This window comes from Patella vulgata, chromosome 3 (assembly GCF_932274485.2).
Source record: "Patella vulgata chromosome 3, xgPatVulg1.2, whole genome shotgun sequence".
Taxonomy (NCBI): domain Eukaryota; kingdom Metazoa; phylum Mollusca; class Gastropoda; family Patellidae; genus Patella; species Patella vulgata.
Genome location: NC_065881.2, coordinates 21,610,719 through 21,754,897, shown reverse-complemented (window position 1 = coordinate 21,754,897; position 144,179 = coordinate 21,610,719). Strand labels below are relative to the sequence as shown.

General features: G+C 35.5%; 4 protein-coding genes and 1 long non-coding RNA gene across 7 annotated transcripts; 1 reads left to right on the top strand and 4 right to left on the bottom strand.

Moving 5' to 3' along the window:
- Positions 1–17,199: 17,199 nt before the first annotated feature.
- LOC126814920 (uncharacterized) lies at positions 17,200–18,456 on the bottom strand. The gene is made up of 2 exons (XR_007677803.2): positions 18,292–18,456; positions 17,200–17,903 (listed from the first exon to the last, which is right to left on the bottom strand). It is a non-coding gene; the product is annotated as an uncharacterized LOC126814920 (long non-coding RNA).
- Positions 18,457–46,300: 27,844 nt separating this feature from the next.
- On the bottom strand, positions 46,301–59,536 carry LOC126815537 (ATP-dependent RNA helicase SUPV3L1, mitochondrial). The gene is made up of 15 exons (XM_050541226.1): positions 59,156–59,536; positions 58,202–58,279; positions 57,741–57,848; positions 57,514–57,628; positions 56,894–57,062; positions 56,091–56,202; positions 55,530–55,699; positions 54,708–54,759; positions 54,047–54,175; positions 53,020–53,113; positions 51,954–52,173; positions 51,166–51,246; positions 49,857–50,036; positions 49,266–49,414; positions 46,301–46,718 (listed from the first exon to the last, which is right to left on the bottom strand). The coding sequence occupies exons 1-15, from the start codon at positions 59,412–59,414 to the stop codon at positions 46,337–46,339; spliced, it is 2,298 nt and encodes a 765-aa protein (XP_050397183.1). The 5' UTR covers positions 59,415–59,536; the 3' UTR covers positions 46,301–46,336.
- A 3,511-nt stretch (positions 59,537–63,047) lies between these two features.
- Positions 63,048–86,376, top strand: LOC126814996 (uncharacterized). Its single transcript, XM_050540502.2, has 19 exons — positions 63,048–63,195; positions 63,842–63,953; positions 64,393–67,720; positions 67,969–68,043; positions 69,204–69,323; positions 70,115–70,218; positions 71,031–71,136; positions 71,559–71,641; positions 71,869–72,026; positions 72,769–73,425; positions 74,615–75,154; positions 75,304–75,344; positions 75,900–75,968; positions 76,433–78,141; positions 79,128–79,399; positions 80,703–80,880; positions 81,179–81,248; positions 83,140–83,239; positions 84,290–86,376. The coding sequence occupies exons 1-19, from the start codon at positions 63,079–63,081 to the stop codon at positions 84,332–84,334; spliced, it is 7,884 nt and encodes a 2,627-aa protein (XP_050396459.1). The 5' UTR covers positions 63,048–63,078; the 3' UTR covers positions 84,335–86,376.
- Positions 86,377–89,909: 3,533 nt separating this feature from the next.
- Positions 89,910–105,553, bottom strand: LOC126815275 (sideroflexin-1). The gene is made up of 10 exons (XM_056100027.1): positions 105,452–105,553; positions 99,694–99,871; positions 98,997–99,167; positions 98,701–98,799; positions 98,351–98,426; positions 97,765–97,850; positions 96,990–97,039; positions 96,607–96,656; positions 94,924–94,971; positions 89,910–89,936 (listed from the first exon to the last, which is right to left on the bottom strand). The coding sequence occupies exons 2-10, from the start codon at positions 99,852–99,854 to the stop codon at positions 89,910–89,912; spliced, it is 768 nt and encodes a 255-aa protein (XP_055956002.1). The 5' UTR covers positions 99,855–99,871; positions 105,452–105,553.
- An 810-nt stretch (positions 105,554–106,363) lies between these two features.
- LOC126815087 (histone-lysine N-trimethyltransferase SMYD5) lies at positions 106,364–116,183 on the bottom strand. Of its 3 annotated transcripts, none has more exons than XM_050540624.1 (11): positions 116,118–116,183; positions 114,627–114,875; positions 113,276–113,397; positions 112,335–112,509; positions 111,762–111,824; positions 110,819–110,889; positions 110,019–110,125; positions 109,006–109,062; positions 108,255–108,349; positions 107,195–107,265; positions 106,364–106,539 (listed from the first exon to the last, which is right to left on the bottom strand). In XM_050540624.1, exons 1-11 carry the CDS (start codon positions 116,169–116,171, stop codon positions 106,419–106,421), a joined length of 1,185 nt encoding a protein of 394 aa, XP_050396581.1. In that variant the 5' UTR covers positions 116,172–116,183; the 3' UTR covers positions 106,364–106,418. The 3 variants fall into 3 exon arrangements, with proteins under 3 accessions (XP_050396581.1, XP_050396582.1, XP_050396583.1); XM_050540625.2 differs by lacking the exon at positions 116,118–116,183 and adding an exon at positions 115,302–115,908; XM_050540626.2 differs by lacking the exon at positions 116,118–116,183 and adding an exon at positions 115,102–115,244.
- Between the last annotated feature and the right edge of the window lie 27,996 nt (positions 116,184–144,179).

Below are 144,179 nucleotides of genomic sequence, written 5' to 3'. Positions count from 1 at the left end.
TTCGGTATCCTCTGGGCTAACGAAGAGAAGCTATGAGGGAGGAAATATGTCCAGGATAGCGGCATTTCCGTCTGCTCTTCTTGGAATTTACGTGCAAGCCAATGTGTACACGGGACGTCGGGGTTTGGTCCCATCCGAAAAACTAGGCTTTGTTGCTTGCCAGATCTTCCATCGATTTTTTTGAATGATCTACCGGTAACTTTAAAGTTTTACGCATATTATAGGTTTACCCAAGTTTCCCTCTCCTGGCTATTCTTTCATTTGTAAAACGAAAATTAACGTTTCTTGGTATTTTGTCTGCATAATATTATTATTTTATTATATTGCAGTGACAATTTGTGAACCTTAAAGATTAGAATAGCATTTTATCTCGTCTTTTCAGACAAATCAACGCATCGTTGTTTCATATTAGAGCAGCTTTATAAACAACACTCAAAACTTTCATGCTTTTTTTGAAATATTATCTTTCAATTGACAGTCTAAGCATCCCCATACGACATTCTGACAGTCATTCTAGTTACAGTTATTGAAGTAACCTCTTCGTGTATTTCAATTCATTATTCGCCACGTGCTATCTTGTAAATACCCACCTCCAGCATACGTCATTGTTGTCGTGACGTAACCAATTATTGAGTACGTGTAATACCAATGAAGTGTCATGGTGTAAATGAATTAACTAGATTGCCTGTTGATGGTGACAATCTTGAATCCCGCCCTTCTTATTCAGGCTACTCGAATAATGCACGACCGTGAAATGGCGCTCGCTGACATGTTTACATTTTAACTAACAATAATCCGATTGAGATAATCGGTGTTGCAACTGATTTTGATACATAAATTAAACGTCTTAGATAGCTTTGTCAAATAAATTATAGTCCAGCAGTCAACAAGTCTTAGATAATGATCGATAATTTGAGTCAAGAGTAAATGAAATAAATTAAACTAGGGTGTAACGTCCTACTTTTATGTACCAATTGGGCTAAATAAGACATGCAGTGTGCTTTAGAGGCAAAGATTGTCCGTACAGCGACTTTTCCACCCGGTTTCCATCAAATTCTAACTGTCAATGGATCTTTTACGTGCAGGCCAAAGAGTATACGGGTTGACCTCGATTTTTCGTCTAAGCTGATTAAATTTCATGCGTTAACTTAATTTGTGGGATCTACCTTAGATGCATAAAATACACTTCTATAGATAAAGCTGATGTTAAGATATAACCGATTTTGTGTTCCACAGTCGACAGTGTGATTTAAAAACGAAACTAAAAATTTATGAACAAACCAATTTCCACAAACTCGACCAAAAGTAAATTTAACTGGAAATAGTTTGTCTTATTAAAAACTATGCAACAGGTCAATCCAATTAATCACTTTATATTGAACTAAATCAAAGAGGTTTTTCACGTTTAAATTTCGAAATTACTTAAAATATTACCACAATGAAGCTATACATTTCCGGTCACACTTCAGCAATTGGAACGTATTGCCCATGTGGTATGTTTATACAGTAATTTCGGCAACATTGTTCACATTTAATCACTCCCATGGACGAGAGTATAGACGGCCATGCGGAAAAGTGCGGTCTGACACCTCGGCCGACGACAGGTCTGGAACCGGCTACTCCTATGACCACCATGCTCGAACAGCCCTGGACCGAGGGAAGCGTGAGACGAGTGAGTCGCGGTACATAGCGGTTGAGTGAAGACTAGGAAGTGGGTTTCCTGCGGCCCCCATGCCCCTCGCAGTGTTTCGTTTGATTAGACCTAATCCAACTTAACACTGCTGTAATGGAAACAAATTTCTGTTCCAAATTATGACTGGTCAATAGTCCGATTAACAACCAATAGCTAACTGCGTAATAATATCATTACGCTTTAAACAGAGCTCTAAATTGGACCAAATATAACGTTACGTCATGACTTACGATTTTATTACGCCCAATTAACCAGTGCCCAGCAGAATATTGCAGAAAAACTTATTGCATGACAAACAAGCCTATCAAAACGGATACAATGTAAACAATACTTTCGCCGTTTTTAATACCTTAAATCACTATCCAAAGTTTTAGGGAAGACCGCAGATTAAACGAAGGGCTGCCATATTGCTGTACTTGTGTTAGATTTGATTGAACGGGAAAAATAGACACACTCCCTCAAAAGCTCAAATATCAGAAGCCAATCCAGCAATGGCCAGAGAGGGATTTCTCGGGCCATTGTTTCAGAAATATGACGGCTCTTGTATCCCACGACTACCTTAAGTCGCTGGTTTAAGGGGAAGGATCGTGCCCGAGGCCGTGTCCCGGTTCGCACAATGGCGCGAAGCCGGAAGGCGAAACATTGGTTAACTTTGTTAACGTCGATAATTAAATCGATCGATCTAGTTTAAGCCGAACGATCGAGATAATTTGAGAAAATAAAATCATAGGATGTCGTTTCCCAGCCATCGCAAGAATGCATTTAAATCAAAATCACAAAAAAAATCGTTCATATAAATCAGCTATCAAGTGTCTTATTTATTGACCGTTGAGGATCAAAGAAGTCTTATCCAGAATTTTATCAGTACGTGCGTATTGGGCACGCGCAGAACTATCACTTGGAATCAGGGCTTATCAGTAGGTGACATATATTGACAGACGTTACAAAACACCTTGTGATAAAGCAGAAACCCAAATTTGGCCTTGAATCGTAAGATATAATTGTCAGGTGTTGTGATATCACAGAGCAATAGGGCGCCACAGTTGTATAAACATGCAAGTCTTGGTTTTGATTCCACTGGGATTTTTGTTGTTTTTTACAGGAGAATTATCAGCAACTGCAAAGGAGGGGTTGGCTGTTGGACCTAATACATATTTATGTGGTGATACATTCGCCTTCACCGGCGCAACTTGGTGGTGAGTTCACACGAGAACATTGAGTCACCAGTATTTATCTTAAATATATGAAATGAAATGAAATGGGGTTTGACGTCCATACAGTGTGCTATGAGGAAAATTTTGCCCGGACAGCGGCACTAGGGCCTACTCTTATATCGAATTCCAACTGTCAAAGGATCTTTTACGTGCACGCCAATGTGTACACGGGACCTCGGTTTTTCGTCCCATCCGAACGACTAGACAGCTGTCCTTGTCAGCCCCCCGTCCTGCATCACTGACAAGGAGGAACCACTTAAATATATGAATGATTAACGAATTTGTAGAATTCATCAATGATGGGCGACTCAATTGTATAATATAATGCAAATTTTTCGAATCACTGTCTAATATACCAGAAACCAGAAAACCATAAAGAATGAACGGTCATCATGATGGGAAAATTGAGTTAAGGGACGTGGTTTCCTCCAAATGCTAAAGACCCTACGAGCAAGCAAATTATCGAAATAACAAAAATGCACCATATGTAAGTCCCCGAATGAAATAGTGTTTGTTGAGTGTTCGTTAAACCCCATTTCTCTATCTCTTTTTAAAGGTATGACTGGGGTTACAATCAATCTGAACATCATATCCAGAACTGCTCCACTACAACTCGTGGCGAATACGTCCCTATGATTTGGGGAGAAAAGGCACTGAAGACAGTTTTACTCCCAAATGCTAGTAAATTTGTTCTGGGTTTCAATGAACCAGACAGACCAGACCAGTCAAACATGACCCCACAAAAGGTGGCAGAGCTCTGGCCGCAAGTTGAACTTAAAGCAAAGGGAAAAGTTTTGATTGGGCCTGCACTTTCCGGATGCGGGGATGGAAATGGAAATCATTGCATTGAATGGTTCACCGAGTTCTTTTATTATTGTAAAAATTGCCGAGTTGATTTATTAGCAGTCCATGCTTACAATTGTGACGCAGGTCATATAATCACTTCGTTGGAAACAATTGCTTATAAATTTAAGAAGAAAATATGGCTGACGGAATTTTCTTGCGCTAAAGCAAAAACGGTGGCGGAGCAACTAACGTTCTTGAAACAGATTCAACCACAGTTAGAAGCGTCACCAGTTGTTGAAAGATATTCCTGGTTTGTCACTCGACTCGCCAAGAACACCGACTTCATCAACAACTCCACCGATTTACTTGAATGGGGTTCTTCCACTCTAACCAAACTCGGACAAGTATATGATGAATTTCCGCCCTGACTACAAACTGATATAAAATAAATGATATTATGTAAAATAGACATTTAATAGCGAATCATAATACAAAATCCAAAAAGCAATTAAAAAAGTACCTGGTTGAAAATGTTTCATATTTTATTGGTATCTCAAGAAGTATGGACAAAAGTTAAATGATTAATAAATTCTTCTGCAAGTCTGGACTTATATATATTTGTTTCTTACGATATTCTTAAAACAAAGTTTGGGAAGTCTTAAACTAACAAAGGAGTCTAAACAGTGGCCGTGTTAGAAGTTTCTATTTTGGTTTGGTGGGGGAGTAGGTGCAAATGGCTTTCCCGAGAAAGTTTTCATAAAGTGCCGTCGAAAAACAGAATTTGCCGTATTTCCTGGATAAGGTACATTGTAAACAGCAATAATTAAGTTATGAATCATAGTCCTTTGTCAATGTTTCATGTTTGCCTTTTGAGGGTATGGTCTGCCCATAATCAGTCCAAGGGATTGACGAAACACACCCCCTTGGTTTTGTCGCTGCAACGGGGGTTGGATGGCTGAATGATTAGCGTGCGCGCGCTGTATCATAAAGTCTGTCATTGAGTCGACTGGCGTGGCTTCGAATCCCCGGTTGTACGTGACAAGGAGTAGGGTCGCCTGTCCAACCTCGTGGGTTTTCTCCGGTTTCCTCCCAATGCTAAAGACCCCTACGCGCAAGCGAATTATAGAAATAAAATTAAACCATATGTTAGTCCCGAAATGACCTAGTTTGTGTCGAGTGGACGTTAAACCCCATTTCTCTCTCTCTTGTCGCTGCAAACCTGTCAAATATTCGGTCAACACTTTCCAGAGAGTTGATAATAAGCGCTCTAGGATATTATATCTAAGCCCATAACATCGATCAGAAAGGGATAAAAAACGTTCATGGGGCTTTACTTGTATATAGCTGGTTTGGAAAAAAATACATATGTACATTAAGTTTTGAATTGTTTAATTAGCGACCCACCCCACATACCCTGCTACTCCTTTGTAATGGGTTTATGTTTTAAACTAAGTAATACTGCAAGAGCTTTACTTGTGAAAATCCCAGTGCATAATCGTTCATAAAAAAAGTCGCTGAACCGTCAGTGAAATTGCTTTTGAGGATTCTGTTAATATATGTTTAACTTCTACGTATATGAATTGATTTAAAGCTGCAATTTCATATTTTTAAGTTATATTTTTAAAATTTATTTTAAAAAAGTCTTCAAATAGATGGTATCCATAAACCGTCCTACCTTGTTAAAGAATAATCATATTAATCCTATAAGTCACTATTGCCAGCTGAGAAATTGGCAAAAATATCATTTTCAACTTCAAATTCCAACGTTTGAAGGTAGCTAATGCATGGAGGCAATAGGAAAACAAGGGAGGTAATTGTGTTATTATTTCCTGTGTCAATGATTATTAAGGGTGGGAAATAATGCCCATGGTCGTATAATAGTGAGTTGATAACCTATTGAGCAAAAGACATAAGAAATAATTATGTTTTGACTTTCTTAGAAAATATGAAATTATCGCTTTAAGGTAGATAAGCTGCCGTTGATAAGATAGACTAAATGATTATATTGTAGCGGCACAAACCACTTTTATTTAGCTGTTACGATGTTCCGTTTTTTACCCTGTATGATTGCCATAATTTGTCTAGATATAAAACATGTAGCGACTACGCCCAAGAAGGGATTGCCTGTTGGACCATGGAAGGAATATTTTTGTGGAGACATCAACGCTTTTCCGGATGCAACATGGTGGTAAGTCAGCCGTGATTACTTAGCTGCTAACTTTACCCTAAATCCTAACTTTAATTGTCGTGATAAATGTTTACAATCATCGAACTGTATCTGGAACACTCGGTACCATTTAGCTGTGTGGGGAATTGACAATTGCATCTGTATTTATACACAGGGAGGAGGGGGGGGGCAAGGGCGTCTGGGAGTGTCGATGTACCTACACTTGACGGTCCACGCCGAACGGCACCGACGCGCCTCCCTTCGGAACTATTTTGAAACTGGGAGAGGAACTATGAATTTGACGGAAAATTTCAATTTCGACGCTAAATTTGCGATATTGGCGTATTTTAATAACATTTTGATATGAACATGTTAAAAATTTGAAGGGAGGACTACGCCTTTAGCGTACCTAAAATAATTTATGAGAAAAACGAAAAGTTCGAAATCGGGTTAGAAACCAGTTGGCTTTCTTATGGTAAATTTCTTCGGGCGTCGGTATACGGTCGGTTTCTTGGTTGGGCGCTCATGATCTCCTCATGGGCCCCATCAATCAAGTTGTGAGTCGCCATTTGGAGGCGCCTCATATATAACGCATATATAACGCCGATAAAACCAAGTGAAATTGGTTGGGCAGTGGGCAACACGTCAATCTCGTCATATGTCATTGAATATGTCATTGCAGAAATTCACTGATTATATTCGTTTTAAAATTTTCAGGTACGACTGGACAGTGGACCAATATGAGCACACTAAGCTGAAACACTGCCCCAACAAACCCCACGCAGAATATATTCCAATGATCTGGGGTGAAAGTCAGTTGCGAACAGATGTCATTCCGCATGAGGCTAATTATGTTCTCGGCTTCAATGAGCCAAATGTGCGAAGTCAATCAAACATGTCACCGCAGCGAGTGGCTGAACTTTGGCCGGAAGTAGAAAAGAAGGCGGTTGGGAAGAAATTGATCAGTCCTGCAGCTGCTGGATGTTACGACGGAAACCACTGCATCAAATGGTTCGAACAGTTTTTTGCAGCTTGTAAAGGTTGCAGAATTGATGCTCTTGCAGTTCATTCATATGGTTGTGATGCTAATCATGCTATCAATTCCCTTAATGCCATTGGGAAACATTTCAACAAAAAACTTTGGTTAACTGAGTTTGCGTGTCACACTGCAACAACAACAGAAGAACAGATTAGTTTCTTGAAGAAGTTCCAACCGATGCTGGAATCTTCTTATTATATAGAGAGATACGCCTGGTTTGTGACAAGACTTAATGTTAATGACACATTCATTAACACCTCTATTGACCTATTAGAACGAGACACATCAACTTTAAACAAACTTGGAAGATTCTATAATGACTTGGGTCATAATGGCATAATTGGTTGAAATAAAGCAGTAAAACACCGCTATCTTCTATTTAGCCCATCATATTAGATAGGGTGCTTGTAGTCCCTGTTCATATTTGTTTAAGATGAGTTCCTCGAACACAGGGATGGGTTGCTGGTACCACAAAGTCTCTAAGTGTGATTTAAGTGATATAGGAAACCCCTGCAAACTGCAATATTGTGATAGTTAAATCTCTAATAGGAATATCAGCCCATAAATGGTTCAATTCCGTTCAATATTTACAAAGATATGATGAACTGAACTCCCATTTATATATGCTATCTATAATGGTACACCGCGTTAACCCCCCTTGGTAGTATTTAAAGTCGAGACACCCATCGTCAAAACGTCGCTGGAAGTAATTCAATCATGTTTATTGTTCAAAACGATTAAAACCTTTTCTTCTACACAACCCAATGATACCCCCCAAAATCAAAGATATGTTGATTTATTAATGGAAAACTACTCAGTCACTTTTCTTTATTAAAGGAAAAAGTCAGACATTTTGCATTTCTACAAATGTGTATAAAATAAAGTTTTTAGGCCCGAGAGAAAGTATTGATAGTCTTATCGAACCCATTATTTGGCGACTGAAAAAACATAACAAGCAGAGATAGTTCTGAATGTAGATATTAATTTCATTAAGAATGGTCAGATCAATTGTATGTTTCCCGAAAACAAGCAGGGGTAGAATGAAAGTTACTTTACTTTGATAGGTTTTTATGTTGATCGGTTTTCTCAATCCGACCTTCAGCGGGCTTTTCCATAATGATTGAATGAAGCGTAAATCTCGGTTTGTTTGAATAACACATTTATTATATATATAATCACACACAACATATAGTACCGGTAGTGTCTCGGTTTGTTTGAAGAACGCCGGTTGCATGACTGGGGTGGAAATAATTTTGAAAAAAATAAGGCACCACCATAAAAAGTTGAATCAATAGCGATTCATTTGGGACGATTAGTAATATTTGGATATCTTCAAGAAGCTACATTCTGATAACCTTTATAATGCGGTCAAGGTGTCAGCTGTCGTTACACTCAGCCAGAAGCTTGACATTGTTCATCGGCTGTGTCAAAATTGCATGCAAACTCGGATTTCCGCTATGGAGATAAAGCTAAAAAAAATCGAGCCATAGATAAGAATGAAAACTAATCTGAAATTTTAGAATATTATAATTATTAGCAAGTCATAGATAATGCTGGTTAGACTTGTTCTGATGATGTTGCCGACTTTCTACTTCCTACTGGTCACACTGTTTGGCATCAATATAGTTACGGGAACCCCCAAGAAAGGGCTAGCGATTGGTCCGGGATTTGGTTATCTTTGTATGGACACAAATGCCTTTAGTGATGCCTCTTGGTGGTAAGTTTTTTTATAATGAAAGGATCTGATATTGGCAACTAGAATTGTGCAAATTACCATATAAATAATATTAGTCCCAAATAATGTATTGACGAGACTCAAATACCATTTTATTATATACGAAAAGTGGTACTATTTAGTGATTGGCACCAGGACGTCCATATTTTTCGAGCAGCACTTTCCTTCAATACTGGTTTTGCCTCCTAGTATCAGTAGGTATATTTCTCAAGCCGGGGTATTGTTTTCTTTTTCTCTTGTACTTTAACAATTGAGGTAATCGATTTTCTACAGTCTTGATCGATATAAGCAGCTACTTTTATATCCCTATATTTAAATACTATTTTACAGGTACGATTGGAGAGCAGATCAAGCTGAACATAAGAGACTTCACTGTAAAAATAAACCACACGGTGAATATATTCCCATGATTAAACTTGAATCTGACGTTCGAACCGTTGTCATACCACCTGAAGCAAGATACGTTCTGGGATTCAATGAACCAAACACGCCCACTGAGGCAAATATAACGGCCGAGAGAGCAGCTCAGTTATGGCCGGAGGTTGAAAAAAAGGCTGCAGGGAGAAAATTGATAAGTCCTGCAGTAGCCGGGTGTTCTTATGCGCCATACTGCATCAAATGGTTTGAGAAGTTTTTTGCGGCTTGCAAAAATTGCCGAGTTGATGCCCTGGCTGTTCATTCTTATTATAGATGTGACGCTGATTATATTATGGGACAACTGAAAATTGTTTCTGAACATTTCAACAAGAAACTTTGGTTAACCGAGTTTGCGTGTCACACTGCAAAAACAGCGGATTTGCAGTTAAAGTTTCTGAAGAAAATACAACCAATGTTAGAGTCAGCTCCCTTTATAGAGAAATATTCCTGGTTTCAGCCACGGTTCTATTGGAATTCAACATTTATCAACAATTCTGTTAATTTATTGAAGCAACACGCATCGACATTGACAGAGCTTGGCAAGTTTTACGACGAATATGGGCAAAATCACGTGGTTGGATAAAGTCAGAATAATGGTTCCCGTTTTTAAATCTTTTTTTCAGAAAATAAGCAAAATGTTACAAGTTCACTGTAATAACCAAACATATCAAATAAAACTGTTGATACCACTTTCCTACTACTACACCGATTTGACATTTGTTACATTGCATTATAAATTTGATGTCCGTATAGGATCTATGGTACCATACGGTTTCATATTAAATGTGGTCGTCGTCCCGGTCTGTCTGTCGGTCCCCACTGGATGCCATGGATAGTTATGTGCGTATTATGATAAACTGATGATAAAACAAAATATGGTAAAGCATGTACCCGTAATCTCGCTGAAGAGTACAATAAAAGGTTCACCTTGTAATCACAAAATTGTCAGTTCTATAATTATTGCCCAGAACATAGTGATCAATCACTCAGGTTTTGACAAATTTTCACCAACAACTAAAATATTTCCTCTATATTGAGCCTTTTCATAAAAGTATTCCTTTAGAGTGTTATGGATAAACATATCGTACATTACCATACCCACTCTACAAGGTTACATTTGTGAAATTTTCATCAACTATTTTATAGACTTTTTGGTGTAGAATCGAAGAAAAGGGTTTAAATATACATTTCCTGTCAGGTTTTGGTGAATGTTCATGATTTTAAGGAGGAGGGATAAGAGTGTCAAGAGGTAGGTTGGGTTAAAATGTAGGGCGGACAGTTGCATGTTTACTTGTATGCTACATCCAGTTTGTGTATCTCAAGATTTCCATGATAAACCTCATACCCGCTTTTGGGCAAGAGGTTGCCACATGTTGCTTTATCTGTGGTAGAAACGTTCTACCCAAAGAGATGAGAATTAATGGGGAAATAATTGGTGATCTGTGGCCATATTAGAGGGTTTGGTCAATTGGTCAATTTAGGATACAGACCTCTAATGAACCCCAAATCGTTGAGTAGAATTTTATCACCGTGCGGACTATTTTATGGTACTTTGCCTGCAATCATACACCGGTACTTTAAGAATCTTGTCACAGCGCGGGAAACGAAGCTCTTGGGCGAGGTAGGGTGTAGGTATGGTAATTTGCCTGTCAAGCTATCTTTATCAGAATTGATGCTCTTGCAGTTCATCTATATGGTTGTGATGCTAATCATGCTATTAATTCCCTAAATGCCACTGGGAAACATTTCAACAAAAAACTTTGGTTAACCGGGTTTGCGCGTCACACTGCAACAACAACAGAAGAACAGCTTAGTTTCTTGAAGAAGTTCCAACCGATGCTGGAATCTTCTTATTATATAGAGAGATACGCCTGGTTTGTGACAAGACTTAATGTTAATGATACATTCATTAACACCTCTATTGATCTATTAGAACGAGACACATCAACTTTAAACAAACTTGGAAGATTATATAATGACTTGGGTCATAATGGCATAATTGGTTAAAATAAAGCAGTAAAACACCGCTATCTTCTATTTAGCCCATCATATTAGATAGGGTGCTTGTAGTCCCTGTTCATATTTGTTTAAGATGAGTTCCTCGAACACAGGGATGGGTTGCTGGTACCACAAAGTCTCTAAGTGTGATTTAAGCGATATTGGAAACCCTTGCAAACTACACTATTGTGATAGTTACATCTCTAATAGGAATATCAGCCCATAAATGGATCAATTCCGTTCAATGTTTACAAAGATATGATGAACTGAACTTCCATCTATCTATGCTATCTATGTACACTGCGGTACCCCCCCCCCCCCCCATATGGTAGTATTTAATATCGAGACATCCATCGTCAAAACGTCGCTAGAAGTAATTCAATCATGTTTATTGTTCAAAATGATTAAAACCTTTTCTTCTACACAACCCAATGATAACCCCAAAAATCAAAGATATGTTGATTAAGCGGTGATCATCCGAATTTGTTAATGGAAAAATACTCAGTCACATTTCTTTATTAAAGGAAAAAGTCAGACATTTTGCATTTCTATAAATGTGTATAAAATAAAGTTTTTAGGCCCGACAGAAAGTATTGATAGTCTTATCGAACCCATTATTTGGCGACTGAAAAAACATAACAAGCAGGGATAGTTCTGAATGTAGATATTAATTTCATTAAGAATGGTCAGATCAATTGTATGTTTCCCGAAAACAAGTTGGGGTAGAATGAAAGTTACTTTACTTTGATAGGTTTTTATGTTGATAGGTTTTCTCAACCCGACCTTCAGCGGGCTTTTCCATAATGATTGAATGGAGCGTAAATCTAATTGCGTGACCTATCGATTATTGTTTCGTTTGCAACAACTTGAAAGTAGCATTCACAACACAATTGCATGGTCGAGGGAGAAATGAAAACGTTAATAATATTATTGTGCAGATAGTCTAGAGTCTCGGTTTGTTTGAGGAACACATTTATTATATAATCACACACAACATATAGTACCGGTAGTGTTTCGGTTTGTTTGAGGAACACATTTATTATATGACACACAACATATTCGACTGAGACGATTAGTAATATTTGGATATCTTCAAGAAGCTACATTCGGATAACCTTTATAATGCGTTCAAGGTGTCAGCCGTCGTTATACACAGCCAGAAGCTTGACATTGTTCATCGGCTGTGTCAAAATTGCAAACTCGGATTTCCGCTAGGGAGATAAAGCTTTAAAAAAAATCAAAAAAAAAAAAAAAATCGAGCCATAGATAAGATTGAAAACTAATCTGAAATTTGAGAATTTTATAATTATTAGCAAATCATACATAATGCTGTTTGGACGTGTTCTGATGATCTTGCCGACTTCCTACTTCTTACTAGTCACGCTGTTTGGCATCAAGGTAGTTACGGGAACCCCCAAGAAAGGACTGGCCATTGGTTCGGGATTTGGTTATCTTTGTATGGACACAAACGCGTTTAGTGATGCCTCTTGGTGGTAAGTTATGTATAATGAAAGGATCTGATATTGTCAAGTAGAATTGTGCAAATTACCATATAAATAATATTAGTCTCAAATAATATACTGACGAGACTCAAATACCATACGAAAAGTGGTAATATTTGGGATTTGGCACCAGGACGTCCACATTTTTCGAGCACCACTTATTATATTACGCAAGTAACGAGTTTCCGTCAATACCGATTTTGTTTCATAGTATCAGTAGGTATATTTCTCAAGCCGGAGTATTGTTTTCCTTTTCTCTTGTACTTTAACAATTGAGGTAATCGATTTTCTACAGTCTTGATCGATATAAGCAGCTACTTTTATATCCCTATATTTAAATACTATTTTACAGGTACGATTGGAGAGCAGATCAAGCTGAACATAAGAGACTTCACTGTAAAAATAAACCACACGGTGAATATATTCCCATGATTAAACTTGAATCTGACGTTCGAACCGTTGTCATACCACCTGAAGCAAGATACGTCCTGGGCTTCAATGAACCAAACGCGCCCACTGAGGCAAATATAACGGCCGAGAGAGCAGCTCAGTTATGGCCGGACGTTGAAAAAAAGGCTGCAGGGAGAAAATTGATAAGTCCTTCAGTAGCCGGGTGTTCTTATGCGCCATACTGCATCAAATGGTTTGAGAAGTTTTTTGCGGCTTGCAAAAATTGCCGAGTTGATGCCCTGGCTGTTCATTCTTATAGTTGTGACGCTGATTATATTATGGGACAACTGAAAATTGTTTCTGAACATTTCAACAAGAAACTTTGGTTAACCGAGTTTGCGTGTCACACTGCAAAAACAGCGGATTTGCAGTTGAAGTTTCTAAAGAAGATACAACCTATGTTAGAGTCAGCTCCCTTTATAGAAAAATATTCCTGGTTTCAGCCACGGTTCTATTGGAATTCAACATTCATCAACAATTCTGTTAATTTATTGAAACAACACGCATCGACGTTGACAGAGCTGGGCAAGTTTTACAACGAATATGGACGGAATCACGTGGTTGGATAAAGTCAGAATAATGGTTCCCGTTTTTTTTTTGTTTTTTTTTTCAGAGAATAAGCAAAATGTTATAACTTCACTGTAATAACTATACATATCAAATAAAACTGTTGATACCACTTTGTTGCTGGAATATCGATCATTTTGACAGCTTTCATTGGCCATCCTACTACTAAACTAATTTGACATTGTTTCATTGCACTATAAATTTGATGTTCATATAGGATCTATGGTACTATACGGTTTCATATTAAATGTGTTCGTCGTCATGGACTGTCTGTCGGTCCCTATTCGACGGATTCTCACAAAATGCCATGGATAGTTATGTGCGGATTATAAAAAATAGTCCATTACCGATAAACTGATGACCAAAAAATATTATAATACATGTACTCGCAATCTCTCTGAAGAGTACAATAAAAGGTTCAGTTCTATAATTATTGCCCAGGACATAGTGATCAATCAGTCCTTTAACTATGCTTGTTCCCACTCCCTGTCACGACCAGATGCCCCATATTGAGGTAGGAATAATGACACTTACATGTATATCACGCGGTCCACACTGTAGTTCTCAGTAACATATCCCACCCCACCAGAAATAACATACTATATGGTGTAAACTCTGGTAACGACACATGATCAGCACAAACTACCAATCGTCGTACCTAAAACCCCTCTTACCTTGCCATGTAGCAATACCTCGTTCTCGTTGTACAATCATGAAACATGCCAAATATTCAGTCTTTCTTTAATGGTTGCGTTATTAATTCAAACACAAATCCATTTCATTATATTGTAGCAGCTTTATTCCATGTATTTAACCAATAATATGTGAAGATTTATACGTATCATAAAATCGACCAAGTTTGGTTAAGGTTGACGAATTCCTGTCCAGTAGATCCGTGGTAGTGGTGATGAAAGTTGTGTTGTGGTAAATACGAGTTTGATACCAAGAATATCTTTCAATGAAGGGAGATGACTCTAACAGAGGTAGCATCTGCTTCATGTAATTTAGTTGGTGTTCCTGAGTCTTAGACGAGTGACAAGAAAATTCTGTAAGCCATATTTTTTTGTTGAAATGCTTTGCAATAGCTTCTAATGATGCTATGAGATACCCCGCGTTGCAACCATAAGCATGAACAGCCAGTGCATCCACTTGACAATGCTTACAAGCAGCAAAGAATTGGGTAAACCACCTGATACAACGCTCTGAATTTTCACAACCTGCTGGAGCAGGACTTATTAGTTTCTTCCCAACAGCTTTCTTTTCTATTTCTGGCCACAATTCAGCTGCTTTCTCTGGGCTCATATTTGATTGGCTCTTTATGTTTGGTTCATTGAATCCGAGGACGTGTTTAGATCCATGCTGTACATGTATTGTTGAATCGCGAATAGACTTCTCACCCCACAACATCGGAACGTATTCACCATGTGGATCATTTGTGCAATGTTTCCTCTGATTCTCAGATTGAACGTAATCCCAGTCATACCTACAAAATAGTTAACTTAGAAATGCAATCGTTCCTAATAATGTAAGTCAATGATAACATCCTGTGTGTACTGGGCTGAATATTTGAGGAATTAACATAAATATTTTCAGTATGGGCTTAGGTTTTGTGCCATGATTTTACAATGAGCTGGGTCGCCTTCTTAATCTACTGATTTCCTTAGTTGTTGTCCGGACAAAAACGACCTCGTTCATTAGCCCGGCTGGTGCAGAACAGACCATTTCATTTATTTTCTGCGGCATCGCCCACAGCTCAATAGTCTGTGTATAAGCGAAACATTTTCATGAATATTAAGTTAAATAAATCTTACCACCAGGAGATATCATGGAATGCATCTATATCGTTACAGAGATAAAGGTCTTTTCCAATACAGATACCCTTCTTTTGAGTAGCGCCAACGAGTTTAAAATTCAAGATGACGATCAAAACAGGTCCAAACAACATCTTTATATTTACTACACTGTTTTCAAAAGCAACAAATCAGTTCGGCGTATATGTATATATATGATAAACAACGGGGGGTGGCAGCTGAAAGAGTAATAAATGTGAATGGTCACAGCTGAACCTTGACGCGGACATTTCCTTAAGTTCTGAGATAACTCTAAATTTTGAGGGCATTTTTTTCAGAAGAGAGGGCACATTTTGGGACGAGGGGGCATATCAGATTTATAAATTGTAACTTTGTTTAATTTAATTATATTTTAATATAATGATAAAATTTATTTTAGAAAATCAAAAAGTTACATTTATATTGCATCACCGTCTTCATTAGCCCAGTTCGGAGCACAACTGTAGGACGTTAAACTCCATTTCATTTCATTTCATATATTTCATCAGAAACATACAACGAAAAACAAATCTCGAAAACAAATTTCCAAACATTTCTCCAAATTCACCTAACCTAAATATTATGACGACAGAGGACGCTAGTGATGGACTGTCAAACGGCTCTACCAAACGATAAAACAGTAGATGCATTCATTTTTGTAATTTAAAGCTTTAAATAATTATTAAACTCTTTATTAAGGGGAGACGAATTGAACTAAAATCGTTTCAGATTGATAGAAATGCGTATATCGACATTATTTTAATAAACGTAGCATTGGTTATATTTTAATAACCGTGCATGTCGTGTCAATATTTTCTTCTGTGTTTTAAGTAAGTTATTTTCAAATAAAGTTTTAATCTGTATCATCTACCCTGTTGTTAAGATCGAAATGTTTTACCAAGGAATTATTATTATATAATAAGACACCCAACCTCAAACAGGAACAACACAAATCTGATCTATGTTCAAAAGTCATGGGTTTAACCCACAATACAAACTGTATAAAGTATTCTGACCAAGAGGTTGATAAAGTTTGTGTCATCCTATGTTCGTATTTACCGTTCAACAAAGATAGGTGACTTTAATAGGAGTAGCATAGACACTGACTAGTAATTCTGTATCGACTTGTTTAAGGCTCAATACCACTCTTGTTGTAACTGAATAATATGTCCCAATCCTTTATTCTGGTCAACAAATTGCGCTATTTTACAATATTCCAATTAATTGATGATACAAATTTCATCTTAACACACCTAATTTAAAAAATTGGAAAAATTCAACTAAATGATTTGAAAAGGCTGACGTAAAGCTTTTCAAATGTGACTTGGATTTAAAAATATTTTTGAACCCTCTGGACAAGTAAAATAGGATTTAATGGATAATTTACACAACAGGTAGGACACTAACACATCTAGTACTTAGAATAAGGCTATTTTTTTTATTTTTGGAGCTGTCAAGCCAGCAAGAGTGTTATTGTCCCTTTAACTTAATGCTATTTTACTAAGTTATTTTAAGTTAATATGTTGGAATTTCAAGTTATTGTGTTAAAATTTAAAGCTATTTTAAAAGTTTAATTACAGGATACTAAATTCAGTTTTAAATTTAAAAAAAGTCTGGTAAAGACAATACTACATGTTTTTGTTGACACACGATGGACACAAACTGTCAGTTGTCAATCACCATACCGACTCTTCCAGACTGGTCGTGTGTCAATACCCCTTTTTTTTTGTAAAATCACGAAACAAACCAAATTCAGTGTTTCTAATAGTACCACTATTTCAAACAATTTCAAAACACATAAAAATTTTGTAACAGTAGTTTTATTCCATGTATTTAACCAACAATACCTGGAGGTTTATACTCATCATAATATTTACCAAGTTTGGTTAAGGTCGACGAATTCCTTTCCAGTAGATCAGTGGAAGTATTCATGAACGTTGAGTTGTGGGTAATACGTGTTTGGAACCAAGAATATCTTTCTATGTGTGAAGATGACTCTAACAGTGGTAGTATCTGCTTCATGTACCTAAGTTGGTGTTCCGGATTCTTAGTCGAGTGGCAGGAAAATTCGGTCAACCATATCTTTTTGTTAAAATGCTTTGCAATAGCTTCTAATGATGCAATAACGTGATCAGCATCACACGAATAAGCATGAACAGCCAAGGCATCCACTTGACAATGCTTACAAGCTGCAAAGAATTTCGTAAACCAACTGATGCAACGCTTTGAATCGACACAGCCGGCTGGAGCAGGACTTATTAGTTTCTTCCCGGCAGCTTTCTTTTCTATTTCCGGCCAAAGTTCAGCAGCTTTCTCCGGGCTCATGTGGGACTGACTATCAATGTTTGGTTCATTGAATCCGAGGACGTGTTTAGATCCATGTTGTACATGTATTGCTGAATCGCTAACAGACTTCTCACCCCACAACATCGGAACGTATTCACCACGTGGATTATTTGTACAATGTTTACTTTGATGTTCAATTGGTATGTAATGCCAGTCATACCTACAAAAATAGTTAAGTTCAAACTATAAATATTTATCCGAAGCGAAAGTTAATAATAAACTGCACATGGACATCTGATTTAGCATTAGATTTTTAGAATAGAGAATTTTTAAAAATATTTATTGGAAGAGTTTCATGCGCCGAGTTGGATATTTGAGTCATCTACAACATGGTTATAGGTCCAATCCATTGATTATACTTTACAATGAGTAGGATCGCCTTCTTAACGTCATGTAGTCTTTCCGTGTTTTCCCACTTCTCAAACGCCCTGCCCACAGGCCAAATATTACTAGGTCGAAGCTTAGGAAAATACAACCTGGTTTGTATTGCAAATAGTGGTAGGCTTAAACATAAATAGATTGGACTGGACTAGTAAAAATGATCTTACCACCAGGAGACGTCATGAAATGCATTAGTATCATTACAGAGATATAAAGGCTTGCCAACACCAATACCCTTCTTTGGAGTAGCCCCAACGGATGTAGAATACAAGATGGCGAAAACAAACCCGAAGAACATGTCCATACTCACTACGCTATTCTTAAAGTGTAAAATTCAGATCGGTGACTACATATACATGTATATATGATAAGACATGGTAGGTGTGAGCTGAAGAGTTGGTAAATGTGAAGGTCACCCCTATAAACGTGCATATCATGTAATGGGAACAGCAACAGCAGCTGAATACAAATGTAGTACCAAAGGGAAAGTGGGACATGGTAATTCAAAAGTTTGTGGACTTTAACCAGTGAATGTATCTAATTAAATGGCGTTGGATAAATATAGAAATATGGGCATTTTAAAATTATGAACAATTTCTTGATCATTTAACTGTTGGAATGTTTTCAGTTAGGTACCTTTGCCTCTCTAGTTTAGTGACCCCATTCCCCAGACACTTCATAGTTATCAACAATGACTTGACAGGGACTGAAGAATATTCCGGGTGGTTTTTTTAAATCTGGAATAGCGGATTAATTGAGAATTGGGTATTACGACGGAACATATACTTTCTTGTAGTATTTAAGAATCAACAGTAACACTGTAATTATGAAGACCTTGAGATTAATATTATGGAATGGTACTATATACCGCTAATTAAAGGGGTGTATTTGTGTGGCGCTTTGGAAGCCAATAAAATTTTTATCTGGTCAACATCTCTGTCTCCTGGGATTAATTCCTAGAAGGTTTAGGAACTATCTGTTTTTCGAGGTGCCCACTGCTTTCAAAGTAGTTTTTCCATTGAACCCTCAATGCGAAGTGCCCTGTTTAAAGTATTTCTGTAAGTGGAAGAGTTGATCAAGGTGGTGTTTGTATTTCACTGAATTCAACAAAAGGGGTCGGGGGTGACTCTTAACAGAGATACGGAGATATGGAGAAAAAAAGAGCCTGACATGTGACAAGCCTTTGATAAAATACTAAAGGGGACTGAACATCTTGATGTTCTGGGGATTTAGCCGAGTGACAGCAAAATTCTGGCGTCAACCGTTTAATGTTAGGTTGGTTATTTGGCAACGGTGGGGCTAATAAGTGCCTTGATATGAGCTTCCGGGAAAATTCCACGTACTATTACACCATCTCGCCACACTATGTAAAATATAACCCAATGTCGATATCTATCTGATGTAATGGCCTGCTGGAACAATACAAATCATATACCATATGGTGTAAAATCCGGTACAGTCCACACTACATATTTTTGTACACAAATGATAAACCTAACTGCCAACCCTTCCTACCCTTCGTAGCTGTATCCCTTTGTATACTCACGAAACCAATCTTTCTAATACATCTAGTACCATTATTTCAAACAATTTTATAGCACAAATTGGTTTTGTGAAGAAATAATAGCTTTATTCCATGTCCTTAGCGAACAGTACGTGAATACTGGTACTCATCATAAAATCGACCGAGCTTGGTTAAAGTTGACGAATTCCTTTCCAGTAGATCCGTGGAAGTGTTAAGAAAGGTTGAGTTGTGGGTAATACGAGTCTGGAACCAAGAATATCTTTCTATGTAGGGAGACGACTCTAACAGGGGTAGTATCTGCTTCATGTAGTTTAGCTGCTGTTCCGGAGTCTTAGCCTTGTGGCAAGAAAATTCTGTCAACCATATGGGTTTGCTGAAATACTTTGCAATATCTTCTAATGATGAAATGAGATGTCCAGCATCACACGTATAAGCGTGAACAGCCAGAGCATCTACTTGACAATACTTACACGCAGCAAAGAACTGGATAAACCAAGTGATGCAACGCTCTGAATCGTCACAACCTGCTGGAGCAGGACTTATGAGTTTCTTCCCGGCAGCTTTCTTTTCTACTTCCGGCCACAATTCAGCTGCTTTCTCCGGGCTCATATTTGATTGATGTTTAGCGTTTGGTTCATTGAATCCGAGGACGTGTTTAGACCCATTCTGTATACGTATTGTTGAATTGAGAACAGACTTCTCACCCCACAACATCGGAACGTATTCACCATGTGGATCATTTGTACAATGTTTACTCTGATGTTCAGATGGTACGTAATGCCAGTCATACCTACAAAATAGTTAACTTGAAGCTATATGTTGATTGGGCGTTAAACGTCATTTATCCCCCTCCACCCTTTTCAAAAGATCTAATTGATCCATTTTTGTAAACGAGGTTATAAGGCTGTGGGATTAGGTACATCGGTTTCTGCCATAAATAGTCACCCTGGTTCAAGACACCAAGATTTAGCTATTGTAGGTTGACAATTGGCAAAGTTACGGTTAGTTATAGTTTTCTCTAACAACACAGTGTGCACCCATTTTATATTACTATAATGTAAGTATAGTTATTCTGTATATTTTTAGCTTTCAGAACCACACAATTTACTTTACTATAATTGTTGTATGTTATTCTGTTAGAAACACAAAATTCCATTGTATTGGACTAGATCAGTGGTTCTCAACCCCATTTTGCCAACGGTACACATTGGAACACATGAAAAAATAGCGGCATACCTGGCTAAATATATATGAAAAATATTTCAATTTTGCAAAATAAAAACATGGTAAGTCAGACGGAATTTGAGGAATCACGTAAATATCAATGCTTATAGAGTGATCTACAGTGATATTCCTCATCAACATGGTATTGGCTGCAATCCATTGATTTTTCTTTACAATAAGTATATTAACGTCATGAATTTCTCTGTGTTCTCCTACTTCTCAAAAGCCCCGCGGGCAGACATAATATCAATCTGGTTAAAACACAGATCCTATTTCGTTTCGTTTTTATAGTTCAAAATTTCGTTTTACTTGTCTTTACTACACTTGGATCTGGGAGAGATGTTATTTAACTCGTGTTCTGAATGGTGTCAGGGATAAGCCTATGAAACGGTCTGTTACGGCGAACTTTAGGCGTGTTTTTCACGGAACTGTGGGTTATCCACTAGTAACATCAATGCTGATTGGTTAATCAAATGTCTGACGTCGTAGGGTCATAAGTCGGTCTTTTGACCCCTGACGTAACCTATCGCTATAACTTGTCAGATCTTCATGTAGTGTAGGCCATCGAAAGTATAAAAAACGAAACGAAATATAGATCTGTATTTTAATCAGATTGGCATAATATTATCATGTTTGGTCAAAATATGAAAAGAAGGAGGGCTTAAAACACAAGTAATTGCAACAGAAATGAAGCTGCGTGTTTCTTAAAGTTTAGGAAAACACAACTTGGTTTGTATTGCAAATAGGGGTGGCCCAAAACATAAATGGATTGGATTGGACTAGTAAAAATAATCTTACCACCAGGAGACGCCATGAAATGCATTAGTATCATTACAGAGATATAAAGGCTTGCCAACACCAATACCCTTCTTTGGAGTCGCTCCAACGTGTGTAAAAGCCAAGATGGCGATGAAAACAGACCCAAAGAACATCTTCATTCTTACTATACGCTATACTTAACCATAACAAAATCAGTTCGGTGTAAATATGATAAGAGAAAGTAGATATGAGTTGAAATTGTGTGAAGGTTACAACATAATGGGAATGGTCACAGCTGAACAAGGTACAAACTCCAATAAAATGTAATACCATCGGGCCCACAGAACAATTAATTTTGAATGTTAATGGCTTTTCCGTAGGGAAGTAGTGTCATTTTCTATCATAATAACACGTCAATTAAGTAAATACAGAAATACTGATATAGTGAAATAGATATAGAAGTTAAAGACAAGTTATTGTTATCACCAATTCCGTGATGACATCTGTAGAATAATATCCCTGCCTCGGTTGTTTAGTACTGCCACGTCAAAAGAAAGGGTTCATGGTTTAGCATACCGGTTTAACTGACAAATGAGTATAGCACAAGATAAATTCTTACAGCGTTGTTATTCACATTAACTACACTTCCCATTTATTAAAAAGTTTAAATCAGCACCATCCATCATTTAACAGCTTTAAATGATGGAATATGACTTAACAAAAATCCAATCCCACTCAATTAACAAAAACAACATTAATCTAATGTGAAACTTTATTTATTTTCCCATAAGCAGGACTTCTTTAACCTACAATTCCAGAATGCTTGTAACTATCATAAAATTGACCAAGCTTGTTTAAAGTAGATGCATGCCTGTCCAACAGGTCTGTGGAAGACGTGATAAAGGTTGTATTCTTATAGGTTCGTGTTTCATACCATGCATAACGTTCGACATACAGAGATGACTCTAGCAAGGGTAGTACCTGCTTCATGTAGTGTAGTTGCTGTTCTTGGGTTTTAGCCGAGTGACAGGCAAATTCTGTTAACCAGATCTTTTTGTTGAAATGTTTTGCAACTGTTTCTAATGAAGTAACCAGATGTTTTGCATCACAGTTGTACGCATGAACGGCCAAAGCATCAACTCGACATTTTAGACAAGCTGCGAAAAACTTTGTAAACCAGTCAATACAGTGTTGAGCCTTATCACATCCAGCAACGGCGGGGCTAATAAGGGTCCTCCCAGAAGCTTTCATTTCAGCTTCCGGCCACAGGGCAGCAGCTCTCTCAGGTGTCATGTTTGCTTGGCTTTTAATATTTGGTTCGTTGAATCCAAGAACATGATCAGAAATGGAATATACAGTGGCATTGTGCATTCGAGCTTCACCCCAGAGCATTGGCACATATTCACCATTTGGACGGTTCAAACAACCATGCCGGGTATGTGTGTCCAAATTGGCATGCCAGTCGTACCTGAAAATTATATTTCATTGTTTGATATGAATGATGTGGTTGAAAATTGGTTAAAACCACAGACACTTGACGGGATTAAAATAAAACTTCTTACTACTGTTTGACTATATATACTCTTCAAAAAGTAGGGGATATTGAAATGCAAATACCTATGCAGGTTGTGATATGATAAATAGTCATGACAATTGACATGCTTTGAGTGTATGTTCACAGATGAAGAACTTATCGCCGCAACAGAACCACTGAGCTGCATGTGCGACACGCAATAGCGCCATACACAATAGCGCCATACACGTGGGAGGGGTTCATTGTCAAATTTAACACATCAAGGAAGGGTTGATGAAAACTGCCGCATGCTGGTTTATCTATCCATGTTTGCTTTTCTATCGGTTCTTGCATAGGATTTACTGTTTAGCGTATCTTTGCTTTAGTGTGTTACGTTTAATTTGATCGGGAGACGTGTTCGTCAACGTCAGCGGACAACACTGCAAGAATTGGCCGTGGCACTGTAAGAGGAGTGGGTCAGATTGCCCAAAATCGTGATTAAATGGTTGATTAGAAGCATGCCACGACGAATGTCTGAGAGTTGGTGGAGCAATTACTCATTATTAAGACCAAATTCAAAAACGTCCATTTTCACTTTTGACGCTGTATCTCTTTTGCGACTGAAATGGGGCCGTCAGATAAGCCGCCCATATGAACTGTTTATGTTCATGTGTAGGCAATTGGCCTGTTATTAACATACACTGGTTACCTCTAATAAAAACAGCAGTGCATTTCCGCAGTTTTGTATTGTTTCTGAATATCTCCTACTTTTTTTGAAGAGTATACGACATTTCGTCTGCTATCGTCTCACATCACTCATTAGTTCTACCACTTCCCATCGTTTTTTTATTGCCAACGAGACTTTATTTGATCTTTATACATCTTCCAATGTAATTAAATTGGTCATTTTACAGCGTTATTATTTACAAATCAAACCTGAAGCGCTATCACGTGGTGATTAGCAACTTTGTCGGACCGGAAGTAACGCGAAATGGGGTCAAAGGAATTCCCTTTTGTTTTTGTTAGTATGTATCACACAGTTCTTTCATTAACCTATCAGTTATTCGAAATTTGCCTAGGGACTGGGTGATCCAGACTGTACCGAGATACAACTACGCGTTTTTGTCAGATAAAATGAAAAATGTCCCTGGTATTAATTCCAGAGCAAAATCAGGCTTATAAAGTTATAAAAACTGGCCACAATATTGCTGTAATGGGACGTCGTCGTGTTGTTGCTGTCTGTCTATTTGTGCATACAAACAAATAAATGCGGACAGAAAGCAGAGAGACTACTCTAGCGTGGCACAACACGTCATTTTTTTACAGTTATTTTAAAACTTTTAAAAATAACATTTTCAAAAAAATTGATGGAACAAATAATGATCGATGCCCGAAAAATCTATTATAGCAGATACCGGACGAAACCCGAGCTGTCCGGTTTCTGACATTGGCATCACAAACAAAAGAATGGACTATGCCATAGTATGGGATCAGTATTCCGAAATGAAAAAGGTGATCTTCATGTTTTAAGAAATAATATGAGTTGCAGTGAAGCAGGTGGGGAGGAGGGGGGGGGGGCTTTATTTCAGGCACTTCATTTTGCCGACTAAAAGGCAAAATATTTTTTTCCCCAAAAATATATTGATTTTGCACCACTTTACCTGTCTGCCCGACAGATCAAATCAATTTTCCGAAGTATGTTAAATACCAATGAGAGTATATATTCAGCTGTCATTCTGGGATTCTTGATTCACGGTCAGCTCTGAATGCTTATTTTAGTTTTAGTAACACGTCTCGACCAATCAAAAGTCAGGGCTTCCCTAACGTGGCGTCTTTGACCTCATTTTGTGTAACTTCCGTTATAACGAAGGTGATAATCGCCAAGTGATAGCGCTTTGGGTTTGATTTGTAATTAATAACGTCCTAAAACGACCAATTTACTACATTGTAAGCTGCGCAATGATCAAATTAATTCTCATTGGCAATAAAACCGACGGGATGTGGTAGTACTAGTGAGTACTGTAAGATGATAGCAGACGAAATGTCGTCAATAAGTCAAAACAATATGGTGGGTGATATACTTTGTTAATACTGTAATATATATTCAAGCGGTAGTATGAAGTTTTATTTTAATTCCTTCAAGTGACGGTGGGAAAAACATTCACGAAAATTCCAATCTTTTAAAATCTACAAATCTTAAATCTTGTTTAACACAACCTGGATCTTTTCAGGTCTGATCGGGTTATGATTTCAAAATCATGAAATTGCCCTATTTACACAATCTTTGGCAAAACCATTTATTTAAAGATACATTATGGGAGATAAGATAAAGAGATGGCAGTTCTCGCTATAATAGTTAAAAACTAGATTACTAAAATCATTAATATAAACAGCATAGTCTCTATTATCCACTTTTATTGATTTAATTATCAATAGCCGTTAGCGGCATATAGGAATCTAATCCAGCCAACATCGAAGGCTAGCCTTGACATCGAGAGTTTATTATGGTCTGGATAAGTTAATTAATGTCTAATTGATAATTTAGATAACATTTCAGGTCTAAAAAAAAGACTTGTAATAAGCAGATTTTGCTCTTGCATAATGCATGTTTAAGATGGTCATGTTTAAGTAAATACCTAGTAACTGTTTACGGTACCAAAATATTAACTGAACGGTATTCGATCCAGTTCGTGATCATCTCACTTCGGTGGGTAAGTTCTGGTCCGAACCGAGTTTATAGTTCTATACGTTTATACTGCAGATAATTAAGCGGCTTGGTTCCAGGTCTGGACTGCAGAGTACCGTGCCGTTTTTGTAGGTAACAGGGGTTATTGACTCGTAATATTCCTGCGTATATCCAAATGCGAACAGGGTCTTACGTGCTTATCAGTAAGATACTCAAACTTTTGCATTAATAGCTGAGCAAATTTCCCTAAAAATATAGTTACAACATGGGCTAACCTTTAACTTAACAAAATCATACCTACCACCAAGAAATATCTTTGAAGGCCCATGTGTCATTACATTTATAAAGGCCAGGTCCCACAGCTATGCCTTTCTTCTTGCTTGTAGAAACTTCATATAAACAAATAAGTAGAAAAAAATATACAACACGATACATTGTTCAATTGAATACAAATGGTAGGTCTGGTGTTGACCTTATCTTTACCTAGTCTTGTTTGCAAAACGCCGTCTCAGAAGATACCGTTGGTCAGGCAGATCATGTGAGAAAGAGCGAATAGATAAAAAAGGTCACCGTGGCCTTCATAGAATTTTCAAATACATATTCTTTAAATAGTCCCCGTTAAGACGGTTATCTTCTCAGTAGTTAAAACGTTTGTCTTACCAGTAATAACAATGCATCAGTTCAGTTCTACATTTAATATCACGTGTTAAACATAATATTCTGGGGCCTGTTTCACGAAATTTTAACTAAAGATAAAATCCAAATTTTAGTAGATACTTCAATTTTGATTGGCTAAGCACTAAAATCAATCTTATATTATCCAATCAAATTACTAAAATTTGGATTTTATCTTAGTTAAAATTTGGTGAAACAGGCCCCAGATTCCCACGAAAGCAGTTATGTTTATCAAATTATAAATCTTTTTATGTGCAAATCCGTCACTCATTATTTGAGTGCATTAGATACGACTTCTATAGAATGTATTAACAAAATTATATACTATTCAAAAAAAGTAGGGGATATTTGATTTTTAAGTGTTATTAAAGTCACCTAATGAAACTGACGAAGAAACAAATGACAAAATGAAATGAAGTTCACATTCATCGATTTATTCCAAATGATCGTTAGACTAAGTAAGGCACAGACTGACCATTATAAGGGTAAAATGATACCCGGGGTCAAACAGCAAAGTTACCACAGCATCACAACCAAGTCAGTAACGGGTAAATCCTCCTCTGTTTGCCAAACAAGCATTGATCCGACGTGGCATACTCCTAATGAGACGTCTAAGGTCATTTTGGTCCAGATTGTCCCATTTCTGTTGCAACGCAGCAGCAAGTTCTTGGACATTGGCAGGACGTTGTTGACGTTGACGTAACCTCTGTCCAAGCATGTCCCAGACATGCTCGATGGGGGAGAGGTCGGGACTCAGTGCTGGCCAAGGTAATGTGGTGATGTTCTGTTGTTGGAGGTAACCTGTAACGATCCTGGCCCTGTGACATCTTGCGTTGTCATCCTGGAAGATGAAACGGCGGCCATGACGTCGTGCGAACGGCACAACATGGACTGCCAAGATGTTGTCCCGGTAGTACTGGCCTGTAACACGCCCTGCAACAACATGTAAAGCCGTTCTTCCAGCAACAGTGATGCCTCCCCACACCATAACAGAACCACCCCCAAATCGATCATGTCTGATGACGTTAACGTCTTGGAAGCGCTCGTTTCGACGACGCCACACCCTCCTACGTGAGTACGTCTGTCCAAAAAATCAACAGTGAACCTTGACTCATCTGAAAACATCACATTGCTCCAGCGTCGATTATCCCAGTGTTGACGATCCCTACACCAACGACGTCTTGCCTGAATGTGATGATCTCTCAAACAAGGTGACCCCTATGCAGTCGATTCCGAATCGTCTGGCCACTCACTCTCACACCAGTGTCTGTTTGAAGACGAGCGCTGATCTGATTTGCTGTGATGACACGACTTCTCAAGGCCAAGGTACGGATAAATCGATCCTGGGCTTGAGTTGTCGCCCTTGGTCGACCTGAGCGTGGTCTGTCCTGTACAGATTGTGTATCACGGTATCTGGACCATAGCCTGCTTATGACAGACTGAGAAACATTCATCGTCCGCGCCACAACCGCCTGTGTTGTGCCGATCTGTAGCATGCCAAGGGCACGTAACCTTTCATTTTGGGTAAGCCGACGCATATCAAAATTTGTTTTCTGGTCACTAAACCAATTAAACTGATGTTTCCACCCTGGAATTCAATGCCACAATGGCTGTAACATTCAAAGTCAGAGTCGTGCAAATCTTGGGTTGGACCCCCATGATGATCCCAAGCATCACCTGCATTCCATGCGGTAGCTATTGGTGCGTTTGGGCGTCACATGTAACTGGAAATGTTTCTTCTGTTAGGTTCTATAGTGACTTTTTTCGTAGTCATTTGCATATTTTAGTATTATGCCCCCAAAATCAAATATCCCCTACTTTTTTTGAATAGTATATTTATTAAAGATATAATATAATGCTATCATTAATTTAAAGAGGAAAACTTCTACAATAGTCTTACATTACATTATGCTTTCCTTGGCATTTCGTGGTGGTAGAGAGGACAGTTCTGTTAACCTTTTGTGATTATGTTTTTATTTTGTCATAAGAAGTGACATTTTTCGTACTGATATCTTTGTTTTTGTGCTGTATTTGTGCAGGTATGACCGGCATTACGACCACGAAGAACACCAACGACAACACTGTCAAAATACTCCACGTGCCGAGTATGTTCCAATGATTTGGCGAAATACATGTTGGGCTTCAATGAACCGAATTATAAAAGCCAAGAAAATATGGGCCCTGCAAGATGTGTTGAACTATGACCGGAAGTATAAAATAAGGCGGCTGGGAAGAAACTCGTCAGTTCTGCTCTAGCTGGATGAGGCAATACTCAACATTGCATTAGCTTGTTTATACAATTTGTTGCAGCTTGTAGCAATTGTTGACGTCGACTCGCTAGCTGACATGCGTACAACTGTACATGCCAGACATCTGATTACTTCACTAGAAACAATCGCTAAACATTTTAGCAAAAAAATGTGGTTAACACAATTTGACTGTAACTCTGCTAAAACACCGGAACAGCAACTGTACTACACGAAGCAAACACTACCCCTATTGGAATCGTCCCCATTTATTGAGAAATATTCTTGGTACCAGACTCGAATATATGGCAACACAACTTTTTTCAACTCTTCTACTGAACAGACATTAGTCAACCCTTAACAAACTTTGTCAGTTTTATGATGAGTTCAAACCTCCCGGGTTCGTAAAATTAAAATCTGTTTCAGCAAATTTTAACGTGTTACATTTATTTTAGAATCTTGGTGCATTATAGATATATCAGTATGTGAATTGAAGTTCCGGTGGAAATATATTGGTTATTAGTGAACCCACGTTACCGATTTTAAGAAGATCTGTATGTTTTATTGTAGTTGGTTTCTGTCTGAGGAGCCACGGTAGCCTGGCTCACTTACCAGGAGGTCCGTGGTTCGACTCCTGTGTTGGCCGAGAAGGTAGCATGATTTCTAATTTGCCCTTATCAGTAGTGGTCCCGGATATCAATTTCAGTGGGTCATCCAATAAAGGAGTGAAATTTAAATAATTTGAAATTATAATTATCGCTGTTAACTTCGTTGTGCAAGCTCCCCTCCAGTTCCATAAACTGATGCGAATGTGGATCCACGTTTTAATAGGCGCGACCATAGTAGATTTATAACCTGTAGAAACTGCAGTAGCCCAATTGTTTTCTGTCAGAAGATCTCATTTGGGGGCAATGATATATATTTAATTTCTCAATACTAGGCTCTATACTTGAGACTTGGGGTGCACACAATTAAGGGGCTGGCCAGTGACTGACAGTATACCTCTGACAGTATACCTCTGAAAGGATACACATACACAACATAAGCATAGCATGTCGTAGGCTACGTAAACATTCGCTGTGAGTTCACCGCATTGGTTGGCAACGATACCCTGGTCGTTTGGATGGGACGAAATACGGAGATCCCGTGTTCATGTTGACGTGCACGTTAAAGACGACTTGACAATTGGAATTCAAAATAAGAGTAGGTCGTAGCGCCGCTGTCAGGGAAAAATAAGTAGGAAATTACCAAGATTGATTACATAAATCCAAATCTAAATAGTTAATATAATTTATGTATCCTGTTTGAACCCATTTTTACTCTGGTTAATTTTTTATTGTCTTGAATGACAAAGATTCTGGTATTCAAAACAGAAACTACGATATACTGGGAAAGGCATCAAATAAGCAGACAAATTATTTATTATTCAGTTTGATTCTCAAAATAACTCAGGGCGTTTGAAACATCTTTTATTGCGACATGATATCCCAACATGTTCATCCTATAATTCCCGGATATTTATAACTATCATAAAACTTGCCCAATGTGGTTAAAGTTGATGTATGGAGATTCAGCAGATTAACTGAAGTATTTATAAAACTCCCGTTTGTCAGCACTCGTGTCATAAACCAGGCATATTTTTCAACAAAAGGAGACGCCTCCAACTTTGGTAATATCTGCGACATGAAGTGGAGTTGTTTTGCCTCAGTTTTAGCAGTAGCGCAAGCAAATTCTGTTAACCAAACTTTTTTGTTGAAATGTTGAGATATTTTTTGGATTGCCTCAATCACATGGGGGACATTGCAACTGTAACTGTGAACAGCCAACGCATCCACTCGACAATTTTTGCAAGCCTCGAAAAACTGTGTAAACCAATTAATGCACTTTTGAGCATTGTTACATCCAGCAAGAGCAGGACTGATTAATTTGTGACCATGAGCCTTTCTTTCCAGTGCTGGCCAGTGCTCGGCGGCTTTTTCGGGACTCATGTTAGATTGGGCTGCATGATCTGGTTCGTTGAATCCTAGCACATAATGGCTACCTGCTGGAACACTATCCCTAGTGAGTGATTTTTCTCCCCAAAACATCGGTACATATTCACCAGTTGGTTTGTTCGTGCAATGACTGTGCTTGTGGGAATATTCCCAAGCACCCCAGTCGTACCTGAGAAAAGAAAATGAAGTAGCTTGGTATGAATTAATATCAGATTCATTTAAAATAAAAAAAGCAACCAATACTCAAATAGTTATGTTTCCATTTTTTTGCAGCTAAATAGAACTGTTGGCTGGACCTGGATTTCAGAAATATTGTCATTTAGTAAGTGAGTTGGGTGTGTCCGTATCCATCCGAGGAATGCGAAAACTGAGCCCTTTCTACACCTTCCAAAGTTAAAACCGGTACACTTTCGCCAAACTATGTTTATTTGTAATTTCAACCAATCACCTTCTTGAAGGTCCGTTAGATGAATTATTTCTTTATTTAAATCTGGGCTCAAGACTACTTACCGTTTTGGAGCGACAAGAAGAGCTGGCACAAAACTTTGTCTTATGAGAGACCATATGGTTGTAAATTGATATCAGTATTGTTAAAACAAAAATACTTACCACCAAGAAACACCATGAAATGCATGAGTATCATTACAAAGATAAGATTTTGCACCAATACATATTCCTTTTTTTGTAGAGGCGTTTGCAAATTTTAAAGCAAGGAACGTTATCATGAAAGCTGCAATGATCTTCATGTTGCTTCAGTTAAGGTACAAATAAAATACAGACAGGATATTTTATAATTTTACATAAAATTGATAAGAGTAGGTACATGAAAGGGACGGGGCTGTCACGGTTAAACCTCGGGAACTGTATCAGATACTATCAGATAAGATAACCGAAAGGACTCTTTTTCAAAAACAACTAGACCTGCTGCGAGAGGGGTTGGATGGCCGAATGGTAAATACTTGCGGGCTGTATCATTAGGTCCGTCATTGAGTTAACTGGCGTTTCGGATTTCCTGGTTGAACGTGACAAGGAGTGGGGTCGCCTGTCCAACCTAGTTGGTTTTCTCCGGGTCCTTCTGTTTCCTCCCACTGCTAAAGACCCCTACGTGCAAGCGAATTATTGAAATAAAATTGAATCATGTGTTAGTTCCGAAATGACATAGTTTGTGTCGAGTGGACGCTAAATCCCATTTCTCTCTCTTTCTCTTTTGAACTGCTGCATGATAGTTGGTCTAATATTGGGAATTGTGTGCCAGATGTTTTGTTATGGAACTGGTCGGATTTGTTTAAGATTTTGCAAGTTTGGCATCTGGTATGGCCACAAGTTTTGGTTTTAACTGCTGATTGCATATTGTTTGTTTCTTTGGCGGCAAGTTCGGCTAGAGTATTGTTTTTATATACCAGCGCACATGCTGATATTCTGAGTACATAGCCTATGGAAACGGAGAATCAGAGATTTTATGATGCCAGAGAACGTATGTTTTGGGTGAAAGGGGCTTTTGAACAGTAATTGGTGTGTATCGGTTTCTTTGGAAAAAAATACTTTAGTTTCCAATAGGCCAGTGTTATTGGTGTGTTACTGCTTTTAAAAACGGTGGTGTCAAGAAAATCTATGTTGTTATGACTTGCATTTGCGGTTAATTTGACACATGGATGATGATTGGGTAAGCATTAGGGTTGGGATTAGCGCTAGCCCTGTTTACATCTCGTGACCTATGACGAAACATTGAGATGACCTTATCATTTATTACTGACCCTGTAGCATGTTTAATTAATTATGCCCAGAGCCTTATATATACTGTATATATAAGGCCCTGATTATGCCTATGCCCGTCATGTTATGCAAGGGAGTTGACTCTAACAAGCGTTAAACACTAAACGGCCACGGTACACCATTAATTTTCCCATTGACCGGCGTTACTTTTTCTAAAAATGTCCGTTGGGTTTACACATTTTATCACAGAGGGAGCAACACGTAGCAACATCTTGCTCAAAATCTTGAGATACACAAACTGGATGTTTCAAGTAGCATAATAATAAACCTGCAACTATCTGCCCTGCAATTTGTAACCAACCTCTTTAACTCTAAATTATCCTCAAAATCATGAATATTTACAAATAACAATTTCTTTGATTCTACACCAAAAGTAGGGTTGGGACAGTCGACATCGGCTACAAACGCATTTCATTTTTTGAGGCGAAATAGACCACATTTTATGATTTTAGTCGAAATAGTGGTGAAAATTGAGTTTTTGGGTTGGGGCAGCGGCCATTTTCAAAATGGCGGCTAAAATGGCTACAAAAAGCTACTTTTATACGCCCACATGGAAATGTGGTCGTATATTGCCGTCGCCCCCGTCCGTCCGTCCATCGTCCACAAGTTCTTGTGAACACTCTACAGACTACATTTATCAACCGATTGTTTTGAAATTGATATATGTTGTTTGCATTAGTGAGATGAAGAAGCCTATTTAATTTCAATAACTTCCGTTAATTTCTTCTGAAGTTATGGCCCTTGTTTCACTTTGTTGCACCTTGTGAACGCTCTAACGACACGACAAAAGTTATCAACCGATCTGTATGAAATTTATATGCATCATTTAAATTAGTAAAACAAAGAAGCCTATTGAATTTCAGCAATTTCCGTTAATTACATATACAGTTATGGCCCTTGTTTCACTTTGTTGAATCTTGTGAACGCTCTAATGACAAAAGTTATCAACCGATCTGTATGAAATTGATATGCACCATTTAAATTAGTGAAATGAAAAAGCCTATTGAATTTCAGCAATTTCCGTTAATTTCTTCTGAAGTTATGGCCCTTTTTTCACTTTTTTGCACCTTGTGAACGCTCTAACGACAAAAGTTATCAACCAATCTGTATGAAGTTTATATGCATCATTTAAATTAGTAAAACAAAGAAGCCTATTGAATTGCAGCAATTTCCGTTAATTACATCTAGAGTTATGGCCCTTGTTTCACTTTGTTGAATCTTGTGAAGGCTCTAATGACAACAGTTATCATCCGATCTGTTTGAAATTGATATGCATCATTTAAATTAGTGAAATGAAGAAGCCTATTGAATTTCAGCAATTTCCGTTAATTTCGTCTGGAGTTATGGCCCTTGTTTCACTTAGTTCCACCTTGTGAACGCTCTAACGACAAAATCGTATGATTCTCTAAGGGTGCCAGCCATTTTGGACATTTTCCTTTACAAAAATGAAGGCCTGGCAGGAAATTGTACTTCCCGATTTCGGAGTGCCAATTAGTGTCCCTTCTCGAATTCTATGGGGTCGATTTACTCAATTATTTATTTTTCAAAACGTCTCTAGGGCCAACCGTTCAAAAGTTATAGCCACTTGAAGTTCTCAGCAACCTCGTCCCGAGGAATCTGAAAATTGCTATAAACGAGGCTAGAGTCAAACAAAAACTCCAGAAACGTTCTAAAATACGTCTCAAATTTTCTATAGAAGGCACCCTATACACTAAACCACGGCTTTATAAATACGACGTTTCTCTTCTGCTTTATATGGGTCCGAGGTCTCGGAAGCAATACCTTACAAATTCCTAGGATTGGTAGGCCCAATAAAAATCCCATGGTTTATAATATACATTCATCCTGTTTGAACTCATTTCACACTAGTTTTTTTTTATTACTTTCTTGAATTGCAAAGATTCTTGTATTCTAAAAAGAAACCACAATATTGGAAAAGAATCAAATAAACAGACAAACTTTATAATTATTTATTATTCTCTTTGATTTCTAAAATCAACCAATGTTTGAACATTAATTTATTTTGACGTAATATCCGGACCTGTTTAACCTATAATTCCAGTATATTTGTAACTGTCATAAAACTTGCCCAATGTGGTTAACGTTGATGTATGACTATCCAACAGATTAATTGAAGTATTTATAAAACTCCCGTTTTTCGCCAGTCGTGTCTCAAACCAGGCATATTTTTCAACAAAAGGAGACGCCTCTAACTTTGGTAGTATTTGCGACATGAAATGAAGTTGCTGTGCCTCAGTTTTACCGCTAGCGCAAGCAAATTCTGTTAACCAAACTTTTTTGTTGAAATGTTGAGATATTGTTTTGATTGCGTCAACGACATGGGCGGCATTACAGCTGTAACTATGAACAGCCAAAGCATCAACTCGACAATTTTTACAAGCCTTGAAAAACTCTGTAAACCAGCTTATGCAGTGTTTAGTATTATCACATCCAGCAAGAGCAGGACTGATTAATTTGTGACCATGAGCCTTTCTTTCCAGTGCTGGCCATAGCTGTGCGACTTTCTCTGGGCTCATGTGGGATTGGTCTGTATGATCTGGTTCGTTGAATCCTAGCACATAATGGCTACCTGCTGGAACACTATCCCTAGTAATTGATTTTTCTCCCCAAAACATTGGTACATATTCACCAGTCGGTTTGTTCGTACAATGATGGTGCTTGTGGGAATATTCCCAAGCTCCCCAATCGTACCTGGAAAAATTTAAATGAATTCATTCAATATGAATCGAACGAATGCATAAACAGTATATTGCCATTTAGTAAGTGTGTGTGTGTGTGTGTGTGTGTGTGTGGGGGGGGGGGGGGGTCCTATTCTTCCCATTCCATACTCAAGACACTAATATAACCCGGTACACATTCGAGAAGCTATATCAATTTGTCATTCAAGCACAAGATTCGACCTTCTGGAAATATGGCAGATGAGTGGTTTCCTTTTCCCAAAAGCGTTGGCGAATGTTCTGAGTTCCTTATCTTTTCTGAGTGAGAATGGAGGGGTGGTCTTTAGCGTAAGATGTCCAGAGTACAATTATTTTGACCTTTCTCCAACAGTAGCCAAAAGGATTAATGTTAGCTTTGTCTTATGAAAGACCATATGGCTGTAAATTGATACCATTATTGTTAAAACAAAAATACTTACCACCAAGAAACACCATGAAATGCATGGGTATCATTACAAAGATAAGATCCTGGACCAACACATATTCCCTTTTTTGCAGAGGCGTTGGCATCTTTTAAAGCAAGGAAAGTTATCATAAAAGTTGCAATGATCTTCATGTTGCTTCAGCAAAGGTACAAATAAAATATAGACTGGATAGTTAGTTGTTAAGTTTACGTGAAATTGATAAGGGAACTGTAGTCTAGTATCAGATAAGATAACTGAAATAGTCCGGTGGCTGAGTATTGCCACCTGAAAGGAGAACTTTTGAGACCAAGTTTTTCTGAGATATGGGAAGCTGTATACCTAAAAATGGCGGTAAATATGATAATTTTAATATAAATGATGATCGTCTTATAGATTAGTAAAATATTTTTTAGCTATATAACCATGTACGTAAAACTCTAAATAGGTGTATGTAATGCCCTTGGGCAACTGTTTGGACTTGTGAGGGGACCGGGATGGGGGAGTAGGGGTGGGGTAATGCCTAAAATTAGAAATTGGGGGGAACTTCGATAATGTTGATATCAATGATGATCATTAGTAAAACATTAATTTCCTGCATCGATAATGTTGATATAAATGATGATCATTAGTAAAACATTAATTTCCTGCACCGTAGTCTCTAAGTTAGGATATAAGATGCCCCTCAGACAACTGTTTGTATTTTTAGGGACCTTTCTTAGAAAATGATTTTATTATACGCGCCCACATGAAATTGTCGTCGCCCCTGTCCGTCCGGACGTCCGTTCGTCCACAATTTGTTTGTGGACACTCTACAAGTCACAATTCTTATCCGATTTTGACGAAACTTGAAATATAGGTTTATCTCCAAAAGATCTTGGTTGCTTTCGATATTGGCATGTATCGGATCGAAACTTCATGGATTATGGCCCCTGTCTGTACGAAAAATCACGTTTTTAGCTTGTGGACCCTATAAGGTCACAATTTTAATCCGATTTTGATGAAAATTGAAATGTAAGTTGATAACCCAAAAAACTAGGTTCCTTTCGATATTCGCGCATATCGGACCGTAACTTCCTGACTTATGGCCACTGATTGTACGAAAAATCACGTTTTTAGCTTGTGGACCCTATAGAGGTCATAATTTTTATCCAATTTGAAAAACCGTATTATTATATCACCGTTACACTCTAAGGACGGCTGAGTTCGAATTTCGTGAAAATCGGCCCAAAACAGACAGACAAAATGGTCGCCCTTCGTTCTCAAATAGCGTAAAAATATGGTATATCAAGGTTGTGGACCCTATAGAGGTCACAATTTTCATCCGATTTTGTTGAAACTTGAAATATAAGTTTATAACACAAAGATCTCGGTTCCTTTCGATAATTGCGCATATCGAATTGTAATTTCATGAATTATGGCCCTTGATTGTAGGAAAAATCGCGTTTTTAGATTGTGGACCCTATAGAGGTCATAATTTTTATCCGATTTAAAAAAAACGTTTTAATGTATCACCGTTACACCCTAGGGACGGCTGAGTTCAATTTGCGTGAAAATCGGCCTAAAACTGACAGGCAAAATGGCCGCCGTTCGTTCTGAAATAGCGTAAAAATATGGTATATCAAGGTTGTGGACCCTATAGATTTCACAATTTTTATCCGATTTTGTTGGAACTTGAAATGTAAGTTTATAACCAAAAGATCTCGGTTCCTTTCGATATTTGCGCATATCGAATTGTAATTTCCTGAATTATTGCCCTTGATTGTAGGAAAGATCACTTTCTTTTTAGCTTGTTCTCTATCCATCTCTCGAAAATGTGGGCGTATCCTGCCTGGCAGCTGCTGGTTGAATTCTTTCTTATCAATGTATGATATGATAATGTAAATATAGTTAATTACAATGGTAGATATTCAGATTATTTCTCATCGTTTTCTGGAGTAAACCAAGGTGATAATATTTATATCAATAATAATGCTGTGTATCGAGTTATTTTAGATAATCTGATATTAACCTCTATTATGTGTGCTGACGACACTACTCTTATATCTATGTCAGCAAAGGGGTGGAGGGGGAGAAATGGGGTTTAACGTCCACTCAACACAAACTAGTCATTTCTGAACTAACACATAGTTCAATTTTATTTCAATAATTCGCACAGGGGTCTTTAGCAGTGGGAGGAAACCGGAGGACCCGGAGAAAACCCACGAAGTTGGACAGGCGACCCTACTCCTTGTCACGTACAACCGGGGATTCGAAACCACGCCAGTTGACTCAATGACAGGCTTTATGATACAGCACGCATGTGCTAACCATTCGGCCATCCAACCCCCCATTGTCAGCAAAGGAGTAGCAAACATTTACTATTATAGATAGATTACTTTCTTATTGTAATAAATGGAAGTCAATTAATGTTAACACAGAAAAGATTAAAATTCTTATATTTGAACGAGGACATTTAAAGTGTAGCAATAATAACTTCATGTATAATAATAATAGGGTTGGATGTGTTAAAGTCTTTACATCTTTAGGAATAGAGTTGTCTTCCAACGGTAGATTTAATAATACACAGAAAGCACTATCTGTAAAAGGCTCAAATGTCCTTTATCAATTATTTAATGTTTTATAAAATGTACATCTCAATGTTAAACAACAATGTTTTTTATTTGATACTTATGTTACATACTATGTATTCTGGGATTGGTGATTTAATTGGAATTATATAGAATGAATTAAATAAACAATTATTATTATTTGAAATATATAGAATTAATTAAAGATAAAATTAATTTTATTTGCTGTAGACGACACCTGTTTGTGTTATATGACCACAAATGATAAAATATATACTGCTGTGTTTAAATATACTATACAATTAACATAGTTTTGTTCGTTATAAAGTATTATACACAACTACAAAATAATATAAATAAAAGTGATAACCTAAAATAAATTGGAGAAAATGAGAAACTGTGATGAATATAAAATCCTGGGATCCCAGCCCCCAACAGTGAAAAATGGTCCGGTATTCCCGTGAAGGGGACTCTTGGGAGAAAAACCCTAACTTCAAGATGATTATGTTAATCCGTGGCATTAGTGCGGGAGTGATATATCGTTGAATCGCGATTCACATTCTCAAGATTCGCGTATCGCGATTTTTTTTTTTTTTTTTTTTTTTTTGTCGCTTAAGTAAGTAACCTGTCACTCTTAATAATCAATGCCACACATTATCCACAGGTACACAAAGTCTTGAATTGTTTTGGTCTTTATTTTGATTCACATCAATATCCCCCCCCCCCCCCCCCACACTGTTAAAGACCCCTACGCGCAAGTGAATTATTAAAATAAAATTGAACCATGTGTTAGTCCCGAAATGACCTAGTTTGGGTAATAGAAATGGTAATAGAAATCCCATGGTTTATAATATACATTCATCCTGTTTGAACTCATTTCACACTAGTTTTTTTTTTTATTTTCTTGAATTGCAAAGATTCTTGTATAGACAAACTTTAGAATTATTTATTATTCTCTTTGGTTTCTAAAATCAACCAATGTTTGAACATTAATTTATTTTGACGTAATATCCGGACCTGTTTAACCTACAATTCCAGTATATTTGTAACTGTCATAAAACTTGCCCAATGTGGTTAACGTTGATGTATGACTATCCAGCAGATTAACTGAAGTATTTATAAAACTCGTGTTTTTCGCCAGTCGTGTCTCAAACCAGGCATATTTTTCAACAAAAGGAGACGCCTCTAACTTTGGTAGTATTTGCGACATGAAGTGAAGTTGCTGTGCCTCAGTTTTACCGCTAGCGCAAGCAAATTCTGTTAACCAAACTTTTTTGTTGAAATGTTGAGATATGGTTTTGATTGCGTCAACGACATGGGCGGCATTACAGCTGTAACTATGAACAGCCAAAGCATCAACTCGACAATTTTTACAAGCCTTGAAAAACTCTGTAAACCAGCTTATGCAGTGTTTAGTATTATCACATCCAGCAAGAGCAGGACTGATTATTTTTTTTACCATGAGCCTTTCTTTCCAGTGCTGGCCAGAGCTGTGCGACTTTCTCTGGGCTCATGTGGGATTGGTCTGTATGATCTGGTTCGTTGAATCCTAGCACATAATGGATACCTGCTGGAACACTATCCCTAGTGATTGATGTTTCTCCCCAAAACATTGGTACATATTCACCAGTTGGTTTGTTCGTACAATGATGGTGCTTGTGGGGATATTCCCAAGCTCCCCAATCGTACCTGGAAAAATTTAAATGAATTCATTCAGTATGAATCGAACGAATGCATAAACAATATAGAAACTAACCCGGTACACATTCGAGAAGCTATATCAATTTGTCATTCAAGCACAAGATTCAACCTTCTGGAAATATGTCAGATGAGTGGTTTCCTTTTCCCTAAAGCGTTGGCGAATGTTCTGGGTTCCTTAGCTTTTCTGAGCGAGGACGGAGGGGTGGCCTTTAATGGGAAGAAGTCCAGAGTACAATTATTTTGACCTTTCTCCAAAAATTATCATTCTATAATAGCTAGTGGAGCAGTCAAGGTGATTAATGTTAGCTTTGTCTTATGAAAGACCATATGGCTGTAAGTTGATACCATTATTGTTAAAACAAAACGACTTACCACCAAGAAACGCTATGAAATGCATTGGTATCTTTACAAAAATAAGATTCTGGAACAACACATATTCCTTTTTTTGCTGAGGCATTGGCATCTTTTAAAGCAAGAAACGTTATCATAAAAGCTGCAACGATCTTCATGTTGCTTCAGCAAAGGTACAAATAATATATAGACTGGGTAGTTAGTTGTTAAGTTTACTTTAAATTGATAAGAGATCGAAGGAATAGGAATGTCACGGTTAAACCTTGGGAACTGTAGTCTACTAACAGATAAGATAACTGAAATAGTCCGGTGGCTGAAAGGGGAGTATCGCCACCTGAAAGGAGAATTATTGAGACCAAGTTTTTCTAGAACAGTATTTTTGAGTAGGCCTAGATTTCGATTTTGAGTTGCGATCAGGTATTCGAGGGGGCTTTTCTGAGATATAGAAAGCCGTATGCCTAAAAACATGTGATAATGTTAATATGAATGATGATCGTCTTATAGATTAGTAAAACATTTTTAGCCATTTAACCATGTACGTAAAACTAGTTAATGCCCTTGCGCAACTGTTTGGACTTGTGAGGGCACTGGGGTGGGGTAATGCCTAAAATTAGAAATTGAGGGGAAATTTGATAATGTTGATATAAATGATGATCATTAGTAAGACAGTAATATCCTGCACTGTTAACATCTCTAAGTTAGGGTATAAGATGCCCCTCAGACAACTGTTTGTATTTTTAGGGACCTTTCTTAGAAAATGATTGCATTGAATCCTTTCTTATCAATGTATGATATAATAATGTAAATATGGTTAATTACAATGGTAGATATTCAGATTATTTCGTATCGTTTTCTGGAGTAAACCAAGGTGATAACCTCTCGCCTCTCCTATTTATACTATACTTGAATGATTTTAATATTTATATCAATAATAATGCTGTGTATCGAGTTATTTTAGATAATCTGATATTAACCTCTATTATGTGTGCTGACGACATTACTCTAATATCTACGTCATCAAAGGAGTAGCAAACATTTACTAGATAGATTACTTTAAATTGTAATAAATGGAAGCCAACTGTTAACACAGAAAAGACTAAAATTCTTATATTTTTACGAGGACATTAAAGGTGTTGCAATAATGAATTCGTGTATAATAATAATAGGGTTCGATGTGTAAAAACCTTTACATCTTTAGGAATAGAGTTGTCTTCCTAGGCCCGGCCGCAAGTACCCTTTTCTCCAGGTTGTTGCACGCAACAACTATTCTATTAAAAACAAAAAGGCTTGAATTTAACATAGAAGTGAGTAGAAGTAAGACTTCTAGAACGTAGACTTTCAGAAGAAGAAAACCCTGCTATGCTCTATACTGTTCCCAGGGTTAAGAGACCCGCGGTTGCGAGGGTCGCCATGGATAACTGAACGGTCGATCTTTATTTCAAGTCCATCTCATGTCTGTTGTATCTATGATATATTAGGTAATTAGAAAAACGACGGGATGGAGTTTTATGTATACTCTTTCCTTGTGTCCCTTATCCATCAAATAATTCACTGCTATGGCCAGTTGAAACAAGCGGTTGCCGTGCAAGATATGCCCACATTTTGTAAGAAATTGACGGGGAAGAGGTTAAATCAAAAGGGCTATCCTATCATTCAAGATCATCAGAACGGGACAACAATGGTAGCCCCCCCCCCTCCACCTGGAGTGCCTACAAAATCCGTACATACTTCAGATTTTGCGTGAAAAGCAGGGGCTATAGCTCTAGAATGTAAGGTCTGATACTACCAAAGTCGAACTGATCCAAGAACTTTTAATCCTTAACACACAGTTGAAGTTCATAGTGCAGGGCCGGCGGAAGCAATTCTTGATTGGGGGGGGGGGGGGGGCTACCATACTAGGTCCGTAGACGAGGGTCCAGGGGCCGCCTAGGCCCCGGAAGCTCTTGGGGATCTAGATCGTCGGAGACGCTTTCTTAGCGATTTCTGGCTAATAAAATTACTCAGCAATGAAGTGAAATTTTATTTCACTAACCCTAACCCTAGACTAGGGGTCACAATTTTCATGAAACTTGAAATATATATTTGGTTCCTTTCCATATTCGCGCATATCTGATTGTTATTTCTGGATTATAGCCCCTGATTGTACGAAAAATCGCGTTTTTAGCTTGTGGTCCCTTTAGAGGTTACAATTTTTATCCGATTTAAAAGGCATTAGAATATATCACCGTTACACCATAATTACGGCTGAGTTCACATTTCCTGAAAATGTGACCGTGCTGCCCGACAAAATGGCCGCTCCCCTAAAAGCATATAATATTCAGTTTAGATCTTAATATTCAGGCCATCTGCAGATTTCGCCAATGTCACGAGATGTAAATAGGGCTAGTGCAAACCCTAACCAAAGATCTAACCCTTACCCTAACTCACAATCCTCTGCAACAATCATTTGCCCTAACCCTGTTTACATGTCGTGACCTTGACGAAATCTGCCAGTAGCTTTAACATTAGGATCTGGTCGTAATATTCGGATGAGACGAAAAACCGAGATCCCGTGTAAACATTGGAATGCACGTAAAAGATCCCTTGGCAGTTGGAATTCGATATAAGAGTAGGCGATAGTGCCGCTGCCCGGGCAAAATTTCCCTCATAGCACACTGTATGGCGTATGCCCGTCTTCATTAGCCCAGTATAGGAGCAGAACAGTAGGACGTTAAACCCCATTTCATTTCATTTCATTTCTGGTCGTAATACCCAGGTTGTAGACCATCCAGCGGTTCGAATTTTTTATCCAATTTTGATGAAATTTAAAATAAATATTTATATCCCAAAGATCTGGGTTTCTTCGATATTGGCTCGTATTGGACCGTAACTTTCTGGATTCTGATCCCCTGATTGTAGGAACATCACGTTTTTAGCTTACGGGTCCTATAGAGGTCATAATTTGTATCTTATTTTCAAAACTGTTCAAATATATCACCGTTACACAATAATAATTATTTCCGCAAAATCGGACCGAAACTTCCCCGTCAAATAGCCACCCCCTTTTCGAAAATAGTATAATAAAATCATGTAATACCCAGGCTGTGGACCATCTAGAGGTCACAATTTTATTCGATTTAGATGAAACTTAAAAAAAGAGTATCACTAGTTCATGGGTGGATTCCATTTGCTTGCGCATTTGCCCCTGCCTTTTACACAAAATGTTAAATATGAATGAAGTTTGTGTACCTTTCACTTCCAACGGTAGATTTAATAATACACAGAAAGCACTATCTGTAAAAGGCTCAAAAGTCCTTTACCAATTATTTAATGTTTTTGGAAATGTACACCTCAACGTTAAACAACAAGAGGTGTCACTAAATGTCACTAAATATGAGCAAAATAGAAACAGCCCGTACATTCCCTTGTTTTTATTCATTCTATACTTAAGTATAACTCGTGTGTTCCTTTTGCTTTCGTCACTTCCGTTTCATCAAATCTTCGTTCCATATCTATTGTAGCAATGGTCTCTGTGTTAAAATTATATTTGGAACGTGTTTAACTTAACCAGTTCTATCACATATGTGATAATGACTGACACCAATATTGTCCCTTAACAATGCTAGATCTGTGTTCATTAAAACCGGCATGATCCCTTTAAATAACCAAATAATATCGTTATCGCACAAACATAAGGGGCCAAATGACGTTACATGTACGCGTGGGTATGACGTGTCTATACGGTATATAAAGTATGTTGAAGCACACTGGATAAATATATGAGGTATCCCTGTAGAAAGTTGCCTCGCGGATGGTAGGACAGAAATTTACTGGGATAGCTTTCTCGTGTTGACTAGGTAGTGATTGCTTCTGTGAATCAGATTATGCGTTTGATTTATCTTTGGCTTTAAAGTCTTGTGGTCAGTCAAAACGTGAACATTCTGCACCCTTAATTAGAATCAAATCATCGACAAATCCAATTGCTTATTTTTTTTAGCCTGAGCTAAGATTGGCCAAGAAATTCACCTAAAGAACATCTACAAGAAGTTTGCATATTATACATTATTTGGAAGCAGTCTGTTGTAGGCCTATTCCAAAAATAAAACATGAAATTATTACGGATTGTGGCGGTGCCGGATTTAGATAAAGGGAGGCCTTATACTCTTCTACTTATAAAACCCTTCCAAATCCCCCAACCTCACGAATAGATCAAAACAAAACTATACAGTTATATGGGACAACAATCACTGGTATATTATACACAGGCACGACGTTTCGATAAGTATTCTCTTATCGTTATCAAGCACAATAACATTTAGTAAACTTGAGGGTCTATATATATGTACAATGCGAAACCATTCTTATTACTAATCATTAGAAGAGTTCAACCAATTAACAGACATATTTAACATCAAAGACCTGAAAAGCACCGTGTGATGACAAGGATATAGTTGTACATGAACCTTAAAACCACCCTGATATTGAAAAAGATGTAGATGAAAGTGTGTTTTAAAAATAATTCAGAGCCGAGGATGATGATGGATGTTTTAAGACTACACTGCTTGTAAGAATTAAACGACAGTTTCAACAATATTATCCACCTTGGCCGGAGCCCGAGTCCCCCCGCCCCCCAACAACTTTCCAGATCTTGAAGGCCCTAGGCTTCAGTCTGACAAGCCTACAGGTAAATCCGCCGAAGTTGGGGCTTGTGCTTAAATCGGACATTGAATTCAAGGGAGATGACTCTAGTAAGGGTTTTAGCGTTGAACCATAATGAAGTCTGTTGTGTGTGCATTTTCGGCAATTTTCTCTGGGGATTAATTTGCTTGGTGTGGTCTGCCAGATTATATTAAATGAACCTATTCGGAACTGACCAATGGAGTTCTAGGGTGTTTTTATTGCCAAGTATCATTATCCATGGCATTGTGGGGTAGAAGGGGGATTGGATGGATGAACGGTAAGCGTGGGTGCGCGCGCGCTGTATCATAAAGTCTCTCATTGAGTCAAATGGCGTGGTTTCGATTCCCCGGTTATACGTGACAAGAAGTAGGGTCGCCTGTCCAACCTGCTGGGTTTTCTCTGGGTCCTCCAGTTTCCTCCCACTGCTAAAGACCCCTATGCACAAGTGAATTGTTGAAATAAAATTGAGCCAGTTAAGAGTGTCTCTCTCTCTCTCTCTCTCTCTCTCTCTCTCTCTCTTGTAATTAAAGAGTATTTGAAACAAACTGTTCAATAAAATACACTTCAAAGTTCATAGTCAAACCGATTTTTAAGGTTTGGCTAAGTCCTATTTCTCAGCCAACATCAGGCCCAAGGCCTCGTGGCTAGCAAGCCTTCGCCTTATTCACTGAACCACTGGGTCTCCCCCAACTGGTACACACAAAACTGCTTAGTAGCAATATCATCAACATAAATCTATTTGATTTAGGTTAAAATAAAGTTTTTATTTGGGTTTATTTGATGGATTAGTAATTGGTCAAGTTCTATACCACTAAATTTTTGTTTTGAAAGATTAAGAGAAAGTGGACTTGTTTCGAAAATTGAGTTTCAATTTTGACTTGAAAATATAGACACAAAATTTTCGATAGAAAACAGATTGTTTAGTCCACAAATCAACATATAAAATCCAATGGAATCCACATTTTTTTCTTGATTCGGAAAAAAAGATGTCTAGCAATTGTATGTCCTATAAAGATAAATACTGTCACAATTAGATGACATTTCACACAGAATCCAAAAGCTTAACTGTCATATGATAATGAGCAAAACTAGTGTAGAATCCGCGTCCAACAGGAATATGAAAACAATAGATCGAGTAATCCGATACGGAAGTGTTCTTCACTAGATAAATATTGAAGTAGGTAAACAAAAGAGACACTAACACTGTTTTCATAGTCAGATATAATTATATATATCTGACTATGAAAACAGTGTTAGTGTCTCTTTTGTTTACCTACTTTAATATGATAATGACTTGGATGCTTCCTTCCACAACTTCTGGTATAGTGTAAAACTGGCAATAAAATAATAAATTATCACTATTAGTTAGGTAAGAATTATTTTAATCACAGATACTGTTAATCATCACTTTTATTTTTGTTAATTTTTTTAGCCCATTCTTCGTGCATTTTATCAGCCATTGTAGAAGTTATAAGCCCATCTCCTATAAGTTTCCCTGTAAGCCCACCATATTTTTGTTTATCTACATTGTTATCGGAACTGTCTATCTTTGTTAATTCATTTACTAAACTGTCTAATCTCAGTTTATGCTTTCTTTTTGATTTTTTCACTTTAATTTCAAATTCGTCCTCAATGTCTTGTGTTCCTGTTGACATGGTACTTTCGCGTGACTTGAGTAAGGTTGTTAATTGTCTTACACCTTGCTGGATAACCTGGTCTAATTCTGTCTGCATATCTCTTATATGTGTTACATCAGGAAACATCTCTGGAAATCGGTAGCTACGAAAAAAAAGTGAGAATAGGCTTAAAGATGCATTATAACTATCAAGAAAATAAATATACTCAGCCAAATTAAAAACTTGACACTCGGGATTTTGGGGACTAGATTTTTAATATTTGGTTTAAGGCAACTATTTTAGTGTTATGTTGTGCACAGACGACCTTGACATCAACAGAAAGCAAGAATACGTCTCGCTGAAAGTCCTTGACATTGATAATGTTCGTGATGTCACAGTACCCCCCAAAATGAAATTCACAGACTTGGAGAACAATCGGAATAAAGTGTTTAGTAACGGTTGTGGCCTCCTCTAGTGTCTCGTACTGCCACACAACATCTTCTCATGGATCTCAGAACATTAGTAAACACTACCCGAGGAAGACGTCGCCACTGCTCAGCAAGAGCATATTGAAGGTCCTGCAACGTCATTGGTGGATTCACTTGCTGACGAACACGTCGACCCAGTTCGTCCCAGATGTGTTCAATAGGATTAAGGTCGGGGCTAAGCGACGGCCAATCCAGGACTTGGACACCGGCATTTCTTAAAAAATTCTGGGTAGCTATTGCTGTATGGGGTCGAGCATTGTCTTGTTGAAACGTTAGTCCAGGCCCATGTCTCTGCATAAACAGAAGAAGAACGGGTTGCAAAATCTGATCCCTGTACTGGACAGCATTTAAGTTCCCTTGGACAAGACGAGAACGTCCATGTGCACAAAAAGAACCCCAAACCATGACGCTGCCGCCATCAAATCGGTCAACTTCTCTGACGCATACTTGAACGTAACGTTCACCTCGTCTGCGGTACACTCGGGCCCTGCCATCGGCAAATCTCAAAGTGGATCGAGATTCGTCACTAAAGACAACCGAATTCCACTGTCTTTGAGTAAATCTTATGTGTCTTGTGGCCCACACAAGTCGGTTACGGCGATGAAGAGGTGTCAATATTGGTCCATTATAGGGCCTCCAAGCTTGAAGACCAGCAGCCTGCAAGCGATTTCGAACAGTTTGTGCAGTTACCCTTCCACCAAACATCTCTCTACATGTGGAGGTTGCAGTGACAAATCTGTTTGTAAGATGACGTAATCGTATTCCTTGATCTTCCTGGAGTGACGTCACACGTGGCGCTCCCGATCTTTGGCGGTCGGCAATAGTTCCAGTTTGAAGCACTCTCTTTCTAAGATTAATTATTGTCTGGCGTGAACAATTAAAGGCTCTTGCAACAGTGACCACAGAATGACCAGCATAGGGCCTACCTATAGCACGTAGACGTTCTACATTTGAAAGGCGCGGCATTTTCTAACAAGGATGAAAATAACAATTTTAATTTGTTTTTCCAGTTCAAGTTAAGTGTGCGTGTTCAGTTTAAGCAAACTTGCATCGATTGACCTCACGAGTTTGTGTTTGCACGTGTTTTTCAGGTTTTTTATCTTTATATGCTCAAAAGTGTGGATCACGTGACTTTACAATTTTATGAAATTAAAGGCTTCTTACTACTTACTATCGTTAGAAACACTTTAAAATTTATTTGACTTACCAGAAAAAAAAATTTGTTGAAATTCATCAGTGTCAAGTTTTTAATTTGGCTGAGTATATATCAAATGTTGTATTTCATGTTATTCAGAATAACCATTGAATCACCTAATTACAGATAAAATACAGATGTGACCTTATCCTTTGATGTTTGTGGACCATTATTTCACATAATGGTACGGGCAATGTGCCAAGCATACATTATTTATACGAGTTAAAATTTTGGACCCGTGTGATGTATTTCATTGCTGCGTGGTTTCCCCTTGTCAGTGATGCAGGACGGAGGGCCTGACAAGGACCGCGGTCTAGTCATTCGGATGGGATGAAAAACCGAGGTCCCGTGTACACATTGGCGTGCACGTAAAAGATCCCTTGGCAGTTGGAATTTGAAATAAGAGTAGGCTGTGGCGTTACTGCCCGGGCAAAATTTCCCTCATAGCACACTGCATGGCGTATGCCCGTCTTCATTAGCCCAGTTTAGGAGCAGAACAGTAGGACGTTAAACCCTATTTCATTTCATTTCATTTCATTTCTATTTCATTGCAAAGCACGAGCGAGTGTCTGTATTTTAAGTTTTTTTAATGGTCTCGGACTTGTTTCAATATATTACTTAATGCCTTACTCTAGTCCATTAAACCACACTAGAATTCGGGTATTGAGTAGTTGTACTGTTTTAGTGAAGTTTCTGTATTTAATATTTAGTTTCAAACCATTGTTGGCAATTTGTTTAAATATGTTAATAATCATCGAAAAATATTGGGTTCCCATTGTCGCATAGTATAAAATGGTTTTGTCTAGATAAGATGAGGCATGGTGGATTTACAACTGTTTACTTTTCCATGCAGTGTTGAGTTATTAATTAGTCTGTTAATTACTCAACACCTCTCAGGAAAGTAAACAGTTGTAAACCCGACAGGCACTGACCTAAAACTACTGAAGAATAAGGTATTTTTGCCCAACCAATTAAACAGAAAACGATTGTTTGCCTTTAAGAGTGTTTCATGGGGTTTTATGCTTACCTTAACCATAGATATAGATCGAGTATGTCGAATACACCTTCAAGATGAACCAAGTCGGCAAGAACACCGGGTGGTGCAAATGGCCATCCAATCTGTAGACACAACCAGTCTAGTGTTAATGGCTCATTTCTACTAAACTGACGGGCAAACTGAAATAATAACCAAACTCTTGTTTATAATATAGTATTTACATCTAAGAGGTGTATGTGTCTAATATGTTGTCTACCACACTTCTAGAAAGACCAAAGTTCCAATCACAACCTTGACACAAACAATATGTGATTATTTAGTGTATCCAGTCATGGGTATTCAAGATTTTCCATGCATAGTTCCCAAGTCTGACAAGGGAAGTGTTCAGAGCCATTTGGATTGGATAGAAAACAGAAGATTCATCATCATGTGCACCACAGTAGTTTAAATTGACGATCTCATCCCTTGATTGTTGAAATTTGTAGAAAAGATAGAATCATCTTCTGTCCAGACAAAGTTCTTACTACCATCATAAAATAAAAATGGCCAAAAGTTCATTGACCTGTCAAAATGACAAGATCCTTAATCCTATTTGTTTCCAAGGTAGTTTTTTTTACTTACCTTAAGGAACATGGTACAGACATATGGTTGTTTCTTAGGTATCGGAGCACAGCAGAAGGTATACCGCACTCGTAAATTTAAAGGCACATGTTGTATCATATCAGCTAAAAACTTAAAATCTTCCATATCGCACATAAAATAATTATCATTATCCAATCGACATAGAGTAACAAATATATCCTACAATAGAAATTACACAGTTTATTGTAAGAGTGACCGAGAAATAGTGTTTAAAGTTCATGCAACAGAACTTGATGATTTTGGAGGTAGACGTAATAACCTGGAACAAAAAGAGTGTGGAAGTGGTGGCCATTTACTGTAAAGTCAAATTCTTTTGTTCAGTACAAATTTCCCCGTCTCCAAGTTCCATGCAATCTAATTAAAATATAGATCTATATTTCTTTTCGTTTTTTATACTTTCGATGGTCTACACTACATGTAGATCTAACAAGTTATAGTGGGAGTTCACGTTCTATGACGTCAGGTACGAAGCAAGCGACATTTGACCCGATGACGTCAGTCATTCGATTAGCGATCACCATGTAGTTTTTATCTACTTTTGCTTTGTTTTGATTTCTATTGCCGCTAATGTCTACCCACAGTTCCGCGCAAAAAAGGTCAAACGCTCGATTCGACAGACCATTGGATTGGCTGACCCCTCATTTCAAGCAGAACACAAGTTAAATAACAACGCTACCAGATCCACGTGTAGTAAAGACAAGTAAAATCGAAATTTTGAACTATAAAAACGAAACGAAATTGGATCTGTGTTTTAATCACATTGAGTTCCACGTGACTATACTTATTTTGTGAAATTTAACAATAGTATTTCATTCAAAACAATGTTCCACATCAAAGTTTCAAAATAATTATTTTCCTTATTTTAATTTAACAAAACTAATGCCTGAAAGGTGTTCTTTAGATGTAATTTAGACAAATTAATGTAGAAAAAAAGACCCTGGGAAGGATAGATAGCATCTTCAGCTGATTTATGTTCATGAATAAAAATGAATTATCCTATTAGGCATTCAGTAAAACTAAAGATAGCGGTGTGAACTTTACATGGTCATATGGTCATAACTAACGTTAATTTTTGGACCAAAATTATTTTTGTAAGACAAACTTTAACGTAACTTAGAAATTACTTTATGTGCGCTTTGAGCAGACTTTATTGTTTGGAGTTTAGCACTATGTAAGTATCCTATGTAAGACTTTTTCTTGTGTATGGTCTGAAAGTGTATATTTTCCTTTCAGTCGGAAATAAGTACCGATAGCATAATTGAATCAGGACATATAAAATATAACTTACTATAAGATTAGAAAGAGTGGCTTTAGGTAGATGATAAGCAAATAATTCTATCTGATCTGCTGTTGGATGTAAACCAGCTTGCTACAAAATAAATCAGAATAAGACAAACTTGATTTATATAAAAAAATATGTAATTATATCATAAAGGAATAAATTTAATACATTTTCCTCAAATACCTTTCTATAAAACACCACTTTGAACAGTGTCTAATAAGATTGGCCTTTCTGTGTAAATCAGAAAACATTACAACTTGTAACTTACAAGTTTCATGAAATTCTGTTATGGAATCATATTTTCCAGTTCACTGAATTTTGAAGCAAGGGCAATAACTCTCCCCATAACCACAAAATAATCAACTCTCAAGCTTGTCCACAAGAATCAACTGTTGAAGGCAGGAATTACGACTTGTGTTACAAAAACAGGCAAACTGATCTATAAATCTATTTGGCTCAGTGTTTCTATATGAAAGATACTGGACTACATGTAATATATTTTATAGATAGATAGATGTAGGTATGAATGAAAAACACCGTAGTCTATAGTTTATAAAAGTAATGCATTTAAATTCTCTCTGTATCTGACAAATATAATAAGCTGACATGGTGAAGGTGTTTCAGTATAAGCATTATAAATTGAAAACTCACTGTCTGTACATATATCCACCATTGTATATTCTAAACATAAAATTTAACTATTTTATATGTTTGGAGAGAACTTACATAGGCCTTTGCCTGTTGTTCAATCCAATTCAGTTTATTGAATAAAATATTGTTTAAACTAAACTCACTTCAATGGGTTCAATCAACCTAGACGAGACATCTTTCAATATGTTTAAATCTTCACTTCTAAATGTAGTTACTTCACCATTTTCATATTCTGTACCATATCGTCCTGCTCGACCTCCGATCTGTAATGCCTGTGACGTACTGATAACATCCATTTCTTTCTCACCTTTTTCATTTAAAGTTGGTTTCATCATCGAATAAAATATAATTCTCTTGATTGACCTGAAATTTTTCAAGTTATTTCATTGTTTCCCCACAATCTTATAATCACAGAAAAATAACTAATTACACCATGACTGAATTCTACTAGGCCATAAAACAAGACTGATATCCTGCTTGATCTTTCCAAAACCTTTTATTTCAGAACACAGAGTAGCCCACATATATAAACTTGACTTGAAGTGGGCAATTAGAGTTCAAATTGTTTTCTACTCCTTTCACTAATTTATATGAGAAAGAGAGAGAGAGGGGGTTTAACGTCCACTTTGGGACTAACACATGGTTCAATTTTTATTTCAATAATTCGCTTGCGAGTAGGAGTAATCGATATGAATATCGGATTGTATACTGTAGACACTGTTCACAACCATGTGAAGTATCTGACTTCGGGTGTATTCGTCGATACAAAATAAATTCAACCGCGAGACAATCCTCTACAAACAAATATGGCCTACTTTGTTCAAATATTTTGTGTAATAAATATCCTTTACTCATGAACCTATTCTACAATAAAATGTGTTCACTAGAAACTTCATAACTGCCAGCTATCTAATAAATATCACTATCACATTTTGATGGCTGTGATATCACTACTGTGGAAGTAGACGTTAAACCACCAAGAGACAGACGGACATTTTGATTACTCGTCAATTATAACTATGTCAAATCTTTACTATGCAAAAGATCTTTGTTATGTTTGGACTTGCACACATCGTCATCTTAGATCCCAATAACGCCCTTCTTGATAGTGCAGTACTGCGGTCGAAGAGATCCAAGACTTTAATTAAGGTTTGAGAAAATAAACCGAAACCCGGGTTACTCTGAAACAAACTCTGAATGTAAACTTACAGATTTAATCCCATACCAATAGCATCTGTAGCCACCATTATTTTACATGGATCATTTGGATCATTAAACTTCTGGGCTTGAGCAAGTTTTGTACCTGGAAATAAAGGTATATTGGATGAATAATAATAATACAACATTATTTCAAGTCATAAATAATCGTTAGCATGCACACCAATATATAAGGTGGATCTTGGTTTTTGTGTCCTATCTGAATGACTAGGTACAAGCATACATGGGTGGAATTGAGGTAATTTGTTTAAAATGACATTTCCTTATTATGATGATTTTTAAAGATACATTCCCGGGTACAAACTGGGTGATTTGATGATATATTTGGACTAAAAACATATTAAAACTAATTAATTTATCATAATTTTGCTTAAAATCCTTCTCAAAACATTGCAACTGCCAGGGAATACCCTGGCTATAGAAAAATCGATCAAAAGAGGTCATGTTTGTGTCACGTTACTTACCACTCCCTCTCGGAGGAGAATTCATTGCATACACAAGACGATGTTGTCTTTAATCGCAGACTATTTATTACACATATCGAAGCCTAATTAAATTTTCGGATTATCCACTGCCCGCGTCTTTTTCCGTGATTTTTATCTCAGAAAGTGTTGTACGTCTAACGCTTCATAAAGTTTATCAACATGTACATCAAGCGCCCAATCTCCGCTTGCAGCCTTTGAAGTCACGCGCGCAGACTCTCCTAATCGTCAGGCTGTCGATTAGGGAAACCCTAACATTTTCGTCCTGTGTGCGCTCCATGAGTGTTTTTCAGGGAATCCAGTATTTTTCTAGTAAGATTGGATATTTCTGCTTTCCATATATACCAAAATTGCCATACTTTTATTGGAAATAACTACCCGATAAATACTTTTCTGGGAACCCATCTTTAAATGAGTTGCCTTTTTAATTAAATATAAAAACAATAAAATTAAACTTTTACAGTCATATCCCATTTCTTCTTTAGGTCCACAAAATAGCAAAGGAAAGTAAAACAGCATTCAAATAGATTATTTACCTGGGGGTAATCCTCCATATATAACTGCCACTTCCTTGCCACGTATTTCTAACTGGCGACTTATATGATAAATATCATTTTTACTAAAACACACAATACAATCACCAGGATTGACATTTTCAAATGATTCTGGAAAAAAAATATCATACCAAAACATAAATATTTATTTCCCCCATGAACAATCTCACCAAGATTTAAAATATTCTGTTGAAAACTCACAAAATTTCATATATTTGAGCAAGAAAAGAGGGAACTTTGATAGGCGTATAAATATATATAACTGTACAATATAAGGTCACACTACAGCTCAGATAAAATCATTGAGAGCCTGACATCAATATTAAGAAGATGACAGAAAGTTTTGCTATAAATTATAGGTGTAGTTACTAGTCAGCGCAGACGCACCATCAGCGTTAAAGTGAGGCCGGTTGTGTTTGTCCCAATTTGACTCCGCCTCATCTCAATAATATAGTGTGAAATTTTTTTTACGGTTTCACTTAAGTCTTATGACTAGTTAAGAATATTTTTTTACAATTTAAGCGAAAGATATAATGACTAATTTGTTTTTTTTTAAATTATGCACAGTTCTACACACCAGCCAACCTACCCATACAGGGCGATATGCCAGACACTACGTCAGTTACCATAGAATTATACCTACCTACAGCGTAGTCTAAATATGTCAACTTTGTTAAACGTTTGTACTTCCTCACCTATAATATATTTAAATAAATTAGCATATTAAAACAACATTTATTTCTTGAAAACAGTCATAAAATATATCCGATTAGACATTCTACTAATACACAAATACTAATCAAAGAATAGGTGACACATTTGCACAGTAACTGTGATTTTGTTATATGACAAATATTTTGGACAAACATGAAATGTAATTTATAAACAAATTTCCAACTCAAACTTCAAAAACGTAGAGATATTTTGTCTATACAATATGTGTGAACAGTTGATGAACAGTATATCAGAACCAGCAAGTTGTCTCACTTTCCAGGGTAAACATTCTAGGACAGTTTATAAGAGAGAATCTTTTAATGCAATCTGATTAAAATACAGATCTATATTTCGTCTCGTTTTTTATACTTTCGATGGCCTACACTATGACGTCAGACATTTGATTAACCAATCAGCATTGATGTTACTAGTGGATTACCCACGCCGTAACAGACAGTTTCATTGGCTAATATCTCACACTATTCAGAACACGTCAATGAAAACAACTCTTCCAGATCCTAGTGTATTAAAGACAAGTAAAACGAATTTTGAACTATAAAAACGAAACGAAGTAGGATCTGTGTTTTAATCAGATTGCTTTTAATGATTCTATAAAATCTCCTTGGATTCTAAGGAAAATAAAAACTTAGCATCTACCCAAAAATTAAGTGAATTGAATGAGGTTTAAGGACACGTCAGCAACAACAAGGCTATCCTGCGCCAAAGTAAAATCAAGTAAAAGATAACGTACTTGAACTTCATCACCAATACTTGTCATCAAATCAGATACCATATTAATAGCTGAACCCTCTCCACACAGATGTACTTCTTGTGCACAGAGACCCAGCAGTGCTCTTGTCCATGCCCATCCTCTCTGTGGATCTTTTATCATTTGAATCTCATCAATTACAGCAACTTCAACTGTTTATATAACAGATTTAAAAGCATACAGAACTTACAGAAGTTAATGAGCGGAAATCTATTCCAAGACAAGGGTACCATTTCACAAAGCATATGTATCTTATGGAGGTTTACAAAAGTTTATGTATAGTATGTTTCACAAAACCACATGTAAATATTCAGGGGAATCCTGAGCAACTTTTATGGCCAATTACAGGATGGAACCCTCAACCTCATGGTTAGTGAGTCACGCCATATTCACTGAACTACCATGGCTCTTGAAATGACCGGAAAATATACATATTGCTTTTTTCTTTGTAATGCTGTCCAGGACGATTTTTTCGTTTAGCTATACTAAATTTGAAGCCCCCACCCCCTATTTGTTAAGTAATTTGTCTCTAATGTAACTTACATGGTTTTGTAACATTGACCATCTCTACGGTACAAGCAACATGATCAGTTGGATTATCATCTCCATTAACCATTCGCCTTTCTTCTCCAGTAACCAGATCACATGGTGTACCCTGAAAATATCAACATATTAGATCACAGGGTGTACCCTGAAAACATCAACACTAGATCACATGTGTACTTGAAAATATCAACATACTAGCTAGATCACATGGTGTACCCTGAAAATATCAACATACTAGCTAGACCACATGTGTACTTGAAAATATAAACACAGTAGATCTCATGGTGTACCCTGAAAATATCAACATATTTGATCACATGGTGTACCCTGAAAATATCAACATATTAGATCAGAGGGTGAACCCTGAAAATATCAACACACTAGATCACATAAAAAAATCAACACAAAAAATAACATTACACTGCTGTTAATGATAATGTAAGGCCTAGTTCAGTAGTTAACCGAACACTTCGGTCATTACACTTCTTCAAATTTCAACTGTCACAGGTTCTTTTACTTGCACAACGATTTGTACACAGATGCCACCCATGACAGTAGGAACCAGACTAGAGAAATCCCAAAGGTTTTTCCCGACACACATTGCTGCTTGAGTCTGGGACGTATTAGTTGGGGACAATGACCTGTTACTCAACCATATGGCCCCCTGCCAGTGTTGATTCAATGAAAACATCAACGATACAGAATACTGTTTAAAACTAAATTCCACACAAAAATAGATAAGGTATGTATTACGTAAGATTTCCATTATTAATAACTGTGAAATAATCATGTATACCCACCAATTTATTACTCTTGTGAAAAACTTCTGCAGCTAAAAGTTTTAAAGGACCGCAGTATACACCTGATTTGGAAGATAGAAATCGTTCCAGGGCATGGTATGTCTTACCACTGTTTGTAGGACCGGCATGGATGATTATTTTACGCGGTGTAGATCGAGCTTCTGGATACCTGTAATCAATAATTTGTTATACAGAGCATTACCTACAGCGATTTTATTCTAATAGTCAGTGCAGAAACATCACATATAACAATTAACTAGAAACTCAAAAGATAAAGCCATAAACATGTATATAATAAGCCATAAAAGCACAACCTAGTCACATGAATGGATTCGTGTACCAGCCATATCCCCACCCCAAAAGTACATTTTTGACACTTTTCAGTAGTCTCTTTGCTGGCATTTTAATTTTATCTTGCATAATGTCATAAGAATTGAGTAAGAATTTTATTTGTGATACAACCATATGCTTTCTACAAGTTAATGAAATATCTAAAACCATTATGTCAAGAAATGTTATTTCAAAATTGAGTAATTCAAATCAAATTTATTACTTTATGTTAAATTTTAATAGATTTTATATGTCTGGGGACAAATAACCTGGACTAGTACAATACTTACCAATTAGCTGGCAATCTAAGGTCACTGATATTCTGTAGGTCTTCCATACAATCAAGATGTGGAAATGTCTGTTTGGCATGTCGTAAGAAATATGGAAAAATATCATCAACATGACCTGAAAAAGATAAATTTAAAAAAATTTAGATAAAAATTAAAATCCTTTTCCACCAAAGCCAATATTCCCTTATTATGTTTTACCATATGAGTAATATCATAAAGAAACTTACCTGCATTTTGTATAATATCACTTAGAACTATGTGAAGATCGACAGGTAACTGTTCAGAATCGGCACAAAATAAACGGAAACTTATAAAAGCTTTGTGGAATAATGTTGCTGAAATAATAATAATTTATATAAGAAAATTACAAACACTACTGAAACAAAGTATTTGTTAAAAAAAAGTCTTCAACTCGAATTAAACAGTAATGTGCATACATGAACATGTGTACCCTATAAAAATGCAGGTACATGTAATTGAAGCAATATTTTCCTATGGAAAGATAAGATTTGATCCTCTTTGATTACAATTATTTACTATATTGTAGATTTCAGCTACATGCATTATCACGTAACAGCTTTTGTTTTCTTATATTTCGTTTTGTATTTCAAAAGGATCTCTTGTGTGTGTATTTTTATTTTTTCTTATACAAATTCGCCAAAGATTACCCAGTAGAAAACATTCTTACTATCTAAACCATTTTCTGCTGCTAGTTTCAGTACAATTGGTCTTCTTGCAAATTGATTTAATAATTTCAACAGTTCATCTGAAAAAAAAAGCAGTCTCTTAGTTAAATGAGATCATTAAGAAATAGGATTTGAATATATTATGTGTTCAATCTTCAAACATGTAACTTTTTAATTTTCTATGAATTGTGAAGTCAAGAGATGATTTTTTTGTCCATATTTGAAATACATATACATGTATATATCTGAAATATTGTATGATCAAACATTTATTTCAAATTATTTGAAGGAGACTAGACTGTTATAGAACTATTACTCTATCGACAGTTACCGTACAGCAAACATAATTCCCCCTAGTATCTTTGTAAAATATTTGCAAATTCTACATACAATATTAAAGAGCTGCATCAGAAATTAAAAGAAACATTATGTACGATTTAGATAAAGAGCTGGCCGTTCTTGCTTTAATAGTTCAATAATAGATAAGAGCTGGCCGTTCTTGCTATAATAGTTCAATAATAGATAACGCAAAATGAATAAACTGAAAATTTTATTTAAATTACTTTTTTCTGAGCGAAGATATTAGCCTTTGAAGATTGACAAGATGTGTGCACTGATTGTAACCACTGCATTGGTTGTTCGAAGCTTAGCCTCCCTTCATCATTTTTAGATTAAATCATTAAATATGTGAACTATTCTAAACTACTTAAAATCGGACCTATCCAAAGGCATCAAGACTTGATAATGTTCCTGTCATGTTAATAAATGTCTAATTTATAGTTGAAATCCTTATACGGCATTTAGTAACTGAACATATGATATACATTTTATTTCATTACCAGCCTCATATTTACAGGTGGGGTGGAACTACCAAAACTGAAGTCACTCAATGGGGATGGTGTGAGAAAGCGACAGTACAGTGCCAGTGGCAAGCAAAGCCAAACAAAACAGTTCACCTTTTTTAATTCCTCCTGTCAATTCAGCTCCCACATTAATGTCATCTACACTATTTGCTAGTTTCACAGGAATTGGGCGCACTAACGAGCTTAGACCCTTTTCTCGTTCGTTTGACCGGTGTCTTTGACTTTTAATATCATAATTATCATTGTCAACAATACAACCCAAAATTTGGTTATGTTTGATTGAAAGTTTTGGCTTTCGTAGATTTAGAATATGCTTTAAAAAATGATGTCTGCAATATATTTTCGAAGACATTTCGGTATTGCAGCAATAGCTATATCATTTTCAATAGTTTCACAAAATACGATTCACCAAAGTGAATTTTGGAAGAAATGAACACTTATGACAATCAACATGATAACATTCATGGGCGCTGACATTTTTCACAGGCATGATGGGAAATAATCTCCGCAAATTATTTCAAATTTGTGTGGAGTGAAACATTAAAATTGGAGATTACGATCGGTTTTGTTTCTAGAGAAGCGAATTATCATAACTATTTGTGCCAATTTCAATCTTCACATGAAAGATATGGGGTTTTTGCATCAGTCGGAAGTTCGCGGAAATTACCGAACAGGCCGCCATTCGAACAGAGCGGTAACATTGAAAAACAAAAACAAAAATAATATTTTAATAAAAAGAGCCATGTCTAATGAGGTATAACAATTTTAATACGTTTCGTTTAATGCACGCTGCACCCCTATGTCATACCAAATGTGCGAATATTTGATTAGTATGGGCATCAATGTAGTATGCACCTATAATTACATTAATATTGCATGTTTGGCTTCTGTTCAATGTTGACACTTCTTCGATTGTTAGCAGCAAGTTATTTCATGTCATAACTTGTTCCTTACCCCCGCCAATCTCCCGGCGTAAAAAAAGGTTGATGGTTGATTCTTGAGTACACGAAAATGATAGTATTACGTGTGTTTGATTAGTGTTGGATTATGTAGGAGTTGAAACACTATTTTCCTGATGGAAATGTTTCCTCAAGGTAGTCAAAAAAGGTATGGAACCAGGATATTGCTTACAACAAACAAAATTATATTATTATAGTCAACTCAAAGTAGTATAGATCTTTACGTTAATCTGGTAAACAGGGTAATTAAACTGCATTTTTGTCATGCCTGTGCATGGTGATCCTGTATATTTGACGCTCATAATTTATTTATTATAAATTATTTTTAGGCCTAGCTAAAATAAGCAAAGAGAAGAATTTAATACTTGTTTTTAATTTGTTTAAAGTTAAAGACTGCATTTGATTTATTTAAAGATTGCATTTTATTTCATATATAGGCCTATATTAATTTTTTTGTAACTCTCCTAGTTCCGGATTTGTATCAAATTCAGAATTGTTGGTAGCATTTGGACTTGCACATGTGCCAAATTTTGTCTTTAAATAAACTACCACGGTGTACTAGGTTCATCTATACACAAGATTTGTGAAAGGAAGATATTGGTAATAACACCACTGCATGTATCACCATCTGAACATTAATTTGGCTTTTCCATAATCATTAACAATTTAATAATCAGGCGAGTGCACATATTGCAGGATGTACATTTCGAAGGGTGACTGTGAAAGAGCCTTGGCTTACGAGTTGCCCCCCCGGAAGACTTCCCTTGTACATGTATACGTTATTGCAATCATAAACCTGAGCATACAGAAATATCATTTCTTTCTTTGCAGACCACTGAAACAAGTAGATGGTTAGAGTTATCTGCTGACCCAGATTCAGATAAAGACGATTGTAGTTTAAAAACTTTTAAATCTAAATGGAAATCAAGATATGGAGAATCACACAACTCAGAAGTTTATTCTAGTAATAGTAGCCTTAGTCAGTACAGTTTAGATCCAGATACTCCCCAAAAAGATCGGTTAAGATATTCACAAACAAGTGTAGAAGAACCAAGTGGCAGATTATCGGAATACAATCTTTCAAGCCGTAAATCAAGTTGTTTTACAGACGAGTTATCTTCTTTCGATGATCGTAAAAGTTTGCAAGTGTGTGATCTTACGACTGGAACTTTGATTTCTGAAAGGAAAAGTAAGAAGAGCTCAGAAAGCGAACAGACTTCGTTAAACGTTAATGATTCAAGAGATTTGTGTTTGACATTTCCAGATTTGAGTCAGTATAGCTTAGGGAGACTTTCTAATGAATGTTCTGTTCTGAATACTGGCGAAAAAAAATTCGTTGAAAAATCATCAGTAGGCCTAGTCCCGGAAAATAAAGAAAGTACTACAACCAAAATCAACGACAAATATTCCATAGATGTTGAGAAAATTTATGGGAATGAAAGTATTGTGAAAAATAAAAGTCCACAGCATTACAGAGATTCTAAAATACCAAGTCAAACCTCACTTGGTGGTCAAATAAATCAAAAATATTGTTCCAACAGTCAAAAGGAAAAGAAGAAATCAGAAAGTAGATCTCATGAAAAACGTAAAGGGCAAATCACCAAGAAATGCCATTTAAGTGGTTATCAGGAAAAATTAGTTTATGAACAAAAACTTTATGAGCAAGCCGAGCAATTACGGTTACGAAGTCGTCAGTCCACAGGAAAGGAAAAATCAAATTTGAACCCAGCATCAAAGGAGCAAGGTCGTCAAAGGCAGTTGTCTGGAAGTCGAATACCTAGAATTCAAACTTCTCCAAACAATCGAAGAAAGAATGAAAATCCTCCTGATTCTAAGACATTAGAATCCTATTCCAAAGTTGAGATTCATACCACTCAGACTTCCAAATCCGATATCGAAATACTCTTTGAAAAAGTTAAGCCGAAGTCGAGGAAAAGTGTCAAAAGTTCCGAAGAACATAAGTCTGATATTGATGAACTACATCGAAAGGTTCTTAAGTCTGACAAAACTACTGAACATAATAATTCATCTGTAACTGACAAAACAGTAAATAACAAGCAAGATAAATCTGACCTTGATAAGCTTTTTGAAGCGATTCGTTTTAAAACAAGACATAGGGAGGATAACAATTCTTCGGTAAATAGTTGTTCATATTTTGATATAACTTCAGATAAAAGTAACAAAAAGGCCAGCCTTGATAATTTTTGTGAGAAAAGTAAAAATACTGAAAATTTATTTAACAATTCTGCCACGTCTGTGAAATCTAATAAATCAGATTCCCATCTTGATGTTAAAGGTGTCTGTAAAACTAGTTTAAATTGTGAGGAATCATCAGCACAAATTCAGAATTCTCATTTGGATATTTTACCATTAAAGGAAAAGCAGCATTCTGATTCTAATCAAACAGAAAGCAAGAAATCCAGACAAGAATCTGCAAAACTAGCGTCTCGATCGTTAGAGACAAAATTAGCGTCTCGTTCGCTAGAGACAAAATTAGCAAAAGATCATTCAGTTTGTGAAGAGTTACAGATCTTAGAAAAACCTCAGATTACAGAACAAAGATTGCTGAACCCAATCACAAAATATTTTGATACTTCAGATAATTTAGTTACAAAGAATAATACTCAGAATTCTGAAAAAGAGTTTTGTGATGACGTTCAAGATATTTTAAAGTTCAAAGAAAATCCATTCAAAGGTGGCTCTTTGCCAAGTTTTGATGCCTTTGAAAGTCTGTCGTCTTTAGAAAGAAGATCAATTGATTTTTCTCGACGTTCATCAAAAGACAGTTTTGTATATTCAGATCGCTTATCAACTTACTCAAATCAAAGTCTCAAAGACAACTCTCGCTTGAGTTCAACTTCGCATACATCAGAATCAAGTGAAAGTAGAAGGCGATCGCATAAACCTTTAGAAGCATCAAAACCTTCTATTTGTGTTGAGAATCTCTTTATTCAAAATCAGAGCACTTCTAACAATAAACTCAACAAAACAAACTCTTTTACTGACAAGAAAAGTTCATCAACTTCCTGTCAAGCAATCACACAGGTTGACAGAGTGATGGACATTAAAAGAGAAACTCAGACACAAAATTTAAATGTGCCTGAAAGAAGTTTAATTGTGAATGAACAAAGTAATACACCAAAGAAAGTTAACTTTGATAATAATACAACGCAAGTAAGTATAAGTCTCGTAAGGTTTACTAACGTCAGTGTTTACTAAATTGGACGTAGAGTGTAGATCAATCAAAAGACTGCATGGCAAATGTGCATGTAGCAATTTTTCAATTGTCATTACATGTATGATTATGATGCATCTAGCTTTTGTAATATTACATGTATGCCTGATTGTGGGCTTTATGAGTCAAGGTATGGTATATAAATGCAGCAAATAGTGGATACATGTAGTTTCATCTTAATTTTATTCCACACTACATATACTTCACATTTATTGTACTTGATTATTATTGTCTTTTCAAAGGTATTATCAAAATGTAGAATTAATTAAAGGCCCAATATTCCACTTTATGTAAAAGGCAAATACAGATTTTTAGACCATATGCAATAGAAGGTAGTCTTATTAAAAAAGATATTGGTCCAAAAATTATTCAAATCAATCAGTTGTTTCGTACATGTACATGTAAGCCATCAAAAGTTCATATTGCTTTCTATTGTTTTCATACTGCCATCTTTTTTTCCTCCAAACTTGTTAGCTGATTACTGAACAGTACATGAGCTCAAAATAATTTAGATTACTACACTGTAGGTATATGTACCTATCATTTGATTATGGTCTCATTAATGATGTTTTTCATATTATATAGTTTGAAGCCTTAGTAGAGGATAATACTTTAGATATGGATTCTACTCTAGTTTCATCATTAAGTTGTAACCATGATGACAATAATACAGAAGTCGAAACAGAGGAATCACCAGGTAAATTTACTATTTTATTTAACAAGTTCCCAAAACAGGTTACATGTACATATAAGCTAAAAGAATATATCAGTCTTGAACCTCTGGTTGCTGTCAATTTAATAATAACAGAAAACAAAATACATGTACAAGAAATGAATGCAACTTTGATGTCGGTGAACGTAACTGCATGGAAATTAGGTTGTGACCTATCATACCTGACTCTTTTTTGAAGTGGGTATCTTTTTGTAGTCTTCACATGTAGTGATTTATTAGATTATGCATACGATATTCTTAGATTATCACTGACATTGAAATAGGGTTGAAATGATCATTAAAGGAGAGTGTTTTAAAATATATTTTCAATTCTATTTTTCAGATTATCACTGACATTGAAATAGGGTTGAAATGATCATTAAAGGAGAGTGTTTTAAAATATATTTTCAATTCTATTTTTCAGATGTTTCTCCATCAGCAGATCAAACTGAAACAAAAACCAATCTGAATTATGAAGAAATCCAGCAAGCCATCATGGAAATATCCAGTGAATTTATCTCTGGTAATTTATCCGGCGGAAATCTTATGGATGAGGATAGCGATAGCTCTCATTTATCTTCAGATTTAGAGAGTCGCCGATTAAAATCAAGTGTAGCTAAATATCCAGAAAATGCTTCTGGTTTATCTGATAATGATTGGAATCCGTACACAACAGAATCAGACTCTAATCTGACACCGCGAATGGAACCCCAAGCAAAGAAAATTACAGAAATAGCAGAAATTGACACGGAATCTGAGGTAGTCAAAGAGCAACACTTTAATGGAAAAGAATCAGATATCTCTTCCTTTTCTCCTCAACTTTCAAGTTCAAAATTCACAAACAACGAAAATTCAGAAGATAAACCTACGCCACCCTTTATGGAAACTGTTAAAGAAGAAACAAAATCAGAAATTTCAAACTTCTCTCCAGCACTAACAAGCTCCAGAGCACAGTCATTAAAGCATGATCCAGTGTCCTCATATTTTCCAGCATCAACCTCATGTACATCAAGTCTCACGAAATCAAGTAGCACTAATTCAACACCTAATAACGTAACAAATAAATCATCTTCTTCCATTATTGAATTTTCGCCATTGTTATCCAGTACTGTTTTAAATTCAACGAACATGCAGCAGCAAGCTAATAGATTTAACATTACTCTGAGTGATGTTTCTGAAGCTACGGAGCATGATTCAACATCTTTTAAGGAGTTGAAGGAAGTTGAAGCCTCAACTGTTTTGTCAGACAAGCCAGCTGAAATCGTTAATAATACTGCTAACCTGGTTAATGGACATGTCTCTCCCAAGACTCTGCTGTTTGAGGATGATATTAATGACAAAGCTGCTACAGTCAATAAGGATGATAGGAGCAATACTCCACCTCCAGCTAAAGTTACACCTGAAGTTCAACCTGAAAAAGAAGATGCTGAAGAAAATCATATTGCTTCTTCCAGCACAGATTCTATTGATGGTCCACCATGTTTAGAGGGATCTGTATCAAATCTAATTGTGGATAAGACTACAACAAACAATGAAGAGAAACTAGAAGTTGATCAAAAGAAACAGGAAAAGCCAATAACAGCTTCTTCATCAAATACTTTAATGATAAAGGAGATTCTCTCATCAAAGACACCAGTGGATTTGAAGAGTACGGATCAAATACGTGAAGATGCCAACAGGCTTCTAGAGAATAATTTAAAATCTTTCCAAAATTCAGACTTAAATCTACAAACTACGAAGTCTCTTCCAGGGAACACAACGAAAACAAACTTAAATACTTCATATTCCAAATCCATGGATGATCTTACAAAAGAGGATGCATCTGAGAAGATCGATGGAAAAAAGTTTGCCTCAACAGATAATTTAGACATGATTAGAATATCACGCACAGATCCAAACTTTTTAGCTGATGTTGGAGAATATTTGGCTACCTTCCCATACCAAAGTTCAAGTCATGACACAGCATCCAAAACAAAACCAGTGCCTTCAAATAGAACATCTTTTGGATCCTATACACAAAGCTCCCACACACATGGTTATTCTCATTCTTCTGGAGACAGATTTTCAAATGGCAGCTCAAAAGTTTCTGATCTAGGCAACCTTCTATCAGAACCAGACAGAGTTGAACCCCAAACCAGACTTTCTAATGGAACAGGGAGGTTTACCTCAATATTTGGACAGAAGTTTGTAGCAGGTGCTGAAGCACGAGACCAGCTTGAAAGCAAAGACTCCTCTCTTGGGAAGCAAGAAAACACTGGAAGTAGAGACAAAGAGACATCCTACCAATCTGGTAGTTTGCAATCGAAAGTAGAAGGTATTTTATCGAGCACTGCTTACCTAGAACAGATGAAGAAAGATAATCCTATTATTGGTCACAACATCTCAATTTCTCCACAAAATAGTCCCGAAAAACCAATGGACTATAAGAAGATTCAATTGGATTTACTTCAAATACAAAAAAGTTTGACCAGTAATAAAATTTCAGATCTATCCATCAAATCATCATTTGATTCTGGCTGTAGTTTCAGTAATCAGAATACTACACAACATCCAGAGAGTAACACATCAACAGAAACTAAAACTAATTCCTTAGCTGAAGTTTCGAAAGATCCTCAGCATTCTTCAGATGCTGAGAGTACTGATATAGTTCCAAGCACTACTAGCTCAACTCCAGAAAAAACTAAGAAATTAATGTGGGATTATGCTGCCGATATTGGTTATGATGATACAGGCCTTTTCATTGGTAGAAACAGCGGTGGAAGTATGGAACAGCCAATTTTATCTGGTAATGTAGATTTATCTGGGTCGAGATTAAGTCAAATGCGAACTTCTGTATTTTCTATTAACCAAAGAAGATCTGATAACCAAGCATTCGTCAATTGTGATCAAGTTGATAAAAATGCATCCCATAGAACAAGATACTGTTCTGAAGGGGAAGAGACAAGAACTTCCTCCAGCAGTGGACATGTTGATGGTGATGTATCTGATAAGACTGAAAGTGAGGTGACATTAACGGAACAAGATATTGATGAACCAACGAGAGATGGAATGGAAATCAACAACATTAACATTCTACAAACAATAAACCAGAAACACAATGTGGATAATTTAATCGAGGCCTTGAGAGCTCAACGTCAAGCTGTGGAGGAGAGATACAGGACCACCGGCAGATATTTCTCAGGTCAGCCACATCCAAACCAGTCAGAAACACAGCATGCACCTGCTGAGACCCGAGGATTAGCCAATCAAGTTCAAAGTATTTTAAAGAAAGACAACCCATCAACACAAGCTGACGGCTATCTAAATGATGTTTTCAATCAAGAAAAAGATTTAAGAGAGAAGATATTCCGAAGAGTTTGTTCAGATTCGAGTTTCTCTGATACATCTTTAGGTCTTGATGACTCTTCACGGAGCTTCACAATAGCTATGGATACAGTTCGACGAAGATTAGATTTGTCAAATATCCCGGTAACTGACACCCAACAAAAGCCACTGGTTCCACGTCTTGATTTAAAGGGTAAAATGTCTGCCCCATGTAATGCTGAGTCGGCTTTGACCTCCCACAGCATCGATTACAGAACACCAAAGAAACATGTGATACAGTGTTATCCAGTTTATGGTTATCAGAAAGATCAACAAAACCAGCCTCAAAATAAATATGAGACACGGCCAATCCGTGAGGGCCCTGTAGTAAGATCAGATGACCCCAGGGATATGTGGCCACAATCAGGACAAGTTACTAATGTGACCAGGTAAGTTTGTTTTTCATATTTTTGTTTTTCTTGAACATTTGATCAAAATATGCGGATGAATACAGTTATAATCCAAAGAGAAATTTGCTATACTATTTTACAGGATTGGTTGTGTAGACTGAAAGATATTTTATGGTATTGGTAATAGAAATGTTTATAATGATTATTTATACAATGTTGTCTGCTAAAATCTGCGATAGACAGAATCTAACATTTCATGTGTTTAATTTTTTTTTTTTTTTTTACAGAGGATTTGAATCAATGGGGGATTCTAATTTTGCTGACAAGACAAATGTCACGGATTCACAGTTTACATCCTTAAGGTAGGTACATGTAGTTTAACTGTAATATTAGTTGTAAAAATAAGCTGTAAAATAGGGTAGTTTTTGGAATCTTTCTGTTTCTTGAATTAAATACCAGTAGTTACATAATAATAAGTGCATGATGACCACACTATACGCAAACAAAACCGATAAGATACACCTGCGAACAAGACACAAAATATCAAATCAAGTGAATGAATCTGGGGACCAGCCGTAAGTGTCCAGTGTGCTCTGCATTCACGGGCCTGTAATGATACTGGTATCACTCAAAATGTAAAACAAAGCAGTGATTTACAAGAAAGATGCAATAATGCTACCAGTTTTGACGGTGGCTGTCTCCTTAATTATGTTTCTTGATGTCGATATTCTGACATTGGTAATAACATATGAGTAGTGCCAACTGTTATATTGTTATTTACCTTCTTATTTGTTATATATTTACAAATGATTTACAAGATTTATTAATTTTGGATGCAAACCATGTCTTAGTTAGTATGAATAGAAAAGTCCGAAAGAAAATAATTATTTTGACTTATTCTCACACACCTGTCAATGAATTACAAGTTTTATTAGTCTTGGGGGGGTTGGATGGCCGAATGGTTAGTATGTGCGCGCTGTATCATAAGGTCTGTCATTGAGTCAGCTGGCGAGGTTTTGATTCCCCGGTTGTATTTGACAAGAAGTAGGGTCGTCTGTCCAACCTCATGGTTTTTCTACGGGTCCTCCAGTTTACTCCCACTGCTAAAGACCCCTACGCACAAGCAAATTATTGAAATGAAATTAAACCATGTGTTTGTCCCGAAATGACCTAGTTTGTTTCGAGTAGACGTTTTAAACCCCATCTCTCTCTCTCTCTCTCTCTCTTTTTATTAGTCTTGGATGCAAACCATGTTTTAGTATGAATAGGAGAGCCAGAAAATAATCATTTTCCGTCCTGGTTTGGGCTGAGGAAGTTCCTCAGGATTTTCCAGCCTAGTTTCCACTTGTCAGTGGTGCAGGATGGAGAGGACCTAGCAAGGAAAAGTGTCTGGATGTTCGGATGAGATAGTAAACTGAGGTCCCTGTATACCATTCGCAGCCCATTAAGATCCCCTGACAGTTGGAATTCAAAATAAAAACAGGCCATATTTAATGAAATATGTTAAAATGTCTAATTACAGAACTCAAACATCCTTAACAACTGTAACTAGTGAAAAGAGCCAATCAGATATATTATCTGAATCAGGTGCAGAAACAAGCCTTTCAACAACAGATCGACGCTCAGCTTCTTCTCCAACAAGGTAAAATGCAAATATTTTTTAGGATTTTCAATTAATATCACAAATATTTATGAATTCTCCCAGCTTATCTTGTCATGTTGTCTGTCTAGCATATCTGAAATTTATTTAAGATGCTTCGGATCATTGTACAATGGACAGTTTAGCACCCAGGTTGAATGGAACTTCAAAGTTACAGACTTTTTTTCTGCATCTTATTGATACATTATGCAAGATTTAGATAAAGAGCTAGCCATTCTTACTATAATAGTTTGAACATAGATAATGATAATGCAAAATGTATATATTGAAAGTTTCATTTTAATTACTCTATTGCGAGCGAAAATATTAGCCTTAGTTTGAAGGTTTGACAAGATGTGTGTATTAATTGCAACCACCGTATTGGTTGTTCGTAGGTAAGCCTCGCTCCATCTTAAATTAAGTCAAAATATGGCGGAAACCGTTCTAATCTACTTAATATCGGCATCAAGACTTGATCGTGTTAATAAATATCTAATTAATAGTTTATATAACATTTCAGGCCTAAAGAAAGACCTGCAAATAGGAAGATTTACCTCTTGCATGTTATATATGTTTAAGTTAAATCAGTAACCAATGGACAATCTTATTCTTAGTCTTATTGTTTGATTAAGTTAAAAAAAAAACCTCAGGATACAACATGGACTAAACTCGAAGTAGTCAGAATGTTCCATGTTTGTATTAAATTCGACACTGACTAAAGTTTAACTAAATTAGTAAGATGTTTGTAACTGCATGTTATTGTATGTATTAAACTTCTATTTATTTCCTAACAGAGAAAGAGGCAAGAGTTCCCCAGATTGGGAATTCCGACACCCTGAAATACCAGACCTTGGTGGACCTGTAAATTCTAGAAGGACAGCAGTATATTCCACTACAGGTATTGAATAGAACTGAGTTTTATATTATGGTTTCTTAAACACAGAGGGTCTGGTAAGGAACTGGGTCTAATCATTCGGATGGGACAAAATCTGAGGTCCTGTGTACATCTCGGCGTGCACTTAAAAGAACCCTTGACTCTTTTTTACAATTTATGAGCTGTTTGAGTGTTATTTACATGTAGTAATTGAACTGGATATACATGTATACACAGGATATAATTTAGTGGAACACAATTACTATTTATTTCTAGGATTCTCTAGTCTTTATCAAGCAAATAATACAATCAGATTACATGCCATTAATGAGACTGGTTGAAAGGATATAAAAACAATAGACTACATTAATTGATGTATTTCTCCTAGAGCTGTGTTATTAAGTAGATTTCATTATTTATAGCAACAGATAAAACCATTAAAGATTTATTGTCTTATTTTGTCTGTCATGCATTCTTAAATCTATTAATCAATCTCAGACTTCATTAATTAAGCACTCTACTAACTTAATTAATCCCTGATTAAGTTTTAAACAATTAATGGTTTTATAAACAATGGGTTTAGAAATTTTTGTTGACAAAATAGGTTATTTTGTTCTTGGTTACTAAATCTACCATAGTATTAGAATTACTGTTCTGTGGTTTTTTAAATCTTGTCTCGTCATTTGATAGAGGTTTTTAAAGTTTAAATAAGTATGGTAGGTCATGGTACATCTCCTTGTTAGTTAAATATCTAAAATAAAGTATACTTAAAACTTTACCCTTTTTTTTCAAGAAGTATTTTTGAAAAAAATGTTATTTTTATATAATTGTTTCAGATAAAGAAGATATAAAAGAGAGACAATCACCAGTTTCACCTCGTTATACATCTCAAGATTCTGATTCTAGTGGAATTAAATCGAAGTCTAGATTTAGACCTTACAGGTATAGTTGTTGATACAGTTTTATTTACATCAACCTATCTCACAAACAATTTTAATCTTTATTCTTTTACATTTCTATTCTCTAATAGTAAGTGCAGGGAGACTGCACCACACATTTCTATTAACTAATACTAATTGCAGGGGGACTGCACCACACATTTCAATTATCTGATAGTAAGTGCAGGGAGACTGCACCACACATTTCTATTAACTAATACTAATTGCAGGGGGACTGCACCACACATTTCAATTATCTGATAGTAAGTGCAGGGGGACTGCACCACACATTTCTATTATCTAAGTATTTTTGTATTTTATTTAAAAATATATTTTTTGCTTTCCTCCTACTTGTTAGTATAGTCTTAAAGTGTGTTAAGTGAATTTTTTATCCTATCTATATCACACAATAACTTTACATTACAGGGCTTCAAGTGGTCATCCATTTATAGAAAGTGATACAGCATCTATAGCAGACAGTATAACAACTGTCGAAAGTACACATACAGGTAAATATATTATAAAACATGGCCATACTTAATAATATGACAAGATCTACAATTCTCATCACACCACAATCATCAGCGGAGTTGTGAGAATATCAGGCACTCACTTGGAATTCTGAATGTTCAGTTGAAGAAACTTGTTTCAGAAAAATGAAAATTGTCCAAAGAAATTGTGGAAAAATGATATAAATCTAATTTTGTGTAACATTTATGAAATTGTTTTATTTTAGGTTCTGATGATGCACAGGGACCTGAATTACCCAGGGCAGTTTTAGGGTCGCGACCTGATCCTAAACAGCAGAGTGGAATCTATTCTAAACAAACACATCAGATGTCTACTTTAGTTACAGAACCAGCTTTATCAACTATAGAGGAAAAATCTGTTACTGTGAGTAATTATTATTCTGTGGGGAATGAAGTCAAGGGGATGGATACAGAATTAGGCATTGTTCATCCGTTTTTTCCAGTTTTGTCTTGGAGCATTTTTCAGGAATGCTAATATCAGAATTAGCAAATGCTGGGGAGGAAATGCAATGAAATGAAATGAAATGAAATGGGGTTTAACGTCCTACTGTCTGCTCCTAAACTGGGCTAACGAAGACAGGCATACGCCATACAGTGTGCTATGAGGGATATTTTTCCCGGGCAGCGGCGCTACGGCTTACTCGTCTATCAAATTCCTACTGCCAAAGGAATCTTTAACGTGCATGCCAGTGTGTACACGGGACCTCGGTTTTTTGTCACATCCGAACGACTAGACAGCTGTCCTTGTCAGGCCTTCCGTCCTGCCTCACTGACAAGGGGAAACCACGCCAGAAAATCTGGATGAACTTTCTCGGCCAATGTAGGGATTGAACACCCGACCTCCAGGCTAGCAAGCCCCTAACTCAATGGTTCTATTTAGACTAGTGCTTTTATTTTCATGCAGTGTTATATTTTCTAATTTTACATCTATTATCTCGTCAAGCCAGCTGTGTTGATCTCCACAACTTGACAAGGCTTGCTAGAAACCACAGGGTTGTTCTAGACATATTCGAACTTGTTTTAATAGTGAATTATAAAACATGTTTTTAAACAACATTTCTCTTTCTCTGTTTATTTTGTAAGATAAGTTATTGTATTTTTAACAGGATGAGAAGTCAGTCGAGAGTATGAAGAGTTCTGGTAGTGATCAGTCTTTACCTAGAAAACCTGACGATCGTCAGCAGATAGACAGTGGTCTGTATACTTTATCTCATGGTGGACATACAATCAGCCATCCAGTAGACAGTGGACTATACACATTACCACAAGATAGTCGAACAATAAACCAACAAGCAGATAGCGGAATACACACTTTTCCTCAAGGAACTCATACTCTAAATCAACAACTCAATAGTGGTCTGTATCAAGTTCCTCAAGCAGGTCGCCCTGTAGATCAGCAAGATGATAGTGGATCGTACACAGTGCCCAAGGGAGGTCGTACAATAGACCAGCATGGAGATAGTAGACTGTACACTGTTTCACAAGGAGGTCGCTCTACAGGCCAGCAAGCAGACAGTGGGGTATACTCATTGCCTCAAGGAGGTCGTACCATAAACCAACAAACCCTACCCCAAGGAAATGAAATGGAAGAAGGAGTCTACTCATCTCTAGAAGGTCTTATTTATGATAATGAGCCTGATTGTGATGATGTATATTCATCATTACAAGATGATAGTCGTAATATCGATCAACAACTAGTAGATGAAAATGATTATTTAATACCACAAGTTAAACATAAAACAGATTCTCCATCTCAAGAACAGGTGTGTTACTTTAACAATATAAAAGAATAACCATAATTGTTTAACTATTTGAAATTCTTATGTAAGTGTTACTTTTACAATGTAAAAGAATAACCATAATTGTTTAACTATTTGAAATTCTTATGTAATGTAAGTTATATTGAGTGTTTAAGAAAGAGTAAGCCTAACAGTCTTCATATCCTACAGCAGTGGTTATGACCATTATCAGGCTGTACTGTTGTAAATTGGTGGTTTTTATCACTTATGATTTCCATATTAACTTTCTCTAGAACACAGACTGTCATGTGTTAAATGACCTGATGTAGCCTCCTCCATATTTCTGGGGGGGGGGGGGGATGGCCGAATGGTTAGCACGCGCGTGCTGTATCATACTTTCTGTCATTGAGTCAACTGGCGGGGTTTCGACTCCCTGGTTGTACGTGACAAGGAGTAGGGTCACCTGTCCAACCTCGTGGGTTTTCGCCGGGTCCTCCGGTTTCCTCCCACTGCTAAAGACCCCTACGCGCAAGCGAATTATTGAAATAAAAAAATTAAACCATATGTTAGTCCCAAAATGACCTAGTTTGTGTCCAGTGGACATTAAACTCCATTTCTCTCTCTCTCTCTCTCTCTCTCTCTCTCTCCGCAATATTTTAATTCCCAAATGAATTATACATGTCCAAAAAGCTTAATGGATATAAATTGTATTGACTATCTTGATTAGTCTACAAGTGAACCTAGTAAACCAATGAAAACAACTTGTCCATAATTGCTATGCAATGATCAGTGAGCTGCTAGTTCTTGTCCCCATTGCTTTGATAATACAACCAGCCTTGTGCATTATGCCAGTCACTGTGTTAAGGAATAAGGTCACTGTCCTAAATTGGTGGGTTCTCTCAGGGTTCACCAGGTTCCTACTGCTGCTTTAGAACCCGGTGCAGAAAACTGGGATGTTAAAACCCATTTCATTATATTTCTAATGTCATACAAACAAAAAATAAATGAAATTGAAATTTATAATATGCCCCTCCCAAAATAGTGTAGTTAATTAAAATTTTCTGATTATGAAAATTAAATTACTTGACTAATAAATTTTCGGCAAGGTTTCATGATTGCAATACACAAGAAAAGATCATTTTTCAAAATGATTATAGAAAAAAGGTATTCTATGGTGTCCTATATTAACATTAACTTTTTTTTTAATATTCAGAGATCTGCAAAGAGAAATCTGTTTGAATCAAATGACCAATATAGACAATCAATGGAACCTTTATCTCCACAAGTTTATGAAGATGTCTCAGATTTCAAAAAGACACATGAGGCTATGGTGCAGGATGTTCGCAATCAGAGAATTATGGGTAATAATCCCCCAGAATATTCCCCTGGAAGACATCAAAAAAGAGAATCTGGAAGACGTTCACCTTTTGATGACCTTTATAAACCTCCTCCAGCTCAAACCCATTTCCAGAGTCAAAGGTCAAATTCTCCATATTTTGAAGAAATGCAATTTGAATCAAATGGTCATCAATTTGATTCAGCCAAGTCAAAAAAGGAAACAGAGATTGGCTATCCAGGACGTGTCTCACCATCAGGTGCCAGAAGTCCAACACAGGTTGTCTCCCGTGATAGAGGGCAGTACAGAGACGTGGATCAACAAAGATTGATGGAAGAGAGAGAAAGTAGACAAAATGGCCGAACTGTGTCCCCAATTGCCATGGATACCAGAAACTCACCGGTGTCCTATATTCAGGTAACAGTCTTTAAGGATTACTTTGTTTACATTATTATGCTCAAAATGGCTTTGTCGAGATTATTTATTATTGTCATTTAGGATTATATTTATAAAATCCTTCCTTGTTGATGGTGTTTTTGAAAACGTTTTTATAAATTTTTTTTCAGAATGAGAAACCTGACTACACTGGATCTAGACTTCCTAATGAGTAAGATATTATTAGCCAGTTCTGATACTGTATTTAATTAATGTGTTTATGATAAATCACAGGTGTAGAACCATATTGTTTGACCGGATGTTTTGGTTGGCCCAGTGTATTTTTAAAAGCCTGTTAATTGTTGAATCTTAATATAAATGTGGGATTAATGTTTTTCTGCACTAATGATGACAAAGGCCATACAGTGTGGTATGAGGAAAATTTTACCTGGTCAGTGACGCTATGGCCTATTCTTTAATGTGCTGCAAATAGTATATATGTTTTTTTCGCACGTGAGGAACTTTCTCTGCCAACTCTGGGATCAAATCCTGGATCTCTGGGTTAGTGAGCCAGCACCATACATGTACTCATTGATCCACCATAGCTCTTGAAACTAAACAGATTGAACACACTATTATATTGTCGCTTGGTGCAGAAAAGTAGGACATTAAACCCCCTTTCAAATCATTCCTATTACATTGTATGTTGCAACTTATCTGTTTCTCTAGGTAAATGTTTATTTCTTTTAAGAGTGGACAATAAATTAATTTATTTTTATTTTTTTAGTACAAATGATGAAATTATCATGAAACCTACAAAGAGAACAGAAAGAAGAAAACATTCAGAAAGGAAGAGGTAAATAGAGTTTGATTTATTCTTTGGTGTTTCTGTAAATTAAATATTAATGTCTTCAAAAATGCCTAGTGTAGTACTAGTATAAGTTACAATTAAAAAATTGCAGTTGGTCTTATATTTAGGTCAGTTTAATTCACATTCAAATTACTATCCTCTATATATATGAACATGTACCAAATATCCCCTTTATTGTTATAATTTGAATTATACTACTTTAGTAGGCAAAAAACGATCATAAATGAAAATGTTACACTAAAAGAAGTATTATGAAATGGTGAAAATGAACCAAGTTGTGATCTATGCCATGCAGGGCTTTTGTTTCCAGTCTTGATGATAGTGAAATCGAGAGTCTGAAGTACTTTATTTTCAGTGGCCGTGGTTTGCAAGTTCTATTAGCCTTATGTTATCTTTTCGAAATAGATAATAAATTATTTAATTCTATCAAATTTGCTTCTTTATTTCAGACCCCAGTATGGTCACGATTCGACATCTGAAGAAGAATATCTACGTGGTATAGATCGAACGCCTCATAACCTCCGTGCTCAACGTTTACGACAAGCTCTAGAACAAGAAATAGCTCAAACACATCCACAAGATCTGCCAGCAGTGTGGCAAAGATTTTCTGAGATTATGCCGTCGGAAGCTGAGAGTCAAGTTAATCCTTTACAATCTGAAATATATGCCAGTCTAGTGACACATCCCACAAAGCAGTTAATCAGCCAGTATTTTAACGAACGGGAGAATTCACGACAAATTTTGGAAGATCGTTTAGCGGAAGAACGAGAGTATCGTCATCGTCAGGCTCTTAATCGTCCGAAGAAAATGAGTTCTTCAGAAGACCAATTAAATTCAGCGAATTTTGAACAAATAAATGCAAGTTATGCAGAAATCTTGGAAGCTCTTGCAGCAGAGAGAGCAAAAAGACTTCATAGAGAGACAAAGGCAAAGTCTCACTCTCGATCTTCTCAGAAACAAAAGCATGAAAAACATTCCAAGACTTCAAAACGTTCCTCGCAGCACTCAACAGAAAATTTGGAAACCTTATATGCTATCCCTGAAGATCAGAGTAACGATACGCTAGCAGCAACTAGTAACAGCCAGTCACAAGACAGTCGAGATTTGAGCGTGTCAGATCCTATGTCAACGCTGAAGAGTAAAATTCGACGCCAGAGAGATAAAATAGAAAAGGAGAGACGTCGGGAATTGAAACGAATGGAGAAGTTATGGAAGTTAGAGCAACTGCTAAAGGCCAAGAAAAGTGGTTTAATTGGTAATTTTGTTCTGGCTAATAACATGAATTCAATATCATCCACATCGACTGCTGCATCTTTCTCGGAATCTCCAGAACTGCTCAGCGGTGAATCTACCTTAACGTTGTCAGCTCACTCTGGGGATATTTCGGAAGACATTTCGACAACAGTTAAAGATAGTAGCTATGAAGCACATCGAGTGAAATTAAATCGCAGCAAACAGAAAAATGCAGAGGAACAATATGAAGCTGCCTTACGATATCTTCTTAGTTCTGGTTCCTCTGCAACTCTGACAGACGGTGAAGATTCCCCAAGTTGGCTGATCAAGGAAGAGAAAAAAAGAAGAAAAATGGAGAAGGCGAGATCGCCAAAAGATAAAGCGAAAGAAAAGCCTGTTAAACTGAAAGAAAAAGGACGAAAGATTGTAGAAACCAGACCAAAAAATCACAGTTCTCCATACCGTGTTAAAGATCGTAAACAGAAATCTCCCAAAAAGCCAGAATCCTTTGAAATTTCTCCAGTTAAATGGGATCGTGAGTCTACTAGAATGTCCTCACCACACAAATCATCGCGAAGTGCCTCATTATTACATAGTTTAGCTAGAGATATATCACCAGTCAAATCATCGTCCAAATCAGCTCGCAGATCACGAGATCCGTCCAATAAATATCATGAAGAATCACATCGAGCACGCAGCATCTCTCCAGACAGACACCATAGGAGCAGAGGTGTACAGACGTCACCGAAAATGAGATCAAGGTCATGTTCACCAACTTATGGAGACCTTCAGATTATTTCTGTTCCCGTGTTAAAGAAGGGTAAACATGGAACCCGGGCTGTTTTTATGCCGAGAATGTACAGTTCTGATATGAGAGAAAATATTCCACCAAAAAGAATTAAGAAGAGAGAAAAACCCAAACCACGTAAGTATTTTGTAAAGATAAATGCTCTGTATACAATTTTAACCCTCCTCACTGGACATTCTTACCCATGTTATGGTTCCGGTGAACGTTATCAATGCCTGCTAGATTGACAAAAATAGCTTATATAAGAACCATGATCTTGGTCCATATGGTAAAGGCTAATAATATGCTAAATTATGAATTTCTTTAAAGTGATTACAAAGCATTTTAATAATTTAAGGGCATTGAGCAGTCTAAAATGCACATTTTAAAGATTTAAGGGCATTGAGCAGTCTCTAAAATGCACATTTTAAAGCTAGCACTGTAAGTTTTGTTCATAAGTATTTTAAAATCTTTATTGATTATTTACCTTCAAACAAGATTTTGTGATTTCTGGTAAAGTCTTTACTGGTAAAAAGTAAATATTTACATCAGTGCACTACTCTGCTACTCTCAAAATCATTTTATGCATCCAAAAATGGTAGTCTTCGACCATCAAAAAATGAAATTCAGCCATGTTCCAGTCACGATAGATAGTAGACCTTGGAGGGAATTCTTTCTGATGTCATATATAGACGTCAATGATCCAGTGTGAAACTGCTGCTGGAGGCAGCCATGATTGTTTACTGCGGATGGTGTGAACGATGTATACAAGGTCATAATTTATTCAAGAACTGATCTAGATCAGGATAACCTTCTTGTTTGCTATAAATAGTTTTTTTCTTTCCACTTTTCTCTCCATTATTACACAACAAACGGTCATACTGTTTTGTGTCCTCTGGGTTATTTTACACATGGAACAAGTGTGCAAAGTCTTAATAAGATTGGTGTTGAAAAGTTTGTGGGTATCTTATACTACTCAACACACTTAAGAACCTGAATTTAAAACAATATGTAAATATATAGTTGTATTTTGATTTTACCATCCATCCTGTTCATTTATTCCCTGATAAGATCTCACTTTTTTTCATTCATATTTATAAATATTCTTTATATTTCTATTATAGCTGTGTCATGGTATATACCATTAGCAGAGGAGAAGAGGAACCCTCCAAACCCACTTCAAGAGAGACCACCAGAAACACAGATCTTAGATCAACGCAGAACTAGAGGAGAGTGGGGTATGAACAACGATCAATTAAAATCACCAGGTTGGACAATAGACACTAGAGTTGATAGACAGGAAAGGCTGGATAGACAAGATAAGCAAGATAGACTGGAACAACCAGTTGATAATGATATGGAATTGCTACCACTGAAGACATGTATGACATTACAGGTACACATTTATTGAAAGTAATTAATTTAGGGAATATTTTTTATCAAGCAACATATGTACAAGATGTGTTTTATAGTTTAATTATAGTTTAACCCTTTCAATGCTAGACATAAATCCACTGCCTGTGCTAGACCCTTTTTTGAGGAAAAAAGGGGGGTTGGAACTGAATGCCAATTAGTACTTATGGAAGCTTTTATGAAAAATCTTTTTGTCTGGGATGGACATGAGGTTGGGCTAAGAGGAAAAAATAGAATTTTGGAAATTTGCATAATAATGAAGTCACGTGACATCATGGCGGCCATTTTGATTTCTCATTTCTCACTAAAGCTAACACGAAAACGATTTTTTCTCCATGAAATACTTATGAGATATTGTTTTTTTCACTGGATTTTGATAAAGATAAAAAAAATGAACAAAAATATCAATAGCAGCCATGAGCAATGCCACCACGAACACGCGCATCACGTCTCCCGCTGCCATGACCACGTGCGGATTGCAATACCTTGTTTTTACTTTCACTTTCATCCCCAAGTCCCATATTATTATTATTATTGTTCGATTTATATAGCGCTTCATTACACGTGAAGTGTTTCTAAGCGCATATTACAAACATATACTTCAAACACACAAAAACAATCAAAATCAGGAGAACATAATTAAACACAGCTGCCTGTTAGGCGCTATTATTCAAAGGTATCATTATCAATATAGTCAGTCAATAGATCTACACGTTCGGGACTCGGGAATTGCCTACGTCTTTTACGATCCAGCAGGCCAGCATTATTATCAACATCAGAATTATTGTCAGAATCTACTGCAGACACAGGGCTATCGTGTTCACATTGGGCTTGTTCATCATGCACGGGAGACATAGCTAGCCATGGGCGGAACGTCGTGCAACAAATCACACACTTCATAATACCAATCACTGTCCTGACTACTATCATTATCAAGTAACTGGAAACGAATTATGTGTATCACCCGCCTCGAAATTGTCCACGTGTTGGTCAGCAAGACGTCATTCACGACTTCGTCGGGAGTGCATCGTCTACGTTGTCACTATGCACTCCGCCATTTTACGGTTTGCCGCTTTGAAACACGTGGAAATATGTTCTAGTGTATAGAAAATACAATAGATGGCACTTGCAGTTACGGTACTAATTTTAGCGAGGGCTTTACTGAGTACACGGAAATACCGGGTACTCGTATTTTACCGACATTTTATAATGAAAGGGTTAAAGATTGACAAATAAAAGGAAGATCAGAAAAATCTTATTCCTGAATGATCTCATTTGCATTTCAGGATGCTCTTTTGTTAAATAAGAAAGATTTTATATCACAATCCCGTGAAAGACAGAAGAGAATAGCTCTAGCTTCTGAACATAGACAGATGCAGGATTATCTTGAAGCTGAAAGAGATCGTATATTTGGTGATAGAAAAAGAAAGGGAAGACAAATAGAATATCCATCTGGATATAAAGGTTTGTAGTATTTAATAGTTTTAATTTATAAAACTAATCGCCACAAACACAATAATCTTTGTTTACATTTTCATTGGTAACAAATAGTAAATTATTCACTCTGCGCACGTCTCATCTTGAGAAGTGGAATCATGTGGTTCTTCTTGTGAATTTTGAGAGATTGAACATATTTAAAGTAGCTATTGAGACTATTTCTTGTCATTTTTATGTTTATTTTGTGTATTGAAACACATTTTTATCAACAGATATGTTGTTTGTAAATTTGTCTGTAAAATGTTTCTTTTCTTTCTTTTTTCAGCTGAGACACTTTATAAATTCCCAAAAAAGAAACTGTTTACAAAGCAAGAAATGAAAGCTATAACCCATAGGTATAAACATTCTTTCAAAATACATATTCTAAAAAACAATTTGAGTGTATCAAAAATATTAATATTTAAAGTACAATGAATAAATGAGACGTATTATTAGTTGTTTTGAAAGAATACAAATGGGGTTTAACTCAAGGGTGCTACTTCGCCCGTATATTCTATACGTCTGACTCGATTATGCCCAATCAGACATCAAGATATGGTGAATCATATTCAAAATTCCGAAATATATTGACTTTACTGAGTGTATAATAGGCTGGATTAATTAGGAAATTAAGTGATCAACCCATTTATCGTGTTATATTACTTATACCGTCTATACACCTACCTTGATTAACTACTTAATCTACCTTGATTAGTTGACTCAATCCTTTGTCAGCCTATTCATCAATCCAATCCTGAATAGATGTTGATGCTTCTCGTTTGCCAAACTATTTATCAAGCCGATAAGAATGATTAAAACTTAAAGTAGCTAAGTCTCTAACTCAATATCATCAAAAATCTTCAACATTGAAAACATGAATTATTTGTCAATTCAAATCAACATTTGTCTTGTGAACTTACAGGGAAAAGATGGGTTTCTGATATCCAATATTCAAGACAAAATAAACATTTTACCATTGGTACACGAATCGTGTACCATAATGCGTTTCAGCGCCATTTGGAACAAGGGACTCAAAGAACGAGGCTAGACATATTCCACAAGTCATGTCAAATGGTGACACTATATTCTTATCTGGAGAGCATGTGCAATAAATATGATCGGTGTAGACTGGAATAACCAGACGCTAAAGATTGTCATTCAATTGAGACTTTGGCGCATTTCGCCGAACATAACTAATTAGAAATCACAGTAAAAACAGGAACGATTGAATGTAAATCAGTTTATATACATTCATATTACATTATTATATGCGTAGCGACCCATTTGTGTCAATTTCTAGGTCCCAAATATTAGCGATTTAGCTCCTTTAATAGTAAAATGGTTGATTTTGGCGCGAAATAGCTGTAAAAGGTCACATACATCAATAGCAGATAATGATAATACGCATAAGTTGGCTATGCCTTTTTACAAGTGATTAAACTACCAATGTAATTTTAAAATACTATTTTATAAAGAAGAAAACGATGTTTAGATATCATGAACTATTCTTATCACGAACGTTTTGATTTCGTTTTCGATTGTACAAAAGAAGGCAGGTAATTTTTGAGGAATATTTTTGACGTGAACTTGGAAGCTGGTACGAATTTAATATGAAAAATAGCGAGTACCACCTCATTTTTTGTACTAACTATTCATAAACATTATTCAGAACATGATTTTCTACATAACATAAGAAATATTTCTAGTTAAGTCCAATAAAGTGAATGGAAGCTTATTGACCTTATTTCCTGAAGCGGACAACAACTACTGGTGACCTAATTCTGAACTCTGTAAGCTCCAACTAAACACGTTCCATGTGCAAAATCTTGAAATAGCATCCCTGGTTTAACTTCTCATCAACTCAATACTTTGGTCATTTTAAGACTAACACAAAGTTATTTTTCTATCGTTATGTATAAATGCTGGGAAGAAATCTTTTGCCAGGACAGTGGCATTTCTACCAACTCATCATCATATTTAAGTTGTCAAGGGTACTTGGACTTACATTCCAGTGAGTACATTGCTGAACCTTTGTTTCTTGTCACATCTGAATGACAGGGCAACAATTTGCTTTACTGCTCGACTGCCCATTATTACATCACTATATCTAGTGCATCAAGGGTTTGGTACTGGCTTACAGTAGTTGTGTCATAGTTCTGATCAATTTGAAAAAGTAAAGTAATAATGATGTCTTTCATGTGGGTCAGAGAAGATTGACATATTTTATGAATAATATATATTTTGTAGGTTGTATCGTCGTTTACCAGAAGTAAAGTATCGTGAACTAACGGAGAAGAGACGACAACAATATAAACTCAATAGATTACGAGCCATGGTATTTAATAGAGTAAGTATCAACTATTATATCCCACTCAATGATTTAGTTCATGTTTAGTAGATGTTTCTCTTTAACAAATGTTTTAATGCCAGATAAATTATTTCTGGTCCAATTGTAATTCTGTCTTAAGTCTGCATACTGCCATGCCCAGGATAAGCCTGATCACGGCTTTAATGATAAAAATTGCAAGAAAAGCATTACAAGAAATCTTTCTGGTAGTTATTAATCAGTAGAGACTGGTAGTTATTTAATTTGTAGAGATTAGTAGTACGTTAATCAGTAGAGACTGGTATTTAGATAATCAGTAGATATTAGCAATTCATTAATCAATCGAGACTGGTAGTTAATTAATCGGTAGAGACTGGTAGTTAATTAATAAGTAGAGACTGGTAGTTATTAATCAGTATATACTGGTAGTTATTTAATTTGTAGAGATTAGTAGTACGTTAATCAGTAGAGACTGGTATTTAGATAATCAGTAGATATTAGCAATTCATTAATCAATCGAGACTGGTAGTTAATTAATCGGTAGAGACTGGTATTTAATTAATCAGTAGAGACTGGTAGTTAGTTAATCTGTAGAGATAAGTAGTCGTTAATCAGTAGAGACTGGTAGTTAGATAATCAGTAGACATTAGCAGTTCATTAATCAATTGAGACTGGTAGTTAATTAATCGGTAGAGACTGGTAGTTAATTAATCATTAGAATCTGGTAGTTAGTTAATCAGTAGAGACTGATAGGTAGTTAATCAGTACAGTCTGGTAGTTAATTAATCAGTAGAGACTGGTAGTTAGTTAATCAGTACAGGCTGGTAATTAATCAGGATTTGTTTGAAATAATTTTCATTTCCCTGTATGAAAGGATGTTTGTGTCACATGTGTCTTTTTATCTCTCTGTCTGTCTTTCTGTATAAATTTCGTTTCAACACAATAACTTTAGTTTGCAATTATATATAACTTTCAAATATAACTAATGACTTAATTGCCCTGGTTCAGGTCATACAGCTTTTTGAAATATTCTCCATTTTGTTTTTTACAATTTTTTTTTGTAAATTTCAGAAAGTACAGAATAATGTATTACGTCGAGCTGGCATTATAGCATAAAGTCTGATGATGTCCACCATAAAAACAAGTAATAAATAAATATTAAAATATATTCAAGGAAAGAATAACAGCATTTTAAACAAGACCTATACATATGACCCTAATGGCAGCAGGTCAAATATTGCATCGTTTATTATCTTATATCTTTATACTCATTATTAAAAGGAGAAGTGCTAGTTCCTAAGGCAATCCACAGATTCTAAATCACATGTGAAAGTGAAAGTAGAGAAGAATCAATTGACTTGTGTATGGTCTAGCTCTTTTCTGATATACAACTGTAAAAATATTTATTAATGTGTGAAATACTACATTTATTCCAATGCACCTCATATATTATCCAAAGTTATAAAATATATAAACCTATACAACAATCTCTCTTAGTTCAATCAGATCTGTAATAATTATAATCAGTGATACCTTAGTTGACTGAAAGCTTATCTTCTCTGAAATTGTCCAGCTTCAAGCCTGTCAATAATTAATAGCTGACTCAATCCAGGTGTTGCTTTTCTGTGTATAATTAATTATTGGCGATTCCACATGTGCCATTAATTATTTACAAACTAATAGAGATTGTACTGATTGATGTTTCTACATTGGTAATGTAGGTATGTACCACCAGTGCCTTAAATGTTTCAATATAAAAGAATTATAACCCTAAATTATCTATGAATCCATCCCCATATATAAACCTTGTTTGAATATTTTTGATATTGCACCATGATTGATATTTACTTATAATCCGTGATCTTTGTTCTGTATATTCCATTATTTATGATTTATGTTGATTAATGTCGACTGATCTTTGAGTTAAGTCTATTTTAGAAATTGAGAACCTGCATTAGTTGGCTTATTTTAGAAATAGAGAACCTGTGTTAGTTTACAGAGGTGAAGGAAAAGTTTTATAAACAAATCTGATATATTAACAGTACAACTTGCTATTTGCATGGTGCCTAACCTTCTGATATATTAACAGTACTTGCTATTTTAAAGGTGCCTAACTTTTGACCACAGATTTTGCAGATATTGATAGCTGCTATCTTCAAGGTGCCTAACTTTTGACCACAGATTATGTAGATATAGATAGCCAGTAGATAAACATAATATATATACTATACAGTACAATAAAAAGGATGATCGATAATAGTTGATGTAATTGTATATAAGTTTATAGGTCTTCACGTAGGGTATAGCATAGGTGTATCATATGATACACATTTACTATTTGCCAGCTTCAAAATACTAAACTTTGATATTGTTATATAATATGAATCCATTATTGTAAATATTCTACATTAAGTAGCTATTACTAGAAAATATTTTATTGATGTTTTATTATCAGTTGATATTCATACATGGCAATTATTATTTATTTCTTCCGCTGAATATTAATCAACAGCTAAATAAGATCCATAGCAAAATTAAAAAATATATTTTAGGGGTACACATTAAATCCTTAGAACCAATTAGCCTCATCTTGATTTCAGTAAATAAAGAAATATTTGGTTAATTTCATGACATTTCATTTAATATATTGTATCTTGGTAGTAATATTGTGTAATCAAACTGTAGCTGTGATATTAGTTATATACTAGTCTATATATATTATTAATAATAAAATTCACATGGATGTAATACAAGAACTCTCTGATCTCATTCTTCACTTTTCTTTTATTTACTTGATTAGTCCTAGTTCTTCACTGGAATCTCAATCTAAATCAAAGGTTGAATTGTTAAGGGTTAAGAAAATAATTCCCCTACGGAGATTGCCTTTCACTATTATGCAAAAATATTTAAACTTGCAAGGTTTAAAAGATTGCATATATATAACTTTTCTGTAGAAACATAGTAAATATATTTCATTTTGTAACTGTTAAAGCTAGAAATGATCTATATAGTAGATATTACACCTAGTTAGTCCCATGCCAATATTGTAGATATTATAGCTTTATTTATTCTTTTTCTTTTGAAGTTAGTTAAATGAAATATTTTTGTTTATTAACTGTAAGTTGTATATTAATCATTAAATACACTGAAAAAATTGATTTGATTTGTTATGAGTTACGTGGTCTTTTTATGAGCTTACAGTGAACCATTTATGAAGACTCTTCAGGTTGAAGTTCTTGACATGTTTTTTTAATAGGCCCAAATTTAAGTTTCACATTGGAATATATTGTTGTCTCGCTGTCTACAATTCTGGTAAATTCTCAACAGGTCAGAATTTTTGAGATTTTTATAACTTGCTGGGATTGTTCAACTAGTTAGGGATGCCTATCAGATTTCTGAGGCTCACAGAGTTACTCCCCTTGTCACCAAAACCATGTAATTGCTTGGGAAGTCGAGAATTTTTTAGATTTTTTTTCCAGTGTGATTGTTGGGCTAATAATGAGGAACCCTACTTTTAAAATCAGCTCACCCATCAACTTTATGTGGGGTTAAGTGTCTGTGTATGAGAACTTAAAAGCCACCCACCAAAAAGCTGTATAATTTTTGCCTGGCAGTGCCGTTTTAATTTGCAGATTGTTCATAGTTTAATGAAGGAAAAACCTATCCATATTCAGAACTTATCTGTCACATATTGTGCAACCCTTTTCTTTCTTCCATACAATTGTGGCACCAAATTTAGGCCTAGCTTGGGAGCTAGACATTGGCTCGCTAGCCTGGATGATTCGGATTCTCAGAGAGAGTCCCTCTGGATTTTCCGGCACGGTTTTCCCATTGTTAGTGGTGCAGGACAGAAGGCCTGACAAGGACAACTGTCTAGTCATTCGGATAGGGCAGTAAACCGAGGTCCCATGTACACTTTGGCATACATGTAAAAAAATCCCTTGGCAGTTGTAATACAATATACAAGTAGGCTGTAGCACCTCTGTCCAGGCAAAGTTTTCTTCATAGCACATTGTACAGTGTATGCCCATTTTCCTTAGCCCAGTCGGAGCAAAACACTAGGATATTAAACCCCATTTAATTAGGTCTAGCTTAGATGACAGGCCTGTGATCACCACGACCCCCTTTACGAGAACAGCTGGGATTTTTAAATTCTGTCCATCACTTGCTGGGGCTAAATGCTTCTTGTGCAAAGGACAAGGATAATGGGTTATGTGCTTTGGATGACCTGCACAAAGCCCTTATCACATTTTAATTTTATACCAACAAAGTCTAGAAATTCGTAATATAGAATAAAAAAAAAAAGACAAGTAGTACATAGAAAATGTTTATCACTTCTTCCTTTATTTGCACCTTATTCACACCATTTTGCATACCCTAATAATATATTATGTAAATTTATGTGCATAACTGATTGAACAAATTTATTCACAAATCTTCTCATATCAAATACAAATTTTAATATATATCGACTAGTATTGAAATATCTGATATAAATGACAGAGAATATGAGTTTATATACCATACAACAAGTATGTTATAAACACCATATTAGTGAGACTTACCTCCTTGTATTATATTCAATAATTCATACAAAAAGATAAAGCACCAAATCAATCAGTTTTAAAACAAAAAAATTGATTTAAAAATCTAAGCTCTCTTGATAAATCATCCTTTTTTTTTACTTCATTAAAATAGTCCAGCTTACAGAGTTTTAAATAAAATGGTGTCTCTATCAAACTTTAATACAACAAATATTTAAGGATTCACATAGAATTTGACAATTGCTCAAATGGTTGCATTTTTATTGACCTGGAGAATAAGATTTATTAATCATGTTCAAATTATTATAAAACATTTAAACAACATCAAGCGATTAATCAATTCAAGCACCCATAAAATAATCTCATTAACATCATTAATATTAATTTATGCAAACAATAACAATGAAATTATGAATAATTATGTAAATCTATTTATACATGTTACATTATGTGAGCAATACTTTTCATAATTTTGTATTAGTGTAAATTAGCATAAAGCCACTGACCATCATTTGAATCCCTTACAAACTATAATATTGAGAAAGTTGGATCTATAAATGGAATATTAATCTAAAAATGGACAAATTCCGTTTAGTATTTACATTTATGATGAATTCAAATTTTGCAACATTTTGTAAACAAGCCAGCGTCACCTATAATCATCATGTGGAATCTTTTGATGGCCCTCTTAGCCTGGAGGTTATCTACTGTTGATATTTTGATTTTGTTTTCTTAATTAAATGATAAATAATCAATTTGAGTATATTTTAGTCTTGATTAAACATACATTATGCAAGAGCTAAATCTGCCAATTGCAGGTCTTTCTTTAGGCCTGAAATGTTATATATAACCTATTAATTATACATTAATTAATGTAAAAATTGATAATCAAGACTTTGTTTTTTATCCTACCGACTTTAGTAATGATGATCAAGTGGAGCAATTGGACTGAAATTTTCAACATGTTCTATATTTATGTTATCTATTCTTTAACTATTATAGCGAGAACTGTCAACTCTTTATCTAATCTCCCATAATGCACCTTTAATGCAAAGGAAGATCAGAGGCTTTATGTACATGTATGCAAAATATTTTGTATTTTATAGATTATTATAATCAAACATCAAAACATGAATTTCATATTCCATTATCACATTATTAGTTTATCAATAAATCATAATCAAAATAAATACATTATCAATCAAATTCTTTTAGAATCATGCAAGGTATTGTCATCAGATTGACATTATGTTTTAATGTACTTCCTATGAAAGAGGAAAATCATTAACATGTATACATATAAACATTTAACAACAATACTGCACCAGGCAGCATTTATTTCAATCATAAGTGGCCTATCCCCTTCCCTACCAACACCAACTCACCATCCAACTGTCTCTTTATTCAAACCCCTTTCCATTAGCCCAGATGGTGCAGAAAAGTAGGCTGTTAAGCCCCATTTCATTTCTTTTCTCTATTCAAACCAGAGTTTTAATAAATAAAATTTCTCTGAGATTTTTTATTTGTGCATTTTATAAATTCATCTAATTTTCCTTTTCTATGAATACCAAAATAAATTAAGTTCAGTAAATCACTGAATCCGTGATCAAATACACTTCTTTTAACTTCTGATTAAGAGAGCTCAATTTTCAAGCCTACAATACAACAGTCCAGATTGTGTGTCACAGATGAAATGACCATGATGAATTAGCTTGAGATTAGAAATGTAACCCACTTTAAAACATAATTATATGGTTAGTAAAAAATATTTTGCGATTTGAATTGATTTGGCAAATCTGCCAAGCAATCAATCTCTGAGGTATATATTTTATTGAATTTACAAATCATACATATATTTTGAGTGTTTATTTCACAGAATTTTATGAATGCTCTTGATGTAAAATAGAGTAGCATTGATTCTAAAAGACATTCTAATTCCAAAGTGACATGGTAATGTATCACCATGCTCTACGTAAATGTACAATGTTTCAGACAGCAAGAGGTTTTTAACACTAACCTGAACTAGTTAGCTCCTGATTTTAGCACCAGTTAGTAACTATTTAACCACTGATATTATTGAGAATGAATCACATTTTATTTTCTTAGTTGAGATTGAGGGTACCACTAATACTAATAATTATTAAGAATTAAAAATGGCATCCTTTAAACGAGTACTGCAAATAATGAATAATAAAGATTAAAATAAATGCCATATAAAACATCAATGTGTTGCTAGTAAGATACATCTATTTAATTAATTCATTCATTATAAACCTTTATTAAAATAAACTCTAGTCGGAGGATTGGGTAAACTTTTAATTTTTTCTTGGATTTCTGGTTCTAAACTAGATGTGGCTATAGAACTGAAAAATATGAAAAAAAAACAAGAGAAAATTATTCCTGTGGTTAAAGGTTTTTATTACTTTAAATCATAATAATTTTCTATCATAACTCATATGTATGGTGGCTGTTAGCGGCCATTCAAATGAATCTAAATCGTCGCCTTGTGAAGAAAGCGACAAGTTGACAGAATTGACCCGACAAGTCAACGAAATGAAGGCGACGATCGTCGGGTTATTTTGTCGTGACGGCGGAATGATGTTGTCGACTTGTCGCCTTCGACTTATTCACAACCCGACAAGGCAACAAGTCGACGAAATACAATTATTTCGACTTGTCGTGCGGCTACTTGTCGCCTCTTAAGTCAAACGCGAGCTTGCGCATTTGCTGATTGGATAACTTGCATGCGCACAGATTAACTTTCGAGGCGACAAGTCACCGCACGACAAGTCGAAATAATTGTATTTCATCGACTTGTCGGGTTGTGAATAAGTCGAAGGCGACAAGTCGACAAAATCAACCCGCCGACACAACAAAATAACCCGACGATCGTCGCCTTCATTTCGTCGACTTTTCGGGTCAATTCTGTTGACTTGTCGCCTTCGACTTATTCACAACCCGACGAAATCAACACGACAAAATAACCTGACGTTCGGCGCCTTCATTTCGTCGACTTGTCGGGTCAATTCTGTCAACTTGTCACCTTCGACTTATTCACAACCCGACAAGGCGACAAGTCGATAAAATACAATTATTTCCACTTGTCGTGCGGCGACATGTCGCCTCGGAAGTTAATCAACCCGCCGACACAACAAAATAACCCGACGATCGTCGCCTTCATTTCGTCGACTTTTCGGGTCAATTCTGTTGACTTGTCGCCTTCGACTTATTCACAACCCGACAAGTCGACGAAATCAACACGACAAAATAACCCGACGTTCGGCGCCTTCATTTCGTCAACTTGTCGGGTCAATTCTGTCAACTTGTCACCTTCGACTTATTCACAACCCGACAAGGCGACAAGTCGATAAAATACAATTATTTCCACTTGTCGTGCGGCGACATGTCGCCTCGGAAGTTAATCTGTGCGCATGCAAGTTATCCAATCAGCAAATGCGCAAGCTCGAGTTTGACTTCTGGGCGACAAGTCGCCGCACGACAAGTTGAAATAATTGTATTTTGTCGACTTGTCAGGTTGTGAATAAGTCGAAGGTGACAAGTAGACAAAATCAACCCACCGACACGACAAAATAACCCGACAATCGTCACCTTCATTTCGTCGACTTGTTGGGTCAATTCTGTCGACTTGTTGCCTTCTTCACAAGGCGACGATTTAGATTCATTTGAATGGCCGCTAACAGCCACCATACATATGTAAGTATTTAACTACACAATTCAAGGGGTTCTCCATGAACAATACAATATTCTCTCTTGCTAAACTTGAGTAATTTCAGACAAATGTAAGCTATTTTCATTCAAAATCTACATTCAAGTACCCATACAATTTAAATTTTGAGCAATTCAGGCAAGAAATTTGCATCCTGACTCATAAGGGAACATGTCTTTCACAAAAATAAACCAACATGAATTTGAAAAAAAAGGGAATATAATCGTCTATTGTTTCCAGTTAATGTCTGACCAAATTTTAAAATGTCTAAACGAAAAAATCTAAATCTACCCATAAATGCCCAGCATGCAACTATTCTGTTTTTATTGTTTTATTTTGTAATAAATGGTCTTTCAGATTTGAATATTAGAACTTTAACTGACATAAAAATGTCTGACTAGCAAAGGATTGAAGTGTGAGCCCTGTTTAAGACTAAGAGTCAATACTCATAACTCTCATCCACAGCCTTTACAGATAAAAATAGGTCTTTCATAATTTCTCTCCAACATTCTATTATGTCCATTGTATATAAATTATTTGTAATGGTTGTTACATAAACAGTGTAGTTGACTAGTTGTTAGGGTGTAACAACTCAATTATTGAAAGGATCAAAAAGAAATTAAAAAACTATTAGCATGTATTTCTATTTATAGGACACAAATGCATTAAAAGGAATTGGTCAATGAATTACATATTCACAATAAACTCTTCCTTTCTTATGCACACAATAAAAACAGATTAAGGATTGAGTGAGATTTAGTAATAGAATACATTATCTACAAACACAATATCTAAACGACATAATAGAATATTGACTTCTTTTTTATACAATGGTTAAATGTCTAGTGAATATTTTAAATTATTTACAACTCTTTAATATCTTTATGGGTTGCTTATCCGTAGACACAAACCAGACAATATTGTCTGGTGTGACAGAAAATTTTGGCCTACTTACACAAACTTCAAAAATTTCGACTTAGTTAATTTTTCGACTTAGTTAATTTCTAGACAAAGGGTTTGAAAACTGAAACGTAGACCATGACCACAAAGCCACAAACTCACAGTGATGCTGATATTTATAGTTCCTCAAACCAGAATAATTCCAACAAGGATAAGGGACCTACATTTGATACAGAAGAAGAAAGGACGAAATATATTTTATCAGTGTGGAAACAATTTAGAATTAAATTCATGAAAGATTTAAAACAAGGACTTGGTGCGGCCATTTATCAAATAGACAATGATGCTGTGTTAACATGTAGTGAAGAGTTTTCCATCACAGAAAGGAACTTTAAGGACATTCTTGCCAAAACAGAGAACCCTGAAATTGCTTACGAAAAAGGGATAACCATTCAAGAAAAACATTTTAAAGTAGTAATTGCAGATGGTCGATATGGAATATATTCTACCGGTGCTAGTGAAGATTGTTCGATATGTAAAACAGATACACTAATTATTTTGTGGATTCATGCCAAGTGTCATAAAAATGTCAATTCCAACGAGGAACTAATGAAATTAGGAGATTGTTTTAGATCATGGGGATTCTAATATTATTTTTAAACAAAATAAGTGATGTGTTCGATAAAATACCATTAGCCAATGAATCAGAGAGTGTAGGGATGACTACTTTAGGTGTAAAATGAAAATCATATTTTATAACACTACAAGAAGTTTTTGAGACTAACAATACTATATTTTTGATGAACATAACGATACACAGTGTGATGGGGATTCCTTTTGTACAAGTTATGGTTAAGACATTCCCACATGCAAACCTATTCCGTAGAATGCTTATTTCTTTTAATTGTTTCTTGTATTTAAGAAATAAAATCATTTATTTTAAAAAATGCTGTTCAATATTTTGCTTTTTTAAAGTAATTTAAAGCTGAACTCCAGTCATTGTAGATTTTTTATATTGTATTCAAGTATTATAATAAATAGTTTCAAATATGCCGTAATTATTTGGCGTTAATGTACAAATTATTAGATTACGCTGTGTGTGTCATCCCTTGTTAATAAATAGACCAGCAGGATGTGCTATAATAGCTCACAGTGTGAATACACAATATGTAGTTTGTTGGGTCTAAGATTATTACGGGGATCACGTGGCTAAGTAGGTAGGGCTGGCTCGCTAGTCTGGAGGTCAGGTGTTCGATCCCTGCATTGGCTGAGAAAGTTCATCCAGATTTTCCGGCGTGGTTTCCCCTTGTCAGTGATGCAGGACGGAGGGCCTGACAAGGACAGCTGTCTAGTCCTTCGGATGAGACGGAAAACCGAGGTCCCGTGTATACATTGGAATGCACGTAAAAGATCCCTTGGCAGTTGGAATTCGATATAAGAATAGGCGATAGTGCCGCTGCCCAGGCAAAATTTCCCTCATAGCACACTGTATGGCGTATGCCCGTCTTCATTAGCCCAGCATAGGAGCAGAACAGTAGGACGTTAAACCCCATTTCATTTCACTAAGATTATTACAGTATGCTGGTAGGCTACAGCTGTTCTGTTTAGTTACAGTGACTGGCAGTTCCTCTACATCGTAACATACGGCATGATAATTTGTCTATTAAAGACAAAATGTTTTTCACTATTACTAGATATTACTTGGTAGGAATTCCAGAGATATAAGAATGATTAAAATATATTATTGAAAGTTAAAGATACATTATGGGAGATTAGATAAAGAGCTGGCAGTTCTCACTATAATAGTTAAAAACTAGATAATATAAAGGGAATTTGCTGAAAATTTCAGTCAAATTGATCCACTCTGAACAGAGAATTTAGCGACTGAATTTTAGGCCTAGCCTCGATCATCATTACTAAAGTTGGTACGATAAAAAACATAGTCTCAATAATCCATTTTTTGATTTAGTCATCAATGCGTGTTGAGCAGCAGATCAGATTAAAATCCAGTAAATATCCTAGACTAGCGATGACATCAAGAGTTGAGAAAGACCTGCAATAGGCAGATTTAGCTCTTGCATAATGTATCTTTAATTACAATTATTTTCTTTGTTAAAATCAAATATAATGATTATTTAAGTGTAATTAAGGTAAATTTTAAAGTTTTGGCAAGTTGACAGGCAGGTAGATTTCACAATTGGTCATTATTCAAGCTATCTTGTCATTTGCCTGGCAAAAGTAGCCTAGTGGTCTAGCTGGCATGTCACCTCTGGCTTCCAGTTGTGGTTTCGATCCCTTGTTTGAGCGTATGTGGCTTGGTGATAGGGATGCCTCCTTAACCTCCTGGGTTTACTCTGGGTATTCCGGTTTCCTCCCACAGGAAAGACCCCTGTGCGTTCGCTAAGATAATGAAAATAAGGCAACTTGTTTGCGATATCACCTTCCGTGGAAGCACGTTAAGCACTAAGAACAACAACAAATGAGGGTTATACAGTGTAATAATAATATAAAATAATAATAATAATAATACAAACCTTTTCTGTGGAAACAGAGCACAACACAATGGTGTAGCAAATACCAAACTGAAACAAATATATTTATATTTTTTTATTGAATTATCGATAAAATGCTTGTTTACAGTCTCTTTAGAGTTTGTTGATTCTTTGAAACCAGACTAATTTATGTTGCTTTTGCCATTGCTTTGTTTTAATTTTATGCAACACTCAATTTCACCCCCTTATTTAACAAGACAAATAAAGATAGGTTGCCAGGCAACGAAACATACACCCACAGCAGCTAAATCATCTGAGTGGTCGCATATTTATTCTTTTGTAGGTAATTGGGGGCATTTACATGACAATTTCATACAGATCGGATTATAATTTTTGTAATTTGAGGGTTCACAATGTTCTACAATCTGCAACAAGGGCCTTAACTCTAGAAATAATTTACAAAAATTTGACAAGCTTTTTCGTTTTACTAGTTTAAATAATGCATATAAATTTCATACAGGTCGGATGATAACTTTTGTCGTTCGAACATTCACAAGGTTCAAGAAAGTAAAACAAGGGTCATAGCTCTAGAAGTAATTGACAGAAATTGCTGAAATTTAAAAGGCTTTTTCATTTATGATTTAACTCATTCAAATTATACATATAAATTTCATACAGATCGGATGATCACTTTCTTCGTTTGAGTTTTCATAAGGTCCAACAAAGTCAAACAAGGGCCATAACTTTAGAAATTGTCGAAATTCAATCAGCTTCAATGTTTCACTAATCTAAATGATGCATATAAATCTAATACAGATCGGATGATAACTTTTGTCGTTCGAGTGTTTACAAGGTTCAACAAAGTGAAACAAGAACCATAAATCTAGAAGTAATTAAAGAAACTTGCTGAAAATCAATAGGCTTCTTTGTTTCACTAATTTAAATCATGCCTTTAAATTTCATACAGATCGAATGATAACTTTTCTTGTTAGAGCGTTCACAAAGTTCAACAAAGTGAAACTAGGGCCACACTCCAGAAGTAATTAACAGAAATTATTGAAATTAAATAGGATTCTTCATCTAACTAATATAAAGAATATAATTTCAAAACAATCAGATGATAAATGCTGCCTGTAGAGTGTTCACAAGAATTAAGGATGTACGGACGTACCTTGTGGACGTACGGACGTACCTCGTGGACGTACGGACGTGCGAGAGAGAAATGGGGTTTAACGTCCACTCGACACAAACTAGGTCATTTCGGGACTAACATATAGTTTAATTTTATTTACATAATTCGCTTGCGCGTAGGGGTCTTTAGCAGTGGGAGGAAACTGGAGGACCTGGAGAAAACCCACGAGGTTGGACAGGCGACCCTAATCCTTGTCACGTACAACCGGGGATTCGAAACCACGCCAGTCGACTCAATGACAGACTTTATGATACAGTGTGCGCACACTAACCATTCAGCCATCCAACCCCCCACGTACGGTCGTACGTAAGTACAGGGGCGACAGCAATTTACAATTGCATTACCATGTGGACGTATATAGACCATGTTATCATCACATCCCTCTCCTTTCTTTTTTTTCTACATATATGTAGGTAATGGTCAAACTGTATATAAGTCATATACGTAGGTAATGGTCAAACTATATATAATTCATATATTAAGTAGGTACTGGTCAAAATGTAAAGAACTCATATAAGAATAATATTACTTACAAGACTCCAATAATTCCAACTTGTATAGGAGCATTTAACCATGGACGAGTCTATAATAATATAAATATAAAACATCAAAGGCTATTCCAAGAAAATATTCTTCTTCTCAGACGATCTGATGTAGGAGGGACGTTTTTTTTATTTTGTTCTTTTCTTTTGTCAGTGTTTAAGTGTTGTTTACTCCTTCAGATTTAAAATCTATTTATGACTAATCAGTATTCAAGAATATGGGGGTTCCTGGTTAAGAGACACCGGTTGGGACACTTAATAAATATATTTTTACACACGGACCACCATACATAGGTTTCAGTTACCAACAGCAGTATAAAAAACATCTTCTGTCATACATGTATATAAAATGGCAGTTAGTGGAGTCCACTCACCTTTAAAAAGTGCTTCTTTTCCAAATAATTCATTATAAATGGTGGAATCACTGAAAATTGTAAAAATATATATTTATTTGTTGATCAAATAGCTCACCTTGTTTCATCACTTTCCTTAACTGGTAAAAATAATTACTACATGGTACTTAGTGGTTCTTATGTACTTTTAGCAGACAATTTCAATATTGTCCAACTTTGTGACAAATATCATATAGACTATAATTCCTTGAAGCTCATTCATATAATTAATTAATAGAAGAAGATGCATAACCCTCCCAGAACTTGTTTCTAATTTTTGGCATTGTTTTTCTACTCTTTTGACTTTTATTCATTTCAAGGACTGAGTTTCTGGTATTTAGCAAAACAACCAAACATGAGTGAATGAATGGGTAAACGGTGATTTTATAACTTACACATTCCGGGGGTAGCCATAAATATTCTAGATATCACAACTTGAGAAATGGCTGAATTCGCTGCCTTCTTGGATTCTCCTAAACGTGTACCATCTTCATCAAAAACTGGAATACCATTTAATATTTCACTGAAACAAAAAAACAAATAACGTCAAATACACCCTGCTGTTTTCATATTTCACTGAAACAAGAACAAGTCATTAAACATATTCAATATCTACCAGTATATTCAAGTATATACCAGTATAAGAAAAACAAAGGTCCACCTGTGTACAATATATCCATCTCAAAATTGTTTTCATAAGACTTTAAAACCCATTCCATTTAATAAAGTTAAAGTCATTAAAAGATATGAAACTTACCGACTTCTCATACAAGGAATGTTGATACAGTTTGCAGCAGCTACAGCGGCAAATGGCACAAACCGTCCTATTATAGGTGGAAACCTCTACAAAATACAAAGTAAACTCTACTGATGTTTGGAAAAATTTGTATGAATCGTAAATTGACCTTAAAGTGTCTGTATACCTAAGCAATGGATTGGTTGAACTAATTCTACACACAATCTAACTCAAACATGCTAAATGAAAAACTGGGCTGTTTTATTTTAACGAACACAACCATTACCAATGTCCAAATAATGCATTCTAGCAAAGAAGGATTGGGTGACCATGTTGTCTACTTAAGTCATCCACTTTAGATCATAAGGTCTGTCACCAAGTCACGTTTTTATGGTTTTGATTCCAGCCTTGGACATGACAAAGAGTAAGGTCACCTGCCTAACCTTGTGGGTTTTCTCTGGGTTTCCCACTGCTACAGATCCCTAAGCTACATGCAAGCAAATTATTGAAATAAAGATATACCATATCTTAGTCTCAAAATAACAGTTTTTATTGAGTGGATGTTAAACCCCATTTCAGTAAAATCTTCACATTTGATTCAACTTACTTTGACCATAGAATTAAGAGTTAAAGCTGTTGTAACTGCTCCTCCTGTAGCTAATACATATGATAAACCTAACTGTCTGGGTGAAGGTGAAAAAGAATAAAATATATTAAAACCTTTATTTATAAACACAGAGAATATTTACTTTCCTAGCATTGCCATGGATCTCTCACCAGAATACATTAAATAAAATAGGATAAGACAAACTCAGCCCAGCCGATGTGAGCTTAAGTCACTGATTTTCATTTGCTTTTAAGGATAATATCCAATTTTTCACAGCTTAGTCTATGCTAAAATATAGTTAAATTGATTACATTACATGTGCTCGATTTGTTTACATAAAATATTCTTACTTTAATGGTATAGGTGAATCACCACTACGATTTGTATAATTAACTACAGCATTGAAAGACTGGTTAATCCACTGCCAAAATAATACTGCTGGAGTTGTCCTGAAAACATGGAGCAGGTTTTAAAGATACATAATAATAGGGAAAAAAAATAATTAGTAAGAGAATAAATTGCCTTCTGGGATCTCTGCATAAAACATTCTAAACCTATGGCAAGGGAGATCACTCTGTTCAAATTCAGAACTTTTGTTAGAATTTTCCACTCAAGACATAGAAGAAATAGAATAAATTCAACTTACTGATAAAATGTCATCATGCAGCCTGTTATCGTCATGTTACAAGGAACTTGTGCGGACATGCGACCTAGTATAAACATTCTCTCTTTTGTATCAGGATGGTAGGCTGAATCATAGAGATTTTTTGCTTTCCATACATCATCAATTGTCAAACCAGGTAATGGAAGACCTTTTCTACAATTATACAAATAAATGATTGAACAATCTTTAGATAAAAAGAAAATAAATGGTCATGCATACAAAATGAAAGCTTATCTTAAAAAAAACCCAAAAAACCCGATTTTCCCACTTCTACAAATTAAAATATTCATTCTGATGTTCATTGTCATAACAAATATCCAATAAAAGTTTGCTCCATCCCTGATCACCTCCAAAGATTTATATTGACATCTGATTAAATTCATATCAATCTGTGTAGCAATATTTAGAGTGGTGCATTCATAGGGGGTTGTGGGATATGAAACCAAATGTAGATTAAAATTGCAGCCTCCAATTCAAGAAATCAAGCATGGCATATGATAATATCTCGCTTTGTTCTGCAATGCACCAAATTTTAATCTTATGCAAGAAATTAAATAAAAAAAATTCAATGTCAGCCAATTTAAAATATTTTCCATAAACCCTACCATCTGGCTAATCAAGGCATTGATAGAATTTAGAAATTGTTAAAACGTCTACAAAAACTTCTCTCCCACATTACCTGTAATTTTCTACAATTTCTTTAGCTTGTTCTAGTTGTGTTGTCGATGAGAAGAGATTAAGAGGATTTGTTGTAATGAAGAAATGTTTAGCTCGTCCTGAGTATGTACTCTGATCATATCGAGGTTCATCTATGTTCACTTGAGGTAAAGTCATAGCCATTTTGGTACCAGTGATTCCTAAAATTAAACAATGAAAGGATGATCCCTATTGTTTCTGGTGCATGCCTGACCCCCAGCATACATGTACCTACAGGAATAATCTTACCCCACCATATACACATGTATATACGTCACACTTCATCAGTGCATCTCGCATACAATGCTAAATACCAAATGGTTACACTAGATCATAGAACTAAATACAGTTCTATGAAAAAATATATTAATCCATTTATACCCCTCGAGTTATATCAATTTTATATCAGTAATTATCACAATCTTGAATTTTTAAAGCACGATAATTCTAATTTACTCCAGACGATAATCCATGATATCGCGATAATTTGTTTAACCAATATCAGGAGATATCGCAATATTTTCTTTCTGTATCGTTGCAACCTTATTTTCTGTCCAGACGGACCTTCAGTATAATAATCTATCTGCATACAAAGTTTATGAAAATACACATTTAAACAGCACTTAATATGGTCTACCACCTGTAGGACTCTCCCTTCAACTTAAAAAACTTCCAATAAAAATAAATTGTTTATTGGAATTTTTGATTAAACGTAAACTTTCTTGTAGCTGTAAAATACTTGACTATTATACCAGTTGTTAATTTGTAACCTGTTTAACATCATATCTTTCTACGCGAATTAACAATAAATTGTTCATTCGATAAAACGGAAACATTTTTATACTTGTAAAATAAATACCAATTGTTTATATATAACAGTTGTTAATTTGTAACATGTTTAACATCATATCTTTCTACGCGAATAAACAATAAATTGTTCATTCGATAAAACGGAAACATTTTTATACTTGTAAAATAAATAACAATTGTTTATATATAACAGTTGTTAATTTGTAACATGTTTAACATCATATCTTACAACGCGAATTAACAATAAATTGTTCATTCGATAAAACGGAAACATTTTTTATACTTGTAAAATAAATAACAATTGTTTATATGATAAGTTAAAGTCTACCATGTAATTCGGAAATTTGCAACACGTTTAAGCAGCATATCTTTCTTCACGACCTAACAATAAATTGTTCATTGGATAAAAAGGAAACATTTTTTTTTATATAACTGTACAATAATATACAAATTATCAGTTTATAGGGCACATTTTTACTGATAATTTAAGTATTTAAGTAATGCAGGAATTAGAAACACGTTTTAACATCATACCTTTTGCCTCCCTTTTCAGGGATGGACACTCAAAAGGAGTATGGTAGTTTCGGGGGTCCCTAATCTAGTTAATGTTCTTGCATAGTCATGAATTTAGTCCTTTTTGATGAATTATTAAGATATATGCATAAGCTAAAAACACTAGGACATACTCTATAAAGCACCATTTACAGTCAGTTTTTTCAAAAGAAATTTCGAGCCTGGTTGGAGAGAACCCTGTTGTTCACCTCACGGAGGAAATATAAGCCTGTCTTATCCTAGGTTTCATATGTGTAATTTTATGTCAACTTCACAATTGTCAGTATAAATATAGCATTTACTTGACAATTATCACAATTTTCATCTGGCCTTAAAACATTTTGCTTGGATTTGTGTTCCTGGTGTTACATACGCTTTCCAAAAATGTATAGTTTGTTTAGTAGGGAGGACCTTGTAGCGGAACTGTGTTTCTAAGCAAGCTAAAAATTTTGACTGCAGGCCTACTAGAATATACAACAAGAGTTGCCGGGCATAAAGTCTTTAATGTAAAAACGGACAACATTACCATTTCTGAACGAATAAGAGAACTTAAATTCTTAACAACTGGATATATCATAAATAATTCTCAATACGGCTAAAAATGGTGCAAAGTCATAGGAGATGAAATTAAAATGATCCGGTATAATCAATTCCATATGTCCCATTGTATTGTTTATTGGGTGGGGGGGGGAGGGTCGGATAAGATGTGTCATTTTTAGCATTAACATCTATTTCAGCATTCATTTTTGAGTTTTTATTCAAGTTCAGTGACTCTGAAAACCTTATAAAAGAGATATTATAAGCTATATAAAACAGAAAATTGGCGATTTTCTAAAAAATCATTCATTTTACGGAAATTCTGGCCGCCATTTTGAATTTTCGCCATCTTGGATTTTTCAAACTTTTCGTTTAGATTAAACATACATCATGCAAGAGCTAAATCTGCCTATTGCAGGTCTTTCTTTAGGCCTGAAATGTTTTCTAAATTATTAATTAGACATTAATTAACTGATCCAGACCATAATCAACTCTTGATGGCATCAGATTTCTCCGATATTATATAGATTAGAATGGTTCAGCCATATTTTGATTTAATCTAAAAATGGAGAGGCGAGACTTAGCTTCAAACAACTAGTACGGTGGTCGAAATTATTGCACACGTCTTGTCAAACCTTCAAAGGGTAATATCTTCGCTCCCAATAGAGAAATTTGAATGAAATTTTCAAATTATTCATTTTACATTATCTATTTTTGAACTATTGTAGCAAGAATGGCTAGCTCTTTATCTAAATCTTACATACATGTAATGTATCTTTAATTATAAGTTCAGCAACACTGAGCACCCTTTCAATTGGATAGTAAATGTCATTACAAACAATGAAATGACTATTATCTGACAAATTGGCCATTTTAGGAAATTTGATCACCTTTTTGAGCTATATTACATATATATCCATATAGGTGAAACTGTTGAGGAGTTATGAAGGCTTCCCCGACTCACACTCAAAGGCCACAATTCTGAATGGATTATCTTGGAACTTGGTATACTTATTCCTTATCCTAAGGACGGAAACTATTGATGTTGGTGCACGCCCCCCGCTCCCTGCTCTTTCAGCGATGCCACACCCACTTTTTGTTGATATTTTGTCTGTAAATGATGTACAGGTTGCAATTATTAACAGATTTGGATCCAGTTTGGAATGATCCAGCATAGGGTTGAACCTATATATATATATTGGTCCTTGTCCAACCCCCAGGGGCAGAGCCACGCCCAATTTTTGTGTTTTTTGTCTACAGGCTAGAATTCTAAATTCATCATCTTGGAACTTGGCATATTTATTCCTTATACTGTTATTTATTTTGGTGAATATCCCGACCCCCAGGCGTGTGGTACCACACCCACTTTTTTGTTAGTTTTTATCGGTAAATACTCTACAGGTTGCAATAATTTACAGATTTTGTTCAAATTCATCATATCAATCATTTAAATAACAGGGTGGTACCTATTTATATTGTTCCATATTCAATCCCCAGGGGCCGAGCCACGCCCAATTTTTGTATTTATTGTCTACAGGCTGCAATTCCGAATGGATCATCTTGGAACTTTGCATATTTATTCCTTATACCGTAAAGACAGCAACCATTTATTTTGTTAATATTTTCTCTGTAAATTTGGCAAAACAAACCCAATGCCTAGCCTTCTTTGCCTCTTGTCATATTACAGCCATTTCATATTTCATTTTAAAAAGTACCATATCAATCAAAGCAGGAATGTGGACGTACATTGCAGTGTTAGCGATGCTCTTGTTATCATTGTTGTTGTATTTTGGTGTTTTAGATTAACACAATAAACACAATTTTGTTTTTTAGACAGTATTATTAATGAAGATTCGGAGGATTCGCGCAGATTCCATATTTGAGAATCCTCTTAGATTCTCGCAAAAAATGACGATCATCACTAGAATACATTTTCATCATTAGAACTGTATAAAAACAAAAGCTAAATTTTCTCTGGTTTTAACCAGACATCTTTAAATAGAAGTATCTGTTCTATCCTTTTATTGATCTATTGAGGAGAAGATGGGAGAAGAGAGTGCGAGCCGTGCGAGGGATTAATAAACTCAAGAAAGGAAATTGACTAACTGTCAGTTAAGGTTGCCAACATTCTAAATACATGTACGTTAATCAATTTTATGTTGGTCTCTTATTGACTGAAAAGTAAAAGCTCACTGCCAGTTACGATTTTACCATTCAATTAAACGTACAGTATGCAGTCTTAGATTAAAAATGAAACATATACATATTCAAAATTATATGTAATCAAAAGTTCATTAAATTTAGAGCAGCAGGCAAATTTGATCTGTAATGTCAATGTTGTTAGGATCCTCACACTATCTAATCCTTGCGTTCTACAATAACCCCTGACCCCTCCTACCTAACTGTAACCAGATACTACTAGAAAGATGCGAGGGAAAATTAGCAAAGCACTAAAGAAATACCCCTCCAAGGAGAGAGGAAACCGGAGGACCTGGAGAAAACCCAGGAGGCTGGACAGACGGCCCTACTCTTTGTCACATAGAAGCAGGGAATTGAAACCATGCCACCTGACTCAATGACAGACCTGCTGGGTACACACGCACGCACATGTTAAAACCACTACCCCCCCCAACATCAAGGAATGTAAGTTCACAGCAGTGATCGTTTGTAGGTATTGTCAATAACCAAGTATAAGAATAAAAAGTAAATTTAAAAAGATCGGATGATTATTGTTGGTTTTTTTAAGATAATACTTTCTATATCCATCCAATTAGACTGTTTTATTTTGATTGATTTCTTTAATCGCAGAAACAATATGTGATGTAGTTTGGTTAGGTATTTGGACAACATAATATTGTGATTTTTCATCTATGCCATGTCATGGTTACATTATTGAGGTTGGTGATCTTTGCCCAGACAGCAGTGTTGTCACCTACTTTTCCTCCAAATCTCATGGGTTCTTTTATATGCATCTATCCCAACAACAGACACTACATGTACCACCCCTGACAAATATGTCTCGGTGCGAATTTGGGACAGTATACCAATTGAAAAATTAGATTTCTACATATACATTTCATGACATGTATGAGAAACTTTAAGCATCTTGTTTTTAATTCTAGAAGGTATGTTTAAATATTTATATTGGATTAGCCCAGTATTTATTACAGACTGTGGCTATTTGCTAAAGATAAATTATGTAAGAGCTAAACCTGCCCATTGCCGATCTTTCGTTTGGCCTCAAAAGTTATGTAAATCATTAAATTAATTCAAATAGACATTTATGCACATGTCAAGCTCATAATCAACTCCCTAGATCATTGGATGATTTGATTTTCAAAGGATTAATTTAATTAGTAAAAAATGGATAACCAATACTTTGTTTCTTATTGTAAGTAATTTGACTGAAATGTTCAATATATTCCCTTTTCATTATCTATTTTTTAACTATATTATAGCTAGAACTGTCAGCTCTTTACCTAAATAAATGTATAAATAATAATGGTCAAAAAATGAGTCCGTAACTGAAATCTTGAGTTTGACATCATCTTACCCTCTGTTCTTTGCAATATTGGAAAATGTCAACCTAGACCAAATTCTTTTTATTAGATATATAAAAATAATTTAGATACCGGTATCTACAAACTTTAACACTCATATTTATATTATGCAAAAAATTGGTTATTTTTATTTCTGGTATTGCTTGCTAGCTTCAGCTTGCATACGGGTCGGTACACCATGTGTTATCAAGTGCTTTTCTATGAATGATAAGACACAGATCTTTAAACAAAGAGCCTAAATGTAATTAACTAAATTATTAAAAAGCTCCAATTTACACCTACCTTAAAATTAACAAACACGTGCATATAAACAGAGCAAAGAAACCTGTGTTGATTTTCTAAAACGTAAACCGGAAGTTCAACCTTTTGTGGTTTCAAGGTCATATTATGGAGGTGCAGTCAAATACAAATAATTTGATTGGTCTACAGGCTGCCAGGTCAAAGCTAAAGGTTGCCAAATTATCATTGCATCATCAAGTTCTGTTTTGCAGACCTATTTGTTTTTACCCATTAATAGTTTTTAAAGGGTAAAAAATATCACGTTACATATTAGGCAACTGTTCGTATTATGTCAAAGGAAAATAATGTAACAGAATTGATTGTTTTCTTGGCAAACTTGTCATGAATTTTATAAATTTCACATTCATTTAAATCTCTCCACTTTGTGATATTTATTCTGGCATTAATGGGCTTCAGAAACTGTGTCAGTATGTCAACTTCAAATGACATGAGTGAGGTTAATGTAACCATGTTACCTAACCAGTTTTGTTAATTTTTTATTTATTCAATATTTTGTAGGTACCGGTACTGTCTACAATATAGTCTATGTAGTAGTTAAAGATCTAATTTATAAGTAAGGCATTTATTCCATAAAATTTAATCCTAATGCAATGCTACGGTATTATTTTTTTTAGATATATACTTTCTATATATTGACGAATATTGACGCTGTTTTTCATCTATATAAAGTATATGGACTGGAAATTGGGGGCGGGGGGTAGTGGCAAACATGCATCACAAGAAAGGCAGCTGCTGCAGATGTTATAAAACCCATTCGCTTCCATGGTAAATCAAGCACTGGAAAAAACACTGTGATGCTCCCCTTCCCCTCATGCCCTAAGTATTACGATTAAAGATTAATGCAGGGTTGTCTGAGGTCACAGTGTATGCACAAACAATAAAAAACTACAGAAGTTGTTTTATAAATAATATTTTAATATTTAATATATTTATTTTTTGGTTATATTATTTAATTATTATCCATTTCATCTGCTTCTTCATCAGATTCCATATCTTCTTCTGAAGTAACATCAGGTTGATCTGCCTCATCATTACATTTCTTACAATGGCAATTAAATATATAATTCTCTCTGCAAAATATAAAAATAAAATCTGATAATTTTATTTGACACAGAAGTATGGCCCTTCAGGACATAACAACCTATTTTCAGAAAATTTGTACACATACCAACCAGCAGCTTTATTATCTGGACCACTAATAGAATGGAATGTCTCGTCAACACAATACTTAGGTCATTTTGAGACAAAAATATTATTTTTATAAGCTCAAATGTTAATGTGGCCGTATATTGAAATCAGCTTTTTATCCATCCACACTTTCTTGTCAGTGCTCTAGAGGCTACAGTTTTTATTGAATTATTCTGAAACTTTCAGGAAACTAGTATTATGACAAGACAAGGATCCCTAATTTCTTTTCATCAAAATTGGATTTTTGAATTTTTCGAGTTACATGTATGCCCCTTGTTTGCTGAATTGTCCACAATTCTTGTCAGCGGAAGGGAGGCTACAGTGGCAATCTTTATAATTACATTTCAAGGTAGAAGAATTTTGTTTGCACCCACTCTTCGTCGATTTTCCAACAACTAGGCATACATTCCTGGTCAGCTAGCCCTTCTTAAAAATCAGTCTCAGTTTTAATGTTTTGCTAATATTACAATTAGAAATTAAATAAATAAATTCAATTTTAGATGTTTGATAACAAATTGTTTTTCTATAAAGATTTACCTCAGGATTTTTTGTCTGCTGTGTCTACTTCTGCTTCTTTCACATTCATTGATGTAACTGATGAATATCTCCTGAAAGTACAAACAAGAGATTTTCTTTGAGAATTTGGCAATAACTTTGGTTACCTGTGAGTTTGTCAGTTTGTGTGCTAACTAACACACTGACTATAATTTCAAATTTACACATCACTGCAGCAGTAATAATTATTATATAATTCAACACAGATCCTATTTTGTTTCGTTTTTATATTTCAAAATTTTGTTTTTTTACTTGTCGTTACTACACTAGGATCTTGAAGAGTTGTTATGTAACTGGCGTTCTACTTGATGTGAGGAATTAGCCAATGAAACGGTCTGTTACGGCGAGTTACACCGTTTTTATGCACGGAACTGTGGGTAAACCACTAGAATCGTCAATGTCAATTGATTAATCAATGTCTAACGTCATAGATTAGGGTCAAAAGCCGCTCGTTTGACCCCTGATGTGAACCCCCACTATAACTAGTTAGATCTTCATGTAGTGTAGGCCATCGAAAGTATAAAAAAACGGAAATGAAATATAGATCTGTATTTTAATCTGATTGTATATAATTGTACATAGAAATCAATGTGTATGAGCGATGTATACCAGATTCTCGTTTTAGATATGGCTAGATAAGAATCAATAATTTCTTTCTCTGTCTTCTTTCCTACAATGAGTTCCGTCAGATGGTGTGATATTTAGAACCTCTCAGCAAAACCCTAAATGGAAAATATTTCAAATTGACAGATTTGAGCCTGTGGTAGTTATTTAATTTATTGCCATACTTTGAAGAGGAACAAAAACAGATTTTATCAGGTATGCGTGCTCAATTTGTTTCCATAACCTAGTTTCCCATGACCTCCTGTGCTAACAGAGCCTTGAAAATCTATTACAGGAATAATCTGATTGGTCAGTTAGTTCACATGATCAGGAAATACGTCAATGTACAACCTCAGAAATTAACATCTGATTTTGATCACATTGGAATTGATTATGTTTGACAAAGAGATTTGATTTTAAATTTGATAAATACACAAACCTCTTCTGGATGAATATCTTTAAGTGCTACTAATGATGATATATGATTATTATATGGAAAGGTTATACTAGCATTCGGTTCACAACTATGATTACCTGGAACAAAAAGTTGATATATATTTCAATTTTTTTCCTTTAAATGAAATGTTTTTTAATACTGCTGACTTGTTTGTTCCACACACATATAGCTAACAATAACAAAATCTTTATTATGTAGGTAAAAATCTTACTTCTCGACTGAAATGAATGAAAACATGAGTAAAATGGGTAGACACTATGCAAAGCGCTATGGGACAAATTTTGTCCTAAAAGCAGCTTTATGGTCTACTTTTATTTGGATTTCCAATTATCAGACAATCTTTAATATTCTGCCAATGGTATACATACATGTGATGTCATTTCTTCGCCCCATCTCAACTACTAGATAGTTTTACTTGCCACTGGCAAGAGAAAGAATTCTTTTTAATGGCTTCAAACAAAGAAGCCAATGAATATACTTGTGGACTCACCTCAAGAATACAGTGGAACATATTAGCCATTTCTCAAATATATGAGAAGTATTCTAAAAAGAGTAGTTGTTGTTTGTTAGTTGTATTTTACGTCCGCTTCCACCGAGGTGATATCGCAGAGTAAATCACTCACTCCTATTTATAGCTAATTAGAACTATAATTTGGATTCTGATTTCAGAAGCTGGAGCTCCTTGGTGAAGAAGACTAGCATATGTTAAAACAAGTAGTGTAAAAGTACTTACAACTACTAGTTAACTGATATAAACCTGCTCCTTCACAATTTAAAAACATACCAGCTTCTACAAAATATTAGAACAATAACCTCTAACTCAATATCATCCATAACATTTGAAATTAAAAACACAAATTAGAATTCAGTTTTGGGCCATTTCAATCAATATTGATGTTGTTGTCTTACCATGAGATATGGGATCTTGGGACCTGTTTCACGAAATTTTAACTAAGATAAAATCCAAATTTTAGTAATTTGATTGGATAATATTATATTGATTTTAGTGCTTAGCCAATCAAAATTGAAGTATCTACTAAAATGTGGATTTTACCTTTAGTTAAGATTTCGAGAAACAGGGAAAAGATATCCAATATTTAATATTTGAGACACGCTAAACATTTTAAAATAAGTACTCTATGGTTTTGAGCAAAGAAACACATGTCCCCCAAGACAATACTGAAGTAATTAAAAATGGCTGATGCACAAGCGACAAAATATTTTTGAAAAAAACCTGTGTAAAATGAACTAAGCTGGCACAAACGACTGTCGTTGAATTGGGACTATAAACAAATTTCACAGGACATAATTAATTAGAAAATACATTAAAACAGATACAAATTGAATGAAATAACTTTATATACACTAATATCACATTAATATGTGCTTCTAGACCAATTTTCGTCTATTTTAAGGTTCCAAAGAATAGAGCTATACACCCTTTAAAGCTATTTAGCTATTAACTCATTTGAGTCCTGGGGTGCTGCAGTGGTTATAAGGCTAGAACACCATATTCCAATTCCAACATGGAACAAGAACGAACCTTCTGGATTTTTCAAAGGTGATTTTAAAACTAATTAATAGATAAATTTGATGAATTTACCAAAATGAGCAAATCAGCAGATATTTTTTACTGAGTGTCGATTCTACAAGAGGTTTTCAAATAAGAGTTATAGTTCTCACCTTTTCATAATTGCATACATAACCCATGCATAAATGTTCGGATAATAAAATAAATGTACAAACCATTTTCTAATTCTTCATACATTTTATCTATAAAATCATCCAATTCCTTTCTTTTATCTTCTGGTAAACTCAACTCATCACAATTTTTAACCCACACGCTAATTGAACTTAAATATATAAAACAATAACAACTGAATTCTCAAAATACTATACTGTAATCATCATTTTCATAAAACATAGAATTAAAGAAATCTAACTGAAAATTTACTGTTAGCCCCTATCTATCATGTAGAATAACTGAATAACCATAAAGCTTCTATCTATATCTGCATCCGTAAATCAACATGACTATAAAATGAATTGGCCAACAGATAAAGCTGTGGCCAAAAAATGCAGATATATTTAGTTTTTTTCAATAGATGGTCGATATATAACTTATTTTAAGCAAACCCTAAATAATATAAATGACATTCATCAAACTAATGGTATTCCACCCTCATAGACTGTTTAGTAATTTTCCCTAGAGTGGGCCTAATCAAATCTTCCAGTCCTATACATGGTACATCGATTTTTTGTTCAATCCGACTGATTTTGACACTTTTCTATGCTAGGCACTCCATCCTACACCACTGACAATGGGCAAGCAGACTGGAAAATCCTGATTAGTAGCTATTGTCTTACTCACTGAGTCACAGTGACTGTCAGAGAGCCATAGCTTTTTTGTCTACTTTATTAATTTATATGTGCAAGGGGCTTTTAAACAGTTAGAGGAAACTGGAAAAAGCTAGGGTTGGAACTCACAACTTGTATGGATGACAGATCTTGACTCACATCAATGGGCAATAATAATTATATCATACCTTGTTCCTATACCCTGACCATTTGTTCCTATCAAAGCAAATAATGACTGAAAACCTTCTGGTGTAAACCACTGAAAAATTATAATAAAATATATTTATGTCTGGGGATTTGTAACAGTGATAATATTTACTGGACATTCATGAATGCATTAATAAGTAGCCATATGTGACCCGTGCTGACATACAGGTAATGAGTTGCAATGAGGAAATTTTGAAAATTGAGTTATTTTTATTTTCATGTTCTCCAACCCAATACCTTCAATTTGATGTACAGAAATGAAATGAAATGGGGTTTAACGTCCTACGTCCTGAATCGGGCATTCAATTATTTTTTTTAAAGACGAAACGAGATATCAAATAATCACTGCTTGGATTTATTATTCGGAGTAAATAATGATTTGTGGATGGCCTTATCATTGGTAATTATAAACTAGGTGTTTTAAAATGTTTTATTGCTATTTTGATCTTTTGTGTCGATAGATAGTATATTTATAGCCTAATTTTTGTGAAAATCTCAATTTCGATCAAAATCAATATTTTCACATATTTTGTCTGTAGCACATTATTAGATTTTGCGCACTCCAACTCATTTTACCACTACAGGTCACATATAATTTTTCTTTCAAAATTTAACACAATTTGAGATAAACGGCCATACGCAAAATATATTTAGGTTCAAAGACAATCTTTCAAAAAAAATCCGATGGGAAGGCAGGTTTTATATTTTGTCAATGGCTCCAGGAGCTAAATGACTTATCAAATACATTACATTTCAAGGTTCTACATTTATCTCATTCACTTATATAATTACTAATTCTTACATTACATAGCCAAAATGTACTATTGTTACATGTACTGTATGTACACCTTGATGAATACAAGTTTATTTTGACCAATAAAATCCTGAAGATGGGTTTAATTTTGTTATGTTTGTAGTACATACCTGTTGTATTGAATCATCAAATAGAATTTCTGCCGTTGTAGATCGTAGCAATTCTAACTGATCCTAAAATATGATACAAAAATTTATCAATAAATGGAAATTATATAAAAATATTTTAATTGTGCTTGTTAAAATAAAGGATCCTACATTAATTGGCTTTCAGAATATGTATAAAGTTTAGAAATCTGTTTACCAACTGTATTAGAATTTCTTTGTTTACAGTCGGTCACATGATCATTCAGCTGTTATACTTTATCGGTTTCATGTCCAAAAATATATTTTACGAATCTGTACCTTTTGTGAGCTTATTGTCAGTGTCGAAACACCATTTTGTAATAAATTAGCACTTTTGCACTACTGATGATAAAGTTCCTCCACTACAGTTCTAAACACAAAGCCGCCTTTTTATTTTATGAGCCTAGCGATTGGTACATTTTTCTAAATAATTACAATTGTAGGATTTTTCCAACACATCACAAAGATGACTAAATTTTGACCTACAAGTGATTGTGAGATTTGATTGGCTTTAAATTTAATGGAGTGCGGACGGTATTGTTAAAGAATAACTTTTACCTTAAATTCTTGACCTAATAATTTATGAGCGATTTGCTGTTCTTCATTAACCGTAGATTTAACAAACTGATTAAAACTATGAACCATAGAACCAGGATCAGACGTCTGTTTTACCATAGCAATCATTTTACATATTAACATTATACTAGCTGTTTCTGGAGGATAATGTATATTCCTGAGCAAAATAAAATTATAAAAGGAACTTTTTTTTGGCTTTCAAATGTCGTCATCCTAAAGAAACATTATGAATTCAACAATGTAATATGAACGACAAAATAATAATTAAATCAGAGGACAACCCAATCCAGTATATCACTTACAGTTACAAAAAAATTAGAACACTTATATGGATGTACTACTTCTGAATTTTATTAACATGCTACGTTTCAACACTCATGCAGGTATCGTTATCAAGCAAATAATGATTGGTTAACAAACATGTGGTGCAATATATAGATAAACTCTATTATTGGAAGCCATTCTAGCTTTCTAAGCTTAGTATTTTTTTCATTACATTTACCGGTAAGTGGATGAATAGTTAAGTTAATTAAGACCCCATATAAATTAGAACACTTATATGGATGTACTACTTCTGAATTTTATTAACATGCTACGTTTCAACACTCATGCAGGTATCGTTATCAAGCAAATAATGATTGGTTAACAAACATGTGGTGCAATATATAGATAAACTCTATTATTGGAAGCCATTTAGCTTACAGTTACATAATATTTGGATAAGATATTCTAGCTTTCTAAGCTTAGTATTTTTTTCATTACATTTACCGGTAAGTGGATGAATAGTTAAGTTAATTAAGACCCCATATAAACTTTAGAGATACATTCTTATCGATATATTTATTTTTATTGCATGCCTTATTTTTTTATTATCAGTGAATGGGTAATCAGTTACTAAATACAAATGATGCTAAAAACTTTACCTCCATATTTCTTGTAATCTAGCCAGAGGATGATCTGAATCTTGACTTGATGAACCTAAACATAAAACTTGATGATGTCTGTCCCATGATGCCTTCCGACATTCTTCACTGCAATATAACATCTGAAATAAATATGAACAAATGATAAATAGATAGTAAAAGCAATGTTTTTTTCAAATTCAAATGTTCCGGCAATTGTGATTGGTTGACACTTCAGTTGGCATACATATAGTCACCCAAAATCTTTGTGAATACTCTTTTGACACATTTTGCGGGATTGAGAGAACTGAATTTTGGAAGGTTCAATCAAGTAGCCCAAAGACCTTCTGACTTATCGATACATTTTATTACTCTGGTCTTATGAATGAATGAAATAGGGATTAACATCCGTTTCATTCTGCTCCAAAGGCTAATAAAGATGGTCATATGCCATGTTGTCTATGAGGGAAATTTTGCCCGAACAGCAATTGAATTCCGACTCACAAGGGTTCTCTAAATGAGTGCCAAGGTGTACACAGGACGTCATTTTTTCTTACCATCCGAAAGACTAGACACTCTTCCTTGCCAGAGAGTTTTTATGCTACATTAATTTTACCTTGCACAACAGAAAATTGGTAAACTCATTGAATTATTTTATCCCATGTCTTTTAGCACAAATATTACACTATAACATCTATGTGGCTTTTTATACGCCCACATAGAAATGTGGACGTATATTGTCGTCGCCCCCGATCTTTCTGAAATTTATATGCATTATTTAAAGTAGTGAAACGAAGAATTTTATTGAATTTCAGCAATTTTTGTTTATTACGTCTAGAGTTATGGCCCTTGTTTCACTTTATTGAACTTTGTGAATGCTCTAACATCAAAAGTTATCTGCCGATCTGTATGAAATTTACAAGCGTCATTTAAATTAGTAAAGAGAAGAATCCTATTGAATTTCAGCAATTTCCGTTTATTACTTCTAGAGTTATTGCCCTTGTTTCACTTTGTTCAACCTTGTTAATGCTCGATTGATGTGAAAGGAAAAAGCCTGTCAAATTTTAACAATTTCTGTAGATTACTTCCAGAGTTGAGACCCTTGTTTCAATTTGTAGAACCTTGTGAACCCTCAAACGGCAAAAATTATAATCCGATCTATATGGAACTGTCTTGTAAAGGCCCCCAATTACCTACAAAGGAATAAATATGCGACAACCCTTGTCGACCGCTTGGACGATTTAGCCGCTGTGGGCGTATGTTTCGCAACCTATCTTTTTCTACAAAAAGTTTCAGGATCAAATCTTCAACTCAAAATAAGTAAAGGAATCCTTACTTATTAATTATCTTTATTTATTCTATCCCAATTTACCTGGCATTGTGGACAAACAACAATTTGTTCTGTTTTCACTTCACAGCATTCTGGGAAAGGTAATGTCAAAGCTGGATTATTAGCCAATCGCCTGGTCATAGCTTCAGCTTTTTCTATAGATCGTAAACAATATTCACATGCTTGATATTTATAAAGTTCATTCCATAGGAACTGTGTGGAAACAAGGGGTGTCTCATCTAAAATAGTTTCACCTTCTTTGATATCCTGTTTGGAAAAGAGTCCTCGTCCCTATAAATAAAGAATGAACAATGAGCTATATATTCTTACTAAATAATCAAAGGATAACTGACGGTTCTTCAATCTCCAGAGAAACAACTTATTGAGACAAGGAAAGGGTTCAGTTCAATACTGTAATCATTTCAGTTTAATGGGACCATTCCGAATTTAACAGTCTCAGAAATGAAATTTAACCACCAATATAGAGGAATTAATGGTGTACATGTATTTACCGTACCTCAAAATTTTAGCTCAAAATATTGAGTCGTTTGGACGTGAACATTACTGAACATCAAAACCTCTTATCCGGTAACTCTTTTAAGATTTGGGTCAATTTTTTCGTTGGGTGACCTGATAATCTATTTTCGTTCCTTATGAGGTCTCAACAGTGCATGAAAAATGTACTGTACTTGATAACGAAAGGTAAATTTCACCTACACGTTATTTTTATAAAATAAAAAGTCTAGTTTTTATCCAGGCACCGTATTAATACGGCTTGGAACACCGGCCTCCTTTTCCATATGAAGACTGACGGGTTAAATTTGTTTGAAAACGTATCACATATATTGAGTCAGTTGCTCGGCCCTAAGGTAGACAATTTTAAGGGCTTTTAACACAAAATTAAGCAGTTTTATTTTCTAAAATATAATTAGGATTGGCCCTTTAATGTACATTCAACTTCAACTCCAATGAAATACTCCACAAAATCCTATGTTGGACATAACATGAACTTCTTGGTTTTTCAACATCATATCCCTTTGTCAGTTTTAAATTACTGAGAGTTCTGGTTTACAGAAACAAATTGGAAACGATAATCACAGGTTACAACATCACCTAACTAAAACTAACTCTAGTCTAGTCTAGTTCAGTGGTGAGAGGTGCACATATCACATCATTCATATCAGTGAGCTGAGTAGTTGATGGCGCTGAATTTCAGAGAACTAATAAAAATACAATCTTTGACGAAAAAAAGATTGCTGATTTGTAATCTGTGTGGTGTAGCCAGTAATTAATAATCCTTTAATATGGTTTCAGTAATAGGCAATCAACAAATAAATCAACTTCAAAATCAATAATAACGGGAGTTACTCCCCTTGCAATGTTCACCTCGACGAGATACTCTGTCTCCAGATATTTTCATATTTTATTTCCTTAGGAATAGAGCTAAATTAAACTGTAATTGGTGCTATTTCTTACCGGCGTAATTACTTTCATTACTATACAATAAGTTAGATAATTTAAGACGATAAATACCTTAGAGGAGTCGATAAATTTAGCCTCCACGTTTAATCCACTGGAGGCAGCCATTTTAAAATTTTCAAAATTTGGTCTACAAATAACGAAACGAAATAATATAATAAGAAATAAATAATAGAGACCGAGAATCTTAAAAAAATATCAACAAAGATTAAATTAATTATATAGGTTAAGACAGAAAAACAAAATGTTAAAAAAAAATTAGGTAAGGAAATAATCAACATTACTTTTTAATGCCGCTACACATCTCTAAATATGTGTAAAAGATTCCCATTGTGTGGGGTGGGAGGGGGTGAAATATTGACCCGAAAAGTGGCTTCTCGTTAGCTTTTTCATTCAGTACCAATTTCGTTATTCAAAATATTAAATTATAATAGTAATTTTCAAGAGATCTGGAAATGTAAATAAAAAAACACAGTAAACAAGAGACATGTTTAGATATTAGTTTATTCTTAGTCTTCATCAGAAGATTCAAAATCAAAGTTCATAATATGAGCGGGATAAATATGCTTCAGATACCTATTCACATCGTAAATCTTCATTCCAGCTAAGGTCATCTCATCGATCATTGGTTTTGCAGATTGTCTCCATATTGTTGCAACATAATTGCTGCGTTTAATGTGCAGCAAAAGACTATGCAGGCAAGATGGTAATAAAGACAGAAAGGATTCATTTTTCATCACGGTTAAAATTCCCCCAGAAAATCTTTTTTCTAGTGTCATCTACTGATGTAAGTCGCCTTTCGTCACATGTGGTACAAACAATTTTTTCTAAACCAGCAATTACGTCATCAGAAACATCATTTGTCTGTCCCAGCTCTTTTAAAATTGTTAGAAATTTGGAATTATCTTGAAAAAGAAAATCTACGAGCTTCAACAGGCGACCCTACTCTATGTCACGTACAACCAGGAAATCGAAACCACGCAAGTGCTAACCATTCGCCCCCCCCCCACCCCTTGAAATGCACAGCTGAAATGAAAATATACAATGTGAATGGGTATCTGAAGCAAATCCAAAGGTTATATGCTAGATGTTGATCAGTCATCAAGAAGATAATTATCCTGCTCATATTATGAACTTCGATTTTGAATCTTCTGATGAAGATTACAAATAAACTAATATCTATACATGTTTCTGATTTACCGTGTTTTCGATTTATATTTCCAGATCTCTTGAAAAGTCAAGAAGATATTTATCCCGCTCATATTATGAACGTTGATTTTGAACACCAATGAACACTAAGAATGAACTAGTATCTAAACATGTCTCTTGTTTACTGTACATTTCCAGATCTCTTGAGAAGTACCATTATAATTTAATATTTTGAATGACGAAATGGGTACTGAACGAAAAAGCTAACGAGAAGCCACTTTGAAGGTCAGTTTTGAACCAAATGATTTCTGTGGCTGATCGACCCACTCGACAAGGGTATTTCTTATGAGAAGGTTGAGCACATTATCGCCAACGAGTTAGGAATGACGAAAGTTTCTGTGAAGTGGGTACCATAGCTCTTGACTGCTGACTTTTATGAATTACGATAGAGTTCCTCCTTGGGTTAGATTTGTACGTAAATATAGGGGTCGGGGAGTTGCTCTGAGATTTGCGACGGAAAAATTTCTGAATTTCCATGGTTCTTCCCTTTGAACCAGTTATATAAGAACCTCTACAAACATTCTGTAAATATATCAATACAATTCAATGTCTCTAATCATAAATATATTTGACCGTAAATTTGGGGATAACTCTGAAATTTGCGATCTGAAAATTTGAATCGAATAGGGCTCCTTTAAAGCATCAGTGAAAATTTGAAAAAAGGTCGATAAAAAGTCTAACTGACGAAGCGTTCAGGCAAAATGTGGATGAGATAGTTACATAGACATGTACGGATCTTAGACCCGACGAATTACTAGAGACTGAAACGTTCCTTTGAAAACTGTTACGAATGTTAGAAATACAGCAGACACAAGACTTACGTGCAATTTGTGTACTAATGTAGACTTTATTCGGTGTCTAAATGTTTCAGGTTGGGGAGGGGGGGGGGGGGTAACGCGATCACGTTAAATCACAATATCTGTCACTGAGCCAAGACCCCTACGCGCAAGCAAATTATTGAAATGAAATTGAACCATATTGTTAGTCCCGAAATGACCCAGTTTGTGTCGTGTGAACGTCCCCCCCCCCCTCTCTCTCTCTCTGAAGTTCTAGATACGACTTCATCTTCACGATATAATTGGAGTACCAGAAACGTATTAATTTATTTTTCAACATTTTATTACATAAATAACATTATTACATTAAATAAAATCTGAGTAGAGTTTCTTGAAATTTTTGAAGACATCCCAAGTATTCATTTTACAACATTACATTAAATAAGCAATCGTAATATAGTTTCTTACACTCCAATTTATTTAATTTTTCAGGTGTACGACATGGTGCTGAACATTATTTTTCAACTTTAATGATTAAAAAAATAATTTTGACTACAATCAGCCGGGGAATATCAATAATAACACAGAGCGAAAATAGAAAATGTCAACCCATTGATTATAAGTGGGTAGACGTGTTCGTTTAAAATTTCAGGCCCACAGCTACAGCCAATGTTAAGATATGGCCGGTTTTGTCAACAGTTTAACCCAAAACAAAACTAGACGACTTCCGCTTAATCTGCCAAAATTCGTAAACAGATTTCCGCGACTATGACTAATGTCTTTAAAACATCATATCAGGTCATCCCCAATTCAGCACTTTAATTTGACCTAATTCAGGGAGTTCCTGGTGCATTCTGCACACAGAGAACTATCTACTCTACGAGAAAAGATCTCTGTCCTAAATGGCCGCCGTAAGCTGATACCACTAACTTATGGACATTTTTCGTCACTAAATCATACAAGTTTTTCAAGTTTCAATTTTTTTTATTCATATAGCTGTAAGTCATAGAATTCTAGCTTTTAAGCATGGTACGTACAACAATGGTAACACAAAACATAGAAAAATTCATAAAAGTGAAAAGTAACGGTTCCAAAAGCAAAGTAATGATTTGCGAAGTTTGAAAGCTTCATGTACATATTTACATAATTTAACTTGAAGATCTCCATTATTTGTAGACATTTATTCGTTAAATTTATAAACAATTGGGTTAAATGAATCAAATTTAGGGATATATTTTGTTCTTAAGTGGTTTAAAGATTTGCAGCATAGAGTAAAGTGAAATTCATCTTCCACAGACTCATAGCATAATTTTACATATTCTATTTTGTGCTAATATTTTATAATATCGACCTTTCCTAATAAATAGGCCATGTGAAGTGTCTGCAAAGGGATATGCGATACATTGGTGTATAATAATCTAAAGAATTTCAAACCAATATTCATATTTAAATTGAATTTATTATTTTAGTTCAGATATGTTTGAACGGCTCCCATCCTAAGATTGTATATATTGATCACGTATACAAGTGATCATTATTCTTAACTTATGTTTAGTATGTATAGAAAGTGGTTAGGCATTATACAGTAGTCATTAATTAGCATGTGTGTAACTAGCTGTAAAAGATGCCACTAGTAGCGTAAAAGCCTGACTAATTATAACACGCACCACTGATGAATACACAAACCGGGGGCCTGTTTCATCAAATTTTAACTAAGATAAAATCAAAATTTTAGTAATTTGATTGGATAATATTAGATTGATTTTAGTGCTTAGCCAATCAAAAATAAAGTATCTGCTAAAATTTGGATTTTAACTTTTGTTAAATTTTCGTGAAACATGCCCCTGGACAATAGTGGTGTATATCAGTCAACAGTCTCGGTTTTAACACCTTAATGCAGTGATTCTCAACCAGTGTGCCGCAGTACACAGGTGTGTCGTGAGATCTTCCTTACGTGTGCCGCGGAATTTTGAAAGGCACACTAAGAAACTGCGAAAAACCACATGATCCCAATTGAGTATTCGCTGATAAGTTCATAGATGTGTTTTTCTTTATTTAGTTTAAGACATTCTATGTTTCTATGACTAGTCTCTGTCTACGGTTGTATGCCGTCTGACTTGCCATGTTTTTATTTTGCAAAATCTAAATATTAGCCAGGTGTCAGTTTGTCGCTATTTTTTCATGTGTTCCAAGGTGTGCCGTTGGCAAAAAAAGGTTGAGAACCACTGCGTTAATGACATAACACCTACTTAATGACAACTGCCTAATTACTAACAATTTTAACGATATCAACTTTACAAATTACAGTAATTTCAACAATAAGTATACTGTTTTGTAATGCGGTCCTACTCCGGTTCACATCTGTTGCACACAAAAAGACTAATTAAACCTTTTCAATTAAATTTAATGAAAGCAGAATATATACTTCTCAAATTTCTCGACAAATACTTAGTGTTTTCAACTAAATCGTTGATTTCTGAAAATGTCGACCAACTTGCTTAGTGTCTGTTCTAATTGTAAACAGACAGCGTAGTTGAGTATCATCCTGACATTGACTATGCAAAAACAATATGGTATTAAACCTTCTTTATAGCCCGAATTCCCACGTGCATCATACTGAAGTGGTTTTATGTTTTCACAAATACAATGAAACCAATGATGATAAAATACATTAATATTAGATAATAAAAACGTGTCATATTACCACACTTATAGGCTGTACATATTCGAAATAGACAACTCATGTGAGTATTCACAAAGAGAAATGATTCGATCGATTTTAATAACATTACAACATGCATGATTAGACATCTACACAAGACAAATGGAACAGCAGATAGAAAAATATATTTGATGCAATGAATTATACATGATATTTATAATTTGTAATAATTAGTAACCATGGTTTTGTTATATTAGTATACATCAACTTTTATAATTTGATCAAATTCTTACTTAAAGCCTCAGAGTATCAGAATAAAAAAAGGGTAAATTATAGAGTCTAAAACTACACATAAAAGACAATATTGGTGCCAGTCTTTATCACATATGTGATAGAACTGGTTAAACACGTTCCAAATATTATTTTATCACAGAGATCATCGCTACGATAGATGAGTAATCAATGTTTCAACAATAGGAAGTAACGAATGCAAAACGAAAACACGAGTTATCCCTTTAATATAACTGGCTGGAGTGATGGGTGATAACAGATACATGGGCGAATTTCTGCTCACTAATAATTCCTTCGAAGACTAAAAGTTGTTGTATGGGACTGTGAAAGGATATCTGACAATTCATAAACAAAATTGACTGTCAGATAAGAGAACATGAAGGAAAAATAGAAAAAGTCCGTGCATTACCATGTTTTTATAAGTATAGAATGAATAAACACCCGTGAGTGTACGGACTGTTTCTAATTTTCTCGTATTCTCTTATCTAATGGGGGGGGGGGGGGTTGGATGGCTGAATGGTTAGCGTGCGCGCGCTGTATCATAAAGTCTGTCATTGAGTCGACTGGCGTGGCTTCGAATCCCCGGTTGTACGTGGCAAGGAGTAGGGTCGCCTGTCCAACCTCGTGGGTTTTCTCCGGGGCCTCCGGTTTCCTCCCACTGCTAAAGACCCCTACGCGCAAGCGAATTATGTAAATAAAAATTAAACCATATGTTAGTCCCGAAATGACCTAGTTTGTGTCGAGTGGACGTTAAACCCCATTTCTCTCTCTCTCTATCTCTCTCTCTCTCTTATCTAATGACATTAAATTACATTTTTTGAATTGTCAGATATACTCTTACAGTCTCAGATAACAACTTTTGGTCTTCGAAGGAATTTCTAGTGAGCAGAAATTCGCCCATGTATCTGTTATCACCCGTCACATCAGCCAGTTATATTAGGGATAACTCGTGTTTTCCTTTTGCGTTCGTCACTTCCTATTGTTGAAACATTGATTATTCATCTATCGCAGCAATGATCTCTGTGATAAAATAATATTTGAAACGTGTTTAACCAGTTCTATCACATATGTGATAATGACTGGCACCAATATTGTCCTTTAATCACAGATGCGTGTGCACTAAAAAGCATATCACTATCAGTTAAAAAAACTCCTAAGTATGGAGAGATACCACCGCCAAAAATTCAGAGTTAATGAAAAACGACCGAGACAATAAGCATAAACAATCTGCACTAGAAGAACTTATAAGCAACGCAGACTGTCATTTACATTTAACCATAACGTCAAACAAGTAAGACCCGATTGAGTACTTTTTCGGCGATGATCTATATCATACGTTACAATAGCGGTTGAGAAATCTTCGCCAGTTGATTGAAACAAAAAATTTGACGTACATGTAGTTTAAAATTGTACTTCGATGGTGTTCAGATTTGATTGAATGCAAAATTTGGGAACACATCTGTTAATCCACTGCAGAGATATTGGCGTTTTACATTTGATTTAAAAGTGGTACACCGGCGACGAAATACATATTTTGTTCACGTTAAATATTAAATGTCACTGTGGCGTTTGTTTTATTTTTGTTTATATTAGACCTATCATTCCACCCGAGAACTATGAAATATTATATTGTTTCCAGATATACCCATGTTGAAGGTTTGGAGTTTTTCCACGTCATAAATGGTGGTTAAAATATATCAAACTAATGAAAACGCAGCGGATAATAAATAAACGTATAAACAACCATTAATTTAAATAATATTTTAAAATAATATAACAATTTGTAAAAAGAGAAACACGGTGAATGTCGTTATAAATATCATTAACATAGTTATCAAATAATCATATCATTAACAGAGTGATAAAAAAAAAAAAAAAAAATCTTATCATTAACAGAGTGATAAAAAAAAACAACAAAAAACAAAAACAACAAAAAAAACATATCATTAACAGAGTGATCAAATAATCAGATAGTGGACAGAATTATCAAATAATCAGATAATTAACAGAGTGATCAAAAAATCATATGATAAACAAGTTTCAAGTTTCAAAGTTTCAAACTAACTGAGTTATCAAATAATCAGATAACTAACAGAATTATCAAATAATCATATTATTAACAGAGTTATCAAATAATCATATCATTAACATAGTTATCAAATAATCATCTATATCAATCTCATTAAAACGCAGATCTATATTTCGTTTTGTTTTTTTATACTTTCGATGGTTTAGACTACATGAAGATTTGACCAATTGTACTGGAAGATCGCGCCAGGGGTCGTATGAGCGGCTTTTGACCCTATGACGTCAGACATTGTGTAATCAATCAGCGTTGACATTTCTAGTGGTTTACCCAACCAGAACGCCTGTTATATAACAACTCTTCTAGATCCTAGTGTAGTACAGACAAATAAAGCGAAATTTTGAACTATAAAAAAACGAAACGAAATAGGATCTGCGTTTCAATCAGATTGTATCTATTTCAAAAATGAAACAATATTATAAACAAAGTCCTTCGTCATTACATTTTTAACATGTAATTTTAAATATATATCTGTAATAATCTCATTTAAAAACAAACTATTAAACGTGAATACCTACACTGGGACATTGTGTGCATTATATTTCATTATCCAATTTTGTTGGAATAGACAACACAGCATAGCTTCCGTATACAACCGGCAAATAGATAGAATCTACCGTTCTTACTGCCGGTTTCCAATCATAGACAAAATCTTTAACCTGGGTAACAACCAACTATAATATGTATTTTTAGCCATCTACATCCAAGAGTTATCTAAGAAAAGACGCGCACATTTTTAACCGTTTTATCAAGTTCAATGTTAACCTCTAACCTATAGCCACATTCATTTGTTTTTATCAAATTTACGGATTTAAAAGTTTTGGGTATTTTTCTGCTTCCTTTTCTGTAAGAAATCAATAACGATTCTGAAATCAGGAAATTTTAGGACGGTTGATGACATCAGTGGGTGGTGTTTCTAGTGGAATCCCATCCCTAGAATACGTAACGGATGTCGATTCCGATTCCTCAAACAATTTCCTGATATTAAGACGTGCCCTTTTGAAATCTGTCCATAAAGTTTGAACGTCCAAGAGCAGAATGGTGACGAACGTAGATATGATGACGAGAACACCAACATAACCAATTCCTTGTGCCGAGGGACGATCATCTTTTGCGCTCGTCTTTTTCCTTATGGTCTGGGAGACCGTTTTCTTGTCAATCGCTAATCCGTTTACTAACGCAAAAACTAGCCTACTCAAATCTTGATCTGCTTGTAAGGAGCCATTGAAGAAGTAATCGTCGTCACACGGGCACCAGCATTCCGTGTCGTTAAAAGTTCCATTGGGTCCCATTAGTGCTTGATCATAAGGAGTCACAGTGGTGAATCCCGCTGTGTAAACTGAAATTATATTTAAAAAAAGAGAAATTAAAAAATGTCTTAAAAATAACGATATTAAAGTATAACAACGATTTGGTAGCTTTGTGAGAAGTGGTATTAGATGTTATAGAAAAATTGAGCCAGTGGCATAGTGCGGTTAGGCAGGTGTGAAGGGGCGCAAATTTCCTCTCGACAGTGACCTATAATATCCGCTAGCTGACTAATTAATTATGCCCTTAGCGGAAACAAATCGATCAGCTCTAAAGCATAATCCTTGAGTGGCATTTAGCAATTGAACACATTTATATGAAAAACAATCACTGGTTGAAACACAAAAAGCACGACGTTTCGACAAGTGTTTTTTTTTAAACCAGTGATTGTTTTCCATATAAATTGTGTTGGGCTTTAAAGCGTCTTGTACCACAAACCTCCATATGAAATCTACCATGACGGAACCCATTTAAAACGGGTAAAAGCATTGTGTTGTCAACAAAAAGTTTGCTTATCGATGATCGATTATCAATAATGATTGCCATAAACTAATACAGGGTGATAAGTTCACGCCAGGTTGTCAATTAATCATGTCTGAATTAATTCAACCAAGATATACACGGTATATCAAAAACGGGACGCATCCTGTTCTAATCAATATCGACATTATTCTTTCATTCAGTGCAAGTCAGTCACTTCCTTTGGTCATGATTTCAGACAGTTTCCACTGACGCCGCGTCGGTTGTATGGTCCGCACAAGACTTACTCTGTCTGCAATAGACCGCCATTTTAAGTCCGAAATCAACGATTTTGATTAAAACGCTATATATAATTCTAAAATTTTGAGAAGTATTTATTCTGCTTATTTTTAATGAAACTGAAAAGGCTGCATTAGTCATTTGTGATAACGTGCTCCACTTATGGACTCACTCGAGTTCCGTCGCTGCCTTGGCAGAGGGAAGAAATGGTTGTCTTAAAATAGTGATGCAATGTGTTTATGTTATTGGTCCCCTTGAATTTATTTTCCTGTGTCATATTCTGTTACCGATGTGAATAAGAGAGAGAGAAATGGGTTAACGTCCACTCGACACAAACTAGGTCATTTCGGGACTAACATATGGTTTGATTTTATTTCAATAATACGCTTGCACATAGGGGTCTTTAGCAGTGGGAGGAAACCCACGAGGTTGGACAGGCGACCCTACTCCTTGTCACGTACAACCGGGGATTCGAAACCACGCCAGTCGACTCAATGACAGACTTTGTGATACAGCGCGCGCACGCTAACCATTCAGCCCCCCCCACCCGATGTGAATAAATACTCTCTAGAGTATTCTGTGTGCAGAATGTGTATGATCACAAAATACTAACTTAGAACTGAACTTGACTGATATGAGGTTTAGCGCCCTACCTCTTTTTCAACCAACCGGGCTAATGAAGACGGACAAACGCCATACAATAGTACGAGGGAAATTTTGCCTGGGCAGCAATTGAATTACAACTATCAAGGGTTCTTATACGTGCATGCCTAAGTGTAAATGGGACCTCGGTTTTGTCGTGCCATCCCAACGACTAGACACTTTATATTTTCAGTCCTTGCCTATACTCGCACATTTTAAAGTAAACAGTCATTATTTATTTTCATTTACAACAACAAATATTACTCCAGACGATTAAAGTCCGACAGAGCGATTCATATGTATCCGTCACATGCTCACAAATGTTGCTAATCCTAAAGATAAACAAACAAGTTACTATGGCAATGCCATTTCTAAAGCGATTGATAATTTCCGGTTCTGTAATACGATTGGGTGATTCTTTTATTCGGTAATGGACATATATGATCTTCTGGAAAAGGTTTTGAATCTGTAATCGTTTCAGATATGGAAAAAAATAGACTGACTCTATCAATAACTTAAAAGTTTGTTTATGAAATGTCTGGGCGATGGGGGTAACGAAGTTTGTAAAATGACACTCTACATGATTTTATGTTTCACCTACCTCTGTTTTGGGCGGTGGTTTTCAGCCGGGGCAATTGAGACAAAATCATGGAAACCTAATAGTCCAGGAGTCAAGGGGTGTTTGTCGAAAATAAAAACAAAACTAGAACTCCTAAAGAGTACTGGCGTGTTTAGGTATGTCACGTCACGTCACGTTACGCCTTGTCGCATCAACATCAACATTGAATATTTGAGTATAGTAACATCTAATACCCATTAAAGTGGGAAAACCTGTCATTTTGAACTCTTAATAAAACCGGAAGTTATATTTAATGACCAAACTTTTTTATATTGTTAGTAGACATGAGGGTCATCATATATACAAAGGTCAAGGGCCATGGAAAGGTTAGGTCACCATCTAAAAGATGAAAAGTCGAACAAACTTCGATGTGAAACCGGAAGTAAACAAAATCACAATTTAAAAATCGGCTCTCTAAGAATTGTTGACATTTGGGGTAGGTTTAATACAAAAAGAAAGTTTTCGAAAATCGTAATTAAAATGACGGCTGTATATCGATTAGAATTTTTTTTGTAAAATCCAATATGGCGGCCAAGCGGTTGAAATGTTATGGAACAAGGTCTTTGAAAATGAAAGATAATATCTGGGGCTAACACCACTATATGTCATTTTTAAAATGGAGACAACTATTCATGCTGGGGAAAAATCGGAAGGCCTCGGTAATTTCTGGAAGTTTCCGGAAGCCGTCACAAAAGTTTTTAATATGCCATTTTGAAGACAACGATGTGTTCCTTATTCCTCAAATAGTGACGGAGATACGCCATCTTGATGAAGAAAACTTTCGCAAATCTTTGATGCTAATATCAATCGTGCGAACTGCCGAGTTTCGAAAAACCTTCAGTCAGTGCCCATATGGGATTCGTCCAAAGAATCCAAAAATGAAAACCTGAAGTCGAAGATCCGTTGAGAAATAACCGAGATATGGGGCAATCTGAGATTATTTTTGTCCCATCCGTAAAACACTTCCTGTTCGTCAAAAATAACCCAAGCGAAACACGTAATTACATGTAGTAAACAAATTGATTTCCCCTTCGCCTATCGAAACGACAATATTTAATTAATAACTTATTGAGTTTAACCAGAATAAAAGACCGGTAAGTCGAATTCAACACTTTAATTTGAATCTTAAATTGTTTATTATCTAAATTCGCTCAGATTTAAAACGTTTTTTTCTAATTGTTGATTTATTGGGTGGGGGTGGGAGGAGGCTAGAATGTACCAAATATGTTTATCCGTAGTAGATGACCTGGTTTGTATCGAGTGGACGTTGGGCTCGCTCGCTTCACCCCCGTCTCCCGTCGTAGTTCTATTCACAGTTGTCGATGTGGTGGTTTGACAAACTAACAAGTTTTTCTCGGTTAATTGGCCTTGAGATTTGAGTGAAAAAATCACCAGTTACGTTTTTATATATATAACCTAATTTATAACAATTGATAATTGATTTATTACGTTGTTTCTCTTTATTTCATTGTATTTATGTAACACTATGTTAGAGAGATTTTCAACACCCAATTGTTCATTATTAGTATAAATATTTGATTTGGTTTCGCATTTATTTTTCACATAGTAATCTATGTTGATGATCACTTAATGTAAATCTTTCATTTTTTACTTATTTTTGTTTCTTATAATTATTAGGTCTTTTGGGTATTGTATTGCATATTATGTATGCATACCATTTTACTTGCAAAACCAAACTATGTACCCAGAGGCGGATACAAGAATTTTTGCAGGAGGGAGTTTGCCAATTTGAAAGTTGACAATGCATGATGCCATCACCGTCTCTAAATTTTTAAAGAGAGAAATCCAACACCCCGTTTGACGTCAATTTTTTATAATAAATTAACAGGATCACATTGTGATTCAATTTCATTGATGCAAATCATTAATTGTGATATCACACATGTCTATATCATTATTTCGCGCCTTAAATGCCAATCCCATCCCGCCATCGGATGATAAAGGACAAAGCACACGATCGTTACACTTTTCTCATAAAGTATTGTTTAACAATTTTTTTTATGTAGCAGAGCAGGGCGGGGTTTGCCCCCACCCCCAACACACACACACTTTGGACACGCCCCTATTTTCAGTTTGAACAATTACGGGAGTCGCGATAGTTGTTGTATCTATCTTGTCCAGGGTTCTATCTAAATTTCACTCATATATAGGCACCACCCTCTGCACACAGAGAACAATCTACTTCGAGAATAGTTCTCTGCCCTGAATGGCCGCCATATCCAAAAAGTAATATACTCTATTCCAATACGATTCCTCTCAGTTCCACATCAATCACACACACAAAGACTAATTAAACCTTTTCAATTTTATCAAATGAAAGCGGAATAAATACTTCTAAAAATTCTCCAAGTATACTTCATGTTTTCGACTAAAATCGTCGATTTAGGACTCAAAATGTCGACCAACTACCTTAGTGTCTGTTGTAGACAGCGTAAGTTTAGTATGGTATAGGCATAGCACAGTGCATGCCGTATGTACGTCTTCATTTGCTCTGGTCGCTCCTTAAAAGTAAGACGTTAAACCCCATTTCATCCATTTGAACAATAACATTTTACCTTTTATAATAAATCTATCTTATTATACTAATATTTGTGACTGTCGTTTGTCTGTTTGTCTGTCTGTTCGGGGTTGGCGGCTACACTAGGTCTGCCCCGAGTCTGAAATTTGGTGTATAGGGGTAGCTCGGACCGGGGAGTAACATAGGCCAGATGGCGTTAGTCTACCACTTCCGGTTTCGGAGTTATGACCCCCGAGCGAAGCGGGTTGGCGGCTACACTAGGTCTTCCCCGAGTCTGAAATTTGGGGTATAGGGGTAGCTCCGACCGGGGAGTAACAAGGCCAGGTGGCGTTAGTCTACCACTTCCGGTTTCCGGGTATCCTGCTAGTCATTATATATTTTTTTTATAACAATTTGTCTTCAATCAATTTCGAGTAAATACAATCACACCAACTACAAACAAATAATGGTATAGAATTGGCGCAATTAAAACATTCCTATGGGTTATTTTTTTTGTAATTCTAGACAAACTTTATAGCAAAATATAATTAAATGTTATTTTGTCAGACACAGTGAGTATTCATCATCGTGATGTTATCTATAGTTATAAATCTACCTAACGGCTATTTAATTGATTTTGTGTTAAGTGAAGAATATTTAATCAAAGAAGACAAATTGTAGCTTTCATGTAAATGAATCAGTTTGTAAAAAATGGCTCACAGTCTCCTTTTTTGTTATTCCTTTGCCATTATATGAAAGAGAAGTACAATTTAAACGAACTGGAAGTCACGATAGAAAATTAATGGAACAGTTTATTCATTTTCACGCGTCAAGGAATAGGCATGCGCAGGAATGTCTTCATGTTTTGATAAATGGACTGAATAAATTTCTTTTATGGATTGGCGTTTCCGTTTTGTCGAATTCTTACTGTCATGGGGTCTTTTAGGGGCACATCAACCAATGCACATGTGGATCCCGGTTTTACGCCCATCCTGACACTCGATACTGCCTCACACTGACAAGGGGAAACGTTAATCGTTAAAGGTGCATTATGTAAGAGCTAACTCTACCTATTGGCAGATCTATCTTTTGGCTTCAAATGTATTTATCCACATGGCAAGCCCAAGATCAGCTCTCTAGATGATGATTGTGAATTGAACGCATTGAAACACGATCGCCATTTAATAATTTAGTTTAACCAGCGGTTGCCAGGCAAGATACGCCAACATTTTGAAAGCGATGGATAGAGAACAAGCGATTTTTCGCACAATCAGGTCTGAAATGCGCAAATATCGGAAGGGACCGAGATCTTTGGGATATAAAGATATATTTAAGTTTCATCAAAATTGGATAAACATTGTGTCCTCTAGAGGGCCAACATCCTTCGTATTACATACTTTTAAACAATTTGCGTACAAAGAGCGGCCGTTTTGTAGGGCAGTTTCGTTTCGTTTCCCGAAATTCGAATCCAACCTTCATTTTAAAATCGGATAACACTTGTGACCTCTAGAGAATCCACAAGCTAAAAAACACGATTTTTCGTACAATCAGGGGTCATAATCCAAAAAGTTAGCCTGATATGCACGAATATCGAAAGGAATCAAGATCCTTTGGTTTCATCAAAATCGGATGAAAATTGTAACCTCTAAAGGGCCCACAACCTTGTTATACCATATTTTTACAGTAATTTGCGTACGATGGGCCGAAAGTTTTGGTCCCATTTTCACGAAATTTAAACTCAACCTACATTATGGTGTAACGGTGATATATTCGAACATTTTGTTTTTAAATTGGATAATATTGTGACTTCTAGAGGAACCTCTAGCTAAAAACTCGATTTTTTCGTACAATCAAGGGTCATAATTGTACATGGGCGACGACAATATACGTCCACATGAAAATGTGGGGGTATAAAAATGGATAATCGAGTCTTATTATCGTAACAAGGAAACGGTAGCAATGAAAATCGAGACTACACTATTCTTCAATATAACTCTAATCAGAATGGAGTAACTTGACTCAGTATTTCAATAAATTCCCTTTCCCTTATTTATTATAAAATTATTTGTGAGAACTGTCAGTCCGTTATTTACATCGTACACAGTGCATCTTTTATGGAACTTAAAAACATTGCCTGTTGTCACTGCAATACCAACCTTACTGTGGGTTTTATCGTCACGATTCGGGCGACATTTTCCCATTGGTTCCATAATAGCCCTAGTGGTGCTTCATGGATATGGGTCAAAATAATATAATATTATTGATAGATCATTATTTCAAAGCCATTAGTCTGTCTCATACACAATCAATCAAAATAATTCATGGTCTATTTATTCTAGCAACTAGTGTCCCTCTCTCGGGATATTTCCCTCTTTAACTTACTAATTTTTGTATGAACAAATGTTTTATTTTTCTTATCGTAATAGATCAATGACCATATACTGTAAAAACAAACGGAATATTTCATCACTAAAGTAAAAGAAACTGTTGAAATAAACACCGTACTTTGAATTACTATATTATTATATTGTACAAATATTTTAACAATGGCCGATGTTTTCAAACCTGTTTTGCCACACAACTTTTTATTTATAAAATCTATAGGAATTTGAGCTTCCAAATTTAATTTGAATTATTTAGTGATGTTCATATTATTAAAGTACATGTACTTACACTTTTGGTTTTATACGCTTTGTCGTTTGGGATTTTATTATTTGTATTTCCAGTTGTTCCTTTTGTTTGGGGGTGGGGGTTGAAATGTTTAAATTTTGTAATGTATCTACTGTTACAAGAACAGACTCTTCAACCACAACAACCCATCTTAGTGATACGAGGCGTAGCTATGGTAACTTAGCCTACCATACAAACAGAATATTTAAGATCCATTTTGAGTTTGAATCTTTTAAACCTTTTAAATCAATACTCATGGCAAAGAACAGTAGTAGATACATTTTGAGATTAATTTTTTTAAACATTTTAAATCAATACTCATGGCAAAGTAGTAGGCTAGTAGTAGTAGTAACAGCAGCAGCAGCAGTCTAAATTTTTAGACTCTTCAAGTTGTCGGAAAAAATTTCGTGAAAGGCACGTAAATGGCTAAACACAAAATCCAGAAAGACAAATGTATCTAGTGGTTAAAATTTGTAATTATTACTGGAAGCAACCGTTCAACTTTTAAAAATATTTGATACCATTTCTACCCCTGGCCCATATGTTAATGTGGACATATATTGTAATAGAGTTATGACCCTTCATTTAACGAAAAATGTATAAAAGTTGTCTTGTGAGCGTGATAGAGCCTATAGATTATTTTCTAATTTGGTGTTAAGAAAAAATGACATTCAGCTTTCAGCGCCCATTTTTCGAAAAACTAGAGGCTACAATTATTCTTTTTAGTTGAGGCAAATCTGCTGTGTGGGCGCATTTCGCACATTGCGTGGCTTTCTTTGATAAAATCTATGGCCATATTTTATATTTAAAAAAAAGTTACAGTAGCAAGTGCGCTGCATGACAATACCCTGATTACGTTGACAGTTGAGAGGAGTGTAGAGAGCGCCCAGAAACTCAATTTGAGTAACCTTCCGACTTCTGAGTAGGATTTACTAACGACAAACGCGTTAGACAACTCTGTGGCAGATGACAGTTTTACCATTCACCAAACAAATTAATATCTACACATCAGTGCCGAGGATAAAATGTATGTAAACAAACCCTTATCCTTAAGGCCAGATCTCGAACTAGGGAGCATAAAATAATAGTAATTGACGTCCTTAGAAATAAGTAAAGGATGTAGTCTTTGACAATATAAATTGACAGAAATCTACCGTCACGGGAAATGAAAGGCTTAATTAGTACGATGGATATTATCACTTTATCATTGATTTACAGTGTTTTGATTATTTCATTTAATCACAATGCAATATTTTGTTTCTGAACAGAACTAGAAAACATAATATTTTGTCTACTTGCTAATCCTAACACAATTAATGTAAAGTAAACAAGTAATTCCACACGATATTTGGTCTGTATATTGATAACAAGTTTTTTGATGTACTTAAGAAATATATAGATACATTCGAGCATGGCATGCTTTTTTGTAAACAAACCAAACAGACAAAAAGTTTGCAAGCGTTTTAGGACCAACATTATCAACACCAATAAAGCAATGGGTTGGCGATGATTGAAAAAATGAAACTAGGACAGTAGCAGTAGCCTATAGTTATCTAAGTTATATATTTTATATGGACATTGGTGTATATAATCTACAACTATCGTGTAAAATATAAGTACAAAATTAATCAAATTTGGAATTATCAATAAGCTGTAAGTCATCCGTTTTACAGATCTTCCCGCTCTCTACTACGGTGACCTTTTACTGCCATACGTTGATTTATACCCCTTTTCTTTTAATTTACCTCATATGAAAAATCGCAGTGAAAACTATGATAAATAAAAAAAAAACATGATAAACCTTTTCTCAGCGGAAGAAAAGGTTTATACCGCGGAGAAAAGGTTTACGCCGCGGAGAAAACTTTACACCGCGGAGAAACTTAATACCGCGGAGAAAAGACTTACACCGCGGACAAAAGGCCACAGTGAAAACGTTTACATCGCGGAGAACACTTTATACCGGGGAGAAAGGGTTTACACCGCGGAGAAAGGGTTTACACCGCGGAGAAAAGGTTTTCACCGCGGAGAAGAGGCTACAAAGAAAAGGATTACATCGCAGAGAAAAGGTTTACACTTCGTAGATATGGTTTACAGCGCGGAGAAAAGGTTTATACCGCGGAGAAAACTTTAAACAGCGGAGAAAAAGTTTACACTGCGGAGAAAACTTTAAACCGCGGAGAAAACGTTTACACCGCCGAGAATAGTTTTCACTGCGATTTCTCATATGGGGTAAATTACAAGAAAAAGGTATAAATCAACGTATGGCACTAAAAGGCCACCGTACTCTATCCCAGTCGGTAATAATAAATGCATCAATGACTTCCATTTTTTTTGCACCACTTCCGGAATCTTATAGTCTATCATCCAGAGAAATATTCTACGAATATTAGTCTGGATGTGTTGTCAACATTTGAAAATAATAAATCATTGGCTAGATTATCCAGTCTTTTACATTATCATAAACAAAGTCTAAGGGAGGTAACTAGTCCTAAAACAAGATGTTGACGCCCATGAAATTAATTTAAGAATGTCATTTCAGAAAATCCATTTGATTGCATTGCCAGTTCAATATCCATAGGCCTCAATATGTTTGTATGGTAAATGTACAGTAAGTAATGATAAATACATTCTGAAAAATGGCCCCTCCCACAATGAAGCTAAGTTGACAGACATTGATTGCGTCTAACAACAGCTTACTTATAGCTATAGGTATCCCCGGTGAATACACAGTTTTGAGAGGGAATTGAAGCAAATTTGTGATAGATTGGTTACTTTGAATACGTTTTTAGTCCAAATATATCATCAAATCACAATGTTTGTACGCGGGAATGTATCTAATGTTGACTTTTAAAACACAATTTTAAAATGTTAACGTTACGTGTAGATGAAGTCGGTGACCGACGTCCACCATACTAAAACAAGATGTTGACGCCCATGAAATTAATTTAAGAATGTCATTTCAGAAAATCCATTTGATTGCATTGCCAGTTCAATATCCATAGGCCTCAATATGTTTGTATGGTAAATGTACAGTAAGTAATGATAAATACATTCTGAAAAATGGCCCCTCCCACAATGAAGCTAAGTTGACAGCCATTGATTGCGTCTAACAACAGCTTACTTATAGCTATAGGTATCCCCGGTGAATACACAGTTTCGAGAGGGAATTGAAGCAAATTTGTGATAGATTGGTTACTTTGAATACGTTTTTAGTCCAAATATATCATCAAATCACAAAGTTTGTACGCGGGAATGTATCTAATGTTGACTTTTAAAACACAATTTTAAAATGTTAACGTTACGTGTAGATGAAGTCGGTGACCGACGTCCACCATACTTTTCTCAACGAATCAATCGATAAAAGTAACGATAACCAAACTGACACTCCGTTACTGTTTTGGTTTAATATTTTCTAAAGTTAATACCATTAACAATTTCATTAAAATGCCATCTTTGATTCCGGTACTTGCGTACAATTAAATTGAAACTAATGTTTCAGAATAATTGTTTTACAAAGCCTGTGGCAGTCTTCAGGATAAAAGTGCTGTATTCCCAAAAAGAGAAGTGCTGCTAGTGATCAAGCTGAATGATCATCCCCTTTTTATGCGGTAGTAGTGGTATGACACTATCTAAAACCTTGGAAGGTTGGAGAATATTCCAACAATCAAGGGCCATAATCCAGGATATTACGGTCCGATATGCGCGAATATCGAAAGGAACTGATCGGATCAAAATTGTGATTTCTAGAGTGTTCACAACCATGACCGGTCAAATTGTCGGACAGTTTCTGTCCAATTTTCGCGAAATTCGAACTCAACCGTCATTGATATATTTGAACTTTTTTTTAAATCGGATAAAAATTGTGACCTCTAGAGTGTCCACGAGCTAAAAACGTGATTTTTCGTACAATCAGGGGACATAATCCATACCGACAGGAACCGAGATCTTTTGGGAAAAACCCTACATTTCAAGTTTCGTCAAATTAAGATTAAAATTGTCACATGTAGAGTGTCCACATACAAATGTGAACGGCGTATAAAAAAAGTAATAACACCGGAAATAATAAAATTATTTCCCTTGTTTCTATACGCTCCATGTTATTGGGAAAGCTCAACGTTGATGTTTCAACTCGACAATGATGTATTTGCCAATTTCCATACTAACAATATTGAATTAAAGAATTAATAAAATTATGTATAGATTCCATGGGTTCAAAGGGTTTGTTTTAACATAATATTAAACATGACCTTTAAGAAATGCAACTAAGGCTTTAATAAGCTTTGTTGGAGGGAATATCACATATTGTATTTGTCGTTAGTCGCTGTCCATTTACCATAACCGAAGCCTAAGTAAATTCTACGAATATCCTCTACCAATTTCTTTTCCCGTTGTTTAAGAATCTACTGGACTCTCTCAATGTTTTCACAACCGTTAGACATTGGGTCAAAACATATGAAGCACTCAAGGAGACAGGTTGTTGGTTTGTGACACCCTCTCATTTTTGTCCAGTGGTCGCCCAATCGGCGTTTTTCAAGGAATCTTGTATCGAGTGTCTCTACTTTCCGTGTATACCAATATTCGACACTTTGAATATAATTTCCCGATAAGGTGAATGTATCTTAACTTTGTTCCGCGAAGTATAAAAATTAAATCGATCAAAATCAAGATTTTCTGTGGTAGCCACAATATACTTTCGATCATGCTGGTTGGTTAGAATAATTTTACTTATTTCATTTCCTGGTTCATAGCCGACAGTTTTCTTTTGTATTGATCTCGGTATATTTACTTTTATAATAATTATAGTTTTTATTGATTGTAATTATTTATATTAACTGTATGATACAAGTCTTAACATATCATATATCGCCATCGTTGTTTGTTCGTGCACGTATTAACTCGATCTTAAAGTAGCCAAGTCTTTAACTCAATATCACCCACAGTCTTCGGCATTGCAAACACGACCTATTGGTCAATTGAAATCAACATTGGTGTTGTTATCTTACCGTGAAAAGATGGGCTTCTGATATCGGATATTTAAGACAAAAAAAAAAAGAAATAAATTAAAATTGACACACGAATCGCGTGCCAGAATGCATTCGTGTGCCATTTGTAATGAAGCGTTTCGATGAAAGAGGCTAAACATACCCCAGAGGAGAATACTACCAGTGTAGACGGGAATAATCAGATCCCAAAGACTTGCCATTCAATTTGAACACTTCGCATATTTCGCCGAACACAAGTGATTATAAATTACAGTAAAAACAGAAACGATTGAATGTAAATCAATTTATATACATTCATATTACATTATTATGCGTTGCGACCCATTTATGTCCATTTCTAGGTGCCAAAGAATAGAGAATTAGCTCCTTTAAGATAAAGTTTTTTTGTTTTTTTGTTTTTTTTTACATCAAACCTCTTTCAATAATCCCCTATCGGATTAATTTTTATTTCACTGTTTATTAATTTTATAAAAAAATGTTTTTTTACCAAATAGTTTCATAAGATTTTTTGTTGAAAAAATGGAATTTATGCGCCTTTAAAAACGATCTACACCCGTGTAGATCTACACCCGTGTAAAAAATGTTTTGTTTTTTTTGTTTATAATAGAACAAAAACGTGTCATACTAATAAAATAAGAATGCATGACGACTTATGAAAACATTGCTTCTGTGTTTCATGTTTATTTGTTTGAATATGACACAGTAATAAAACTAATAACGTAAATATAATGTCCATATTTTTGTCTGTTTCTTTTCAAATACACATGTACAGATACATGAAAGATGTTTTTTCTCTCACGAATATCTATGTGTTTTTCTTCTTGAGGTTAGCACTCTTTGAAAAAAGCCCAATGCCTGTATTACATGTACGCGATTTCGCCCGATGGAAACGGTCCCATTACATATTTGCATTAGACCGACTTTTCCGCCGTCTTGGAGGGGCTCCGGTTTTTCATATGACATCACAATTCCAAGATGGTGGTGACGGCGTCCCGCTCGTTTCCTGGCCCATAGTTGGCTACAATTGTACTTGTTCCACTAACGTGTTTATTTAGTTTAGTAAAGAAATAGCCATACAGACCATGAAAGAATTAACGTGACTTGTATCGACAATAAACATTGTGTAAATCGATTAATCACAAACGTCTTTGATAAATGTAGAACCGAGGTTTGTAGATGGTTATAATAATATAGTTTTTTTTGGTTCCATGCAAAGACTGAACGTCGCTTGTTTTTATAAATTAATACAACAAACTGATTGCTACGTTAAACATACCCACGAATCAATCTTTTCTTTTTCTTTTCAGATTCATATCAAAGAAATAGGTCAACAAATCATGAATGAATAATTGGGACTTTTATCTAGTAAAGAAAACCTAGCGATTTAATCAGGGTGTGAATACGACACTCGTAACTGCACGGATTGCGTTCGACAATGTATAAACCATGTAAATCGATTAATCCTCTTACAAGAATTTTTTTTTGTGAGACTGAAACAGAACACCCGTTAGACTACGTAACCTGATGTAGACTTTGACGTTTTCAGAGAGATGGTGCCGGTCCATTTCTATTCTGAGATCTGTTATATTTCTCTTAAAACAAATACCACGGCTGGGTAAAGTCTATATAAACGATATCGAATAGCCGCATCGTTCTATAAGAGTTACGTAACCTCTTTAAAGGAGCTAAATCTATATTCATTGGCACCTAGAAATGGACACAAATGGGTCGCAACGCATGTAACAATGTAATATGAATGTATATAAACTGAATTATAATCAATTATGTTCGGCGAAATACGCGAAGAGTCAAAATTGAATGGCGCCTCTGGCGTCTGGTTATTCCAGTCTATACCGGTAGTATTCTCCTGTGGGATATGGTTAGTCTCATTCATCGAGTCGCTTCATTATAAATGGCACCCGAAAGCATCCTGACACGCGATTGGTGGGTCAAATTTAAAATGCCCAGTTCGGAGCAGAACAGTAGGACGTTAAACCCCATTTCATTTCATTTCATTTCTTTAAATATCGGATATCAGAAGTCCATGTTGATTTAAATTGACCAATAAGTCGTGTTTGCAATGTCCAAGTCTGTGGATGATATTGAGAGAGCCTTGCCTCCTTTAAGCTGTTTTGGCGATCACTATATCTTACTGCTCAAAATTTTTAAGTTGAAACTTTCAAACTAATTAAAAACGCCACATTTCGACGTTTTGTTTGCATATCTAAAGGACCCTTGAGGTATTTATTATGTTTACAATCAATGACGATCTATTGGGTTTTGTCTCTGGTTTCACGATACAGTGCCTTCTGTATTTATCTATTAAATCGGGTGTTAAAAACAGTTTATGTAATAATCCCCAGGCGATGTATAAAATCAGATGAAATAAACTTTTTATTCAAATTAAGTAGGGTACCTTGTATAACAACGTTACAGTGATAATTTGAAATTTCACTAACCTTAATTCTAAATTCACTTTTTGATGGGATGTCCCACACGCTACTGTAAACAATGTCGATATTTGCGTATTTTTAACACGCGCATAAGCAATTTTTCTTTTTCTGTTCGCATACACATGTATAGGTAAATAAAACATGTTTTTCTCTCGTTAATATGGGTTGTTTTTTTGAGACAGTGAAAACATGCATCAGTAATCCAGTCAATTAATGTATCTTGTGACACTATGGTGACACTTATCCTGTGCCACGGCAACCTAAAAACACAAATGTGACACTATTGTGTGTAAATGCATCCCATCAGACTTTTTACGTTGTGTACTTTTTTAAGCAGATAACACCCGGGGAACCTGTGCTGTTATAAAGTCCTCGTTTATACACGAAATAAAGTGTTATTATAATACCTACTGTCTGGGTTTAACAGGCCTAGAAGTCAGACCTAACGGCTAATGGTAAATCTCTCTAGGAACGGTGTATGATGATCTCCATCCCAGCCTCGAGCCAGAGGCTGTTTGTACGTCCTTCTGAGAAAACCACAAGATGTTTAAAAGAACCTTAATCGCGCTCCTTATTTTATAAAATTGGGCTAATCTATATAGAAGACCAAATGGGACAATATTCATGATTCTTGTTTCTACATTCCAGTTTGAACATTTTAGACACGAACGCAACATTCTAAACTAATGATTCTTGTTTGTACATTCTTATGTCAACATTTCATGCACAAAATCAACATTTTAAACAAAAAATTGACTTTATGTTTCATTTTCGGCGTTTTATCGGTAACTTTTATATATCATTAAATATTAAAATTAAAAAATAATTTCTTAATTTTACACGACAAAGAAATCAATTCTTTGGTTTCTGAAAGTATCTAAAAAAAATCTGGAATTTGAACTCTTATGAAAATATTTTCTACGTTTCAAAAAGTCTTGAAGTTAAAATCTTGAAATGAAAATGTCCAGAAAAATATAATGAATTATCAACATTATTACACCAGAGGGCGTTAGCGCATGTGTACAACATTGATACAGACTATAGATTAGAAATCAAAAGTAGATTTTTCCACTCGAAACACGCGTAGGTCTAATTTGCAAACACTATCCTATAGTTATAGTTAATATCAAAAAGTAAACAAATAACAGTGAATAGATTCCATTTAGAACACAGCATTATCATCCATTTTTGCCATATTCGAAACACGTGTAGGTCTAATTAAGTAATTTGTAAACATATGAACAAGTAAACAAATAACAGCGAATATGTAAGAAAGGCCTTTGTCCTAATTTTTCTAGCTGTTTAAATTATAAAAGTTATTTGTATTGTTATTATATCTCGAGCTTAATTTCTGTTTCATGCAACTAATTACGTGTACTGTAAACACAACAGGGGCCCACTTCCACTCGTAGAAAATATTTTCATAAGAGTTCAGATTCCAGAATTCTTTTTGATACTTTCAGAAACCAATTAATTGATTTCTTTGTCGTGTAAAATTAAGAAATTATTTTTTAATTTTAATATTTAATGATATATAAAAGTTACCGATAAAACGCCGAAAATGAAACATAAAGTCAATTTTTTGTTTAAAATGTTGATTTTGTGCATGAAATGTTGACATAAGAATGTAGAAACAAGAATCATTAGTTTAGAATGTTGCGTTCATGTCTAAAATGTTCAAACTGGAATGTAGAAACAAGAATCATGAATATTGTCCCATTTGGTTTTCCATAAATCTATACTAAACCATATGGCCAGAGACTCTTACTATATAATGCCTGCCTATTAACGCAATAGTGTGTCATTTTTAGCGAAACGAGACAACAGTAATATATCCCATATTTTCAGAAATGTATGGTGACAGGAACTGTCACTGAGTCAGTCTAATAAATTCGGGGAATCTTGTAAGGTACCTAATTAGCCCAAATCTAGTGGTCATCCATTTGTACGTAACAACTTCAATACATTAAGCAGAACACCGTCAGAGAACTTAAATAACCTCTATAGACATTTACAGTATTTGATAAATGTAGGGGTTTGTAGATGGTTATAATAATATAATGAATCAATCTTTCTAGTTCTCTTCAAATACACGTGATAGTTAAAGATACATTATGTAAGATTTAGATAAAGAACTAGCCATTCTTGCTATAATAGTTCGAACGTAGATGATGTAAAATGAATAATTTGAAAATTTCATTCAAATTACTCTATTGCAAGCGAAGATATTAGCCTTTGAAGGATTGACAGACGGGCAACAATAATTTCAACCACCGTACTGGTTGATCGAAGCTAAGTCTCGGTCCTCCATATTTGATTAAAACAAAGTATTCTAATCTATTTAATATCGGAGAAATCTGATGCCATCGAGAGTTGATTAAGGCCTGGATCAGATAATTAATGTCTAATTAATACTTTAGAAAACATTTCAGGCCTAAAGAAAGACCTGCAATAGGCAGATTAAGCTCTTGCATAATGCATGTTTAAAGTAACGATGTTTGATTTGCATATTTCGGAATTTTGAGTTGAAACTTTCGAACAAGTAAATACGCCGTTTCTTTGCATATTGAAGCAAACTCCAAACACTCCACCAGTCCAAAAATTCTTAGATCCGTGCGACTTTATTATGTTTATAATAAATCGGTTATCTGGTTTCACGATACGACGCCTTTTTTATTATACTAAATCAAGCATCAAAACAAGTTTATGAAATAATCCCAAGGCGATGTATAACAGATACATTATTAAATTGTACGTTTATGTCTGATTAAGGGCGATTACATATATAATTGTTTTTATAAAACGGAAACCGGGTTGGGGTGTGACCGAATGGTTTAATGCGTGCTCGCTATAGGTCATAATGTCTCCCATTGAGTCAAGGAGTAGGGTTGCCTGTCCAACCACGTGGGTTTTCTCCGGGTCCTCCGATTTCCCCCACTGCTAAAGACCCATATAAAATTGGACGATTATGTGTCCAGTGAATGTTAAACCCCATTTCGCTCTCGCGCTTGTCTTGCACAAACCGGGATAATGAAAACAGGCAAACAATATGCAGTGTGACGGATCAGGGGTCGCCGGGCACTGGATGACCGTCGCCGCTGCTGGTTCTCAGATGGGCCGGTTGGGCAGTTGAGACTTGATCTCAGAAACTTATCCTTAACTATCTAACAATCTCAAGACTGATCGGAAAAAGTCAATTTATTTTCAAAAATAAATCCGTCACTACGACTTATTTCCAACGTGCTGACAATGGTATACATGAGATGGTGGTCTTTTGTCTCACCAAAAGGATTATACACTTTTCCTTGTTCTGCATTCAAGAGGAAGCCAGATTGGAAAATCGCGAGGATTTTTCTCTGCCAACATCGGGATCGACCTATTGGTTGAAGAGCCAGTATCATACTTCAAATTCACCGTCACGTCTAGAAAAATAGTGATAGTGCCAGCATTTGTAAAACTAACCGTGACATAATAATGTCGATGATGTCGCTCTAAAATTTTGTGGCACTCCTGGTGACCAAAGAGAATCTGGTATGCTTACAAGTCAAAAATAACACTTTCTTACACTGTTTGAAGCCACATAATCTATACTAATTTTGGTGACTGTCGTTTGTTTGTCTGTCTGCCTGTTCAGGATTGGCGGTTACTCTAGGGCTGTCGCGAGACTGAAATTTGGCTCGAACCGTGGTTTCGGAGTTATGCTACTTCCGCCTCATGGCTATACCCATGTTAGACGGGTTAACGGCTAGTATGATTCATAAAGCAACGTCATAATCTAAATATATCGCCAACTTGGCTTTGTAACTATACTTGGCTAGAATGAACTGTACAAATACTAGCACTCTCCAAACATTTAAGACATGTTTAGGTTTTTATTTATAACTATTTTATTATTAAGATTAATCAATACGCAAAATAGTAACATTAAACAAAGTCAAGAATTGGTGGAAACAAAGACAGATCTAAAAAGAGGGAGCTGGTTTGAAGGGTTTTCACTTTTAAGCGCCAACATTTCACGTGAAAGTAAATGGCCGTCACCTCTGTTCGCTCGATCGTCCACAATTGTTTTTTTAAAACTTAACAGGATTGTTCAACTAGCCCTACGCCCGAACGCGCCGATTTTTAAAATCTCTCGTAAAAATCGCCGGTGTTCCCGTTTACGGCGACGACGATTCTGCTAGGCGAACCATTCGCCTTATCGGTCGCCCGTCAGATATTTTCGGCCGAATATTTTACGCCGGCGACCAAACAGTGTGTTATGAGGGAAATTTTGCCCAGACAGCGGCACTACGGCCTACTCTTATATCGAATTCCAACTGTCAAGGGATCTTTTATGTGCACGTCAATGTGTACACGGGGCCTCGATTTTTCGTCCCATCCCCACTAGATAGCTGTCCTTGTCAGGCCCCCGTCTTGCATCCCTGACAAGGGGGAACCACGCCGGAAAATCTGGATGAAATTTCTCGGCCAATGCAGGGATCGGCCAATGCAGGGATCGAACACCCTACCTCCAGGCTAGCGAGCCAGCGTCTTACCCACTTAGCCACCGTACCCCCCCCCCCCCCCGTCCCGTCCTTGTAACCTATGTATCCAGTGCTTGACATAAAATGTAGACACAAACTGTGGTATTGTTATTCCTGTAACCTAAAACTGAGAAAGCTGCGAAATGCACAATGTTGAGTCCTAACCAGTAGAGAATTACAGATATAACCAGAGACAATACTGGACGATCACGAGGCTAATAAAATATGTAGCAGAGGAGAGAATTGGATGCGGGGAGTTTTTGACAGGTGGGCTTTCGATATCTAACTAGCGACTCATAGCACTGTATAGTGCTACAAAACTCCATCAAGGCATTCACCTAATAAAAACCTACACCAAGTTTGAACATTCTAGTTCAATTAGGAGAAGAGTTATTGTGTCCTCAAAAGTGTGACGGACAGACAGACGGACAGACCCATTTTAATAGTCCCCTGCTTTCTTCGAAAGGCGGGGAACAACAAACATTATCTATTATATATATAATATAGATGAGTGTTGAAGAGTACTAGTATATGGATGCCACATTCATGGTTTTGTGGATATTTTCGTTATTGATGTTTATCTTCAATTACTCACAA

Coding starts and splice junctions, on each gene's coding strand:
- LOC126815537 (XM_050541226.1), bottom strand. CDS start 59,414: ATGTCTTCGAAAATATATTGCAGACATCATTTTTTAAAGCATATTCTA. Junction 51,247..51,953: donor GGTTGATTGAACCCATTGAA/GTGAGTTTAGTT, acceptor TTTATTTTGTAG/CAAGCTGGTTTACATCCAAC. Junction 46,719..49,265: donor GATCTATATCTATGGTTAAG/GTAAGCATAAAA, acceptor TTTTTTTCGTAG/CTACCGATTTCCAGAGATGT.
- LOC126814996 (XM_050540502.2), top strand. CDS start 63,079: ATGGACATTAAAAGAGAAACTCAGACACAAAATTTAAATGTGCCTGAA. Junction 67,721..67,968: donor CAAGTTACTAATGTGACCAG/GTAAGTTTGTTT, acceptor TTTTTTTTACAG/AGGATTTGAATCAATGGGGG. Junction 68,044..69,203: donor TCACAGTTTACATCCTTAAG/GTAGGTACATGT, acceptor GTCTAATTACAG/AACTCAAACATCCTTAACAA.
- LOC126815275 (XM_056100027.1), bottom strand. CDS start 99,854: ATGGCTATGACTTTACCTCAAGTGAACATAGATGAACCTCGATATGAT. Junction 97,851..98,350: donor CTCTTAATTCTATGGTCAAA/GTAAGTTGAATC, acceptor TGTATTTTGTAG/AGGTTTCCACCTATAATAGG. Junction 97,040..97,764: donor ATTCCTTGTATGAGAAGTCG/GTAAGTTTCATA, acceptor TACAATTTTCAG/TGATTCCACCATTTATAATG.
- LOC126815087 (XM_050540624.1), bottom strand. CDS start 116,171: ATGGCTGCCTCCAGTGGATTAAACGTGGAGGCTAAATTTATCGACTCC. Junction 110,126..110,818: donor GGTCAGGGTATAGGAACAAG/GTATGATATAAT, acceptor TATATATTTAAG/TTCAATTAGCGTGTGGGTTA. Junction 107,266..108,254: donor AAGATATTCATCCAGAAGAG/GTTTGTGTATTT, acceptor TTGTACTTTCAG/GAGATATTCATCAGTTACAT.